Here is a 139917-nt window from a genome sequence, read left to right as displayed (position 1 = left end):
ACCAAGGGGACCATGGTGATACTGCAGGGCCTCTTAAAACCACGACAACACAGAACAGGTCTGGCTGGTTTGGCCTCCCATGGACTGCCTGACTGGTCCAACGACCATGGCATGTTGAAGACCTCTTCTCATCTACTGTTGAAACACTGGTGCTCCATACTTTCTTTCACATGGAAAAGATCTGTCCTCCTGCAGGCATCCATGGCCAGAATTGGGATTTCATCTCCAAATTTCCTTATATCCAGGGATTATTCCCATAGGAATATTGCCAGGACAAGACTGGCTGACAACGGTTTAATGAGGGTCACCTCTCATCAGTCCCCAAATCTCTGGGGAAGGCTCCATGCTTTCCTTCTTGTGGAAAGAGCTGCCCTGCTTCTCCAGGCACCCATGGCTGAGACTGGGCTTCCATCTCCAAAATTCCCTAAATTCAAAGACTGCTCCCAGACAAAATCTGCCATTGCTGATAAGTCTGGCTAGTGAGACTCTCACCTGCCTTCCAAACACTGGGGCTCTGTGCTTTCCTTCCTGTGGAAAAGAGCTCTCCTTCTTTTCCAGGTGTCCATGGCCAGAACTGGGATTTCACCTCCAACATTGCATCCTGTGACAGACTGGAGGAGATTGTTGGCTGGAAACATTTCATGTGTGGGGGAGGAAGGGGCAGATCCAGCCTTGCCCTGCCCTGGAGCAGTGCCCTGCCCTGCAACCCCAATCCCCCAGAGCCTCTATCCCAGCCCAGCAGTGGCTGCCAGTCCCTGGCACAGCACAGGCAATGCTCCACAGCCACCTCTGCAGCCCCAGCCCAGCTCCTGAGTGACCAAATGAGCCCAAGTCCCACCTGGGGTAAGGGCCCAGGAAGACCGAGGGGTATTGAAGGCTGACCACAAGACAAGCACACATCTTGACCCTACCTCCTCTTGGAATTTCCATCTGAACAATGTTGGAATCCAGGAGGTTGTAGCTCTGTGTGTGCTTCTCTGAATCTATTTTTTGTTACTGTTGTTTATTATTATCTCTGAATTGTTCCCAATGAATTCTACCTGGATATTTTCAATAAGTTTTCCAGAGTTTGACCAATGCAGAGTTCCAGTGGGGATGTTTCAGAGGTTCTTCCTCTGTTCACACAATCCTGAAATCAGATAGTCCAATGCTCTTGGTGCAACCAAATATCCATTGTCTTTCTTCAGGAATGGACTGTGGGATCTTGGCTCAGAAAAAGTCATTAGTATTGTTGATGAATTCAGTCCTTAAGCTGTTACAGTGCAACAAGTTCACTGAACTATTATCTTTGTTGTATTCATGTAACAGTGTCTAAAGTCATAGCCTTGGCTGAAATATCAACCCTGACATAAGTTTCTGTTGCAAAGACCCACAGATGTTAATTTGTTTACCTGTTCTAAATAATAGAAATTCTTTCAGTTCTAGGCTGTGAATAAAACAAGTCTTGAAAAACAGTTACTGAACGTGTTTTTAATTATTATTATTTAGGCTCAGGTTATCCTCCAACAAGGGCTTAAGCTGAACTAACCTTCTCTACTGACAGTAACTCAAGCAATTTGAATAATTGCATAGATGCTTTTCACAATCACCCACTCCAAGATGAAAAGGTTCAGCCTTCTCTGCATGATGTCTGTATCAGCCATCTGATACAGAAAGGAGCCTCTCTGAATCACACAGGATCAATCTGAGTGTGCTGCCCTTGCAGCAAATGGGAGCTTTGGATCAGAATGGCCATACTCTGCCAAACTGAGAAAAACCCCAAACTCTCTGTGTGTGCTGAGTGTGCTGGGTAGAAAAGGTGGATGTTCAGTGGTAGCTGCTGCTAAAGCAAAAGTTCTCTTCATTGCTTCTGCTGACCTCTCATATGGCACCTACCCCCTACAAGAAAACTGTGTCAATTAGCCCATTTAACCATCTGAATGGCAGCCTTGGAACTCCAGATCTGTCTCTGTTTAAATACCCCTGCCAGGCAGAAGAGCAGAAACCTATGTTTGCTCTCACTTCCCTTTGTAATTTGGTCTCCTTTTTTTGTGCTCTTATGATGGTACAGGCTATCCCACAATCCGTAATGGGCAGGGAGAATAAAAGTTAATATTTTCACAATAAACCCTTTTCTCCCATTCCTTTAAAGAAGCATGCATAGTTGAAATTAGTCACTTTCTTGGCTGGTTGTAATGGATTCAAATGGTGAGGAGTACGGAATGAGCTGCCGAGCCCTGTACATCACTGCAGATTTGTCTTTGGGAGCCAGTTGGCTGGCAAACTAACCCTGTCACATAATTATTGACTGAAAATATCCAGACAATCAAGTAGAGATCATTCTCAGGAATGTGATGTCCCAGCATCTTCTCAACATCAAAGATGAGTGTGGGTCCCAGGATTCAATGACTCCAGGATTCCACTAACCTAGCACTCTGGGATTCCATGGCTCTATGACCCCATGGATGGATTTGAGGACTGTCTCCCAGGCAAGGAGGGAATTTTGGTGCCAGTGGGAGGGACTGCAGTGCAGGGGCACCAACAGCTGAGAGGCAACTGCTACTGCTACTGCTGCTTGTGGGGGTGCTGCTGGCAGTGGCAGTGTCCTGGTGTGGCTGAGCATTGCCATCTGCAGCCTGCGAGCTCCTGGGAGCTCAGGGCAGAGCCCACTGACCCAGTTTGACACTGCAGTTGAGGAGGACACGGAGAACGGAAAGTGTGCCCATGGAGTGGTTCAGAGCAGGTCTGTGGGAAGGAGGAGGGAGTGAGGATGAATCCCCTGCCCAAGGCTGCCAAGGAAAGGGCTTTGGGAGGGAAAGGAAGCCTTGACCTGACACTAAGCCCTTCAAGGGCCCAGTTGCCCACATTGAGCAGGATTTCATCAGGCTTTGTCTCAAGACAGTGGCAGGGTCAGAAGTGTTGGGAGCAGCTGGAAAGCAGGGCGGTGTATTCCCTCTCCCCAGCCCATTTGGGAACATCTGGGCAAGGTCTCCATTGTCTGCCTGCAGCCAGCTTGGGGGGCCCTTCCTCTCCTCCTCCTGCTTGAGGGAGCGGGCTTGGTTTCCTCTGTCATCTGCAATGCTGAGCTTCTCTCTCATCAAACCTGGCTGTTCAGCATTTGTGTCCCTGTGTCTCATACCTTCCTCCCCTTCCTCCTCACCACGAGCTCATGGAGCCTCTCTGGGCAGCTGGACTTGGAACTTGCAGCAGCAGGTGTGCCCTGAGGAGCACCTCTGGCCTCCAGCCTTTCTGCAGGGCTACCCAGAGCTTTCCTCCCAGTGGAGAGCCTCTTTCCTTTCTCTTCCCAAGGCAATACAGTCTGGAACTTGGCTCTTTCCTCCTTTCTTTCTCTTTCAAGGAAGGATCAGCCATGGCTGAAGGAATCTTCCTTAGGTAACAGGTGCTGATGGCCATTGTCAGCATCAACCAGCCCTCTGGAAAGAATGGGATTCCTCCTGAGGATGACAAAGAAATTGTCCAGAGGATGAAGGAGCGGGAGGTGATCTGATCCTTCGGCAGCACCAGCTGCACCTGGAGAAGGAAATGGCAGACCTGGAAGCCAGGCAGGAGTCTCTGGCATGGCCTCTGTGGGAACTGGAGAGAAAGATCCAATGGCACACATGCACAGTGATTTGCTTGGTTGTCTCTGCCATGTTCATGATCTGGAGGCAGTGTAGGAATGGAGGGGAGAACAGAGAAGAAGAGACTGGCCCAGGGCTCCTGGGGAAAGCCTGGAAAGGAGTGGCCTTCCTGACAAAGCCCTTTGTGCTGCTCAGGGCAATTTGCATCTCAATGGGCAGAACTGGAGGATATCTTCCAGTATTTGCATATAGACTTGTTGAATTAGCTCTTAAATTACGTCATTCCAGTAAGAAAAACTTGGTGCTTGAAATTCCTTAAGTTCCTGTCCTGGCTTGTAAAATATGCATGTATTCTATTTTGCCATCTGTTGGGGGTTGGGCAGTTTTTTTCTTATCTCTTTCAGGAACAATGACACTGCCCGGAAGACAATGTCCTGCTAATGGGCTATATAATGTCCTGGCTTGTAAAATAAGCATGTATTCTTTTTTGCCATCTGTTGGGGGTTAGGCAGTTTTTCTTATCTCTTTCAAGAACAATGACACTGCCAGGAAGACAATGTCCTGCTAATGGGCTATTGAATTACTCACTGTGGCTGGTAAGATTAGTTACATCATCCCATTGGGAGATGCTCCACCCAGAGGGAGGAGCCAAGCATCCCTGCCACTATAAAACAAGCACTTCTGAGACCACAGACAGCCTTCTTCGCTGGATTTCCGAGAGGAATCAGGAACTGAGGCCCAGCTGCTCCTTCGCCGCATTTTCGGAAGGGATCTACACCCTTCTGCAGATCGCCGCTCCAGGAGGAGCAGCCACCATCTGGCTGGACTGCTGTCAGCACCCTGACTTCTCAGGGTGCCAGGTTTTTCTCACTCTGCCAGTGGTTGTTTTGCTTGTGTTAAATTACATTGTTTTTTTTTTTTTTTTTTTTCTTCCAGTAAAGAACTGTTATTCCCGTTTCCCATATCTTTGCCTGAGAGCCTTTTTTTAATTCTGAAGTTGTGATAATTCGGAGGGAGGGGGTTTACCTTCTCCATTTCACAGGAGGCTTTTGCCTTCCTTCACAGGCTCCTATCTTTTCAAACCAAGACAGATTTTGGCGCCCAACGTTGGGCTCGAGGGCATTGAGAAAAAAAAGGGGATTAACAGTTCTTAGGTAGCTTAATTTGTAAGTACCACCATGTGGTCCAGTTTTCCCTGGTTTGGGTGGCATGTGATCGCAAGTGTATACTTCCCATTTACAGGCCCTTATCTAAATATGGGTCCTATAACTAAGGCCACTGTGTCTGTTATCAAGTTTGTCCTCTGGGTGAAGGATTCATGGATCTTTAATTTCCTCTGGATGGCAGGTACATGGATTCAGAGCTATCACACACTAACTGCATGTTTTTGGAGTTACTTTAATAATGGTACCTACTGTGAGGAAATGACACGGGGGGAAACTTTCTCCCAACCTTTTAACCATCTTTTTGGGTCTGCGCCACCAGTTTTCGAAGGGTTAAGATCCACTTTAAGTGCTAATGATATCATACAATGGGTGGTGTTGCTGATATGCCTGTTATGTTTAGCACTCAGAGATAAGAGAAGATTAACCTGGATAACTACCCTGACACCTACACCAGAGACTGGAGATGCTGCTGCTCCAGAGCCTGACCCTGCCCCACAGCCTGCCTCAGAAACGAACCACCCAGATTGGGTGAGGGTGCTGGTTAAGCAGATGCAGGAGATGCAAGCGATGCTGAAGGAGTGCATTTCACCAGCTGGTGAGAAGCCTGCCTTTTGCCTTGAAGAGGGACAGTCTAATAGTACAGCTGTGGAACCCACAAATGTTACAACTGTCCAGGTTCCAGCTGAACCACAAAGGCAGTCACAGCCAGCAGCAGTTGCCCCGGTAGAAACAAGGAGGTCTAAGATGAAAGCAGAGCACCCAGATAGAGATAGGAATGGAGGAACCTCACAACCCACAGGGGAGCCAGAAGTTGCGATCATCACCAAGTCCCTGACGTACGAAAGTCTCCGTAATCTGCACAAAGACATTGTGCGATGAGGGCGTGAGGCTTATACTACCTGGCTACTCCGGGTCTGGGACCTTATGGGTACAGGCGTGCAGCTGGACGGTGGTGAGGCAAGGAACTTGGGACCCTTAACCCAGGACTCAGGTATGAATCAGATTTTTGTAAGGGAGCCAGGATCCCTTTCTCTCTGGGAGCGGCTTTTAATGAGTGTCAGAGAGAGGTTTGTCCACAGGGAGAGAATGCAGGAGCACCACCATAGAATGCGTTGGAAGACCCTGGAGGAAGGGATCCAACAGTTAAGGGAAGTGGCAGTATTAGAGGTACTCTTTGGGAGGGATGGACAACATAATAATGACCCCGACAAGGTCAGGTGCACAGGGCAAATGCTGTGGAGTCTGGCAAATCTGGGGCCATCTCAGTACACCACTTTCATTGCAACAATTGATGCTGACACTAACCAAGAGACAGTGGGCTCTGTTGCCAACAAACTTAGGAATTATGAGAGTATGATTAATGGCCCAATGCAGGCTCATATCTCAGCTGTGATTAAGGAGTTCAAAGAAGAGATGAGGGAGGAAATGAGGAAGGTTAATGCAGCACCCGTACGAGTCACAGGCCCCAAAGTCAGAGCCCAACATTCCCCAGCTAGAGAGAGAGGGTACACCCCAAGGGCTAATCTGTGGTTCTTCCTGCGTGACCACGGAGAAGACATGGGGAGGTGGGATGGGAAACCCACTTCTGTCCTGGCAGCACAGGTCCGTCAACTCAAGGAGGGAAACTCTAACCGGGGGAGTTCCACCAAGGTGAAGGTAGCCTCAACCTCCCATGACCAAGCTTTTGGGTACGATCTGTCAGATCCCCTTGAAGGGACCTCTAGTATGTATACCCAGGAGAGGAATAATAACCAGTGTTAGAGGGGCCCTGCCTCTAGCCAGGGAGAGGCACGGGAAAACCGGATCTTCTGGACGGTGTGGATCCGATGGCCTGGCACATCAGAGCCACAAAAATACGATGCCCTAGTTGATACTGGTGCGCAGTGTACCCTGATACCATCGGGACATGTGGGGGCAGAGCCTGTTTCTATTGCTGGTGTGACAGGGGGATCACAGCAATTGACCCTGGTGGAAGCCGAGGTGAGCCTGACTGGGAAGGAGTGGCAGAAACATCCTATAGTGACTGGCCCAGAGGCCCCGTGTATTCTGGGCATAGACTTCCTCCGGAACGGCTATTACAAAGACCCAAAGGGACTCAGGTGGGCTTTTGGCATTGCTGCTGTAGAGGCAGGGGACATTAAGCAATTGAACACCTTGCCTGGACTGTCAGAAAACCCGTCTGCAGTAGGACTCCTGAGGGTGGAAGAGCAACTCGTGCCAATTGCGACCTCGACAGTGCACCGCCGGCAGTATCGGACGGATCGAGATGCCGTGATCCCCATCCACAGAATGATTCGTGAGCTGGAGAGCCAAGGGGTGGTCAGCAAAACCCACTCACCCTTCAACAGCCCCATCTGGCCTGTGCGCAAATCTGACGGAGAATGGAGATTGACTGTGGACTATCGTGCCTTGAATGAAGTGACTCCACCGCTGAGCGCCGCTGTACCGGATATGCTGGAACTCCAGTACGAGCTGGAGTCCAAGACAGCGAAATGGTATGCCACTATTGACATTGCTAATGCGTTTTTCTCCATTCCTCTGGCAGCAGAATGCAGGCCTCAGTTTGCTTTCACCTGGAGGGGCGTGCAGTACACCTGGAACCGACTGCCCCAGGGGTGGAAGCACAGTCCCACTATCTGCCATGGACTGATCCAGACTGCACTAGAAAAGGGTGAGGCTCCAGAACACCTGCAGTACATCGATGACATCATTGTGTGGGGGAACACAGCGGCAGAAGTGTTTGAGAAAGGTAAGAGGATCATCCAGATACTGCTAGAATCTGGCTTCGCCATCAAGAAGAGCAAAGTCAAGGGACCTGCCCGAGAAATCCAGTTCCTGGGAGTGAAATGGCAAGACGGACGGCGCCAGATTCCCACTGAAGTCATTAACAAGATCACCGCTATGTCTCCACCAACCAGCAAGAAGGAAACACAAGCTTTCCTAGGTGCCATAGGTTTTTGGAGGATGCATATTCCCGAGTATAGCCAGATTGTGAGCCCTCTTTACCTGGTTACCTGCAAAAAGAACGATTTCCACTGGGGCCCTGAGCAGCAACTAGCCTTCACCCAGATCAAGCAGGAGATCGCTCATGCTGTAGCCCTTGGCCCAGTCAGAACGGGACCAGAAGTCAAAAATGTGCTCTACTCTGCAGCCGGGAACAATGGTTTGTCCTGGAGCCTTTGGCAGAAGGTGCCTGGTGAGACTCGAGGTCGACCATTGGGATTCTGGAGCCGAAGTTTCAAAGGGTCCGAAGCCAACTACACCCCAACAGAGAAGGAAATCTTGGCTGCCTATGAAGGAGTTCAAGCCGCCTCGGAGGTGATTGGCACGGAAGCACAACTCCTCCTGGCACCCCGACTACCAGTGCTGGGGTGGATGTTCAAAGGAAAGGTTCCTACTACCCACCACGCCACCGACGCCACATGGAGCAAATGGATTGCCCTCATCACCCAGCGCGCCCGTATTGGAAACCTGAATCGCCCTGGGATTTTAGAGATAATTACGAACTGGCCAGAAGGTGAATACTTTAGTCTCACTGACGATGAGGAGCAGGTACAAGCGACAAGAGCTGAAGAAGCTCCACCCTATAACCAACTACCAGCAGAGGAAACACGCTACGCTCTTTTCACTGACGGTTCTTGTCGCATCGTAGGGATGAACCGGAAGTGGAAAGCAGCCGTATGGAGCCCCACACGACAGGTTGCACAAGCTACTGAAGGAGAAGGTGGATTGAGCCAACTTGCTGAACTCAAGGCCGTTCAGCTGGCCCTGGGCATTGCTGAAAGGGAGAGGTGGCCAAAGCTCTACCTTTATACTGATTCATGGATGGTAGCCAATGCTCTATGGGGCTGGCTGGGAAGGTGGAGAAAAGCTAACTGGCAATGTAAAGGAAAACCAATCTGGGCTGCTGATATATGGAAAGACATTGCCTCTCGGGTGGAGAAACTAACGGTGAAAGTCCGTCATGTAGATGCCCATGTCCCCAAAAGTCGGGCTAATGAGGAACACCGAAACAACGAGCAGGTAGATCAGGCAGCGAGAATAGAAGTGTCAAAGATAGACTTAGATTGGCACCATAAGGGGGAGTTGTTCCTGGCTCGATGGGCTCACAATGCCTCGGGTCATCAGGGCAGAGATGCCACCTACAAGTGGGCACGAGACCGAGGGGTGGATCTAACCATGGACAGTATTTCTCAGGTTATCCACGACTGTGAGACGTGTGCTGCCATCAAACAGGCCAAGCGGGTGAAGCCCCTGTGGTATGGGGGGCGGTGGTCTAAGTACAAGTATGGGGAGGCCTGGCAGATTGACTACATCACACTGCCCCAGACACGCCAAGGCAAGCGCTACGTGCTGACCATGGTGGAAGCCACCACTGGATGGCTAGAGACCTACCCTGTACCTCATGCCACTGCCCGGAACACCATCTTAGGCCTGGAAAAGCAAGTCCTATGGAGACATGGCACACCTGAAAGGATTGAATCTGACAACGGCACCCATTTCAAGAACGGCCTTATCAACACCTGGGCCAGAGAACATGGTATCGAATGCATATATCATATCCCCTATCATGCTCCAGCTGCTGGCAAAGTTGAACGGTGCAACGGGCTCCTTAAGACTACCCTGAAGGCACTTGGTGGGGGAACATTTAGAAACTGGGAAAATAACCTGGCAAAAGCAACCTGGATGGTCAACACCCGAGGGTCCATCAATCGAGCTGGCCCTGCCCAGTCTGAACCCTTACACACAATAGATGGAGATAAAGTCCCTGTGGTACATATGAAGGGTATTTTAGAGAAAGTTGTCTGGATTAATCCCACCTCAGGCAGAGACAAACCCATCCGTGGGATTGTTTTTGCTCAAGGACCTGGTTACACTTGGTGGGTAATGCAGAAAGATGGGGAAACCCGTTGTGTACCACAGGGAAACCTGGTCTTAAGTGAAAACTGAGTATAAGATTTCATTGTGACACAGATGGAAATAGAATAAGGGGTGGATAATGTCCTGGCTTGTAAAATAAGCATGTATTCTTTTTTGCCATCTGTTGGGGGTTAGGCAGTTTTTCTTATCTCTTTCAAGAACAATGACACTGCCAGGAAGACAATGTCCTGCTAATGGGCTATTGAATTACTCACTGTGGCTGGTAAGATTAGTTACATCATCCCATTGGGAGATGCTCCACCCAGAGGGAGGAGCCAAGCATCCCTGCCACCATAAAACAAGCACTTCTGAGACCACAGACAGCCTTCTTCGCTGGATTTCCGAGAGGAATCAGGAACCGAGGCCCAGCTGCTCCTTCGCCGCATTTTCGGAAGGGATCTACACCCTTCTGCAGATCGCCGCTCCAGGAGGAGCAGCCACCATTTGGCTGGACTGCTGTCAGCACCCTGACTTCTCAGGGTGCCAGGTTTTTCTCACTCTGCCAGTGGTTGTTTTGCTTGTGTTAAATTACATTGTTTTTTTTTTTTTTTTCTTCCAGTAAAGAACTGTTATTCCCGTTTCCCATATCTTTGCCTGAGAGCCTTTTTTTAATTCTGAAGTTGTGATAATTCGGAGGGAGGGGGTTTACCTTCTCCATTTCACAGGAGGCTTTTGCCTTCCTTCACAGACTCCTGTCTTTTCAAACCAAGACAGTTCCTTAGGTTAAGAATTTCTTTATTTCTCTGTATTGATTGTTAAATATACTGTACTGATTGCTATAATCTCTATATTGATTGTTAGAAATTCTCCATATTGTTAGAAATACTCTGTACTGATTGTTAGAAATACTTTGTATTGATTGCTGTAATCTCTGTATTGATTGTTAGAAATACTCTCTGTATTGACTGTTAGAAGTACTCTCTGTATTGGTTGTTAGAAACAATCTCTGTTTTCAATGTTATAAATACTAGACTTCCATTAATAAGATAAGATTTAAGCAAAGGAATAAACTTTTCAGAATTGTTTGTTTGCAACCAGATGACTTCCTGTTATCTTTAGCCTCTGGCATTCTCCTTGCACAATGTGTTCCCCTTACAGGCTGAAATACAAACAGCACAGAAGTAGAGACCCTGTGTGCAAAACAAAACTAAGGGTGTGTGCTCCTCTAAATGGACAGACATTCATGGGAGGATGTTTCAGGAAGAGGCTGTGGACATTGTGGCTGGAAAGCAGGGAAGGAACAGTTTAGCATGAGCTTTCCTTCAGCAAGAGGGGAGGCACGCAGAGGAGTTTGTTTCAAGTGAAGTCTGACGCTGTCATCCAGTGCTGGCAAGAAGGGTAGAGCAGAGAAGCTGAGCAAAGGGCCTCAGTGTGTTTAGTGCTGATGTTTGGACTTCAATGATGAGGACAAAACCTTCCTAAACAGAACATTAAATCCCAAACCCATAGAAGAATGCTGAGCAGGTGCATTCATTGCGCTCGTGAGTCAGGCAGGGACGAGGTGCGGCTGCTTCTGTCACTGAGTAGTGAGCTGATTAAAAGAGGCTTCAACCAAGGGTGGCAAACAGGAGCAGGCAAACAGGTGTGGCATGGCTCAGAGGGTGTGGCATGTCAGTGTGTGAGCAAACAAGGGCGTGGCATGGCTCTGAGAGTGTGGCATGTCAGTGTGTGGGCAAACAGGAGTGTGGCACGGCTCTGAGAGTGTGGCACGGCAGTGTGTGGGCAAACAGGAGTGTGGCACGGCTCTGAGAGTGTGGCACGGCAGTGTGTGGGCAAACGGGCATGGCATGGCTCTGAGAGTGTGGCACGGCAGTGTGTGGGCAAACGGGCATGGCATGGCTCTGAGAGTGTGGCACGGCAGTGTGTGGGCAAACAGGGGCATGGCACATCTCTGAGAGTGTGGCACAGCAGTGTGTGGGCAAATGGGTGTGGCACGGCTCTGAGAGTGTGGCACGGCAGCTTGCGAGGCAGTTCATGCAGGCAGGGCAAGCAGGCAGTGTAGCATCCCATGAACTCTCCCATTTCAGCCAATTCCGAAGTCCTCGGCCCTGGCAATGGCAGTAACTACTTACCATAGAGGTGGTCCTGCTGGGGGAAAAGACAGATTCCCCATTGGACTTCTGTCTCACGGATTCCTGGTTTCTCCTTGCCCTGTCCCCTCATTGGTTGGATACCCCTGGCTGTGCCCTTTCCCCTGGAGACCAAACCCCTCTGCTCTGCCCTTAGCTCCACCCTCCACCCCTTCCCCTTCTTAAGCTGCCTGCTCCACGTGGTTGTTCTCTTTTCATCTGGGTTCCTTGTAGCCACATGTGATACTCTGCTGGAATAAAACCTTGCAAAAAGAGCCTTTCAAGCCTCTATTGCTGAGCCAGCTGTGGTGAGTGTTGAGTGGGGGCTTGACTGTATTGCCTGAATGTTAATTCAACCTGCTTTTCTACAGCAGAGGTTTGTTGGGAACAGATAGTAGGCAGCAGCACCCACCATTCTAACACCTGCATTTTTAAGTCAGGGTTGCAAGTTTTCTTGCTAGTAGGTTTTACTGTGTGTTGTTTGCAGTGTTTCTGTTGGTTGGTTGGTTGGTTGGTTTTGGGATTTCTGGTAGTAATGGTTTTTATGTGATCGAAAACTGCAGTTAGTAAAAGTAACCGGGTGGAGCCCTCCAAAAAGGATCCATCTCTCCAAACCCATTCCTGTGTGGAGTGTTTGAGTTTGTCAGTTGTTTCAGGGGGTGTTGGAAGAAATCTGCCTGTGGTGTGAAGATGTGAACAATCTCCTTTCATTGGTCACTGAGCTTAGAGAGGAAGTTGAAAGACTAAGGGAGTATCAGGAAAAGGGAAAGGGAAATAGATTGGTGGAGTTCAGCCCTTCCATCCTTAAGGGAGGCCCACCAAAGACCAAAGGACTCCTATGCCTCCCACTGTATAGAAGAATGCTTGGTAGATGAAGGGGAGTGGAAATGGGTCCCTGCTCGGGGAAGTATTAATAAAAACTCCTCCTGATCCCCATCCGTTAGTCAGGTGCCACTTCAGAACATGTATGAACCCCTGGATCTAGAGAGTCAGACTTAAAAGAAAATTATCTGCCTCCCAATTATGATTCATCTGTGAGAAGGATCACCACTTTTAATATCAAAAAGAGAAGAAGAGTAGTCGTAGTGGGTGACTCCCTCCTGATGAGAGCAGAGGGCCCCATATATCGACCAGACCCACCCCACAGAGAGGTCTGCTGCCTCCCTGGGGCCCGGGTACAGGATATCACTGAGAGACTGCCTGGGCTGATTCAGCCCTCTGATTATTACCATTGTTGACACTCCAGGCTGGCAGTGATGAGATTGAAAAGAGGAGTGTCAGGACAATTAAAAGGGACTTTAGGGCACTGGAACAAGTGGTTGATAGGACAGGGGCACAGGCAGTCTTTTCCTCAGTCCCTTTGGTGGCTAAGAAGAACAGTGAAAGGAATAGGAGAGCTCAAATTATTAACAAGTGGCTTAAGGGTTGGTGTTACCAACAGAAGTTTGGATTCTTTAATCATGCGGCAACTTTTACAGCATCAGGCTCCATCTTTCTGTTAAGGGCAGAAGAATTTTAGCTCATGAACTGGCAGAACTTGTTGAGAGGGCTTTAAACTAGGATTGAAGGGGGAAGGGGATGCTGTTGGGCTGTCTGGAAGCAGGCCCAAGGGTGGTAAGCCTCAGTTAGGGGTGAAATCAGCAGCCCAGCTGATGTGCATGGATACCAGTGCATGCAGCATGGGTAACAAAGAGGAAGAGCTGGAGGCCATGGTCCAACAGCAGAGCTATGATGTAATTGCCATTACAGAAACATCGTGGAATGACTCACATGGCTGGAGTGCTGCACTGGATGGCTACAAGCCCTTTAGGAGAGATGGGAAAGGGAAAAGAGGTGGAGGGGTGCCCCTTTATGTTAGGGAGGCTTTGGACACCACAGGTATTGAAACTAATGATGATGAAGATGAATGCGTCTGGGTGAGAATTAGAGGGAATACCAACAAGGCTGACATCCTACTGGGAGTCTGTTATCGTCCACCCTGCCAAGAAGAAGTGGTGGACAAGTCATTCTATAAGCAGCTAGAGAATGTTTCAGGCTCATCAGCCCCTGTTGTTGTAGGTGACTTTAACATCTGCTGGGAACTCAATACAGTAGAAAGAAAGGCAGTCCAGGAAATTTTTAGAGTGTGTGGAGGACAACCTTTTGTCACAGCTGGTGGGTGGGCCCATCAGGGGAGGGACTGTGTTAGATCTTTTTGTTTTCCAATAGAGATGGGCTGGTGGGAGATGTGGTGGTTAAAGGCTGCTTGGGGCAGAGTGATCATGAAATTACAGACTTTTTGATATTTGGTGAAATGAGAAGGAATGTCAGTAAGACTCTTACACTGGACTTCCGGAGACTTTGGCTTCTCAGGAGACTTATTCAGAAAGTTCCTTGGGAAGCAGCCCTTAAAAACAAAGGAGTTCGGGCAAGGTGGGCATGCTTCAAAACGGAAATCTTGAGGGCACAGGAACCAACTGAAAGTTTCTCTTCATAGCAAACAGACCATGGTTGAACAGGATACAATTTAATAACAATCACACTCTTTCCTGAGCTATGTGCAACGTCCCAGCAGTGTCTGATGAGTCCACCATCCACAAGTGATTTCCATACTAGAATTAATTTCAGAAAAACATATTTCTGTGATAGATATAAAGACAATTAGGTTCTTGTATCAGGATGCTCCCACCAGGCCCCCGGGTGCAGAGCCCGGCTCAGTGTTCTCCATCACCTCCTCACTGGCACTGCTCTGGGCTGGGATGAGGAGCCCCTCAGCCTTCCCTGCTCTGGGCTGGACAAGCCCAGCTCCCTCAGCCTCTTCCCACATCCCAAGGCTTCCAGCCCCACCTTGGAGGCCCTTCCCTAACCCTGCTCCAGCTGCCAGACATCTTTCCTGCCCTGGGCAACCCAAATCAGGCCACAGTGACCTGGATCATTCATGTCCTTGATGTCCTGGTCACACAGCCCTGGCCCCTTGTCCCCATGTCAGGCTCTGGGCTGGATCCTGTGCAACATCCTTTGCTGGAGGCTGTGGCTCCAGGTGAAGTGGGGGGATACCGGGGGACAGGGACCCTGCTGGGCATGAACAGCATTGGACTTGTTGGGAGAAACTGTGAGGGGGAGCTGGGATGGAGTGAGCAACCCAGTGACCTCACACAGCCCTCCTGGGATGTCACACAGCCCCTCTGGGATGTCACAGCGCATTCTTAGATGTCACACAGGTGGTCTTTGATGTCACAGCTGACTCTGTGATGTCATAGTCTTCTCTGTGATGTCAGACCTCTGCCCTGTGATGTCACAGCTAGTTCTGTGATGTCACAGAGGCAGTCTATGATGTCATAGTTCTTGATAACCTCACCTAACGCACTCTGTGATGTCATAGCCCATTCTGTCACCTCATGTTACCAGATGATCAATTGCCTACACCAGGTGAGCTCACACCTGGAGCTTGTTCTCCAAAACCCCAGGCCTATGGAAACCACACCATGCCCATTGTGTGAGAAGGGGAACTGGAAGTTCACCAGCCTCAGTGTCCTGCCAGCTCAGCCAGGCCCACTGGAACATTGGTGTTATAAAATGAGCGCAATGGGCCAGTCGGGTCAATTATATAGCCAATTTATTAATACAGAAAAGAGAAAGCAAATCGCAGCGCTGGGCGGCAGGGGAGTCCTCGCTCCACCAACTGCCGCGCCGAAAGCTGTTCCGTTCCCCTTTGTGTACCCCCCGCTCTCTTAGCCCCGTCGCATTTCCGGTGCTTCTCCGCGCATGTCCGCCCGGTTGTTAGAGGGTCTCCTTCTGCCTCCTGGTGGTCGTCGATGAAGGCCTCTGGTACTTTTCCTCGGCGCCCCCCCCTCTCTGGGAACCTGGGACTGGGAACAACTTGTATTTTGATTAGCTCAGCAATGTTTAGTCTCATATGTTATCGCATGCTAGTTGGCGGTTACTTATTTACATTATGTTTCCTCCTGTTTTTAGTGAACAAGAAGGTCACATTCCCATCACAACCTTATGCTTTCTCCTGTTTTTAGTGAACAAAAAGGTCATATTCCCATCACAACCCCCCCTTTTTTTCTATGTCACTCTTTTTGTTCACTGAATCTGGCAAGCTCCTTTCTGCTGAGCTCTAAGTAGTCCTCTGTGTTCCCATCGCTTAGAGGTTCATACCTCGCCTTAATGAGCATGAGGTGGGCGGCTTCCAATCTTCCCTTTACTACATTAATCAATTTATTAAATATGCAAGGCCCGAAAGTGATTGTTAGGATAAACAATATGAGAGGTCCCGCTATAGTGGACAGGAGTGTGGTGAGCCAAGGGGAGTGGTTGAACCATGATTCGTACCAGTTTTGTTGTGCTTCCCTTTCCCTTTTTCGCTTCTCCAATTGTTTTCTGAGCTCGGCCATGGTATCTATCACTATCCCAGTGTGGTCTGCATATGTGCAACATTCCTCTCGTAGTGCTACGCACAACCCTCCTTGTTGTAGAAACAGTATATCCAATCCCCTTCTGTTCTGGAGTACAACTTCTGATAAAGATCTTACTGATTTGACTAGTCCATCTATTGCCTTTTCGATTCTACTTAGATCTTCATCTACTGAGGCTCTCAAGTCTTTCATACCCCTTTGCTGATTTATTAGGGCAGTTGCCCCTGTTCCTACTCCTGCTCTTCCTAAGCCTAATAGGACGGCTACTGTAAGAGCTGTGGCTGTAAAGGGTTCTCGTTTCACTAAATGATGTTCAGGAGTGATCTGATGTTCGTATATATATTCCTTTGGATGGTATATAATTCGGGGAACTATCACAACCTGTATGCAATATTCGAATGTCTCATTGAAATGAGGTATAGATATACATGGAGTCACTCCCAGTGTATTGCATACCCATTTGGCATTTACTGCAGGGAGAAGCCACTTAGCCGATTTTTCAGACTTGACGGTTGTCATATCTATTTCACACAGATGTTTTTTGTCTGGTGGAATCTTTCCTACGCACCTCCCTTTCCCTGTTACCTGAACTATTGATATCCCTGGGGTTCTGTCCTGGCCTCTCTTCCAAAGGCACTCTCGTGGATTGGTTCCGTTAATCCTCCTAGGTTTTGCTGTAGTTCCTAAAGCTTCATAAAAAGGCGGGTTAACAGTATAGCACAACCAGCATTCATTGGTTAAATTTGGGTTCGTAGTATTGAGAACTCTGAATGTAGCTTGCATCACTTTCCACAGCATACTATACTCCCGAGCGGGTGGAGCTGTTAGTGGCCAATCTCCCGACTGAGTCGGCTTCTTTGTGAGATTTTCTACTAATGAATAATTGCCCCTTTCTCTTTTTCTCCCTTCTTCAGTAATTACGGGGTTCGGCCCCACAGGTTCTGGGTCATGAGGCACTGGCTCTTTTCTTATCAGAAAGTGCCCTCCCCAATCCTTTCCTGGTTCCCATAATCTTGCCCCCCAGGTTTTTCCTGTGACCCAAACTGGATCGCTAATTTTGTCATTGGTCACGTTTATCTGAATGGACTGGCAGTTCCCCCCCGTTGTCACTCCACCGGCAAAATCAAATCGGGGAGGGGTACAGCCCCATGGGTACCATCCGACTCTTATATATGAGTCCCTCCCTCCTCCTGGGGTAAAGCCATGAGCTATAGTTTCACATCCCCAATATCCACAATAAAAGTGTCCAGGATAGTTGCAGTATGGTTTCCCTGGATTCGACGCTGGGCACATATAAAACCCTATCCTATTTAAACAGGGTTTAGCCTGGATAATGTCACATAGCTGACACCTAAAGGAGGGGACTCCTGAAGTTGTAGTTGTTGCTATGACTCGTTGATCTTCCCACCTAATAAGTGACCATTTGAAGGGTTCATGGCTTACGCTGTCCCCTAGTGTTTCCCTGATCAATAACCATATCATCAATATTCGCATTAAAGTTGAGTAACATCCACTGCCAGTATGGGTATGAATAATCAGCCTGTCCAGTTTCACCCTTTCTCCAACTTGAGTCCCTTGGCCCCTTTGATCCCTGCCTGTAAGCTCTATTGGTGCTCCCATTTTGAGAAATTCCATCCTTCTACTAAGTATCCCTCCGCCTTGCTCGTCAACTAGTTTGCGACTAGTTACGAGGGCTGTTATCTTCTCGCGGCAAGGATCTTCTGAGGGATGGAGTTTGCACCTCCTTCGCCTCTTACGAGGGTTAACAGGAAGTCGCACCTGTAGCTGTTGTTTCGCTTGCGAGTTTTACCCTTGCAAGGACCAAGAGACTGGTTAGGAGATTCTAAAGTCTTTTCCCTAGTTATCCCTCCCAATGAGGTTGGCAAGTATTTTCTGGGAGCCCTCCCTCTCTGGCAGTGGACTCACCACAACCTTTTACAAAGTTTATGACAGGGACGGATTGACCCGGCTTTTCTTGATATGTAGGCGTTCAAATTTAGCAATCCAATTATCTAAAGCTGTGTCTGGGTCTATGTCTTTTCCTAGGGGTCCGACTATTGAGGTCCTTATGTGTGGTACCGTATGTCGGCACCTTGCAGTTAGAATACGGGAATTGGCGATCTGTCGGCACTTTTTCAACCAACATTTAATTTGCCACCTTGCCCATTCTAACAAGAGCTGTTCTGGGGTCTCATACACACTCCGAAATTGAGTATAAGGTATTCCGTTCTTTCTTTCTAATACTAGAGCCCAATCTCCCCTCCTAATGTCCTTGCCTGCACACCTCCCGCACCACAAGTGATATATCAACCTTTGTTCTTTCCAATAAACCTTATTACAACCACCGCATTTAAAGGCTACCCATGCCTCACAAAGTTCTTTTCCACAGCTACAGCAGGGACTGCGTTTAAGAGGTCGGAACGAGGGTTCCTCTTGAGGTCCATAAGTTTCAATCCACCAGACCCAATTGTCTGGAGGATTCGCTATGGCTTCTCGAGCTGCTGAGTTGAAGCGTGCCAAACTTAGTAGATACGGCTGCAAAGTTAATGACAGTTTCTGTTGGACCCTCCTTTGGTCCGCTGGTCCTAGCCTTTCCCATTGCTCAGTCATCGGGATGACGGCCCATTTCTGGTGTTTTGGTGAATGTCAGTCTTAGGCCGTCTGGGGGTCCTTTTATTCTCCACTGACAGTTCTGTGGATGCTCAGGAAAGTTGGAAGGGTTCACTGGTCCTTTTACTCGACTAGCGTGAGTCCACCCTTTTTCGGCAGTTCTCACAGCAGTGTCTGTGGTGAGCAGGGTAAGATATGGGCCTTCCCACCTTGGGGTTAAAGGATTTTCCTTCCAACTCTTGATTAACACCCAGTCTCCTGGCTGAACCTGGTGTAATACAAGATTCAAAGGAGGTCGTTGAACCCACATTCCCTTTTCCCACAGTTTCTTTCTGTATTTTTCCAAGGTAACCAAATAACTGTTCAAACTCTTATTACTGATATTGGGGTTTATCTGTACTTTTTCCAAGTTGTAGGGCATTCCATATAGCATCTCAAAGGGGGATAGCCCTGTGTCCGCCCGGGGTTGTGTCCTAATGTTCAGTAATGCCAGGGGTATACACTTTACCCAGGACAATTTAGTTTCTAATACTAATTTGGTTAGCTGTTTTTTTATTTCTCCGTTCATTCTTTCCACCCTTCCCGAACTCTGGGGATGATAAGGGGTATGTTGCTCCCACCTTATTCCTAGGGAGTCGGCTAGATCTTGGGTTACCTTTGAGGTGAAATGCAGCCCTTTGTCTGAGTCTATGGTTTCAGGTACCCCATATCTTGGCACTATTTCCTCTAATAGGATTCTTACTACAGTATGGGCGGTTTCTCTGGTAGTTGGGAATGCTTCTACATAATGGGTAAGGTGGTCCACCATTACTAAGAGGTATCGTGTCCGCCCTACCTTTGGAAGTTCAGTAAAGTCAATTTGTATATATGAAAATGGTCTCTTTGCCAACGGCCGACCCCCTGGGGGCAACTTCCTCAGGTTGCTTCGATTAACCCGTAAACATGTTGGGCAACTCTTGGTAATGTATTTGGCGATATCATGTAGCCCTATAGTCATATATTGGGTTGCAAAGTGGTCTGCTAACCCTTGTGCTCCCCAATGTGTACCTTGGTGTAGTTTATACAGGACTCTTTGGGCTACGGCTTTTGGCAATATTTTCCGCTTATCTCGAGTTACCCATTCCCCATTGAGTTTAGACAGTCCCATTTTCTTCAATTTGTCCTCCTCTTCAGGAGTGAAGACCAATGCTGGATCTTCCTGACTATCCTGCTCCCTTGGTTTTTCTCTCAAGAGCATTTCTCTAGCCGCTGCTCGTTTAGCCTCTTGATCTGCTGCATTATTACCCCTAGTCTTGAGGTCTGTTCCTACTTGGTGGCCTTTCAAATGCACTACTGCTATCCTTTTTGGTCCCCTCAGGGCTTGCAGTACTTCAGTTATCAATTGTTGATGGACTAATCCCTTCCCTTGTGAGTTTACTAATCCCCTTTCTTCCCATAATTTTCCAAAGGTATGTACCACCCCAAACCCATATCTAGAATCGGTATATATCGTTCCCTCTTTCCCTTTTAAGAGCTTCAAAGCTCTTAGAATAGCGTATAGTTCACAGGCTTGTGCTGACCAGGATTTATCTAAGGCCCCTGATTCCACTACTTGTAAGTCTGTGCCCCCAATAATAGCGTATCCTGATTGGCGTTTCCCATCTACCACCCGGGAGGACCCATCTATGAACAACTTTTCTCCTTCGTCTAGTTCTTCTTCTTCCAGGTCAGGCCTAATCTTGGTTTGTTCTTCAATAGTTATTAAGCAATCATGTATTAAAGGTGCTTCTTCTACATTCCCGAACAAAAAGGTAGCCGGATTTTGAATAGCAGTTGTTTCTAAGGTAAAATTTGGTGCTTCTAGTAAAATCCCCTCATATTTCAGGAGCCTAGCATCTGATATCCATTTATCTGCTTTTTGCTGCATTACGCTCCTGATATTATGGGGGGAGAAAACCTTAAGACTACTGTTAAAGGTAATTTTCCTAGCTTCTTCAACTAATAAAGTGCATCCGGCTAACATTTGTAAACACGTAGGCCATCCCCTGCTCACGGGGTCCAAAAGTTTCAATAAGTACGCTACAGGTTTCCTTTTGTCTGCCCATTCTTGGGTTAGTACTCCAAAGGCAATTCCCCCTTCTATATTAACGAATAAATAAAAGGGTCTTTTTAAGTCAGGGAGACTTAGAACTGGAGCATGCACCAAGCTCTCCTTTAATTCTTTCAGGTTTTCTGTATCCTCCTGAGTCCATGTCATCCACCCATCCTGAGTCAATTTTTGGTATAAAAACTTGGCCTTACTACTGTAATTCTCTATCCACTGTCTACAGTATCCTGTTAAACCTAAGATTTGTCTGATTTGTCTCTTGTTCCTGGGGGTTGGCAATGATAGGATAGCCTGCACCCTTTCCGGATCTATTCTTTTCTCACCTCGTCTTAGTGTCCTAAGTACTTTACCTCTTCCTCTACAAACTGCAGCTTAGCCTTCGAAACCTTTAGTCCTTTAAGCCCCAGGAAATTCAAAAGTTTTATGCTTTCTCTTCTTACTCCTTCCTCATCTTTCCCTGCTAACAATAGATCGTCTACATATTGTATCAGGGTTATCCCCAGTTCAGTTTGGTAATCCTCCAAAATTTGTTCCAAAGCTTGTCCAAATAAATTAGGGGATTCTGTAAAGCCCTGGGGTAACACCGTCCATCTAAGCTGTTGTTTTCTCCCTGTCTCTGGGTCTTCCCATTCGAAGGCGAAATAATCCCTGCTCGCTTCATCTAAGGGGCAAGCCCAAAAGGCATCCTTCAGGTCGATTACACTGTACCAATGGTTATCTGGGCTTAGTTTGCTCAATAATGTGTAAGGGTTAGCCACCACTGGGAACCTAGCTATCATCCTCTTGTTTATTTCTCTCAGGTCATGTACTAAACGATAAGACCCGTTTGATTTCTTTACTGGTAAAATTGGGGTATTATAAGGGGACATACAGGGTTCTAATAAGCCTTGTTTGATTAGTCTATCGATTTCCGGTTTCAACCCTTTGCTCCCTTCCAAAGACATTGGGTATTGTTTTATTCTTACTGGAATCTCCGGATTTCTAATGGTTACCTTGAAGGGGGTAATTTCTAATCTGCCGGCACTATCCGGATTATACCATACTTCAGGGTTGATTTTTCTCTCATCTTCTAATCTTAGGGGACACAACTTAATCTGAATCTCCTGTTTTATCACCTTGATTTGAATACCTAATTCTACAATCATATCTCTACCTAATAGGTTATAATCTGATTCTGGTACTAATAGAAAATCCCCAATACCCATCTTGGAGTCCGATTCTACTACTACCTCTTTTATAACTTTAACTTCGAACGGTTCCCCTTTTGCTCCCACTACTGTAGCAGTTTCCCTAGATAACTTACACCCTCTAGGTAATGACTGGAGTGTGGACCTTTCAGCTCCAGTATCAACCAGGAAGGTAATATCCTGGCCCTGGGGACCTACCTTCAATTTTACCAAGGGCTCCCTTTGATGTTTCTGGGTCCCCAAGAGATAGAGCCCCTGACCTCCCTAGTCCTCCTTAAACTCCTTCTCGTCCCGAATCCGCGTCCGACATTCCCTCTTAAAGTGTCCTCTCCGTCCGCAGTAAAAGCACACCTTCAGTTCCTGTTTATCCCGTGGGCTTTTCTGCCCACTCCGCCTCAATTCCCTTCTGTCCTGTTCGGGTCTCCTATCCGTTCCCTGGCTTTCGCGCACTGCCGCCATCATTAGTCGGGCTTGTCTCTTATCTCGCTCTTCCTCTCTCCTCACGTACACCCTCTGAGCTTCTCTTAGCAACTTGTCTAACCCTCTATCTTGCCAATCCTCTAATTTCTGTATTTTCCTTCTGATGTCCTCCCAGGATTTGGAAACGAAGTGTACCTTTAGCACTGCCTGTCCCATCTGTCCATCTGGATCCATTCCTGAGTACAACTGAAAATTCTTCCTTAATCTTTCTAGCCATTCAGTGGGGGTCTCATCCTTTTTCTGTCTTTCGTTAAAGGCTTTATTAATATTCTGTCCTCTTGGGACAGACTCCCTGATTCCCTGCACAATTATTGTTCTGAGGTCTTGCATGTGCACTCTATGGGCCGGGTCCTGATGATCCCAATTAGGATTTTGCAGTGGCCATTTTATATCTGCTGCCGGCCCCTGCGCGTGCTGCGCATCCAAGATGCGCATTCCCTCTCTTCTAATCATATTTTTTTCCTCTGCCGTAAATAGGATATTCAGTATGGATTGTAATTCCTCCCAGGTGTACATATTAGGTCCTAAGAATTGATCTACCCGCTCGGCCACTCCAAGCGGGTCCTCCAGAAGGTGTCCCATTTCTTTCTTAAATTCCCTAACATCTCCTGAGCTTAGGGGCACCGATACAAACCCTATGCCGGCCTGGGGTCCCCCCATAGGCATTTCCCTTAAGGGGTATAAACTTTTCTTGGTTCGACTTCGAGTCATTGGCCCTGTATATTCGGGCCCATCCGAATCCGAGTCTGTCCCTGCTGGTGCATTCGGAGGAGCCTCCGCTGCCTGTGCTTGGGGTGGGAGTACATAAGGAGGGGGTGGTACCAAAGTGTCTTCTGGTCTATTCCCCTTTTTCTTACTCTTATTCCCTTTCGATGTTTCAGAAAGTTTGAAGAGAAACACTTCGGGTCTCTCTGCCCAAACTTTAGCATAATTACTCTCCTCCTGAGCACAGGGGGGTTCTCTACTATTTACCCAGATATTTAAGGTTTGCCTTACCCAGTCTTCTGAAGAGCCAAATACAGGCCAAAACACACTCTTGGAGATTTCTTTCCCTCCCCATACTTCCATGCAATAGTGAATCATTTTAGCCTTATCCTTGTCCCGTGTGCCTGGAAAATGTCGCCAGTTTTCTATCATAAATCCTAAAGGGCTTTCTCTAGGTATCGGAGGGAGTTTCACCTCGGCAGGGGGCTTACTCTTCCCCTGTCCCATTCTTCCGGAGTGCCTTCTTTCACACAATCAACTTTCGCTTCCCCTGGTTCGTGGCCCAAGCCCTCGCGGGTCTATGGGAAACGCACTACTAAGGGTCCACACTCACTTGGAAAGTCTGGCTGCCAGCTCTCCTCTCACGCACCACACACTCGCCACACTCCGGGATCCCAACCCCGCCCGGACGGATCCCGTAATACTTACGCGTCCCGCGTCTTCGTCCGGACTTTGTGCACAAATCTTTTAAGGGGTCTCCTTGGGCCCGCAACCTCCCTTTGCTTTCTCCTTTCCTCTTTTCGGGGTTCGTCGGTCGGGGCCGGGAGCGGGTCCCTCAGGTCCCGGGGCCTCCGAATCGGAGGGGCGCCCCCCCCCGGTATTGAGAGACCTCTCCGACGGCCACCGATCCGAGTCACGGCACCAAGTTGTTATAAAATGAGCGCAATGGGCCAGTCGGGTCAATTATATAGCCAATTTATTAATACAGAAAAGAGAAAGCAAATCGCAGCGCTGGGCGGCAGGGGAGTCCTCGCTCCACCAACTGCCGCGCCGAAAGCTGTTCCGTTCCCCTTTGTGTACCCCCCGCTCTCTTAGCCCCGTCGCATTTCCGGTGCTTCTCCGCGCATGTCCGCCCGGTTGTTAGAGGGTCTCCTTCTGCCTCCTGGTGGTCGTCGATGAAGGCCTCTGGTACTTTTCCTTGGCGCCCCCCCCTCTCTGGGAACCTGGGACTGGGAACAACTTGTATTTTGATTAGCTCAGCAATGTTTAGTCTCATATGTTATCGCATGCTAGTTGGCGGTTACTTATTTACATTATGTTTCCTCCTGTTTTTAGTGAACAAGAAGGTCACATTCCCATCACAACCTTATGCTTTCTCCTGTTTTTAGTGAACAAAAAGGTCATATTCCCATCACAATTGGGGTCCACAACCACCAGGGACCACCAGAGAGACTCCTAGGACAGAAGAACACATGGGTAAAGGGGAGAAGTATGTTAATGATTTTGGGGAAATTATTATCATGTGTGTGTTTAGTCCAGGGCAATCAATGAATATGTGTGCAAAATACAGAATATAAACAGAAACTTTCCTGTGCTCAGCATGCACAGCTTTGGGAGAAGCTATGCTCTGTGCATCTGGCTGAATAAAGAATGCTGCTTCTTAGTGCTACAGTGGTGTTAAAGAGTCTTCTGTTTTACCAAATTGTTGGTAACACTCCTACTGCCAAGGGGAGCTCTGTCTCCTGCTGTTCACAAACAGAGAAGGGCTGGTGGCAGATGTGGGGGTCGGAGGCTGCCTGAGGCACCGTGACCATGAAATAATCAAGTTTTCCATGTTCTGTGAAAGAAGGAGGGGCAGCAACAAAACTTCTGCACTGGAATTAGGTAGGGCAGACTTTGTCCTCTTTAGGATGCTGATTTGGGGAGTACTGAATCAGGTACTGATTTTTTAAGGGAAACAGCCCTTAAAACAAAGGGATCCAGGAAAGAGAGAGATATTTCAAGAAAATAATCTTAAAGGAGTAGGAGCAGCCTGTTCCAGTGTGGCAAAAGTTGAGTTAGTGAGGAAAACAACTGGCCTGGCTACCCATGGAGCTTTTGTGGCAACTCAAAGCAAAAAATTACTTAAAACTCAGGAAGTGTCCAAAGATGATGTTAGGTTATACAAAAAGAAAAGTGGAGAGGTGATGACTCAGTTAGAACTTCATGTGGTGGCTTTTCTATTAAAAAAAACCAACAGTTTTTGTAAAAAAATAAATGGCAAAAGGAGGGATAAGGAGAACCTCTACATTTTATTGGACACAGTAGAGAATAAAATAACTAAAGATAAAGAAAAGGCTGAGATACTTAACACCTTGTTTGTCTTGATTTTCAATATTAGCACAGATTGTCCTCAGGACAAGTGTTCTCCTGAGTTGGTAGATGGGCACAAGGAGCAGAACAGCCCCTGGAATCCAGGAGGAAGCAGCTGGAGACCTGCTCAGCCACTCAGGTGCTCACACATGTATGGGTTCAGATAGGATCGACCCTAGGGCAATGAGGAAGCTGGTGGATGAGCTCCCCAAACTGCTCTCCATCATTTACCATCAGTCCTGGCTCAGCAGGGAGGTCCCAGAGGAGTGGAGGTGCCAATGTGAGCCCATCCCCAAGAAGGGCTGGAAGCAAGATCTGGGGAACTCCAGACCTGTCAGCCTGACCTTGCTGCCTGGCAACGTTATGGAACAGCTCACCTTCAGTGCCATCGCGGGGCACTCACAGGATGGCCGAGGGATCAGAGCCAGCCAGCGTGGATTCCAGTATCTGCATTGATAGTCTGGATCCGCTGGAGGGTAGGAGAGCTCTGAAGAGGGCCCTGGACAGGCTGTATCCAGGGCCCAAATCCAACAAGGTGAGGTTGAACAAGACCAAGTGCCGGGTCCTGCACTTTGGCCACAACAACCCCTACAGCAATACAGGCTGGGGACAGAGTGGCTGGACATCAGCCAGGCAGAAAGGGACCTGCAGGGACTGATGGACAGCAGGCTGGACATGAGGCAGCAGTGTGCCCAGGTGGGCAAGAAGGCCAATGGCTCCTGGCCTGGATAGGGAATGGTGTGGCCAGCAGGAGCAGGGCAGTGATTCTTCCCCTGTGCTCAGCACTGGTGAGGCCACACCTTGAGTGCTGTGTCCAGTTCTGGGCCCCCCAATTTAGGAAGGACATGGAGAGGCTGGAGCGTGTCCAGAGAAGGGCAACAAGGTTGGTGAGGGGACTGGAGCAAAAGTCCTGTGAGGAGTGGCTGAGGGAGCTGGGGTGGTTTATCCTGGAGAAGAGGAGGCTCAAAGGAGACACGGTGGTGTCAGGGTACAGGTTGGACTTGATGATCTCCAAGGCCTTTTCCAACCTTGCTGATTCTGTGATTCTCTGAAACCACCCTTGGAGCAGTTGCATGATGAGCCCTGGGCCTCCTGTTCAGAAGCTCCAGCAGCCCCGGTGCCTCAGCTTCTCCTGCCAGCCCCAAAGCCCATCCTGTCAGTCCTGCAGAGCCTCTGCAGCTCCTCCTCATTGCCCAGAACAGGGAGCCCCACAGGCAGACAGAGCAGCCCAGATGTGCCCCCCTGGCCTGGGGTGCCTCTGGCAATGGAGCAGCACCAGGCACTGCAGGAGCCTGCAGACAATTCCTGCAGCACTTGGAGGATGATCCTGCTCCCCAAGGGACGTTCCTGTGGTGCCAAGTCAGGAACTGCAATGGGCAGTGGGGCCAGAGAGGAAAGGGCAAACAGGAATTGGCTTTTTGCAGGGGAGGGGACAGGGCTGGGCAATAGGAAGAAATCTGGATCAGGGATGGGTAAAGAAAGCAAAGGTGAAGCCAAGGAAATGCTGAGGGCAGTTTGGGGCTGGCTGCCAGGCAGCCCTGGCTCTGAGCAACAGGGTCTGCAGTGGGACAGGAAACTCCCAGCTGATGGGAACAAACTTTCTGGCTGACTGCAGAGGCCAGGACAAAGCTGAGTGCTTTCCCTGGTGTCCCCCAGCCCTTGCTGGCCCCAGGGGCTGATGGCATTTTTGGTCCCTCAGGTGCCTGTCACCACACCAACAGCCTGGGTCTGCTCATACATGTTTTGCTGAGCATTGGCCTGGCCGTGTTCTTGAGAGAGCCTGGGCAAGGAGCCTGGAGCCCCCAGGGCCTGGCCTGAGGCGTCAGCGCTGCCCCAGCAGTGCCCATGGCCTGTCCCTGCTGCAGCCCCGGCACTGCCACCCCCAGGACTGTGCCCGGCCCCGAGAGCACTCAGGCCCTGCAGCAACACCAGGGCCACCAGGGCAGCGGGCAGGGCCACGGCAGCAGCACTGGCAACACCAAGTGCTGCTGCTGCTGCTGGGCACAGCTGCTGTGCCAGCACTGATCTGCCCCAGCTCTGCACACAGACATTGCTGCTGCAGCTCCAGAGAAGGCAACAAAAGGCATCTCTGCAGAAAATGCTGATGGGAGATCCTTTAGCTTGTTTAAAGCCATTGAGAAACCAGTTCTTTGTTGACACAATCTGGTGCCACTGTAAATGAGGAGAGAAACAAAATGAGAAATTGCACAAACAATTAGATAATTGTGTGGACAATATTTAAAATGGGAATCGTCAAAAAAAAATACAAGAACCAAACAAAAAAAGAACCATCAGAGATAACTTTTATTTCAAGCAATTTGTTGAAACTGGCCAGCAGTTTAATGTTTCTGAAAGCATCCATTCATCACTCTCCACACTGCAGCCTTGAGCTCCTGGTTCCTCAGGCTGTAGATGAGGGGGTTCAGGGCTGGAGGCACCACCGAGTACAGAACTGACAGGGACAGATCCAGAGATGGGGAGGAGATGGAGGGGGGCTTCATGTAGGCAAATATGCCAGTGCTGAGGAACAGAGAGACCATGGCCAGGTGAGGGAGGCAGGTGGAAAAGGCTTTGTGCCATCCTTGCTCAGAGGGGATCCTCAGCACGGCCCTGAAGATCTGCACATAGGAGAAAACAATAAACACGAAACAGCACAGTGATAAACTGCTAGTAACTACAAGTAGCCCTGTTTCCCTGAGGTAAGATTTGGAGCAGGAGAGCTTGAGGATCTGAGGGATTTCACAGAAGAACTGGCCCAGGGCATTGCCATGGCACAGGGGCAGGGAAAATGTATTGGCTCTGTGCATGAGAGCAGTGAGAAAGCCACTTGCCCAGGCAGCTGCTGCCATGTGGGCACAAGCTCTGCTGCCCAGGAGGGTCCCGTAGTGCAGGGGTTTGCAGATGGACACGTAGCAGTCGTAGCACATGATGGTCAGGAGATAAAATTCTGCTGAGATTAAGAACATAAAGAAAAAGAGCTGAGCAGCACATCCTGTGTAGAAAATCATCGTGGTGTCCCAGAGGGAATTGTGCATGGCTTTGGGGACAGTGGTGCAGATGGAGCCCAGGTCGCTGAGGGCCAGGTTGAGCAGGAAGAAGAACATGGGCGTGTGCAGGTGGTGGCCGCAGGCTACGGCGCTGATGATGAGGCCGTTGCCCAGGAGGGCAGCCAGGGAGATGCCCAGCAAGAGGCAGAAGTGCAGGAGCTGCAGCTGCCGCGTGTCTGCCAATGCCAGCAGGAGGAAGTGGCTGATGGAGCTGCTGTTGAACATTTGCAGGGGCTGGCCATGGGGACTTGTTCATGGAGAAAGGACAGTGAAGAGATGCCTGTAACTAAAATCAAAGGCATTTCCCATACACCCTCCTCTGTAACCCACACAGACCCTCTTTAGTGTTTACGAGTTCTGAGGTTTTCTTTTTAAGCTTCCCCCATGAATCTCCTGGTATTCTTGGATATCAGAAACTCTCAGCATTTCTGTTTCACTCTGGTAGAACACAGTGAGTTTCCCGGAGGAAAGATTGTGAGTGGAGATTGTAGGGAGATGGTCTCTCACTTGACTGTATTTGGAGTTTCTCTGGGCTTTCACTTTCCTCAGTTGGAGGATTTGTGCACTCCTAAGTTATTTGTAAAGTTCACCAAGTACTGCTGAGAGCAGATGGATCCACCACAGCCCAGCACCACATTTGTAGCCAAGGACTCACAATGCTCATTTCACCAACCCAACTGCATTTTCAGTGTCAGAACACCTCTGCCTTTCCCCATCAATCTTACAACTCAGAGATGCTCTAGGACAGGTTTGCCCCCTGCATTGAAGCTCCCAGCTTGGACTGAAATCTCAGGGAGACTTCCAAGTGTCCTTATGCTGGCACTGGATGAAGGGAGATGCAGCTCCTTCCCTGGCTGCACTGACAGCATTGCCCAGAGCCGGGCACTGGGCACAGCGTCACCCTGAGCCAGCTGTGCCCCCTCCCAGAGTCCCCAGGGCCGGGCAGCTGCTCCCAGCCCTGTGCTCTGCAGAGGGAACTGGGCCCGGGGCTGCAGAGCTGCCCCACGGCTCTGCTGCAGCTCTGCCTGCACAGGAGGGGCTTCACGCCTTGGAGCCCCGGCCCTGAGGGCAGAGGCTTGGCTGGGGGACAGGAGGGAGGGGGCTTGTTCAGAGGGAGGGGCTGCACTGGAGGACCTTCTGTGGACATCTCTAAACTCTCCCTGCCTCAGCATTTCTCAGATTTGTTTTCTCCCGTTCCCTGATCTTCTCTCTGTTTCCTGGAGATTTTTCTCCTGCAGGTGTTTCCCTGTGCCTCATCTCTCCCTGCCAGCACTCACAGACCCCAAATCTCTGTGCACTCTCCTTGGCCTGACAGAACCCTGTGTGTTTGCAGGGCACTGGCTAAGGCAGGTTCTCTTTGCAGCTTGGAGAAAGGACAGCTCAGACTGAGCCTGATGGGTGCAGCAAAGGTGATGCTGCTGCTGTCCATGGGCAGAGTGGCTGAAAACACATTGGGGATCTCCTGTTAACCTACTGATCACTAAAAATAACAGTCTGGATGTCTCAGGCACTTGTCAAAATTCATAACAAATAATAAATTCATAACTAATAATAATTCAATAATTCATAACTCAATATAATTCATAATCAACCTTTAATATTTATCTCCCCTCCCTGCCATTCCAAATTAGTACGAAACTGAATAAAAAGTCTTAAGAAATTTCCTTATTTTTATCAAAATCCTTGTCCTGGAAATATTCTATGACTGATCAGAACCCCTAAGCATGTCAGAGCTTCAGGAGCATTTCATGCCCCTGCACCAGAAATATTCAGAGTTGTACTCACAGGGTCTGGAGGCATTGGGATGTTCCAGCTTTAGGAGATGGCTCCAGGAGCTGCAGCTGCATTGTCCTGCAGCCAGAGGTTCCTGTGCCAAGGGCTGGCAGTGATTCTGCCCCAGGCACTTCTCAGCACCTTCCCAGCCCTGACTGATTGAAACTCTCTGTGCCTCTGGGCTGTGCCTGGGTGGCTGCAGGCAGTGCCCCAGCCCTGCTGGGCTGGCAGAAGAGCTGCTCATCAACAGAAACGTGCTTTTGAAACTCTTCTTGCTTACCAGGAGCTGCCTCTGTGCCAGGAGCTCAGCCCAGCTCAGCAGCAGAGACACAGCACAAGGACTTTAATGACCCTCTGGGGCTTTGTGCTCAGGCCCTGAACATCAGTCCCTCAGAGGCAGCTGAAGAAACCTCTCCAGAACTCCAAGTCAGAATCCAACTCCACATTTGCTTGGACTTTTAATGGGTGACACTGAGGGACACAACTCAGAAGGTGTTCCCAGGCCCCAGGCAGAGCAGAGAACTGGAGGCAGTGATGACAGGTGGGGACAAAGAGAAGCCAAGTCTTGGTGCCCTGGGGCACAGCAGGGTCTGTGCCACCAAGGCCTGGGAGGAGACACCTTGTCCTGAGGCCCTGGGGCCTCCTGGCACAGCCCCAGCCAGGCTGAGCACTGTCAGCCCCTTGTCCTGCCCTCAGCATCCCCCCCTAGCCCACATCCCAGCTGCCTGGAAAATCTGCAATCGTCAAGTCCCTCCCATTTTTCACAGCTTTTCCCTCAGCTGTGGTTATGGGCCATGCCAACTTATGGGGTATTAGTTTAAAGATAAGCTGTTTAAAAGCAAAGGTTCTCTTCATCTATTTCTGAAATCATCTTCATCTCTGAGAACAGAGACCTTTTTCTTCTCTCCCTGAGGGCACAGGGTCTCATCACTCTTTCTCTGTTCAAACTTGCCATGGGATCACAGCTACTTCAACATTTGCTTCCTTTAGCATGGACGCCATTGCTGAAGAAGTCATCTCCCCATATTTTCAATGTGTTATTGGGAAAAAGAGAGTCTGATGTATCAATGACATCCTTCTCCTTAGCTTTACAAGAGGATTTAAATCTTCAGATCAGGGCATTTCCTCATAGCTCCCATCGGGTGCTCAACTTCCTCTTCACTGAAGTTGGTGTGTTCGTGTTGCTCCTCTGTGTGCCTGCACTTTGTCCATTTCTCTCCCTCGAGGGAGGATGGAAGCACTGAAAGAGTTAATATCTCTCCCGGGGTCTGCAGATGTTTCTGTGACCCCGGCCGGGCTGGGTCCTTGTGGCCGGAGCTGTTTTACGATGGAGGTTTCTGCAGCAGCTGCGCTGGGGCTGTGTCAGGATGGGCCGTGCTGAGGGAGGGCCAGGATCTCAGCAGCCAGGCCAGAACACAGCAGCAGCACGGCCGGGGCCCATGGCTTCTCCTCCCCCTGCCTGGGGCTTGCGGGTGAACCCCGAGGGTGGCAGAATCTTGGCCGAGCCGGCCCGGCCCAGCTGAGACGGGGGCTGGGCCAGCCTTGTTATCTCTTTGCTGGCCCCAAGGGAAAGAGACCCTCCTAGGCTTTCTCATCTTTAACATGTGTTTTCACAGAGGTGTGTACAGTTTCCTTAGTGGTTTAACAGATTGCCAATTCTCAAAGCTAATTACTGATTGGTTTTCTGTTAGACATGGAGGCAAGTGCTAGCACCTTCTCTTAGAACATGACTTCCACCACAACAGCACAGAGCACAGAGCTCCTTTGTCCATATGTAGTCCTCATGTGCCCGAGGCCTCAAAACCCCTCCCTGGGAGGTTTCTGGGGTCTCTCCAAGGTGTTTTCAAATGAAAACATTCAGCTCAGAGTCTAAGAAAATCACCAGAGGACAGGGCCAGCCTGACCTGGCTGTTTTTGTCTGAGCAATCCTTGGATATATAGAATTTGGGAGATAAAATTCTAATTTTGGCCATGGCATCTGGGCATGAAAGGTGGTTCTTTTCCACAGGAATTAAGGAACAGAGCCACAGTGTTTCAGGGGCAGATGAGAGGTGACCACCAGAGGCCAAGGCTAGCCAGAGCAGGTAAGTTTTTTTCTGAGATATACCCTTGCCCACCAGAAATCTTTTAGGGAGTGTACCAGTTTTGGCAACCGGCATCTGAAAAGATGGATGGTTCTTTTCCATTGCAGGGAAAGCACGGAGCCCCAGTGTTTCAGGAGCTGATGAGAAGCAGCCCTTGACATGCCAAGGTCAGCTAGACTTGTCAGGTGGCCCATGGGGAGACCAAGCCAGCCAGACCTGCTCCATGTTCCCTCAGTTACACGGGGCCCCATAGTGTCCCAATGGTCCCTTGCTTCCATGACGCACTGAGGTGTCCCAATGGCCCTTTGGTGACATGAGGCCCTGAAAGGCCCTCATGGTCTCCATGGTTCCATCAGGCCCCACAGAGTCATAATGATCTCTGGGTTCCATGAAGCCCCGCTGTGTCACCATGGCCCCTTGGTTCCATGGGCTCCAGTGGTGCCACAATGAACCCCTTGCTTTCATGAGGTCCCCACAGTATCCCAGGGATCTCCATGGGAAGGAAAGAACCAAGCCCCAGTGTTGCAGAGGCAGTCACCAGAGGCCAAGGCCAGCCAGACTTGATGGGACTGGCAGATTTTGCCTGGAAGCAACCCTTGGATATACAGAATTTTAGAGGTAGAATCCCAATTTCACACATGGACACTTGGGGGAGAATCTCAGTCCTTTTCAATAGGAAGGAAAGCACAGAACACTGGTGTTTCAGGGGCAGCTAAGAGGCAGCTATGCGAGGCCAAGGCCAGCCACACCTCTCTGTCCTGGTAGCTTTTGTCTGACAGCAACCCTTGGATATAGGGGATTTGGGAGGTGGAATCCCAATTTTGGCCATTTCTGCACAGTTAAGAAGAATGGTTCTTTTCCATAGGAAGGAAAGCACAGAGCTCAAGTGTTTCAAATGGAGATGAGGAGAGAGATGGCTCCTGGGAGGCTCAGCCAGCCATATCTGTTTCTCCTGGCAGCTTTCATCATGGAGGAGTCCTTGGATATATGGAATTTGGGAGGAAGAATTTCTAATTTGACAATGGACACCTTGAGAAGAAGGATGGTTCTTTTCCATTGGAAGGAAAGCACTGAGCCCCAGTGTTTGGAAAGCAGTCCCCAAGAGGCCAAGGGCAGCCAGACCTGTCAGTCCTGGCAACTTTCACTTGGGAGCAATCCTTGGATGTACAGAATTTTGGAAGTGGAATCCCAGTTTTGGCCATGGGCACCTGGTCAAGATGGATGATTTGCTGCTACAGGAAAGAGAAGTGCCAAGTCCAAGTGTTCTGGAAGATGATGAGAGGTAGCCACCCTTAGGCCAAGACAGCCAGACCTGTCTCTCCTGGCAGCTTTTGTCTAGGGGCTATCCTTGGACATAGAGCATTTTGGAGGTGCAATCTCAATTTTGGCTGTGGATACGTGGACAGGAATAGTTCTTTCTATGAAGAAAGAAAGCGCAGAGCCTCAGTGTTTCAGAGGCAGATGAGTGCCAGCCCTCAGGAAGCCAAGGCCAGCCAGACTTGTCACTCCTGGCAGCTTTTGTCTCAGAGTTATCCTTGGATATAGGGAATGCTGGAGACAGATGCCCAATTTTGGCCATGTGTACTTGGTCGGGATGGATGTTTTTTTCCCATAAGAAAGAAAAGCACATGGTCCCAGTGTTTCAAAGACAGATGAGAGATGGCCCCTGGATGGCCAAGGCAACCAGATCTGTCACTCCTGGCAGATTTCATCTGGAAACAACCTTTGCATATAAGGAAATGTGGAGAAGGAATCCAAATTTTGGCCATGGGGCCTTGGAGGAGAAGGACACTTCTCTCTCATAAGAAGGAAAGCCCAGAGCCCCAGTGCTCCAGGGACAGATGAGAAGCAGCCCTCGACATGCCAAAGTCAGCTGGACTTGTCAGGTGGTCCCCAGGAGGCCCAGCCAGCCAGACCTGTTCCCTGTTCCCTTGGTTTTGTGGGACCCCACAGTGTCACAATGGTTTCCTTGGTTTCATGAGGCCCTGGAGTGTCAGAATGTTCCCCCTGCTTCTGCAGTGTCACAATGGCCCCGTGCTTCCATGAGACCTTGCAACGTCACAATGGCTCATGCTCCCACAAAGCCCTGATGTGTCACCATGGCCCCTCGGCTCCATGCCCCCTCGCTGTGTCACAATGGCTTCTCTGTGACACTACAGGATCCACAAGGTCACCATGGACCCTTGGTTCCTTGGGGCCCCGAGTTTCACAATGATCTCCTTGATTGCATGAGTCACCAGAGTGTCACAGTGGCCCCTTGGTTCCATGAGGTTCCGTAGTGTCACCGTGGTGTCCTTGGACCCGCGTTGTCACAACTGACCCCTGGCTCCATGAGGTTCCGTACGGTCACTGTGGTCGCTGTCAGAGGCAGGATGAGATCAATGTCCCGAGACACCTTGGGATGCTTGGAATGCCCATGTGGGGCCAGGGCCGGGTTAGGCCTTGGTTTGTAGTGGGACTTCTTGGGTGGGAGGGGTGAGAACCTTGTAGAGAGCCGGGGAGATAGGGACCCCGATCTGGGACAACTGTGGAAGCTCCCTTCAAGATTTCACCTTTTGGGAACACGGGAGAGGGAAGAGGGGTAGGACGGGGAGAACCACATGAACTGGGGATTAAAGTGTTAACTGCCGGTTGCTTTCTCCATTCCCACCTTGAATTTAAAATGGCTCTTACTTGGTGAAACCAGAAAATGATCTTAGAAAGGGAGGAGTTCCCCGACCGTCCTAATTCTGCCAACTTTGCAATGACTACATCCCAAAAATCGACCCCATACAATTGGCCAGTGGTAACCTCCAGGAAATGAGAAAACAACCAAACAATTAACTTTCTTAATTCTCACTTTTTAACATTAACATCCCCACCCACAAGGATTCCCTCAACTTGGATAAACACTGTTTTCTGGATCCCAGAAAGCCTCGCACCCATGGCTTATGATGTTAAGAGAGAGAACCAATACTCACCACCCGTAAGAAAATATAAAAGGAAAAGGCAGAAAAACCCACACCGGCCCCTGTCAAAAAAGACGGTGGCTGCACAGCAGAGAAAAAGAGGCAAAGGTGCTAAGTTAAAAATCAGCTGCCAAGTCAAGATCTGCAGGATGTTGGAAAAAATGTGGGGTTTGGGTTTTTTGTTGGTGAAGGAAAGTCATCTCTGGGTCTCTGCCAGGGCAGAAACTGCCACTGCAGAGTGGAGCTTAAACAATGGGTTCAGGGAGAGCAGTTACAGATGGGGAAAGCAGCAGGTGGAACCTCCCTGTTTCCTTTTTCCCCAGCCTCAAATCCTGATAGGCACAGGAGGGAAACTAAAGCTGCAGGAGCCCAAGATGTTGTCACCTTGGCTGTGTGACTTCCTGAGCTGCTGCCTGCAGACAGATGAGGAGCAGCGCTGGTCTGCCAAGGAGCTCCTGCAGGTAAAATGCAAAGGGGCTGCAGGTGAAACAGGGTGCGAGGAATGGGCTCCTCCTCCATGGAAGTCCAAGGCATCAGATGAGCCCCCTTCCTCCTCACCTCCAGTCTTGGTGCTCTTCAAATGAAAATGGTGAGGAGTCCTAGACTGAGCTGGGCTGGCAGGGCCCTGTAAAGGTCATCAGGTGCAAGTGTCCTGCCATGAGCAGGGACATCTTTAAAGAGATCAGATTGCTCAGAGCCATTTTCCACCTGACCTGGAATGGTTCCAGGGATGAGGCACCTAAAAGCTCTTGGGGACCCGTGTGCCAGTGTTGCAGAATGCTCTAAGTAAACAAGTTCTACCTAAGATCTACTCTGATTGCATCCCATTTGTGTTTAGAAATATTTTCCCACATTCTGTTGTAACTGGCACTGTTCAAAAAAGGTGTCCCCCACTTTCTTCAAAGCCACACAGAATTTTGGAAAATGGCTGTAAAATCTCCTTGGGCCTGTTCTTCACACAAGTAAATAACTCCACCTCTCTCTGTTTTTCCTGAGAGGACAGGTGCTCTGTCCTCCGGCTGTTTTCTGTTGCCCTGTTTTGTAATTTGGTGGAGTGCCCCATTTTATCCAATGGCAAAAGAATTGAAGTAGAGAAATGCAGGGTACAGAGACATGCAAAGGCGGTGCAGGAATCCAAGGAAGCCAGGCTGGCTGAGTGGTCAGAGATTTGGCTGTGGGCAGGAGGGGCTGTGGGGGGCTCACTGTCAGCCTCTGAGGGGCCCTGGTTTGTGCCCCCAGCCCACCCTTGGAGGTTTCTGGCACGCAAACAGGGAGAGCTGAGAGGGACTTGTCCTAGCCCCATCTGCTGCCTGGCACGCTCAAGCAGACAGGAACTGCCCCAGGGTTACTGCCAGGTTGTGTGGCAGAGAGGGAAGTGCAGCAGCCAGTGCCACTGGGCTGTCCCTGCTGGGAAGGAAGGTGCCATCCAGCACACGAGGGGCAGGGCATGGAAAGGTAGACACTGCACTGTGGGAATCAGCCCAGTGCCTGTTGTTCAAAGTGAGGAACCCATGTGAGGCTTTGGAATTCCCTGAAAGCGAGAAACTCCAAGGACAGAAAGCAGCATTTCTAGAGCACTGTCAGTGCAAAAATCCCAGCAAGATGAAAACACCTTGATAAATGGATGAGTGGGATTCTGGGCCAGGTTTGCCTGTGATGGCAAGGTCTTGCACATGATGATTGAGGTGCAGATGGTCCATCTTTCTGGATCTTTCTAGGAGCCCTGTGAATCTTGTGAAGCACTGAGTTTGGAAAGTCATGGTTCATTTGACTTCTCTTGATTTTCTTTTTTCCTTTGTGCAGCATCCATTTATAACATCTGCTGAGCCTGCATCCAGCCTGGTGCCACTGCTTGGTGCAGTGAGGAAGAGGAAGGAGACAAGACAGCACCACTTAGTTATCAACCACCTTAGAGCAGGATTGTAGGTTAGGATAAGGGTAAGGTTTAGGCTTAGGCTTAGGTTTAGGCTTAGGTTTAGGCTTAGTCTTAGGTTTAGGCTTAGATTTAGGCTTAGATTTAGGCGTAAGTTTAGGCTTAGGTTTAGGCTTAGGCTTAGGTTTAGGCTTAGGCTTAAGCTTAGGGTTAGGCTTAAGACTAGGTTTAGTGCTGCGGTTACGGTTAGAGTTACTGTTATGACTAGGTTTAGTTTTAGGTTTAGTGTTAGGGTTACAACTAGTCTTAAGGGGTTAGAGTTAGGGTATGATTTTGTAATAGGTGTGCAGAGTAGAATTTGAAATTAATAAAACATTTCAAACCACAACTCTCCTTGTAATTTCCTTCCTTCTTACTCTGTGAATATGCTCATGATTTCCTTGTAAATTGTCTGTTGTTTCTTAAATGTGGAAGTCACCCCTACAGTGTCTTTAGCATGGTGTCAAATTGGGGAATGGTCATCTTCATTTATCCTCTCCAGACCATGCTGCTTTTGGAATATGACCCACTTGTCTGGTTTTGGTCCTCTGTGGTACCTCTGTTTGAGGTAGAAAGGGCAATGGCATTTGCATGAAAAAACAAAGGAGAAATGGGACAGCCCAAATACTCTATGTGGATACAGGCTCTCTGCTGTGACTCAGGAGCGTTCGAGTTCCTGCCACTTGGATTTGTATCCCCAAGTGCAATCTCTTTGGCAGAAGGAGAGCCTTGCTCAAGTGAGAAAGCAGAAGGATCAGAGAGGGGGCTCTGAAAGGTCTCCTCTGGTGCAGAGCTGGCAGCGCCTGTGAGGTGAGAGCGGGCCCGGCCTTGGCCGGGGTGCAGCCCCAGCAGAGGCCTGGCAGAGCCCGGAGCAGCCTGAGCCTGGGCAGAGGCAGGCTGGAAGGAGGCCCTTGGAGCTGCAGGAGGCAGCAGCCGGGCCCTGGGTGCCTCTTCCTGGCAGCGGGCGAATCCTCCGCTCTCAGAGCCCGGGTGGCAGCTGGCTGCTCCCGAGGGGAAGCGTAGCCGTGCTGGGCACAGCCCAGACTGGAGGCATTGGCCGTCTGGAGTCCGCCCAGGAGCAGAGAAAGGCCAGGGGCAGCCGAGGGCCGGTGGCCTGGCTGAGGATTCCTACTCTTCTGCCGGCTGCCCTGTGACTCCTGGCAAAGGGCAGCAGTGTGTGCAGCACTCTGGGCAGCGGCGCAGGGAGCCGGGCTGCTGGGCAGGCTGGAGCACAGGGCAGCGTCCTTCAGGCACGGCACTTCTGCCAGGGCAACCCAGGCCAGCCTGAGGCACTGACAGCTTGGCAGCTCACATCTGCAGGAGCCAGTGCCTCCCACAGCTCTGCCAGGAAGCGCCTGCAGGCCTGCAGTTCTGCCCTGAGCCACAGCAAAGGTGTGAAATGCAGAGTGTTTTGCAGAAATATTCAGGGCCACCAGGCCAGCCTGCTTTGTGCTCTCTGGAGCACAGCAAGCACTGCACAATGCCGCTCTGAGCTGCTGGGAGGGAGGTGTTAGAAATAAACAAAATCTTAGGTACCATTAAATTGAAGTCATTAAAGCAAATGAGAACCTTCTTCTTAGTAAGTATTCAACTGAGCCGGCTCTGTATCTCCCTCTCCTGAGAGCTGAACATACACACACACCAACACAATGCTATTTTTGGTTGCTTTTCACAGCCTTGGGTGATCCCTGTCCCCTTCCCCTTTGGCTGGGTGCTAGGCAACTTACATTCTCTCCTGACAGCCTACTTTTCTGTCCCCTCTCCTCTTCTCCTACCTCTCTTTTATTCTGGTGTTCAACCCTGCCCCTTTTCCAGCTCACAGCAACACCCAAGAAATTAACTGGAACAAATGCAAACCAGAACTAACACCACCTAGCACCAACAGCTTTCATTCTTTTTTCTAATAACCTTTTGGCTGCAGCAAAATATGACCTCCTAGCTCCCTGAGGGAATCATGAGCCTAATTTCAACATATTTTTGGAATGATGATGCATCTTCAGTGAATAGGTTTTCTTTTGGGAAGGGTATAAGGACATGAGTTCAAGGCTGCAGGACAAACCAGCTTTTGTTAGTTAGAAATTTTCGTTATGACCTTCCCATGCATAGTTTTTAACCTTTCTGTAATATCAAATGACCTCTGTTCTGTGATTTTTACATCATTTTGTCCTAGATTGCAAGGAAATGTGTGTATTCTATTTGCCATCTGTTAGAGGTGTTGCTCTGTTATCTTCTCTTAATTGGGCAGTTTTCTTTATCTCTTCCATGACCAATCCTCCCTCTGGGGACACATCTGTGTTAATGGGACATTGAGTGCCACAGCATGACTGATAAAACTACATCATCCCACATTGTGAGAAGCTCTGCCCAGAGGGAGGAGCCAAGCATTCCTAACTGGATATCATCTGAGATTTTGGACACCAGGACAGCCTTTTCCACTGGATTCCCAGAGGAGTAGCTGCCTTTTCCCCTGGATTCCCAGAGGAAGACCAGGCCCATCCACACCACCACTGGATCTTCAGAGGATGACTACACCTTTCTACAGGATCACTGCTTCAACAGAACCACACCTGACACTCCAGGAGGACGGCAGCCACCATTCCAATTGGACTGTTACAAACCCCCTGACCAACAGGTGTCTGTTGGAATGTTGGAGGACACAAGGCAGATGATGGACTTTGGGCCTGGTTAACATAAGAGATTTGATAACAGGATGCCTTGGCAAAAGCAAACAGAACTTTGAAAGTTAGACTTAGATTGCAAGAAGATTAAATCAAAGAGGTTTACCAGAAAAAGAAAATCTCATTAAACTCTGCAAGCAAGAGATGTTGTTATATGCATGTCTGTGTATGTGATTTTAACCTAATCATTGTAGCACACATTACTAGTCTCCCTGAAGTAGTATATAATATAAAAGTGTTTGTATCCCACAATAAAATTGGATTCTGATCACCGAGTCAGTCTTCCCCGTCTCTCTCCATCGCTGACAGGTGTCAAGTTGTATTCTGACTCTGGCAGTGTTGTTTTGTATTACTGCATTGTTTATTTGACTTTTATTTTCTTCCCTAATAAAGAACTGTTATTCCTGCTCCCGCATCTTTGCCTGAGAGGCCCCCTTAATTTCAAAACTATAACAATTTGTAAGGAGGGGTTTTACATTTTCCATTTCAGAGGTGGTTTCTGCCTTCCGTAGCAGACACCTGTCTTTTCAAACCAAGACACATTTTAAAAGTTAAAAGTCATCTATTAAATCAGTAACGAAATGTATAATTTTATCAAGGGGAGAAGGGTGGATTGATTGCACTGTTATTTATGTCTAAAGTTTTTGTGCACTATATATTAGTAAAATTTTGTTTTTAAAGTATAAATACAAAAAACCTCCTGCAACCAAGCTCATGATCCTGATCAAGCCATGAACTTGGCTGGTAAAGAAAAATATATTATTAAACCTAGATTCTCTTTTTCCATTGAGAGAAATGAAAAAAGCCTCATCCAGAAGAGGTTTTTTTCAAGTTCTCATAGTGAAAAAGAGACCCAGGCAGAGCTCAAAACCCATGTTTTGTCCTTATTTTTGTTTATTATACAAAGAAAAAGGGGGAAAAGGGGTTATTGTGAAGGTACATCTTTGACTCCTAAGTAAATAATATAACAGCATAATAACCCTATGATATTCAGCTGCCTAAAATACACTTCAGTGGACACTGGAAACCACAGACAAGCATCCTGAAGTCTGCCTACCTCATGGACAGTTCATATAAGAACTTGATTTGTTTACAATCTATTCCTCAAAATATTAGACCACATCCTATTGTAACTGGACCTGTTAAAGAAGCTGTCTCCCACTTTCTTCAAAGCCACTCTGAAGTTTTGGGAAGTGGAGCTAAAGTCTCCCTGGGGCCTGTTCTTCACAAAGCTGAATAACTCCATGTCCCTCCACATTTCCTGAGAGGAGAGCATTGCTGGCTGGGGGTCTGTGTACAATCCATGAATGGGACGGGAATGCTGAGGAACGCGCCTTGAGCTGTTTATTTTCCAGCTGTTTGGTTTCCACTCTCATTACATGGTTATGACAATGGGAAGATGCCAGCAGCTCACATCCCCGGCAGCACACAAAGAACACCTTCTGGGGTGTGATATGGTTTGATGGTTTTCACTGGGACCCACTTAATTCCTGCACCTGTAGAGACAGAAGCATACCCTTTGCCCCAAGTGGTTAATCAGAAAGGACCTTCAATTTGTCCTGTCCCAGGGTTTCTAATTAAAACAGGGGGATTTTCTTTTCGTTTTGCCTGAGTGTTATTTGAAAAATGCCTAAAAATCTGTGGATCAGGTTCTGCAACAGAGCAGTTCAAGAAATGAAAAATATATAAAGCTTTGTTCAATCTCATCTGTGGTGTGATCTCTACTCCCCCCCTCATTCTTGATCAAGAATGTGTTCTAATATCTGATGTGTCCTCTCAACAATTGCTTGACTTGTGGGAGAATGGTAATGAACAATCTAATCCTTTAAAAATGTGGCCAATTTTTGAGATATATATGTGGGACCATTGCCATTTTTTACTTCTTGGGGCACACCCAAAGAACCAAAAGCTTACAAAAAATGTTGACAAGCATGATTACCTGTTTCACCTGTGTGAAGAGAAGTAAAAACTGCACCAGAGAATGTGCCCACTGAAACATGAGTATTTTTAAATTTACCAAAGGAAGGGTATTTAGTGATATCCATTTGCCACAACTGCAGGCCCTGCAAATACCGCGGGTTAACCGCTCCTGTAGAAACAGAAGGCTGCACAAGCTGGCAGTCAGGGCAAGTACTGATGATAGCTTTAGCCTGACTTTTAGAAATTTGAAACATTCGCACACGTGCTTGCACATTTGAGTGAAAAAAGACATGACTCAGTTTTGCTTGTTCAAAAATGTTTGCAAAGTGTTTGAAATAACCATTCCCAGTTTGTCTGCTCTCGCATTTTCTTCCACTAAAAATCCAGGAAGTGAAGAATGAGCCCTGATGTGAGAAACAAAATATGGATTAGTTCTATATTGCAATGATGTATAAAGACAGGAAAGCCAACAATATAAAGTGTCATTACTGACATCCTTTAGAACTGATCCTTCTAATCTTTTAACCACATTAGCAACAGAATCTCTGATTAAATTAAAAGGTTGTGGGAAGAGCTGAAAAGCCTGAATCACAGCAGCAAGCTCAACAATCTGAAGAGATCCTTCTATTATTTGAAAATCTGATTCCCAGGTTTTAGATGTTTGGTTCAAACAAATTACAACTGATTTATGACTTTTCCTAGATCCATCAGTGAGAAGAGTTATTGCATTTAAAGGTTCCTCACTTAACATAGGTTCCTCTCTAAAACTCAATTTTGCTTGCAATAATTTGTGAGCCACGTAAGGAACAGAACAAATACCTGGAAAATTTAACAATGCATATTGTAAATCATCAGAATTTTGCATTGCCCAATCAAGAGAATCTTTTTTTCAGTGGTAAATAGATAACTGCAAATTTTGACTTGCTAAACTTAACAATGTTGTTCTGGCCTTAATGACAATTTGTGCTATCATCCCTAACACTGTAAAACTAGTCTTTGGAAACCTGTAGGGAAGACAAACCCATTCTATTCTCAACAAAGGATATCTCTCAGAAAGGTCCCATTGAAAAATGAGACCATAAAGTAACATTTTTAATGTGACATTTTTAAAGAAAGAAGTCCAGGCTGAAGAGGTCCCATGTCTTCAGTCACTCCATTCATCTTCCTCAGGTCATGAAGCAACTTCCAGGAGCCCGATGTCTTCTTGTGGATGAGGAATATTGGTGAATTCCCGGGACTATTCATGGCTGTGATGTGATCTTGGACCTGTAATTGCTCCGTTACCAATCTCTTAAGGATATTTAATTTTTTCTCTGTTAAAGGCCATTGATCAATCCTTATAGGATTATTGTGTGGCAGGGGGCCCTCGAACGGGGGGAATAATGTGCAGTGACTCCATGATTGCAGAAGGCTGAGCAATTGCTTTATTGAGCTATACTATATTATAGTATAGTACGGACTGAACAATTGCTTTATTAAGCTATGCTATATTATATTACACTACTGCACTATACTACTAGGAAAAACCCATCTCCATTCCCAGCCAGTCCAACACACTGGATCCAATTGGTCAAGGAATCCAACACCAGCACCAGAGTCCAATTAGGAAACTACCTTTTGGTAAACAACCTTCAGAACACATTCCACATGTGCGCAACAACAGGTGCAGAGATTAAGAGAAGAATTGTTTTCTCTGAGCTTTCTCACAGCTTCTCAGGAAAATCCTGGCAGAGAATGAAGTCTCTTTCTGTCCACAGAATATGTGAATACCACAAGAGGATGATCAGATTTCCAGTTCAGGTTTAAAGTGGTAGGTTTTGATGTGGTTTCCATCACAGGCCGACTTTCAGTTTTGCTCCCTTCCCTGATGGTGAGAAGCTTCTGAACAACAAAAGGACACACTGTGGCTGTCCCTTCTTCAGGAGCTCTGCTTTACACTGTGTTTTCTTTTTCTCTCTCATCACTCCTGTATCTGATACAGAAGAACAGGTAGTGTTGGCATAGTAACCAGCTGCCCCAGGAGCCCTGCCAAGAAAGGCGCAGGAGCAGAGCTCCAAGTTCTTGGCAGTAGGGTTATAAATAAAGTTAGCTTTTGTAGGCAGGGTCATGAATTGTTAATTAATGCAATCAATTGTTATACTTAATTTAGGTAATAAGTTATAGAGTAATAAGTTACGGAATTAAATGTGCTGAAATAGGAATGCATGCCCAGTAGAGGAAGGGTGGTGAGATCTGGGTGAGGGAATTTGCTAGAAAACTGCCTCAGGAGATGATGACATTAATATGAAACATGATTGCAAGAGCAGGCAGCCAATGAAGCCTCAGAACTCTGGAATGATTGGCCAGAGATGCACCATCTTATGGAGCAACCAACAACCAAGACAAGGAGCAAGCAACAGGTGGATTGAGAGCGCACCAATCCTGTGGCTTTAAGAGACTTTAAAAGCCGCGGGTGCTGAGCACCTGGGTCTTTCTGCCCAGCCCGTGTCCAAGGAAACACCCTGTGCAGCATGCAGCATGGTTAGCTTGGAACTCAGACTTGCCGCCCAGGTCCCAGGCTCACCCTGGGCTCTCCTCTGAGCTTGTCTTGACTTTCAATAAACAGGCCCGAGCCTTTGGAAAGATCTTGGCTTCATTTTGCCAATTTCACTCAGGAGTGAGGCTCTTAAGACAGGGTGGCCAAACAAACTTTCTGCTTGTGTTGGGTTTTCACCAGCTATCGGTCATGCGAGTTTTTCAACTAGAAAATATTTTCTGCTGAATCATGACTCCCGTCACAAAGTGTTAACTATCCAAATCTAGCACACAAATTCCACACTGAGAGGAGCTAGAAATAAATTTATACTTCTTGTACTAGAGGAATTACTTTCATCTATACTACAACACTTATCTTTCAGCCAAATGAGGCTGCCACATAAAGGAAGGAGGTCAAGGGCTTCTCTTTTCTTGGCTACTTTTTTCCTATTCTTTTTGCTTTGTTTTGTGCTGTGGCCTCATCACAAACCAATATAGAATGAGATTGGTTTGCCAGACAGCAAGCTGGCACCTGATGAAAATAAATTGAATAAATGTGGAAAGCAGAAAATGGAGTGAAATTTCTTACATGGAGAAATAATTCAACTGTGTTAACTGTGCTATTAGACCTCTTAAAAAAAAAAAAAAAAAAAAAAGAAAACAACAAAAACCCAGCAGATGAAAAAGTCACTATGGCTTTCAGAATCCATTATGATACAGAGTTGGATATATAGAAACAAATAATGTAAAGAAAAAACCCTTTTCTTTGATTGCATTAAACAAATGTTAGCGGTGGAACATCAGTTACTGCATTCACCTACTACACGAAGAGAGCTGTCACATGCATGTGATATAGAAAACACCCACCCACTCAGCCTGAAATACCCACAGGCCCACTTTTGAGCAACTAGTGACATGTGCTCTGTATGCATGACCACTCTGCAGTCAGGTTTCTTGTGTGCCATCAGGATGCCTATTAAAGATGGAGATCATAAAAGAATTAAGGAGTCTGTAACATGCATTGTTTTCTGCTCTATTTCCTAGCCTGAGGGATTAGTCGGTGTAAACAGCTCAGGATCTCCACATTTTCCAGATGAGTCTGTGAAAAGAAAACAGTCATGAGAGCATCCAATACGAAACTTTGAAAGAAACGGTATTGAAGGCTGTCCTGACTTGCAAAATGATTGGTGCCGGTTTGCACTGTTGGAAACTCCTTGCTCTATGCAACCTCTTGTTTTCCTGACAATGAAGTCTGTCATTCCTGAGTAACAACAGGCTCACACTTCCATAGCAAAAAGGTACCATCACAGCACCTAGGTGTATTTCCAGTCAATCACAGTCCACTTATATCTCACTAAGCCATTCTGAAAGCTTCCTTATACATTTTACATCTTATTAAAAACCTATAGTATTTGTTTAAATAATTTAACTTTGGAGACAGGAAGTTTTAGAAGTGACTCTCACAGCTGATGTTCTTTAAGTTGCTTGCAGCTGGTTACTGCATAAAGCAAGCTGCCAAGCTGGATGTCAGGTCCCAATATCCCTAAAGATTGGTAGATGATCTGGGTCCCAAGTGCAAAATCAGCATTCAAATGTCATGTATTATTCAAAGCATCAGATATTTCAAGTATGAAGAGACATGGGTTAGCTGCTTCTCTAACAAAAAGAGTTTCCTATCTTATAAGCTGGAGATGATTTAAACAATTTAGAAGTGATTTAGAAATCACTTGGGGTGATTTAAACAGAACTCTCCACAGCTCTCCCACAGCTTTCTGAAATATAGAAATAGTATTTAATTTATGCAGCCATTTGTAAAGAAGAAAACAATTTCTTATGTTCAATAAACAGAAATTCTTTTATTCATAAAAGTCATCCTAATTTTACAGAACAATGAAAGTAAAATCAGAAAAATATGCTTCTATTTACAATGCAATTTTCAGAAATCCTTTCTCTGCTAAGTCATATTTGATGGGATTTTTAGCTCTTTCACCTGCACTTTCAGAATGCAGTCTGCTCAGAATAGTGAGCGAGTTTCTCCTAATTCAAGAAGCTGCTCAACTGCAGAGCATTGACAACTGCCTTTGTGAAATCCAGTATGAATTCACTTGTGAAAGTCAATTAGAATTTGGTATTTGGTTAGAGATTCTTATGCACACAACATACAGACACCTTGCCAGTCAGAGTGTCTCAACATGGATGTGCACAGATTTATTTTACTTGCAATTTGTTTCTTTACCTTATCACAGAATGAGATCCCTACCAACATAGGGACGAATTAAATCCCTTGCCCTTCAGCACTAGGGGTATTCAGCTCTCTGCTGTCATTTTTTAGCAGCCTGCTGATTTCCTGCTTGTAGATAATTGTATTACAATATGCCAGAAACCCATCACAGAAGTAGTGTAAAGCATCTCAGTACTTCTGTATCCCTTCTTCCTAAGGAATGCAAATTGATTCCTCCACCCCTCCTTGCACTCTTTTGACATCCACTACAGCTGCTCCTTGTCACATCTTATGGGCACATAAAGAGCATGACACAACTGACACAGGTTCCAGCAGTGCAAACACAAAGTGCATAAAGTTTTTGTTGTCTGGTAAGTAACTTACCATGGCAGTCATGATGTAGATTACAAACAAACAAACAAAACAAACAAACAACAACAACAAAAAAGCTGAGAAGATATTACAGATTTCCATAGATCAAAAAAACAAATAACCAAAACAAATAAATGTAAAAAATAGATAGACTGAAACTCTTAAGCTATCAAGAGACCAGAAAATTTTAAAAAGCAAACAACAAACAAATCAATGCTAGTCAAGCCTTTTTTGTTCTCTGTTCCTCCCTTTTCAAGCCCTTCAAGCCCTGAGCAAATACGAGTGCCCCTCCTTTGTAAAGCAATTTGTCCAGCTGATGTTCAGCACAAGATCTGTTGAACTTCGTCTGCAGGCTCAGAAGATCCAGTGTCCTTTGGCCACCCCCAGTTCCCACTGAAGATGGGACCACCTGCAGAGCAGAGGGGACCAGCTGCAGCTCCAGGCCCAGCTCTTGCTGCTCACAGCTGATCCTGTGGCAAGCTCCAGGAGCTCCTGCCATCTCCCTCCCTGTTGGCAGCTCCCTCCCTCCAGCCCACAGGCCCTGCCCATCCCCTTTTTTCCCTCCCAGCTCACCCCTTTGCTTTGCCTTCCCTTATTAAACAGTTTGACTTTTTCACATGACCTGTGGCTCCTTCCGTGGAGCTGAAGCAGGACAAATCCTGAGCCCGGGGACACGCAGGGCCCTGCTGCCATTCTCTTCCATGCCATCGTCTGTGCACGGGCAGAGAGGAACAAGGGCAGCTCAGGCTGCAAAGGTCTCTGTCCTGCTGCTCCAGTTGCACAGCACCGTGGAGTTGAAGGTCGTGCTGAGAACACTGAAGGGAACAAGGACCCTGGGTTTTTGAAGAGCCAGCTTGAGTATGCTCTTCCATGGCAAACATCCACCTAGGGCAGAGGAGCTTGCGGTGCTGGAAGTTCTCCCCAAGAGCACCCTGAAAACACAGCAATACTCCATGCATAAACAGGGACAGGAAGAGGGCAGAACCAGAGACCATGGTGGCCTGACAGTGAGCTTTGGGTGTGCCTCAAAGCAAATGAAGCAGCAGCAGCAGTGCAGTGTCTGTGACTCAGAGGCGCGAGCGTCCCAGTGGCTGCAGCGCTGTCAGGCAGTGCCTGCAGGCTGGGTGCGCTTCTGGCAGCTCTGCTCTCCCCACAAGTGAGGAATTGCAGCCCCTGCCTCAGGCCCACTCAGAAAGCCAACCAAGTGAGACCAGAGGCAGGGGACCCTTCCTAGCTATATTGGGCATGGCTGCAAAACAGCCACTGCATCTTCCTGTGCCCGTGTTTGGGGTGTGCTGAGCCCAGAGCCGGCCAGCTTGTGCTCTGCTGTGCCAGGAGCGTTCTGGGCAGGCAGGAGAAGTGCTGTGTGCACAGCGGAGCGTCCTGCAAGGGGCTGACCAGAGCCTCCTGCAGGAACAGGGCTCCGCTCCCTGGCTGGGAACAGCCTGGTTTTGCTGCCGTGAGCGCAGGCAGGAGTTCAGGCACGTGCAGAGGCAGCGGCAGCTCGTGTTTGTAGGGGCCCGGGGCTGCGCGCCCAAAGCGACACGTGGGCATGGGGAAGGAAGCGACACAGAGCTGGGGGAAGGAAGATGAGCTCGAGCTGGAGTGCCTGTGCTGCAAGGAGCAGAAGGAATTCAGCCTTGCCAGGGTTTCTGATGTGTGTGTTGGTGTTCTCTGGGAAATGCAGACATTTGGGGAAGTGTCTTTGGAGAAAAGGAGCTTGATTATCAAGGAAACTGCTTCCCCAGGTGCCACCGTCAGAGTCCCACCTGCTCTACCCTGGCTAGATGTTTCTTTTCACCAGATGGAAAGAGGGCAGCTCGAGTCCTGGATAATTTCAACTGATTTATTGCAAGGTGCAAAAGTGATAGGAAAAGATGGAGGATAAACTGAGGAATGGACGGTGAGTCAGAGGGACAGCAGGATCGGGTAACAACCAGTTAGAAGGACACCAGGGTGAGTGCAATGTCCTTGGGAATTGACGCCGGCAGTTATATACAGACACGAACGGAATGGGACCACACCTGAATAGCGTCGTGAGCTCTTTATTTAAGAAGCATCAGTCTCATTACATGGCTATGGCAGCTGGCTATCCAGACAGAAGGCTGAGGAAACTTAATATTGCAACATATTATAAGATAGTTTCAGACTCAGTTTCAGACAATTACATAGAGCAAAAGCATATTGACAGTCGTTCTATCCAACCACATGAAGCACACGTAGCTTTGGTTAAAACAATAGTAGCGTTTTCTCTCATACAATGGTTTGTTTATAAAAGACAAAGCACAGAGCCCTATTCATATATAACCTTCTAAATATTTACTAAAATATACCTTTTTGCAACTTAAAAAGCCAAACTACATAGCTTTATTGTTCTATTTCTCATGTCTTCGCTACTGCTGATATCTCTTTTCTGCTGCTTCAGCATTTCACTATCCTTACTGTCTCTGTGGCCTTTCTTTTTCCCAGCTTTCCTAAAATCTCTAATCCCATGGATTCCTACAGGGAAAGTTACCATTTTTAAGCACAGCAGCAAGTAAGAGGGGTTAGGCACAAAATGACCCAACTCGTGGGTCATTGGAAAGTTCGTGGGGAGGGCAAAAGGTGGCGTGATACATGTTGAGGGGGATGGGGAGGGGAAAAGTTTTTACAGGAGTAACTAATGAAAGATACAAAGGGTACGGATGTGAAAGGGAGTACAGCATTTGAATCAGCATTTGAATCATGGGAAAGGAATGAATTTTCTCTAATGTAGACAATGGTGCTTTCCCACGTTATTCCTGAAAATCTGGCTTTCTCACCCCCAATCCCCACGCCCAGGAGCCCCCAGTGAGGTAGGTGCAGCTGTCTCCCTTTGGCTCCCTGCGCTCCTTTCAGTCCTTGAGGCCCCTTGTACTTGGCAGAGGAGCAGGGAAGGGGGAAGGATGTGAAGAGCAGCTTTGACATCTGCCGGGCCTGCGGAGACCAAGCCAAGCACCTGTGGTAGGGTGTGTTCCCCCGCTTTGAGCACAGGTCTGAGACGATCCGTCTCTGTCCAGATGAGAGCCCAAAAGCTCTCATGGAGAGCTGTGAATTCAAAGGCCTTTATGCACACACTAATGCCCGTTCCCCTGACTGCTGTGTTTTAACTCTTGGCAAGATGCATTCACATCTTGCTTGCTGGAAGCTGCTCTGCTCCAGGGCCAGCACCGAGCTGGGCTGTGCGAGCCAGGCACTGTGGAGAGTCCTTCCCTGAGCACTTGGTTGATTTTGGTGTGTCCCGGGCTGCCTTAGACACTTGGGGCAACCTATTCCTTCCAATTGGAGGCACTTTGGGTGGGGTGGGGGAGGCCCCAGAGCACATGGCAGCGTGTCTGAGGGCCCTTTGTGACACGCTGCAGCAGGGTCACTGTGGAACGGAGTTGGACAGGGTGTGCCAGCAGCCCTTTGTGACACACACTGACATAGGTGCTGGCGGTGACGCAGGCAGGCCCCAGTGCTCGGTGCACGCGACGGGACAGGATGGGAGAGAGCGGTGCTGTGAGGAGACCCCGCACAGCTGGCTCGTTCCTTGCTGACCCGGAGCTTTTCCGAGGCGTTACTCCTGTGGCTGGCCTTGCGGCCAGACTGCGGGACTTGGTGACTCAGAGCTTTCCTGAGGCATCTCCCATCCCTGCGGCCGGTGCCCTCGTGGCCAGGCTGTGGGACTTGGTGACCTCCATCCCTCACAAGGAGTCTCCTGTCATTGCGACAGGAGCCCTTGAGACCAGAGTGCAGGACTTGCTGTCCTGTGGCCTTCCTGAGACTTCTCTGTCGCAGGCACCTGGAAGGCGCGACTGCAGCACCCGCTGACTTGGACCTTTGCAGAGGCATCTGTCTCCAACGTGCCCTCGAGGTCAGACAGCGGGATGGCAGGCAGAGTTCTCAGCCTGTTCAGGATGCTTCGGGGGAAGAAAAAGAATGGCGCTGCAGCTGCCCCAGTGCAGCAGCCTGCAGAGCCAGAGCAGTTGCAACCACTGCAGGACGGTGAGTGGCAGAGCTGGGCCACAGGGCTGGTGCCTGCAGCCAACCTGGCCCCATCCCATCCCTGCCCCTCGGACATGCCCACGGACAGGATGGAAGAGGGGCCAGGGCTGGCCTCTCGGTGGCCGTGCTCTGTCTCTTGGGCATCCCAGGGCTGTCCTTGCCTGGGGATCATAGGGCTGGGCTGTGTTCTCCAGCCTTTCCTGCAGCCCCTCAGCTCTGGCTGCACTTGCTCTTTGCCAGATGCAGGAAAGGATGGGACACGAGAACAGGATCCCACCCGCGGACACTTCCGCAGAGCAGCGCAGGTACCTGCGGCCATCCCCACCTGGGCTGGGCCTGCTGGCACTGCTCGGCACAGCCCCGCGCTTGGAGCAGACCATGGAACGTCCCTCTCTTCCCGCCCTTCCTTCTGCTGCAGGCACTGCGGAGGTTCCTGCGTGTTCGGCGCAGAAAGACCAGAGCCACTGCCACCGAGGGCACGGCCGAGCCCGGCTCCAGGCCCAGTGAGCTGCGGGCACGGCCTGGTGCCAGCGCGGCGTCCTCTGAGCATGCGGCAACCTCGGTCAGGGCAACAGCTGCGGGCCAGGCGAAGGCTGTCATGGCCCCAACTGAGGGCACGGCCAGCACAAACAGCAACAGAAGGACACCAAGGACTCGGGCCATCTCAAAGACGAACAGCACGCCCACTTGGACTGGGATTCCTGCTCCCATTCCGGATATTTTTTCATCTCAGCAGCAGGTAAGCAGCCTGGGGCCAGGGCTGCAGGCCTCCCAGGATCGTGTGGCCCCTTAGGCCACATCCCCTGGGCCCCCTCAGCCATTGAGGCCAGCACAGTGGGGTGGGAAGGCAAGCACTTCCTGGGGGAAGGTGGGCAAGTTGCTCCCTTAGACAGCACTCCAAGCTATCCCCATGCCTCCTCCAGGTGGCAGCCAGGGTGGGGGACATTCACCAGAGACTCGTGTCCCGTGTCACTGCGGACACGGGGCTGGAAACAGACTTTCTGAGCCTGGCTGAAGAACACCCTGCTAATGTGGTGATGAGCCTCCTGCGCTGTGCCCCATCCTGTGACAGGTACGGGGCACAAGGGCCTCAAGAGCTCGGTGCTCACCGGCCCATAGGACCCCTCACCCTGCACAGCCTGTCCAGTGGCGTCTGCCAGAGAGACAGGCAGAGAGCTCCAGGACCCTCGGGCCCCTCTGTTTCCTGAGCTGCTGCCATGCTCCCCCCCTGCCCCTCAGGGCACCAGGGCTCTGTCACCCGGCCCCACGCGGCTGCACAGGGCACGGTACTGACGTGCAGCTCTGCTCCCACAGAGCTGCTGTACTGATGTGGAGAAGCATCGGCACGTCAAGACCCGCAGTGCAGAAGGTGCTTCCAGCACTGTTCTCTGTGATAGAGGACAGGCCACTGTACAGCATGTTCTTCTACAGTGGGGATAATGAGGCCGTCTTTGCCCTGGCTGTGAGTTTCTGCAACTGGCCTTTGCTCACCCTCCGGGTTGCCTCTCCATGCTCTCCCTGCCCTGCAGCTCCCTGCCTCAGCTGCTGGGCTGAAAGCTGGGCTAGGGGCAGGCTCAGGGCCAGCAGGCTGGGTGCTCGCCCTGCGTTTCCCCTTGGGCCCTGCCACATGCACAGCTGGGCACTGAGCGCTGCTTCGGGCTGCTCTCTCCTTTGCAGGCAACTGTGGTGCTGTGGAATATTGCCCACATGCCCGAGTGGCACGACGCAGTAGTCCTTCATTCGGCCCAGCTGTTTGTGGCTCTGCTCTTCCAAGTTTTCTCCACCACAGAGCAGATACCAGAAGAGGTTGAGGACTTCTGGAGAGCGTGCCAGGAGGAACACCGCCTTCCCACCAAGCCTAACAGGTGCCAGTCGCCCTGTCCTTCCCATGGCCCTGTGGCCAGGGCCAGCGCTCCCAGTGTGACCTGGCCTTTGCTCGGCACACAGGTTTGCAGTGCAGGCCGTGAAGGCTCTGCTCTGCCAACTGGGCTTTGAGAACAAGCTGGTGGCTCTGGAGTGCAAGCAGGTCTGGGACACCCTGCTCTGTGCCGACACCCAGCACTATGCAGTCGGTCTGCTGGCCAGGTGAGAGCCCCTTCTCCCCGCCGCCACCACCATCATTTGTGCCCTGTGCCCAGAGTGCCCCACACAGTCCCTGTGGTTTTGGGCCAGAGTGCCTTGTCACATAGGGGCACCCAAGCAGACTGGAAAAGGCTGGCAGAGGAGGGTGCCCGGGAGCAGCTGCCACCCAAAGCACCCACGTCCCCTGGCAGGGTGCTAGGGACAGATCAGACCTCTGTGAGTCAGTCCTGGGAGAGGTTTTCCTGCCTGGCTTAGGGCTTTGGTGCCTTTTTCCTCCTACCAGGGAGATGCGCCGTGGCTTGGTCCCCTTGTGTTCCCGCATGGCCTTGCACCTGCTCAGCCTGCTCATTGGGAAGCAGCCACGCTGGCATCTGCCTGCCCTGGCGTTCTTGGTGGAGGTGAGCCTGATGGCCAGCGCTGCCTGGCTGAGCTGCCTCCCAGCTCTCTGGCCTCTGGTAGCTGCAGCCCCTGGGACGCTGACCATGCCTGCTGCTGCTGCCTGGGCCCGGCCCTGTGCGGCTCCGGGCTCATGCCGGCCAGGTCCCCATCACTGCCCTGTGCATTTCAGCTCCTGGAGTGTCTGGACTTGAGCCAACACGGTCACAGTGCCCTGTCGGTCGTATCCAGGCACCTGCCCAGCGAGTGCAGGGACAGGCTGCGCCTGGAGCTCAGAGGCCTCGTGGTGCTCAGCAAGGAGCCCTCGCTGGTGAGAAGGGGGCAGTGGCTGAAGCCACACTGGCAGCGTGGGGCTGGGGAACACAGACCTTTGGGCTCGGCTGGCCTTTGGCACCAGAGGCAGCTGCTCCCAGCTCTCCTGCCTCCCGCTTCAGCTGCCCGAGTGCCCCAAGCAGCTGCTGCTGCTGCAGCTGTCCTCAGCTTCACAGCACAGCCTCGTCTTGCACACAGAGTGGAGGAATACGTGGCCTGTATCAACACCTGCTGGAGCAGCTGGCTGATCCCGATGCAGAGATGGCCGGGATGATCCTCTCCGTGCTTACATATATGCTCCAGAAGAAAGACCTCAAGATACCCGGCATCACCGCCCTGAAGCTGGCTGAACCACTCCTGCCACACTTTGAGAATGTAAGGCTCTGTGCCCCCAGCCAGGAGCACTCGAGGCTGCCTGGAAATTTTGTATCTTGTGAAGTTTTAGGCCTCTGCCCTGCTGGGCCTGGAGTAGTTGGTGCTGAGGTCTTTTCCTTTGTTCCAGGAGAGCAGCCATGTGCAGCTGCTCTCCATTCAGCTCTTCAGCAAGGTGATGGAGCTGGTAGTGGAAGAGGGCAAAAAGCCTTTGACAAGAATTGTGAGCCGCAGCCTGCTTCCTCTCTTCTTCTGCTGGCACAATGAGAACCGGCGTGTGGCCAAGGTGAGGCTTTTTGTGATGCTGCTGCATCCCTGGCAAGGGGTTCGGCTGCCTCCAGCCCTGGCAGCCGGCAGGCTGCAGCCTTGCATGGCCTTGGCACAGGGACACAGGTCCTGTGCCCTGGGCTCTGGTTCCACCTCTGGCTGTGTGCTGCTCTCCAGGCCTCTTTGGAAACACTATTTTGTGCGGCCCGGTTCCTGAGGAGGAGGGACATGGAGGAGCTGCTGAGGAAGGAGCAGCGGATGAAGTTTGCCGAGCACCTGGTAAGGAGAGCCTGGAAGTGCCAGCCGCGGGCTGGAGAAGCCCCCTGACCCCGGTGCTCAGTGTGCGGGGCTGGCAGCTGTGTCCCTGCCCAGCGCCGCCCCCGGGGCTGCCAGCCTGCGCCCCGCACGCCGCTCCCTGCCCTGGGCCATGCGGGCCAGCTCGGCCGGTGCTGGGCGCAGGGAGCGCCCGGCCGAGGGGCAGAGCCCGCGCCGAGCCTTTGCTCCCCGCAGCTGCTGCAGGACGCGAGCCGAGCGGCCGAGCACCTGCGCTGGGCCCTGCCGCGCCTGCAGAGCCCGCAGAGGCCCCTGCGAGAGGCGGCCGTCAGGATCATCGGTGAGCGGCGTCCCTCCCCGCCTCCCGGCCCGGCCCTGCCCCGGCAGCGGGAGCCGCGCCCGGGCCGCTGCAGCCCCGCCCGCCCTCGGCGCTGCCGCCGCCCTCCCGCAGCCGTGCCCTCCCTCGGGCGGCAGCGAGCGGCAGGGCCCGGGCTGAGCCCTGCCCGGGGAGGAGGGCGTGCGGCCCCGGGGCTGGCAGCGCCCGTGTCGGGCAGCTGTGCCGCCTGGGGCCCCACAGCCTCTATGTTGCCAGGGGTGGCCGGAGTGCTCCTGATGGGGCAGAAGGAGGAGCTCCAGGTCCTCAGTGAGGGTGAGTGAGGGCAGCCGTGTGCCAGCGGGGACCGCCGGGGGCAGCTGCACATCCTGGCCCCGGAGCTACAATCCCTGCCCGGGCTGCCCAGGGCTCTGCTCCCTGTGCGGACCAGGGGCAGCGGGGCCAGAGCCCGGAGAGCTTTCAGGGACACGTGTGGGATGAGAGGCCAGCGCCTTCTGGCCAAAGCCCTTGTCAGCCACTCCCTCCTGGCCATGGCAAAAGCTGGGTGGGAAGGCCCTGGCAGGAGGCTTTGCTTGGATTCCAGCAATCAGGCCTGTGACTGTGGCACTGTTCCTTTCTTTTCCAGCCCTTCAAGCCCTGAGCGAATATGAGTGCCCCTCCTTCATAAAGCAATTTATCCAGCTGACATTCGACGCAAGATCTGCCGAACTGCGCCTGCAGGATGGGAAGAACCAGTGTCTTTTGGCCACCCCCACTTCCCACTGATGATGGGACTAACTGCAGAGCAGAGGGGACCAGCTGAAGCTGCAGGCCCAGCAGCTCTTGCTGGTCACAGCCGAGCCTGTGGCAAGCTTCAGGAGCTCCTCCCTTCTCCCTTCCTGTTGGTAGTTCCCTCCCTCTAGCCCCCAGGCCCTGCCCATCCCCTTTTTTCTCTCACAGTTCACACCTTCACTTTGCCTTCCCTTAATAAACACTTTGGCTTTTTCACATGACTCGTGGCTCTGTCTGTGGAGCTGAAGCAGCGCAAATCCTGAGCCCAGGGACACGCAGGGCCCTGCTGCCATCCTCTTCCACGCCGTCGTCTGTGCACGGGCAGAGAGGAACAAGGGCAGCTCAAGCTGCAGAGGTCCCTGTCCTGCTGCTCCAGTTGCACAGCATCATGGAGTTGAAGGTCGTGCTGAGCACACTGAAGGGAGCAAGGACCCTGGGTTTTAGAAGAGCCAGCTTGAGTATGCTCTTCCATGGCAAACATCCACCGAGGGCAAAGGAGCTTGCGGTGCTTTTCACTACACCCGTCCTGTACTGAAGTGGCTGTTGTGAAAAATACAGCCAGCCCCATGAAACTTAGCAGTGTGAAGAAACTGCTGCACAGCAACAGCTGAACTTCAGTGTGTCTGAGCCAGTGCTGCTGGCTCAAATGCTGGCAGCATTATCTCCGCACCCTGGGACACTTCCCGGTTCCTGTGCCTTGACACTGCTTTCCCATGGGGCTGGGGAAGGAGTTTGGCTCTATGAACTGCCTGGTGCTGTGAAACAGGTTCATTTTTGTCAGATGAGGTGATGGTGTGCACGTGTCCACATGTCTCCCTGCCTTAGTGCCCTTTGTGAGCTGCTTACTTCTGCTAGAATTTGTGGAGTGTTTAAAGCTTGCTGCCTTTTATTTCTTTGCTCCTATTCAGAGAAATGAGTTGTTGAAGTCTTTGAAATGTTCCATTTTCATCCTTATGCAAGATAGTGAGGAATGCCTTCTTTTCATCCCTTAGGTAATTCTTTGCTTTATTATTGCATGCAGTGAGATAGGATTAGTGTGGGTTACAAGTAGTAAGAGAATATGGAATAAGAGAACAATAAGCACAAGAGCAAAAGATAAAAATAGTCTCAGGAATTAACCTAGTAGTTTGATATTTCTATGAATATATAAAACACTTGCAACAATGCTTAAATCTCTTTTTCTTTCTGATAAAAAATGTGTTTTCAAGTATTTTGCATACAGGATTCCCCTGGGATGTAAGAACTTGAAGCATTTCAAGTCTGCAGCTTCAGGAATGAAATAAACTTTTGACTCAAGTTGTCAACCTGAATAAACTCTTAACTACCCCACAGCAATTGCAAGTTATAGCTAATAAGGATGGAATAAAAACACAATTGCTCTTTTTCCTCTTAGCATTTTCTCCCTGGCCCTATAAAATTTGGTTTTTTGCCTTGTTCCTTAGTTTGCTTTCCAAACCATTCCATGTCCTCAGTAGATCTGGAGAACTGTCTCATGCGTAGATCTGAAGAATCAGTTTTGAATCTAGGAAATTAAAGGAAGAATCACACTTCATAAGCTTGGGCTTGGATTGAAAGCTTGAGATCATTAAAGTAGACATTGCTGAATGTTCAACCTGGTCTGGCAGGCTCCTCTCTCTGAAAGGTGGGCAACTGAAACCTCTGTGTTTGCACAGAAAGGCAAGTTATGAGATAGCTGGGAATTGGCTCTGGCCAGCTGGTGTCCCAGGTGTCATCTTTAATAGTTGTTTTCTTATGTTATTAGTAACCAGGCTATTAGGCCAAGCACCTGTAGTGTTTGGGTTTTTGGTTGTGCTTGTTTTAGTTTTGGCTAGCTGCGTTGGCAGGTGGCTGTGAGTGCACTGTAGTACCCCCAGCTGCTGCCCAGCTCTGCTCTATTATGTTTCTTTTTCTTAGCCTGGTCTCATAAGCCCTCAAAAGAAATATAATACACCCAAGGACAGCTTATCTATTACTCTGGGGGCATAAAATTAGCAGGATGACTTCTGCTGCAGTGTTAGAAACAAAAAGGTTTAATAAAAGGTATAATAACAAAGAGAAAAACTCGAGCCAGGTGAAGCAGTCCGCTCCTGGTAAAAACACCTCACAAAAGCACTTAGCTCTTTTCTTCTCTTCTTTTCCTCCCTGATGGATCAAGCGGGACTTTTTGGCTTCTATCCAATTAGATGTCCTCAAGTATTTGGTGAAGTCCCTGAGGTCCCATGAGGTGGCTTTTCACCTAATCCTTGAGAGAAACTTCTGGCCTTCTTTCCTTTTCTGGGGGACAAAAGCTAGTTTTGCCACTCTGCCATTAGGGTGCACACTCCTACAGACATGGCTCTCTTTTCTTTCTTGGTCTCTTACCCCTCTGGCACTCAAGGCCATACTTGCTATTGTAGTCATTAGGTACATGGTCCTGCTAGGATGGTTGACTAATTCAGGAACAAACAGCCATGCTGCCATACCAGGGACACTGCTCTGGAAATGGGCAGAAAGAGAAAACATTTAATGTTTTTCACTTTAGAAATGTTCCATTGCAGCTTTATCTGCAGCAGAGTTACATTTACTGGACTGTCCAATAGAATTCCATGTGTCCAGAGCTAACTTTAATCTCATAATTTAGGAGTGTCCAGCTGTAAATCTCACAGCCATGGGATCAAAAGTCCTTTCCACTTCTGGTTAAGTGGCTCTCCTTTCCAGGTCTGGATGTACACCCAGTCTCCTGACTAGTGAGGACATTCTTGAACATTCAGGCTTATTAGTGAGACCAAAACAACAAACTTGCACGATGATAAAAGCATTTTCTCCTGAGGGTTATGCTCTAGCAGCAGCATTTCGGCTTCCAGCCTTTGGTGGCAGAGAAGGCTCAATAGCCAGGGCTGCCAGAAGGAGGCAGGGCAGGAGCAGTTTGCAAAGCTTCATTAAGAATCCAGGGAAACCGAATCCCCATTTAATCCCCATTTTCTTTCCAGAGAGCCTCCAGAGAGCAGATATTTCAATCCACCACCCTCTCCCAACAACCATAACTTTTTGGAGGTGGTGCTGAGATCTTGTTTTCTGAGTTTGATCCCTAAATATTGAAATAACTTACAATAACACAGAAGAAGGTCAACGGGCATCAGCTGTTTCTCATGCGTTGCTTGGGGTTCTCTCCCCTGCAAGGGGTCCAAACTTGTCACATCACAGGTTGTTCCCCAGGCAAAAGACCAGGGATTTTCACCATGTGCTTCCTTCTCCAAAAGTTCTATTTCATTCCCCCAAATCCAATTCACAAAACATTCTCCATTTCCCTTTCTTTGCGATCATTGCTTATTTTCCTGTGTAGTTCAACCACTTCTGTTGCAGAATGAGGTATCGCTGCCAGACACTACATCCTGATAAGCGAATTCCTTCTTTATCAGTGAGCAGGGCTTGGGATGAGGAGGGAAGAAGATTGGCTTTGCAGAGCCGAACCTCTCCTCCAGGGAGCAGAGGAAGGTGACATCATCTTCGGGGCATCCTGCCTCTGTATTTTATAGGGGTGGGCAGAGTTTAGGGTGAGGGGCGGGGTTGGACTTTGAGGCACTAAAGCCCTCCCAAGGGCTGTGGGGCTGACCTTGCAGTCAGGGAGGCCTGGAGTTCCTGGAGTCTGGAAAACACTGCTTCCAGGCCTTCCCCAGCAGTGTTAAATTGCAACTCTAAAGCTCTTTGGCTTTGGAAGAGCGTGTTTCACTGGTTTGTCATGGTTTGGGGGCTGGCTTCATCCTGGCATTCAATTCCTACTCTGGCCTAAGGCTGGCTATTGTTTCAGGCTCAGCAATTTGCAGCTGATGCAGTTCCTTTTCCAGCTGATGGGCACCATAGAGCTCTGAGTCAAACCTCCATGCATATGGATACCAGGCATGGTCCTTTACTGGGAGTTTTTAATTTTCTTCTAACAAAGTTCATGTTTTCTCCAGAAGAAACTGTGGATGGTGCTAGTTTCTCTCCGTCCCCATCTCTCTTAAGGGCTGGACAAGCTTTCTATATAAGCTTTTAGCAAGTGTGTCAGTGGAGAGCAGTTCAGATCAGTTTCTGGGTGCAAGTCCATTACTTTCCTGCCTGAAAATAGCAGCTTTGACTGAACATTTATTTCTCCTTTATTATGTCACGAGCACTTACAGCTGTATAAAAGGCCCATATCACCTCAAGAGTACCCTGCTTGCTGCGCCAATTAAAATGTAAGGCCCCAAAAATGTTGCTCTGTGGGATACTGTAAAACGACTTAAACTTGTTCCTGAACTCTTGAGATAGAAAAGCAGGAAAAATACTGACGAGATGTTCTCAAGAGATTGGAACAACAAAAAAACTTCACTGTCAACTTTCAAAAATCAGAGAACTTGAAAGGTAAAAAAATTAAACATAACAGAGAATATTCTATAAAGCATTAACTTAGCCCTAGCTGAAATAAATGGGCAGGAGATCTTTCTCCTTTTTAATGCCTTTATTAAGAAGAATCAGCTCAGGTGGGGAGAAATCGACGGGTTGCGCCCTCGCCGCCGTTGCTCCCAGGCGTGGCACGAAGGAGGAGGATGATGCAGTTTTGTCCGCTGGTCTGCAGACAGAACTGGGGACTCTGTCCTCACGGGAGAGTCGTTGAGTCCTTGGTTTGTTGGTTTAGAAACCCGGGGGGTCTCTTTAATCAGTTTCTTTTCAGGTTAGGGTGAGAAATAAAAAGATACAAGCAGGTACGGGACAATGCTCCCATCTTTAGACGTCACTTTAAGTCACTTGTTGGCTCGTGATTTTAGGGGTTTTTCTTATAAAAACTGTAAAACTGTAACAATCCAGGGTGCACTGCGTTTCTTATTTGCATGCTGTCTCTGGTGTCACTGCCCATCTCTTTACCCTGGAGGGTTTCCCTTGGTATCTTCTTGGCATGCGGCCAGCATCAGGGAAACAATCAGTTAATCACCTGCCATTAACAGGTATTTGAAAAGCTTTTCTTCAGCAGGAAACCAAAGGAGGCTGACTCGGTCTGGCTTGGTTTTTTTTTAACTCTGAAACTTGAAAAAAATTACAATTTTCTATTCATAACAGTTCCCCCCTATTTTTCTTTGATCAAGCTTAAGCTTGCATCAACTTATAATTTTTGGCTCATTAACATAGAATTTCCTATATTTTTTGTATTGATAATACATTTCTTCAGCACTAGGGTGATCATATTTACTAAACTTCATTACCTTTTTTGGTTTTTTCAGGTTAATTCCTTTAGAGATCTTTAGGTTATTCTGTACAGCAGATGTCACTATTTTTGTTAAACATGGAAATAAGAACAGACTAACAAGTGTACCCACAGTGAAGGTTATAGTTTTCCAACTTTTTTTGAAAATCCATAGATTATCCCACCAACTAGAATCAAGTGTAAGAGTCTTTTGATTTCTTAAATATGCTAGGTTTTTTATTTCGTTTAAAGTGTTTCTAATGACTGCTACAATTAATTTGATTTGATAAACTACTGTTTTGGTTTGGTTGAGTTGGTCATTAATATGATTAAGAGCCAATGCGGTCTGATTAGATATTACTTCTAATTCTGATTGTAGTTTCAAGATTTTGTTTAACATATATTGTTTCTTCAGTTTTGTTTTTCTCAAATCCTCATATATAGGAACTCTTAAACTTGATCCAGATTCTTTGTGTATTATAAAGACAGTTTGTTTTATAATTCTAATGATGCCACCACTAGACCAGCCTCTTGGCAATTCAGTGGATGTTGTGGTACCATTGACCCAAAACTAGTGTTTAGGGGTTTCCTGAAAGATATTAATTTTTGTCGTGCCCTCCCAATATTTAGAAATACTTTTTCCTTTTACCAGATTTACCAGGTTTGCTTCAGTAGCATCATGTTCAAAGCACCACCAGGTTTCTCCTACAGGGTGCTCTCCCAGGAGTGGCTGCCTAAAGGTGGCAGTGTTCCAGGCCATCCAATATATTTTCTTATTTTCTTGATAAAAGATCAATTGGGAGAGGTTAACACAATTGTTGTGGACTCTCAGCAAGGAGCTTACTTCTTTCTCATAGAAAGGTTGGTAGTACTCATTGCACAGCTCTCCTGGGCTCTCCAGAGCACCACCAGCAATCAGAGCCAGCGTTACTACCCTTCCCAAGAGTCTGGTATGGGTCATCTTGCACAGCCTGCCCACCCGGCCTTGCCTCTTGAGGATTTTACTGAGAAGAAGTCTCCAAGTTCTTTAGAGTCTCTTGCTCCTCTGGTTAAACCTCTCTTGATCTGTCCCTGCTAATTTGGTCCTTCCTAGGGGAGCACTCTGGAGAAGATTAACCTGGGGTCTTTGGTACCAAGTTGGGACGACTTAACCAGAATTACTTATTAACAATTTTTAACTTTTACAAATTTCTTAAAACACTTCAAGACATGTTATGATTCTAAACTTTTTTCTTATGCAGTTCATCAGTCTTTTTGAATGTCAATTTTAAGTCATTTGGTCCTTTTATAATAGTATACTCAGCTGAATTAACTTCCGATGTGGTTGAATCCTGTCCCGAGTTAGGGTGTGAGGGTGGTGTGGAATCTGGTCCAATACCAGACACTGAAGAATCTTGTCCAATGCTCGGGGGTGGGACTGGTCCTTTAATTCTCGTAATGTGAGTCCAACCTTTTTCTCTGGTTCGCACGGCCGAATTAGCGATGAGGAGTACCTGAAAGGGGCCTTCAAATTTAGGCATTAATGGTCTATAATTCCAGGATTTTATTAAAACCCAATCTCCTGGGTTGATGTCATGTGCTTTTGTATCAAGAGGGGAGGTTTGGGGGAGGTATCCTCTTTTTCTAAGTCCTTCTAGAGTTCTTCCAATTACTTCTAAATATTTCCTTGTAGCTTCTTCTCCTTCCAGGTAGTCTCCTGTGCTATAGGGTGTTAACAAGAATGACAGTCCAAAAATCATTTTATAAGGTGAAATCCCTATATCAGACCGGGGTCTTGTTTTGATGCGCAAGAGCGCTAGGGGTAAACACTTTAGCCAATTCATTTTTGTTTCTTCGATCAATTTAGTCAATACATTTTTGAGAATTTTGTTCATTCGTTCCACCCTCCCAGAACTCTGGGGGTGCTACAGAGTATGCAATCTCCATTTTATTCCTAAAACTTCAATTATATTTTGCAATGTTTGGGCCACAAAATGTGGACCTCGGTCTGAGTCTATGGTATTTACCATTCCATTCTGGTTCACTTTTTGGCAAGTTAAACACTCTTTTATAATTGTTTTTGCTAGGTCATATACGCTTATGCACAGGTTATTTCTTAGGAAATAATCACATAGTCCTTGGACTCCCCAGTGGGTAATTTCTGCAGTTTTGTTAGCACCATCTTAGCAAGTGCTTTGTTTAGAAACACCCGTCCATCAGATATTAACCACTCCCCCATATCCTTTGATGTAACTTTAAATTTCACAGAATATGAGTTCTCCTTTCTTTTTCCCTACTCGGGTGTGGTTTCTGCTTAAAAAAACCACTTTTACTAGATCTTCTGGTCTTAAAGCTGCTTCCTTTGCTATCTTGATCAGCTAGCAAAGGTTTCACAACTTTAGGCTAAACAGTCTTGGGGAGGGGGGGTCCAGTTGCTCCACAGTAATAGCAGCAGCTTTCACTCAAAGGGACTCAAGGCCTCTCCATGCCTCCTGCCCCTGACAGTACTGGCATATTCTTGCCTGCTCCTGGTGGTGGACCCCCCCACTCTTTTGTGGCCTTGTTGTGTAGGAAAGGGTTGTTTGCTCCTACACTTTCTCTGGCTATAGCAACCATGATCTTAGCTTTGGCCTTTACTTTTTCTTCTTCTCTCCTTAAATACACTTTCAATGCTTCCCTCAATAACTCATTAATATCTTTTCCTTGCCAATCCTCAATCTTTTCCAGTTTTCTCCGTATATCAGGCCAAGATTTAGTAACAAAATGGACTTTTAGTAGCATTTCACCTTCGCTGGTGTCCAGGTCTGTTTTGGAGTACAATTGAAAGTTCCGCCTCAGGCGATTAAGCCAAGTGGCAGGAGTTTCATCTTTCTCCTGTATACCCTCAAATGCTAGTTTTGTATTGGTTCCTTTGGGAATTGATTCTCTTATTCCTCGAATTATCAAGGACCTGTACTCCATCATGGCCTTCCTACCTTCCTCCTGGTTAGGATTCCAATTGGGATCCACTAGTGGCAATTTTTCTTCTCCTGATGGCACTTGGGGCCCTGGACGGTTGTCTTTTTCCCAAATTCTTATGCTTGCGGCCCTAATCATTCGGGACTCTTCTGGGGAAAATAATATATTTAGAATGGAATTCATCTCCCCCCAAGTGTAGAAATTTGGACCTAAAAACTGATCCACTTGGTTAGCAATGCCCACGGGGTCTTCAACTAGATTCCCTAACTCCTTCTTGAATCCTCTCACCTCAGAAGCAGTTAGAGGAGCATTTACAAAACCAACACCTCCTGCTACTCCTCCCATAGGAACTTCTCTAAGGGGAAAAAGTTTCTCTGCCTTGGAGGTCTTGGATCGGGTACTACAGTATGGCCCATCTTCAGACACAAGATTGTTCACTTGAGGGGTATTAGCATTAGCTTGGACTTGCTGTAGGCTAACGGCTGTACCTGGTGATAAGGGGTTATTAGATAAGGAGGAATTTGTGTCCCAGTTAGGAGGAGGTGGAGGGACTGCAGTAGGAGGGGGGGAAGAGCTTGGGTGCATATTAGGTGGAGCTGGAGAAGGGGTGGAGCATGCAGCAGGTGTAGTAGGTATTAGTGGTGGTGCAGAAGCAGCTGAAGGAGTCGAAGGGGGTGGTGAGGGAATGGCCCCCATGGCTGCTGGGAGAAGAACTGGATCTGCTATTTGAGGTGCTCGAAGGAGAGGGTTATAAGGTGGAGGGGCATCAGGAGGCAAGTAGTCTAGGGGGTCCCACCTTTTACTAATTTCCTTAATTCTAGCATCTCCTCTTTCATTCCCTTCTTTCTTGCTCTGCACTTTACAAATTTGCACTCCTTCATTCTTTATAGCATTTAACCAACAAGCTACATATAATAATTGTTCAGCATCAGTATTTTCTCGGGCCGTCAGATAATTACTCAGCTGTTGACACATCCACTTGTCTTTCGTCCCGCACCATGGCCATCCTCCTTGCACTTCTAATTCTGGCCACACTTCTGAACAGTAATGAATCATTTTAACTTTATCTAATCCTTCTGTGCTTTCTATAAAGTCCCATTTCTCTAATAGTTCACCTAGGGGACTGTGGGGAGGTATATTCTTCAATCTTTGGCCACTTTTCTTACTACCACACCCTCCCATATTCTTCTGCCTCTAAACAAATCACAAAGATGTCTTTTTTCTCTAAAGGAAATATATCTTATTTAAGAAGTCTCGACCTCCTGCCAAAACTCCAATTTCACTGACCCTTTTCGTCAGGACTTTGTTGAGACCTTCGCCTTCCCTTGCTAAGACTCAACAAACAACTAAAATACAAAAAAACATCCTCGAGGTCTTGACCTCTGAGGTTCGCCTGACCTCCTTCGTCAGGACTTAGAGAGACCTTGGCCTTCCCTTGCCAAGGCTCAAACAGTCAAACCTCGAAACCCTGGCTTCTGAGGGGTGCCTGACTTCTTTTGTCAGAGCCAAACTGCCTGATATCCTAAATCCTAACTTCCTTCGTTAGGACCTGTATCAGAGCCTTTGGGGTGCGTGCCACTCACACAGCTATTTCCTCCGCACGCCCGGAGGGGGGGTCCTGTGGGGTGCGTGCCACTCACACAGCTATTTCCTCCGCACGCCCGGAGGGGGGTCCTGTATCAGGGCCTTTGGGGTGCGTGCCACTCACACAGCTATTTCCTCCGCACGCCCGGAGGGGGGTCCTCTTTACCCCTTTGGAGGCGCCTCAATCACCAATTCCACTCGCTTCCCCCTGTTCCCGGCCGGCCCCCTCGCGGGGGTGCGGAACCGCGGTACTGAGGGGTCCTCACTCGCTTCAAGGGGCCGAGCTGCCGGCCCTCGTCTCAGTCACACACACTCACTCGCCTCCCTCTCCCGCCGCCGGATATTCTCACCTATCCGGCGCTGCTCCGTGTCACTGTCCCAAGCCGATCTTCTCTGGTCCCGATAGCCAGCTGTCCTGCAGGTCCAGGGTGGGCGGCCGTCCCAGTCCTGGTGTCCTCTTCAGGCGTGGCTATCCCAGACGAGTCCCCCAAGCTGAAATAAATGGGCAGGAGATCTTTCTCCTTTTTAATGCCTTTATTAAGAAGAATCAGCTCAGGTGGGGAGAAATCGACGGGTTGCGCCCTCGCCGCCGTTGCTCCCAGGCGTGGCACGAAGGAGGAGGATGATGCAGTTTTGTCCGCTGGTCTGCAGACAGAACTGGGGACTCTGTCCTCACGGGAGAGTCGTTGAGTCCTTGGTTTGTTGGTTTAGAAACCCGGGGGGTCTCTTTAATCAGTTTCTTTTCAGGTTAGGGTGAGAAATAAAAAGATACAAGCAGGTACGGGACAATGCTCCCATCTTTAGACGTCACTTTAAGTCACTTGTTGGCTCGTGATTTTAGGGGTTTTTCTTATAAAAACTGTAAAACTGTAACAATCCAGGGTGCACTGCGTTTCTTATTTGCATGCTGTCTCTGGTGTCACTGCCCATCTCTTTACCCTGGAGGGTTTCCCTTGGTATCTTCTTGGCATGCGGCCAGCATCAGGGAAACAATCAGTTAATCACCTGCCATTAACAGGTATTTGAAAAGCTTTTCTTCAGCAGGAAACCAAAGGAGGCTGACTCGGTCTGGCTTGGTTTTTTTTTAACTCTGAAACTTGAAAAAAATTACAATTTTCTATTCATAACATATCAACCTAACAAAATGTGTTAATTGAGTTAGATTTAGATCATTAAGGCTGTTAAGATTTTAAATTACTCAAAAATCTGAGAGCAGGAAAAAGGGAGAAGAAAGAGAAAGAGAATGACAGAAAGGAACCAACACAGCTATCACTGCAGGTTCCAGTGGTGTTCAGCTGATAGAAATTCCAAGAAGAGGTAGGGTCAAGACATGTGGTGGCCACATATCCCGAGGCAAATAGCCTTTGGCTCTCCTGGGGCCCTCCCCCACATGGGGCTCCCACTCACCTGGCCATTTAGGAGCTGGGTTAGGGGCTCCAGACACAGGTGTGGAGCATTGCCTCTGGTGTGCCAGGGATCAGTGGCCGCTGCTGGGCTGGGATACAGGCCTGGGGGTGTGGGGCATGCCGAGTGGGGCATCGCCTCACCAGAGCAAGGCTTGATCTGCCCCCTTCCCCACATACAAGCCCCTGAAAAGTGTTGAGCCAGCAATCTCCTCTAGTCTCTCACAACAAGGTGTCCAGGTTCCTGTGCTTCTTGTCTGTCAAGACTCCACAGATTTGTGTCTGGATATTAAGTAACTTGGACATTTATTCCTTCCAAAAGCAGCAGCATGAGGGTTGTTTATTCTTTCTAAGGCCTTCCCTCCATCATTCTATGTCCTCTTCTTGAGGTAGTCCTTGTAAAGCCTCTCCTCTCTCCCCTTCTCCATGACAATGGAAAGGGACAATGGAGAAAACAATAAATGAGAGGTTAAAACTATTAGAGTTACAATGTAGTGAGGAAATAAAAAGCAGTGCACAACAATAAGAAGAAAATTGTGCAAAAGGGGTAATGGCTTAAGCAACAAAGGTGAAGTGTCACATGAGGCCCCTGGAACAAAGACAGGATGGCAAGGGCTTACAGAATGGTTCTGATGGTAGATGGGAACTGCTGGTACTGCCTGGAGCAGCTGTGCACCTGCAGTGGCAGTTTCCTGCTCCCTCTCTGCAGCAGGGATGGTGGCAGTGGCGATGGTGATGGGTGTCTCTCTGTCCCTGCAGAGCTCTGTTTGGCACTGCCCCTGCCATCAGTCTGCCACGCTGGGCATGTGTGTGGGAATGGGATCTGCCACTTTGCTGCCTCTTCCTACCACCCTGCTGGGCTCCACTTGGCTTGGCTGGACTCACTTGGGATCGGTGTCACCACTCTGGCTTGCCTTGTTCTGCTGGAGCAGAAAAACAGTCCCACATGCCACACTGGCCCTGATGGTTTCAGCTGCGTGTCAGAGCTGCCACTTCCGTGCCACCCATCTCAGCCCCGCCTCCTGACTAATATTGTGGAAGGAGAAAAATGGGGGGAAAAATGGTGGTGGTGCTTTGGTCCCAAGGCCTCCCTGCTAGAGTGAGTCAGACAGAACGATCCTCCTTGCATTTGCTGTCATGGCATTTCCCTGCTGAAATCACACCCATGGCTATGATGTAAAATGTTTTGAATAAATAGTACAGAAAGATCCATGACCATGTCTCTGTACCTAGGAGAAACCTCTAAATGTAATTAAAGCAGTGCTTCTCCTTGTTTTCTGATTTCTAGAACAAAGGAACAAGCCTTCTGGTTTTTGCTCAGCAGAAATAGTGGCCAAAGATCACTAATGTGGTTCCTCACATCCTGGTCCATTCTCAGTGCTCAGCTTCTCAGTGTGGGCTCTAGGGGCTAAGTGTGTTTCTACTCTTACATGCCTTGAGCAACAAGTGATGGGCTAGGAGGGCTTTGTGTGTTGCTTTGTAGCAGAGGAGAACTTTGCAGGCTTTTTTGGCATTAGGTGTAGAGCAGGTCTGGTTCTATGCATGAATTCACAATCCAGCCTAGGGTGCTGCTATTGTGATGTCAGCGGCCGCATCCCGGCGTTGTCAAGGCAAAGTTGCTGTGCCGAGGCCCGGAAGGGCTCAGTGTGCAGAGCAGCTCTGTGGCACGCTCACTGAAGGCGAACCTGCTGATCGACGAGGTCTCTGCCAGCAGGACTCGGAATATTTTTGTTTTTTCCCACAGGCGTTGTCTGGTGCAGACTTGAGCAGCGCTGCTCAAGCCATGGAGGGAGTATGTGCTGCAGTTTGCACGGCTTTTTCCGTGGCTTATTCTGGGTACTTTCTCACCCACCTGGCACGTAAGTAGATGTTGCAGCATATGGAAACCAAAATGCCACAAAGAGGCCTTTGGTTGGGTAAAGCCGCTGTCAACAGCTCCAGCTAAGAGAGGGGTGTCTCTAGCCAGTGGGGAGTGGGCAGCATTTGTAATGTGGCCTGCAGGGATTCCACTCCTCCCATGGCACAGCCTGTGGCTATGGAGTTTAGAGTCTCCTCAGTTTGCTGGCTCAAGGAAGACAACTTCCAAGATAGGAAGAGTGGGAGAGCTTGTCAGGAGTCCTTGTAAAAGCTGTGCACTGCTCTCCAGGACTAAGGGAAAGTCCCTCAGTTCAAGTCTTCTTGTCTATATTCCCTCATCCCAGCATGTGCCTGTGGACCTTGACACTTCCTGCACACTAAAAGAGCCATTTGTTCTGTGATGAAGTCACAGAATCAGCTTGGAAAAGGCCTCTGAGACAGACCTTTCAGAGGAGTTCTTGTATGCTCCCGAACCCTGGAGCTGTTCCCGTGCTGTGTCACCATAGAACTGCCACCCTGGCTAAGGGGCACTTGGGTGAAGCTTTTCTGGGGAAAGGTTTCCAGTGAGCTCATAGCAATTGCTGCATGCAATCTCTTGAGAAAACTGAAGGACAGGAAAGGGAGGAGCTGTAGCTCCTGCTGGGTGGGGTGGGGCAGAAGCAATGATTGTTACAGAACCACCGGGCCTTTCTGAGTCTCAAGTTTCTATGGGTTGAGTGGCCACGGAGGACAAGGAAGTATTTTGTGCAGTTGCCTTGCTTGCTGTGTGGCACAGGGGTTGCAGCTGGAATGATGTAGTGAAAGCAGAATGCTCTGTCTTTGGGTTGACTTTTTGTGGGCTTGCCCAGCACAGGCAGTTTTCTTACAGCATCTGGTTGTTTTCCTCTTGTGTGTTGCAGGTCACATCACCCGTGCCTGGAGAAAATCTGGTCTTTGGGTGAGTGGGAAAGGAGCCTCTGGCCTTGGTAGCATTTGACAATTGTGGAGCAAGCTGTGAGCTGGGCGTGTTGCAGTCCAGTGCCAGCCTGGTTGGATGAATGAAACTACAGTCCAGGCTCTTTGCAGCAAGAGCAGCAGCAGCAGGAGGAGCCCAGGCTGTTTTCTCCAATTCCTTTTCAGAGCTTTTAAGCAGCTGGAAGTGGGGTTGCTTTGTGATTTAAGCCATGACGGAATTTCCCCTGCACAAGAGAGTGCAGTCCCATCTAATTGTGCCTTTTCACTTCAGTGGGAACAACTTAGAATCCCATTTCACTGCAGATGATTTCTCCTTAGTGCATCTGGGTCTAGAGCTGAATATAAAGAAGGTCACTTGTCCCTCATGCTGCTGTCTGTCTGCAGAGCCCAACACCAACCTCGGAGGATCCTCTGGCTGCGTGTCTTCGTGCAGAAGAGGCCAGAGGGGAGGAAGATGCTCCCCAAACTGCGCCTGCTGCCACTGCAGGGCCTGAGCATCCAGCATCAGTAAGTGGCAGCTCTGGGTAGTGCTGTGGCTGGAGCAAAACATAGCTGCAAGTTGCTGATCAGACAGCACCTCCCATGCCTGGCTGAAGATGCTGGGGGCCGGAATCTTTCCAGCCCTTCCCCCAGTCAGTGGGGCCTGGAAAAGGGGAGTGGAACTTGGATTGTTTATGCACCAGCTTCCTACTGTTCTGAAAGGGGCTGTGAATTTGTCTTAGCAAGAGACAAGAGGTAGCATTAGGATGTCTTTGGATGCTCCTGGGGTACAAGTGAGGTCCTTGGTGGCCAGTGGCTGTGCAGGCTCCCTGTCCCCTGTGAGGAGAGCAGTGCAAAGATGCAGTTCACAAGCTTGCAGGATATGAGGAGGCACTGTCCCCAGCAGGGACCTGGCCCTCCCCACAGAGCAGCTAAAGTCAGTAGCTAAAGGAAGAGCTGAGCTGCAGCGGGGCCTGTAGCTGAATATAGGTGAGGTGGTGAATGACAGGTTCTTTCCTATCCCTCATGCTGCTGTCTGTCCACAGAGCACAAGGGCAGCGTCAGCACCTGCTCTGGCAGCCTCTGTACCTGAGGAAGAGGCTGAAGAGGATGAAGGTGCCGATGAACCTGGCCCTGCTGTCAGCCCATGGCCGGAGCAAACAACACCAGTAAGTGCCTACTTTGGTGTCTTTGGTGTCATTTTGTCCGTCATGTAAAAGCAGCCTTTGGATTTTGTGCCTTGAGCTGTTGAAGCAGGTGCACAAGCTGAGAGGTGAAGAGCCCTGGGTGTGGCCAGCAACATCTTCCTAGGGGCTTGCATTTGAAATGGGATGGGAGGGGCATCTCTGCCAGGCACATTTGTGACCCAAATTCATTTCTTGTCCCAGAGCTCCACCTCCTCTGTCCTGGCACCTGCACGAGCTGCAGCTGAAGGCTCGGGAGAAGGCTCCAGTGCCCAGGCTGGAAGCTCAAGCACGAGCAGCTCGTGCACCTGGAGCACGACCAGCTCGTCTGGCAGCAGAGAGCAGCAGCGAGAGAGGACAGAGGACAAGTGCCTGGCCATGCTGAGTAGGTCCTTTGTGATCCTTGTGTGCCGGAGCAGTGCCTTGTGTGCGCGTGTGTCGGCATGAGCTGTCCCACCTCCTGCTCCTCCTCAGCTGAGTGCCAGGTCCTGAGGCCTCCTCCACACAGGCCCTGTTGTTGTGCTCTGAGGTGGCGAGGGATCAGCGGGGTGTTGCTCCTGCCTCTGAGAGCAGCTCGGCCTGGTTTGGCTTTGCCTGAGCTTCCCTGTGGGCAAAAGGCCAAGCAGAGATTGTTTCTGGCTGAGCAGGAGGCTGTGACCTCGCGAATGAGTAGGCCTCAAGGAGCTCCTGCGGGGCCCAGCTGCTGTGGGCACGGCCAAGGTCATCTCCAGCACTCAGCCTGTCCTAAAGGCTGAGGGACCTCATTCCTAAGGCCATCACAGTAGCTTATAACATGAGCTGCTGCTCCTGAAAGGCTGAAGGGCATTGTTTAGGCAAAGTCCTGCTTAAAGCTGGAGATCTGGGCTCTGCTGGAAGCACTTTGCAATATTCTTCCTCTTCTGGAGAGGGCAGCTGATGGTAAAAATTGATTCCAGAACCCAAGATGCCTTTGATGTTTGCAAGGATGAAAGCTTGTGTTGAATGTCACAGAGTGTTCATTGCCAAGAACAGGAAGGTTTTGGTTTTCCTGCTGCCCTTAATGTTTATAGAAAACAATAATTTCTCTTGGTTAGAGTTTTCTGATCCCTGTCTCCTCTGACTATTTCTCCATGTGCTTAGATTGCAGTTTAGACTATTAGTTTTGTGCTGGCTATCTGTGCTGCAGGGCTGCTTGTCTTGCTGCTGCTGTTTTTGAGGTGGTGCTGGTGCGGTGGTGTTGTTGTTTCCCGACTGACTGAGTTGAAAGGGCCCGGTGTCCCGGAGAGTGGGGCTGCCTTTGTGACCTGCTGCAGGGTGGGATCTCTTTTGAAGTGAGCATCTTTCCTTGGGATTTTTACAGAGATGCTGGTGAGCGAGGGAGATCCTGAGGCTAAATACACAGAAGTGGAAACTATTGGCAAAGGGTGAGTGCAGCCACAGTTCCTTCTTCAAAGGAAGGGGCTGTGCATTTTGCTGGTGTCACATCTCCCCAGAGTGAGAATCTCCAAAACTGTTCAGACACTGTGTTAAGATGATGCCTGGTGATCTCTCAGTGCTAGCCAGCATTTATATCTGTGGTCTAAAGGCACAGCAGAGACACCGGGATGCTGGCAGTGTCTTGTCTGCGGCAAAGAGCAGCACCTGGCAGATCTCCTGTCCCTCAAGTGTGTGACTTTTTGTAGGAGAAATAATTTTTAGTGTCTCGAAACAGTACAGAATACATGGGAATGAAAGGAGGAGAAACCTCATTGCCTCAAAGGTCAAGTTAGCAGCAGAGAGTTGTCTGGGAACAGCTCTCAGTAACATTTCTTTCCAGTATTTTGCTGAAAACAAGATTCAGTGGTCAGGATGACCACCACCTAGTCTAGAAGCCAAAAGCAGAAATGAAAGCAGCAGCTCTCTTTTCTGGCTGAGATGGTAAAAGACAAAGCTTCAGGGGAATGCCCAGTGCCAATGCACTCTAGAGGAAAAGGCATCATCTGCCTGATGGCAGACCCCTCGTGGATCCTGTGGGCTTTAGGCCTTTGCTGCAAAGAATCCACCAAGCTGCTCCCTTTGAAAGCCAGCTCTGCTGACTGTAGATGGGATTGACTTGCAGCATTTTCTCTGGGTAAGCTGTCCTGGTTTAGGGCTAATTTGGGAGGAAACCTCCAGAAAGCAAACCCACATGGCCACTGCCCCCAGCTGATTAGGGAACAATTTCCTTGGAGAGAAGTGGAAAGAAGTTGTTTGTTTAACAGGCAAAGCACTTCCCAGCATACAAAATGAACAATCATGGATGACAAAACTCATTTCCTGCTCTGAAGAGATGGCAAGTTCAGAAAGTCTCTCCTGGGGGTTGTCATTCTCCAGTGCTGGGAAAGGCTGCAGAGTAGGCCCTGATGGGCTACAAAGTGTGAACTCTCGGTGTTTTGCCGGGTCCCAGTCTGGAGCAGGTTCGAATGGTTCCAAGAAAAGGGAAAGAAAAACAGTAAAGGGAAAACTCAGACTGCCTTAGCTAGCTAAACTAACTAACTAACTAAAAAGCAAAAGGAGTGTGGTGTTTGGCCCCATCTGTGCCCAGACCACAACACTGGAGTTCTGTGTTCCAGCAGACTGCGGGGGAGAGTGCAGCTGATAACAAAACTCTGTGCTCCCTCTTCTCCTGACACCTACTGTCTGATCCAATCTTGGAGGCACAGAATATAACATCCAGTATAAACAGAACAGGTGACTGGGGGTACAAGCATCATAACGTCACCCCAGAACAGAAGCCAAATGTACAAGAAGTCACCAGAACAGTAGAGTCCTTCCAGTGGCTGGTGCACTGAAGAGAAGCAGCTGCCAATGGCTCTGGACCCAGAACACAGCTGCCTAAGGATCCTGTGTTTTGTGGATTTCTCCATTTGTGTGCAGCAATGGAAGCCTTTGCCTGCTCTGGCTGTGGCTGGACACTATTGTCCTTGCAAGCTGGAGAAGGGATCTGTGTCTGCTTGAGTTTGGCAGACAGACTCCAAGGAGAGGTGTAAGGAGACCCAACCGGCAAATTCCTGGAAGAATCCGACACATGCACAGCTAGAGAAAGAGAAAAGGGAGAAAAGACCCATAGAAGAATCTGTCGTGTTCCATTTACTGTTTTCCCCAGGACTTTTTTCCCTTTGGGCTGCAGTGTTTTGCACTTGGAGGGACTAAAGGACTTCTTCGTTCTCCACTGCTGTTTTGTTTCTAGGGGTTTCGGCACTGTGTGCATGGCAGTGGAGACTGCCACAGGAGAAGAGGTAAGCCTCAAGCAGCGCCGCAGCTTCTGCAGCTCTCGAGTGCCTTCCCCTGTGCTGTGAGCTGTGGCTGAGCTTTGGCTCGCCAGCAGAGCTTTGCTGCAAAGGCAAATGGAGTGCAGAGCAGTGTCTGCCTGCCAAATACAGTGGGGACAGATTTTGTCCTTCTCAGCTGCCCCAGGGGATGCAAGGAGGCCAAGCGGTATCGTTCAGAGGAGGACACAGGGCTGGGTCTACGTGCCCAGGTGGTGTCTCAGAGCATGGCACTGCTCTTTGGGGCTGCAGCGTTCCTGAATTCTCATTTCTGGCTGTTAGCTAATACATGGGAATCGTGCTGGTAGTTCTGCAGCCACCTGCAGTGCTGCCTTTGGGATCTGTGCTTAGAGAGAGAGGTGTGCAAGGAGTCTGTCAAGGGCCTAAGGCCTGCTCAGAGCCTGGGATATATCCCTAGAGGATCAAGGCATGGCTTATTTCTTTTTACAGTCAGGCAGTAATTGCTAATATTAGTGGTATGAAGTAAAGTATTTTAGTGGAATAAAATGCAAATTCCTGAAGTGAGGAAGTGCTAGGATTGTCTTTTTTGGAGGTGTCCTTAATGACGTTTTCATCATCACAGCATTTTTTCTGTGAAATATGTAGGGTTGTATTTCTTAGGGGGAATAACTCTCAGGATGATTTTAGGACAAACAACATTTTACCTGTCATGTCTGTAAGAGTTTGCTTTGTAGTTGTGCAATGGAGAATGCCAGTGGTTACTGGAGTAATGATCAAGCCCCCTAGAAGTGCCCAAGGTTTCCCAGCAGTTTTACTCCATTTTTACCAGCACAAAAATGGCTTCCTGCTTGCAAGAGGTGTGTCAATGACAATGGGAATGATAAAGGAAGGCCCTGGGGGAAGACTGTGGTTACAGTGAGTGTTGTTAGAACTTTGATGTGGAGAGCTTAGACCGTGTTTACAAGTCAAAGGGTATCTGTCACTCTGTCCTGGGAGGTGCCCAAGCACGGGGTCTGATGTCCAGTCACAAGGCAGTTTGGCCCAGCCCAGCTGGGGCTACTGTCATCCCATAATCACTGTCTCCATCTTCCCCTTGTGGACCTGTTCCACAGACTTTGTTTCATGGCTTTCCATGTTGTTTTAGGTGGCCATCAAGAAAATTAGTCTCCTGCAAGAGAGCAGCAGCGAGCTGTGCCTGAATGAAATCCAGGTCATGCGTGGCAGTAAGAATGCCAACCTTGTGAACTATGTAGACAGGTGAGTGATTCTGCTGTCCTGCCATGAAAGGTCATTCTCATCCTGCAAGCCAGAGGTTCAACCACTCCTTTGGGTGCTGGCAAAAGAGGATGGAACTGTTGATTCCTGTTCCTGGGCTGATCTACAGCGTCTTGGGAGGAGATTGCATTCGGGCTGCATTCATCTTTCCTGGCATACCTAGTGTGAAGGGCACTTTCAAAGACAGGACTTGGCCCTGTCTTACTGAGCCAACAGCCCCCAAGTTCCTGTTCTCTCTCCACATTGTTTTGTTGGGTTTGGGGTTTGATTTTTTCCATGGGTCTGAAGTGCTAACAAAGCACTGTCTATTGTATTTCCCTTGGCCTGTTGCATTGGTGTGGATACTGAGCTGTCTTTTAGACTGCTCAGAGTTCAGGCCCTGTAGACCATAGTGAATGACTACTCACTTCCTCCTGTGTTCCTCTGAGAGAGACACAGAAACAAGAATCCATCAGGTTGTGTAAGTGCGTGCATTCATCTCCAGGCTGTTGTTTGCTCCTTTCAGCTACCTGGTGGACGAGGAACTCTGGCTGGTGATGGAATACATGGACGGAGGTTCTTTACATGATGTCATCAGGGAGACTCACATGGCAGAAGGAGAGATAGCAGCTGTCTCTCGGGAGGTAAGGGATGGCACTTGTGCTTCCCATGGCTTGGTCGGGATGGTCCTTCCAAATGGGTGATAAGGAGAGGAGAGATTTCATCTTCCAAGCCTTTCTCTTATGTCCTTGGCAGTAGCAAGAGCATCTGAAGTGCCTGCCAGTGTCCCTGCCCTTCTTCTAGTGTGTTTGTCTTTGCCTCTCCTGGAGGCAAACATTTACCTGGAGCCTGTGTGTGCTGCATTCCTTCCCTGTAAGGGCAAAGGCGCTGGCGGCGCAAAGTGAAGCAAGGGGCAAAGACGAAGAGATACTCACAGGAGTCTCCCAGAGCTCAGCCTCAAAGAAGAGCCTTGCACCCAAAGTGGTGTTTGCAAAAGCATCCACTGCTGTCTGGTTGCAGAGAGCACAGCCACTGCAGCAGGGCTCCTTCAGCCTGTGTTTGCAGGGCACTGGCCAGAGGAACAATTGCCCTTTCTCTTTCAGAAGCAAACACACCCTCACTTAGAAAGGCACTGCTGTTCTCGTGGTGGAGCAGCAGGCTCTTGCCCTTGCCAGCAGCCTGTCCTGCTCACCATCCCCCAGGAAGCCAGTGTTGCAGATGTGCCACTTCCCTGCTTGTGGGATGAAATCCACTTAGGCTTGTGTTTCTTTTTCCTCTCTCAGTGCCTGCAAGGCCTGGATTTCCTGCACTCCAAGCAAGTGATCCACCGCGATATCAAAAGCCACAACATCCTCCTGGGCTTGGATGGATCAGTCAAGTTGGGTGGGTGTTGCTGGCCAGGCTCACCCGTGGCGGGCTGCGGTGTGGGGCTGCCTTTGGGTGGCTCCAGTTCCCTGCAGTGGGGCCTGTGGCAGTGCAGGCTGCCCTGCTGCAAGCACAGAACACAGCCACAAGGTGCAGGGAGGTGTTACTGGGAAGAAGGGCCCAGGAGTGGCTTTGGGTTGTGTGTGTCCCTTTCCAAGCAAGGCAGTTACAGTCTAATAGCTTCAGGGGACTAAAATCCACTGCCTGAAACTGGGGGCTTTTGCTAAGTGGCCAATTCCGTATTTCCTTGGCTGCAGGCCTGAGGAATGGCCCCTTTACAGCTGGGTTCCACACTGCCTTCTTGGACATTGGTACAGTGGGAGTTTCTTTTGTTTGCTTTCCTAATTCACGCTGGCTTGATCAGAGTGGTTTTTCCTCCTCAGCTGATTTTGGCCTTGCTGCTCAGCTGACCACCGAGCAGAACAAACGGAGATCAGCTGTTGGGACTACTTACTGGATGGCGCCAGAAATTTTCACCAGGAAGCCCTACGGCCCCAAAGTGGACATCTGGTCCTTTGGCATCGTGGGGATCGAGATGGTGGACGGAGCGCCTCCGTACCTGATGAAAACCTCCCGCACGGTACGCTGCAGCTGCTCTCAGACACTGCTGTCACCCCAACAAAATCTGCTTCCATTCTTCTGCCTGGGAAGCTTGCCAACACCTGAAAATGATAGGTTCCAGGCTGCACAGTCTCTCGTGCTTCTTGGCCAGATCATCCCCTTGCCATTTTTGTGCATGAACAGGACCTAAAAATCAGGATGCCTTTTGCTTGGCAGAAGCTTTGCCTAAGGGAGCAGTGAGCAGTGCTGAGCTGCATTTTATGGAATAATCCTTGGAAATAGAAGAGTTAGATGAAAGTCAGTCTTCCATGTCACTTGTAGAGGCTGTGTCAGTGCTCAGAGAAGCAAAGTGTGCTTTAGCTGATGGAGCTGCTGCTGATTCCATCATCCAGTGAAATGAGTGGTCAAGGCAAGAACCTTTGCCTACTGGACTGGCTATGGCTGCCTCTGGCTTTGGGTTGTTTTAGTAGGGCTAGGGAAGGTATCTGCCACCCTGTGGCAGGGAGTAAAGTGCCACTGCAGAGTGGAGCTTGTCCAATGGGCTCTGTGTGAGAAGTTTGGGGTGCGAAGGAGACAGGTAGAGTGTGGCATTTCCTTCTTCTCTAGGTTCAACAGCTGATAAGCACCGGGGCCCCCCCGAAGCTGCAGAAGCCCAGGCAGCAGTCGGCGTGGCTGCGAGACTTTCTGCACTGCTGCCTGGAGAGGGACGAGGACAGGCGCTGGTCTGCCCAGGAACTTCTGCAGGTAACAGGCAAAGCGGCTGCAGGTCCTGGATGTGGAGAGAGAGGTGCACAGAATGCCCTCCTTTCTGTATCTTTCTGCTAGCCAGAGAAAGCCTGCTTCAGGCTGTGGGGAAAGTAGAAGCTCATTGCTTCTTTTTCTCTTTGGGCAGCATCCATTTGTAACATCAGCCAAGCCAGCCTCCTCCCTGACGCCTCTGATCATGGCCACGCAGGAGTTCATGGCCGACAGGAGATACTAGCCCTGGAGGAGGCCTTTGTTGTTGTTTGTTGTTTGAAGTTTGTAGTTTGTAGTTTATAGCTCGTAGTTTGTAGTTTGTTATGAGTGATAGTCAGAATAAATACTGTAATAAATAAATAAACCCTTTGTGTTGGAAGCTTCCTTTTGTTCTCACCCTGTGAATAAGCTCTAAATTTGCTTCTGAATGGTCAGGTGTTTCTGCTATGTGGGAAGACCCATGGATGGGGTTTGTGGCACGGTTTGTTTGTGAGCAAAGATCTTTTTCCTTCCTCGCCTCCAGGCCACAGCCTCTTGTGGAGATACAGGCTTGCAGCTGTGACTAGAGGAGCAGAGCAGGGCAGAATGGAGCAGAGCAGTGGTGTCACTGCTGGGGATGCTGCTGTGCCTGTGGTTGTGTTGCAGCTCTTGGGAAAGGTTGGGAGTGTCTGTGTTGCTGTGGGCAGAGGGGGAGGGAGCCGGGCTTCTCCACAGGCTCAGGTGCAGGTGAGTGTCCAGTGGGAAGGCATGTTCTGCCACGGGAACTGATGCCAACACAAGGGAGTACTACACATACTTGCCTTGGTGGAGTAATCTTCATGCTTTGCTCCGAGGAGCTGGCATGAAGTCTGAAAATTTACTGAATGTGGTAAAAAGATACAGCTTTGGCGATTTGAACAAAAATAGGGTGTTTATTTAAAGGGGAAAAACAAAAAGGGAGGTAAGGAAAAAGAAGAAAGGAAAGAAAGAAAAAAGGATAAAGTCCCAGGCCCAAGGATTGAGGAAACCTCTAGCTGAACTGGCGTCTGGCCCCAAGGCAAGAACCCGAGGGCATTGCAGTGAATGCACTTAGTCTGCCCTCAAATCTGGAATAAGGTCTCTAAAAAGAGATATTGACTGAAATCTGCAGTGTGGGGTCCCCTGCTGTAGCTAAGTCACAGTCCCAGGAACAGTAAAAGACAGCAAAGACAGCTCTTCAGGCCAGGCTGCCCCTTTGATGTTCTCGGTCCCCTCAGTCTGTACTTGCAGTCCTGCCCCCATAGTCTCAGGTGATTGGTGCTAGTAGATGATGGGGTAAGATCTTCTTTCCCAGAGTGTGCTGTCACTGGGGTGGGATGATATCTCTGAGGTTTTTGATGGGAAGCTCTCTCATTAGTATGCACCATTGCTGTGGCATCAAGTTACCAGTTCAACCTGGAGTGGGCTAGAAATTGTCTGTAAAATGCTGCATGCTGTTGGTGAGAGGAAACTGCACTGGGAACTTTGAAAGTATAAGGCTACTAAAAAGAGATAATTAAATTTACAAATAATGTAATTAGGTTAAGAACAAAGGATTATAAAAATAATATAGTTCTTATTTTGCTACCTATTTTAACAGGACTGTTAAACATTCAGTTGGGATCTACTGAATAGCTAGTATAACTTGATAATGATTTTATATTATTTACTTCATTAATTTGAACACTTTTACTTGATCAAACTAGTAACTTTAAACAGTTATAAATGCAAAAGCTAATTAACAGTTACAAATATAAACCAGTCACAAATGCAAAAGCCATGTAAGGGATTTTATAAATGACAGTTCCTCCCTCTTTCTCTTATGTTAGTAATTGGCTTTTGCATTTACATAAATGTAAAAGTTCTTTGTTGATAGTGTTTAATTGTTTAAAATTAATCTAAACTTGCTGGGCCTTTTTACCCGTTTTCCTATCTGTTTTGATTGGATTGAGATTTATGATTTTCTTGACAGTAGGCATAGAATGTTGGCTCGTTTGAAGATTTTGACTAGCGAACATGCTTTGTACTACTGAGGTAATTAGATGAATGAAACATGGGATTAAGCATGGGAGAAAGAGAAGGCTAACTAAGGAAACTCGAAAAATAATTAAGGCTTTCTTCTACCACTCCCTAGAGAACATATTTTTCCACTAATCAGGTGAAAACTGGACTGGAACATGTGTAAGCTTTCTGATGTTTTGGGTAATTTTAGTAATAGTTTCACCATGGTCATCAATATGCAGACAATAGTCTGATGTGTTGAAATTGCCGCATATTCCACGCTCTTTGGCTAATAAATAATCTAGGGCTAAAGAGTTTTGATATACAGCTGTTTTCATTTGCTTCTGTTGGGCGTTGAAAAAATCAATTGCACTCTTGGCCTGATTAGATATGACGTGAATCAGGGCTTGTAGTCCAGTAATGTGATTTAGCATGTAAATGGGAGTTTGATAGCCCCAGCTCCCATCCTGAGCCCAAGTGGCAGGTCCGTAAGTTTCTAAAATTCTCTCTGGTGGCCACTCTTCCTCACCCCATTGTTACATTCCCCCTATTTCACATCTTTTTTGTCTCTTTAATTTATCATCTAGGGGAACTCCGAGCTGGTTTCCAGCTGCTTCTGATAGTAGAAAGGGGCTAGGTCGTATTGCTCCTAAGGTACAATTGCCACACCAGTGAGAAGGGAGTTTAGAATATGCTCTTTGCCCACAATTCCAGTATAAACCTTGGGGGGCCTCCCAAAAATGTGAAAGCGTGATAAAAGTGGAGGTCCAATACTTAGAAACTTGGGGTAATACTGAATAAAGGCTGACTTTTAGGGTCCCAGCACTGATAAAGTTGTTCATTGGGATGTAATATGCAGTTCTTGTTTCTGATTTTCTTCTTTGACCAAAAGGTATCTGGTTCGTTCAGTATCCACCATGTCTTGTGATCCTCAGTTAGTAAATATCTTTTACAGGTAGTTTCTCCAACTTCCTCAGTGTATCTTTTTCCTTTTCTCCAGATACATTCTTCTCCAAGAACTGTGTCCCTCAATAGCCAATTGTCTTGATCTCTTGGAGTTTGGGAGGGGAAATAATTTAGTTTAAGTCATTTGAGGGGTCCAATACTGACTCCTTGCTGAGGCCAGGCTTCTGATTTGAAGGTGCCTCCACAAACCCAACAATTGGTTATATTTTGATTTTTACTAATTTGTTCTGCTAAAACAGTAAATAAGTTTTTATCGGTAGCTAATGGATTGTCCCCCTTTTGTTTCCCCCTTTCAGTTATTACAATTTCTCGAATCAAATCAACATCATAAGTTTTCCTTTTTAACAAATCCTTCTTTTTCGTTATATAATTAAATTTGACATATAGCCAAATCTCTTGATCAGGACACTCTCCATTCCTTTTCTGGTTTGCATTTCCAATATTTCTACCAATCCATTGGTTTTTGTCCGATTGTCAGTATCTACTCAGTGTCATCATATTATAACAAAAGGGATTTACATAAGAATGTGCCTGGAATGAGTGTTTTATGAGGTAGGAGTTTCCTTTGGTCAGGTACACTGTATGTTAGCATTGGTGGCAGCAGATGCAGGCTCTGACAAGGGGGATCTACAGGATCCAGAGGGAGAGTATGAGGAGTAGGGCGCACCTTCCCTTCCCTCGCTCAGGGGTCAATGGGAAGATTGAAGTGCTGTGGTACTCTTTGATAGGTGGTGCAGACCATTCAACCTCTCTGGTTTTCCTACTGGGTTCAGACCCCTTGGTTTTCATGGGAGTGTACCTGGATGCAGGAAGGGACCTAAATGCAGGAAAGTCCTACCTGGAACTGGCCTTGGTTCTATTCATGTTGTTTCTCCTAAGGAAATTTAAAAAAAAAAAAAAAAAAAAAAAGACATAGTTATTGGAGAGGAAAGGTCATTTCTCAGGGAAATGATACTCTTCACTGGTGGAGAAATGGAATTGAAAATTCATAATAACTTGTTAAAAAGTAAGTACAATAACCATTAGATTCTCTACTGTAAAACAGTGAGAGAATAACAATTGATATAATAATTTCAGGAATAACACCGGGGAGGACTGTTGTAGAGAGTAGTTCATGGAGGTTTCTCGTTATCTTGCGGTGGTGTTACTGGACCTTTTACTCGGCTGACGGAAGTGCACCCTTTTTCCTGTGCTCGGATGGCTGTCTCTGTGGTCAGTTGAACTTGGAAAGGACCTTCCCCTGATGGAGTCAGGGATTGTTCCTTCCAGCATTTAATAAGTACCTACTCTCTGGGGCATATCTTATGTAAATAGAAGTCTAAAGGAATGTTCTGGGGTACAAGACCTCTCTGCTTTAAGTCTTTTAGATTCTGGGCAATCATTTGAATATCCCTTTGCACATTTATATTTCCTCACTCTTTGGCAGTTACTTGATGCGGGGTGGCTAAATAGGGAAGCCTGTATAACATTTCATATGGGGAACAACCTAAGTCAGCTCTGGGTTAGCTCTGGATTCTGAGAAGGGCAAGGGGTAGGCATTTTATCCAAGTCCACTTCATTTCTAACATCAGTTTGGTCCGGGTTGTTCTAATAGTCTGATTCATGCGTTCTACCCCTCCCAAACTTTGAGGGTGCCAGGGGTATGTAATTTCCAAGTTATTCCTAATTGTTGAGCCAACTGCTGCAATACTAATGATGTAAAATGGGTACCTTGGTCTGAATCAATGTTATTTATAATTCCATATCTTGGGACTATCTCTTCTAGGATTACCTTACTTACTGTTTGAGCAGTGGCATTAACAGTGGAAATGCTTCAACCCCATTGGTAAGGTGATCTACAATCAGTAAGAAATACTTCCATCTTTGGGCATGGGGCATTTCTGTGAAATCAATTTGAATACTTTGGAAGGGTCTAATTGCAATTTCAATTCTTCCAGGTCTCGTTCTCCTCGTTAATTTTCTATTGACTTTTTGGCAAATTATACAACCTATGGTAATTTGATTAGCTAATTAATCAATTCCCCGACATCCAAAATTCTGAAGAAAGTGATCTGCTAAAGCTTTAGATCCCCAGTGTGTGGATTGGTGGAGGTTCTGTAAAATTTCTCGAGTGAGCTCTTTATTTAACATTTAATGGCCATCAGGAAGATGCCACCATCCCTCAGAATCTTCCTTTCCAGCTAGTGATATGAGTTTCTGTTTTTCATTGTCTTTAAAAATAGGGATAGGAAGGGTGTTATCTGGTGTACTCTCGGGTGTGTCTCTTGGATAAAATCTGTATACCTTTAATTCCCCCTCAAAAGCAGCCTCCTTTGCAGCATGGTCTGCTAGGATGTTTCCTCTGGTTTCTCCAGAGTTCCCTTTTGATGACCTGGAACACGTACCATTGCAATTTCTTTCGGTAACTTAAGTGCCTCTAAAATTTTTAATATAAGTTCTTTGTGTAAAATGTCTTTGGCCTTAGATGTGGGAAACCCTCTTTCAGCCCAGCTTTTCCCAAACGTGTGGACTACTCCATATGCATATTTAGAGTCCGTATAAATGGTTCCAATAGCTCTGTCTAGTCTGTGCAATGCTTTTTCCAAAGCATCTAATTCACATACCTGGGTAGACCAGGAAGGTGGTAGTTTTCCTTTTCTAACCTGTACAGTTCTTTTCCATCTCTGATGGAGTATCCAGAGCACCTCTTTCCATTTACTACTCTAGATGATCCGTCGATGAACAGGATTTCTCCTTCATCTAATGGGCTCTCTAGGAGGTCTTCTTGAATTTTTGTTTGCAGGTTTATAAAAACTATGCAGTTGTGCACGAGATCTTGTTTTTGGGGAATTCCACATAGGAACTGTGCAGGATTGGTGTGGGTGGTTGTTTTCAGGGTTACAGTTGTGGAATGGATGAGGGTGCTCCCATATTGTATAATATGAGAGTCTGTTAGCCATTCGGCTGCTCGTTGTTTAAGAATGGTTTGGGTGGAGTGTGGTATGTATTCTGTCAGATTTCTCTCAAATGTAAGTTTTTGGCTGGCTGTTACTAGGATGGCTGCTGCAGTGATTGGTTGGATGCATGTTTGCCATCCTTGGGACACAGGGACCAACAATATGGACAAGTAGGCTACAGGTTTATGGATTCCTGACCACTCTTGGGCCAAGACCTCATAAGGAATTCCTTTGTCTATGTTAATATAGCGGTGAAAATCTTCTTCTAGTGAAAGAAGAAAGAGAACTGGGGTCTGAATCATCTTTTGCTTTAAATTTTCTAAGTTTTTATTATCCTCTTGGGTCCAATTAATAGGTTCTGATGTAGTTAATTTTTCATATAAAATTGTGACACTTTGTGTGTATTCATCAATCCATATTCTACAGTACCTCATTAAGCCTAATAATTGTCTAACCTCGCTCTTTGTTTGGGGAGGTTGTAAATTTAAAATCCCTTCTATCCTTTCAGTACTCAATTTTCTGGTACCATGACCAATTACATGTCCGAAATATTTTACTTTGGTTTAACAAATTGTAATTTGGATTTAGATACTATTAGTCCATTCTCTCCTAGAAGGTTCAGTAACTGAATGGTGCCTAATTTTACAGTGGATTCTTGCTCTCTGGAGAGTAGTATGTCATCTACATACTGTGTTACTTGTATTCCTGAGGGTGGAGAAAAGGGAATGAACAGGCTCTCCAAGGCTTGACCGAAGAGTGTGGGAGACTCCATGTACCCTTGCAGTCACCAGGTCCAGGTGAGCTGCTGTTTCCTTCCAGTGTCTGGATCTTCCCAGGTGGAAGCAAACAGGTGTCTAGAAGGAGAATCTACAGGGCATGACCAAAATGCATCCTTCAGGTCGGTTACTGAGAACCAAGAGTGTGTAGGTGGTAACTTAACAAGGTGTAAGGGTTTTGTACTAATGAGCACACAGCTTGCACTCTTTTATGTACTTCACGTAGGTCTTGAACTAGCCTGTAGCTATTGTCAGGCTTTTTAATAGCAAGAATGGGGTGTTGTATGGGGAAGTACATGGCTCTAGTATATTATAATGTCACAGTTCAGTTATTATGGGTTTTAGCCAATACCTTTTGGTCTTTGTAAGGGGGTGCCAGGGTACTTTTGCTGGTTTAATATCTGGAAGGAGATTAATTACAATGGGTGTAATGTTCATTTTATCCCAGTTACCTGGTTGGGCTTACACTGTAGGATTAATCAGTTTTCATCTTGTGTGGATAAAGTAAACAAAATGACCTTCATCCTTCCTTCTTGTGGAACTACTCCAACTTTCAAAGGTATCTGGAGATCCTGGCCAAGTAAGTTGTTACCTGCTGGAGGTAGAAAAACAAATCTCCCTTTCTGGTTAGTCCATTACCCTTTATAGTGACATTCTTAATGATGGGAATGGGGAAGGATTCCCCTTTAGCAGCACAAATATTGAAAGTGTCTTTGCTTATGGCACATGCATTTGGTTTTTCAGTTAAACAAGTTGTCTCTGCTCCTGTGTCTACTAAAAATTCCATTAATTGTTCTAGGGGTCCTATCCTTGATTTTATCAAGGGCTCTTGAAGATGGTTTTTGTGCCCCAAGAAGAAGAGCCCCTGACCCCCTCAGTTCTCTGAGGGTTGATTCTCCACTTGGAGAATCTCTTAAGTCCCTCAATGTCTTAAAACAGCAGGATTGCATATGGTCTTCTTTCTTACAATAAAAGCAAATAGGTTTCTTCAATTGAATATTCTCCCCATCCTGCCTAATTGGTTTAGGAATTTGGACAGCAGCCATCATCTTAGCTTTAGTCTTCATTTTCTCTTCATTTCACCTGGCATAAACTTACTGTGCTTCAGCTAATAACTCATCTAAACTTCTTTCTGGCCATCCATCTAATTTCTCTAATTTCTGTTTTATGTCAGGCCAAGAATGTAACCCAAAGTGGACCTAGAACATTGTCTTCCCTCCTTCACTACCTAAATCTCTTTCTAAATATAATTGGATGTTATTATTTAAGCGAGTTATACAGTCAGTTGGGCTCTCATGTTTTTATTGTTTGCTACCAAAGGCTTTCTTCATGTTATTAACTCTGGGGACTGCCTCTTTTATTCCCCTTACAATTCGGGTTCTGTATTCTGCTATACTTTTTCTTCCCTCATCTGAGTTAGGGTTCCATTCTGGATCTGTTAATGGTAATTTCTTCTCTCCAGTTGTTCCTAAATTATGTTCTCTGTCCAATATATTGATCCCTGCAGTCTAAATAACTTTTCTCTTCTCTGGAGAGAAAAGGGTTTGCATTATTGAATTTCATTTTCCCCTAGGGTAAATCCTAGAGCCTAAGAACTGGTAAACTTTTTCTGACATACCTACTGGGTCACTGAATAATATCTCCATTTCCTTTTTAAAATGCCTCACTTCTGAAGAGGTGAGGGGTGCATTTACATATCCTATTCCACCTTGTGCACCCTCCATTGGGACCTCTCTGAGGGATGCCACCTTTGTTTTATCTTTACTGCTGGAGCAGGAGGAACATTTTTGTACTACCAGGGTTCTCCTTCAAGTGAAGAAGGCTGGACCTTCTTGATTGGATGGAACTTCCTGCATGGCTGAATTTGTAATTTGCCTGGAGGAGAATGATAGAATATACGTTTCTTCTGATGTCCCACTGCTACTTTCAATTTCTTCAGCCCTCTCAGTTACATGACTCATTGAAGCCTCCAATGACTCAGCTGCAGTTGCAGCTGGTTCGTTGGGAGGTGCAGTAGGGGGGAGGAAATTTAATGAGTCCCACCTTGGTTGATTGGTTTTCCTTGTTGTGTCTTTATCATTGATCATTACAGAGAGAATTTGGTTTATCTGTTTCTACTTCCTTTTCGCTGTTCCAATATTTAAACCAGACCTCCACATACTGCAATTCCAGTCTGCATTTAATTTATTTTGGGCGTAATTGTAAAGTACTTCGCAAATCCACATCCTGGTAGACCCATGCTTCAGCCAGCGAAGACCTTGTTTTAATTTCTTCTTTGGCCATTCTAACATGCAATGCACAATCTTGAGCTGTGGGTCTTTATCTTTAGTAAGTTGATGTTCTTCCCATTGTTTTAACATGGTTTCCAAGGGATTTTCAGGGAAGATACTGTATTTCTGTAATTGCTTGTTGTTCTTCCTATGCTTTTGTCCTATGCTTTTGTCTGATATTATGGGGGCAAAATAAATTAATAAATATTTAATTAACCAAGGTGAGTATAATGATTTGAATAGAGATGCTGTATTACAATGTTGAAAAAAATGAAACTTTGGGAATTAAAAAGAAATGAAAACTAAACCACTCAATATGGCTGTTGTCCATCTGTGGGAAAAGGTATGATCCCTCCCTGTGGGTATGATCCTGTGTGGGTGGATCATTGGGCCTTCCAAATGACAAATTAGAAGTGCTCCATGCCTCAGTACAGGAACAATTATTAAAAGGACACATTGTACCATCAACTAGCTCCTGACCCATGTCTTTTTATAAAAAACCTGGCAAAGACAGATGGAGGTTATTACAAGACTTTTGGAAAGTAAATGATGTTTTAGAAGACATGGGCTCCTTGCAACCAGGGCTCCCCTCACCTTCTGTACTTCCCAGGGACTGGCAGCTCACAATCCTTGATATCAAAGACTGTTTATTCAACATCCCTCTCTGTCCCGCACTCCCAAATTCGCATTTTCGATACCAATCAACTGTCAAGAACCCTTTAAAAGATATCATTAGGTCACATTGCCACAGGGAATGAAAACTTCCCCTGTTTTATGTCAAATGTTTGTGGCTGGGATTCTATCTCCAATCAGGAAAGCCTTCCCTGAAGCTATATTTCGGCATTATATGGACGACATTTTAATTTGCTCCCAAGAAAAGACTTACCTTAACCCAGTGATCAGAAAGACTGTGACAGCAGTTGAAGATGCAGGTTTTGATATTGCTCCTGAAAAACCCAGTAGACCTCCCTGTGGAAGTACCTTGGATTCCTTATCAGCGGGTGAGCCATTATTCCCCAAAATATCTCCATCAAAGATAAGGCTCAAATGCTAAGGGACATACAACAGTTGTGTGGCTCCATCACCTGGATCCGACCACTGCTTGGACTCACGAGAGAAGAGCTGTGCCCTTTGTTCAGCCTACTGAAGGGGAGCCATGACCTGACTTCCCAGCGCATCTTAACTCCAGATGCCCACGACGCGCTGCAAAAGGTAGCACCTGCTATCTCATCTCGAAAAGCACACCGCGCTGACTGCTCTCTAACCTCCCAGTTTGCTAGTCTTGGTAAATCCCCACATTTCCAGGCACTGCTTTTTCAGTGGGACCCGTCTTCTACAGAAAAATTGTTAATTGTAGAATGGGTATTTTTGCCACACCAAAAAAACTATTACAATCCCTCAAGAGCTTTTAGCTCAGTTAATCATTAAAGACAGGAACCACCTCCGAACCCCTGCAGCGTGTGACCCAACATACATTTATCCAGCATTTCAACTACACAAATTAGAATCGCTATTACAGACAAATGGATACCTTCAGTTTGATTTAGACAGCTATCCCGGACAAGTCTCTATTCATTATCCAAAACACAAGCTACTAAAAGAAACATTCCATCTAGTCCCAAATTCTCTAAAAGGTAAGGTTCCTCTTAAAGCCCTCACAGTTTTTACAGATCGCTCTGGAAAATCACACAAATCGGTTATCACTTGGAAGGATCCAAACACTCAGAAGTGGGAGTAGGATGTTCAAGTCATTGAAGGAACCCCCCAAATTCCTGAGTTGGCTGCTGATGTCAGAGCATTTAAAAAATTCCAACAACCTTTTAATCTAGTAACTGATTTGGCCTATATAACCAGGACAGCTAAAAGGGCAGAACACTCCATGCTAAAAGAAGTGTCTAATCAACAATTCTTTGGCTTGCTCTGCAAGTTGGTTTGGCTTGTCTCCCACTGGGGAATCAGAAGGCAGATCTTCTGGCTGTGACTGGTAACACCAATCACAGTCCCATGTACTGGGAAAGGTGCAGCAGATGCTGCCCAAGGCTTCGTTATGCTGCTAGCCTAAAATACGGAATTCTGGAGCAGAACGTTGACCCAACAAAGCAGCAGCACCACCACCAAAATGGGCTTTGACTCTCTACAAATCAGTTTCTCAAGGGCTGGCACCCTCAGATTCCAATCAGACCTTTCATTCCCCACTGCTTGCTAACATCAGCCATCTGGGCCGCCTTCATGGAGATGCTGCCAAATTTTAGAGATCTTTTGTAGCACCACAGCGTATCCCAAGAAGGAGCTGCCGGTGCTATGGCACCTTTAATACTTTCCTTAGCAGCAAAGAGCAATTTGCTTCACAGAGAGAGACAGAGAGAGAGAGATTATTTTGGGTAGCAGAAAATGGGTAATCATGTGTCTTCACTAGTTTGACTGAATGTCAAAGCCATGCCCTAGACATGTGGGGAGGAAAACCAGAGATAAATAGATGTTAGGCAGAGAGGTAGAAATAAGACATGAGGAACTAGAGATAGCCACGTATTTATCCCACCCCCTTAGAGCTGTGGTAAAGGGGAGTATTTTCCTCCAACCTCCATCGTTGGCAGCCTGCTGCAGCCCCCTGCCATATCCAGCCCTTTTCTCAGCTCTTCGGGGTTTGGAAGAATTTGCTTAGGCCAATAGACATTTGGGGTGGACACTGCGAATTCCAGCTTTCTGAGAGGAAGGAAGCACTGATAAGGATTCTTTGATTCCCAGACTGCGGGCAAACGGAAGAGGAGGAAAAGCCCTCCCAGAAAGGAGACTGGGGAGACAGGGAAGAGAAGCCGCAAGCGGGCTGGCAGCGCGGAGTGTCCCTGCTGCCAACCGCGCCAGCCGCCCCAGCCGGCGGGAGGCCCCTTTCCGTGCGGGCAGTGCCAACGGTGCGCAAGTTCCTCCTCCTTCTGCTCCCAGCTGCCCCTTTGGCCTAAAGCACGCTGACCCTTTCCAAAGGCACCACAGGGCAAGCTGAGGCCACTTGCAGGATCGCCCCTGGCAGCCCTGCTCAAGCTTACAGCCCACTTGAAACCCAAACAGCTTCGTTCAAACCCAGCATTCCCAGTGAAACCTTGCCATGCCCCAACAAGACACAATTTGTACAAGCAGGAACACATGCATCAAAGCTTGCTTTGGTGCTGCTGATCCAATTAAACCTACGATGAAGCAAAAGGAGGAAGACATTTCAAGCAATTGCAACCAGAAAGATCAGACTCACAGTGCTGATCACTTTACAAAGATGTCACAGCCTGAAAAGATGGAAATTCATCCAAAAAGTGAGATCTCGGCGCCTGGCTTCATGGTGTGTATGAAGTTAACAATGGATGGTTTGTTTCCTGTCTTCCAGGGAGTTTGAAACCATCAAGGAGAGGAACAAGCATCCTTGCGTGGGAGAAGACATCACCCACGCAAGGATGCACAGCCTCTCCCCAAGAAGAAAAGGCCAAATTAGCCCTGCACTTGTCCAGGACTAGCAAGAGTTAGGCTCAAGAGGATTAGAAAGAAATAAGATAGCTTTTTAAGATTTTAGGATTCTTTATTCGTCCATTAAATTTACGTGGTAGGAACTTCTCAATTAATTAGTTCAGATACATTAATAATATAAAAGATGTATTAGTACTATTAGATGATAAGTTGTGTTAAATTACTAGTAGATTAATAGTATGTTATTTATCATTACATGTAAGAGGTTACGTGTTCACTATGCTCCATCCTTTCTCATTTTGTCTTTGTTGAGACATGATCTGTCTTTATCATTAAACCAAAGTTTGTTCCATTTTGCCTTTTTGTCTGTATGAAATCCCTGAGGCAGTGTTCGTTACATTTCCTTGGTGTTGGAAACACGACATTTGCCCTGAGAGGGCAATGTGGGCACATGAGTCCCCCCCAGGCCCAGCCCCTGGCTCAGCTGGCAGCACTTCCAGAGGCGTGTCCCCATTACTGCCAATGAAATCATGGTGGAGCTTCCTCCTTTGATTCCTGAACATCTCAGCTGGGAGTGGCTGGGGAGGCTTTGCTGAATTCAATGCACTGGATCTAAAGGAGTGCTCTTGTCTCACTGTACTTGCTGGGATAAAAGTAGTGGGTTGAGGCCTTTTGGTTGCCCAGCAACATAACTTTGTTTCGTTTTGGGGGACAGATGGACTTGAGCACCTTGGAGGACTTTTCTAACCTCTCTGATTCTAGAAAAGAAACATCCACATGCACCACAAAGACACCAGGAGTTCAGATCAGTTTCTCTTTAAAGGACCAGGCTCTGAGCCTCCAGTAATGTCCTCAGCTAAAGCAGAGCAGCTGTGAACCTGATCCTCTCCCTTCTCACAGCTTTGGTATTTGCGCCAAAGAAGAATCCAAGTCACTCTTTTACCGATCCCAGCAAATGGCTCTGCCTAGCAAGGCTTTGGCAGCAGGGGCTGTGGAGGATGGCGGGGGGCGAGGCAGGGGGGAAAGGCCAGGCTGCTTCTGGGAAGTGACCAAAGCTTGCCCTTGCCTGCTGGAGCCAGTGCAGGCGGGTCTGGAGCCTACAAAGTATCTGCCTTGCAGTGGGCCTTGTTCCAGGTGTTTTCCCAGCTGGTGGCTGGCGTAGGTGTAACATGCAGGCTGGGAAGGAAGCAAGATTTGCTTTTGCTTAAACCTTAGGCAGGGAAGCAGTACAAGTGGCTGGGTTTTGCCATATCTGGCACCTAAGTATTCAAACAAAGCTGAAGGTCATTAGTGTGGAAAAGAAATTCTCTTGGTGTTCCTTCCTTAGAGGAATGCCAGAGTAGTAGAGATGAACATTCTCCCTTCTTCAAGGGAGCTGGAAGAGAGACCTAGAAATTCTGCATGACCTGTTGACTACAGCAATGCTGGTGCACTGCCCCAGTGTGTGTGTCCCCATCAGCTCCCCTGAGAAACATCCCGATTCTCCAAGTTTCTGGGATGGGGTGTTGAGGTGAGAGACCAGCTCAGCAGGCCAAAGGAGGGAAAACATCAAGTGACATTATTGGGCACCAGACAATTGAGAAAGGGGGCAGGATGAATGCCGCCACTTGGAGAGAAAGCTCTGCACTTGGTTCTGCATGGAACGATTTGCAAGCTCTAGCTCCTCTCAGAGCCAGAGGAGAGGCAGCGGCAGGAGTCCTTGTGGTTCTGCAGTGCAGGAAATGTGGAATGGGCCCTTGGACAGAGCCAGCCTCCTCTGCCTGTTCAGCTGCAGGCACCTTACAGAGAAGCACAGAGGAGAGCCAGAGCTGTCCCTGCTCTGCTTTTCCCCGTCCAGAGGGCTGAGGAGAAAAGCCCCAATGGGGAGCTCCTCAGAGCAAACTCTCAGCAGAAGAAGTAGAAGGGGCAAAGGTGGCCTATCCCTGTTTCTGTCCCATGGTTCCCCTGGGGTTCTGCATGGAATGTTGGGCTGTGCCCATAGCAACTGCCCTTGTCTGCTGCTCCTGCGGCCGTTGGTGGAACACTGGTGGAGCAGCACTGGAGCAGCAGCTGCAGCATCTGCTCCTGGCTGTCCCTCAGCAGCCACCTTCTGCACTCAGCGCCATAGCTGGCCTCTGCAGCGACATCCTCATCTCCTCGTCTGCCGCCAGGCATCCCCACAGCACTTTGGCACTGTGCAAGGTAAGAAAATACCCATGGGCCCCAAAGCACTCACAGAACAGCAGGAGGCTCCAGCTGGCTCTGCCACCAACCACCACAGACACGGTGTGTGGTCACTTTCCCCAGACGAGGTTGCACATGAAAGCAGGCTGCAACTTCTCCAGGAATAATGCTGCCTCCAGGGGAAATACAGACCTTTCCATAGAGGATGTAGGGAGCTGTCACAGTGCACTTGTAGATTCTCGTCCACTGATCACCTGATTAGAAGTTCTTAGCACCCATTTACGTTGTGGTAACCCCAAAGCCAATTGGTCATTCCGGGGGAGGTCAGGGGTTCAGTGTCCACTAATCCTGTTACACCCTCACTCTGGTCACACCTCCTGCAAAGCTTCAAAAACCAGAAGGATGGGACTTCTCCTCTGGGATGCCTGCCCATCAGAGCATGGAAGCAGTTTGCTGGGCTTGTCTGCAGTACTGGCTTTCATCCTCAGAAATGATCTGGTTGTAGCAATTCTTATGTACTCACATACTTACATCACTTACAGACACTGGAACAATATTCTATTTTCATAGCTTTTTTGATTTTTTTCCACCTGCCTTGCATCTCTTTTCCAGAGAGATATTGCTATAGATTTGTCTGTGTTGTTCAATGTGTGTAGGGCTGGCTCTGCCTCACGGTCAGAGGCAGCTGTGAAATGTCCTCTTGAGTGGTGCTTCTCAGGAACACAATCACAGTATCACAGCATTTTCTGGGCTGGAAGGGACTCCCAAAGATCATGGAGCCCAGCACCTGGGTCTGCTCAGGACAGCCTTAAGAAACCCAGCCTGTGCCCAAGAGCAGTGTCCAAAGACTTTTGGAGCTCTCTCAGCCTTGGTGCTGGGAGCCCTTCCCTGGGGAGGCAGTTCCAGTGCCCAAGCCCCCTCTGGCTGAAGAACCTTTTCCTTCCATCCAACCCAAGCCTGCAGTAGTGCATCTTCCATGCATCCTCTTGGCTCTTCTCACTGGCCCCAAGACTCAAGGCACTCTAGTGCCTGCCCTTCAGCTTTCCTTCTTCAGGAAGCTGCAGACTGCTAGAGGGACCTGCCTCAGAAATTCCAAGTGAAAAACACAGCAATGACACCTAATGGAGGGGAGCTGGGACAGAGGAGCTTGGGGTTTTCAGTGGTGAGGATGAGAAGCAGGCTACCGACACATCTTGGCAGAATGAGTTTTATCTGGAGCGTTGTTTTGATCTCTTTCAGGTGGAAAGGAGAGGCACAATGAAAAGGAAAGTGAGAGCCCACACTGAGCCGTGAGTTTTGGCCTAGGGTTAAAGGACAGCAAACTTGAGGGACAGCGAGCAGGACAGCTGCTCTTTCAGAGTCAGGGTGGGATTGGTCCAAGGCCGTGGCTGCACGCCAGGTGTCTCTTGACCACTTGCCTTTCTTACGTCCTACTCCTTCTTCCTCTAGACACATCAATGTTGGCAGTGACTTTCAGGCCGAGCTCCCCGAGCTGCAGACCGGGCCGCCAAGTGAGGCTGAAGAGCCTGCAACCCTGGTCTGGAAGCCCTTGGAGGAAGACGACCCTGACCTGGATAAACCGGACAGAGGTAGCTGTCTAGCTTTCCTTCCACTCCTGAGATAGTCGGGCATGTAAAATGCTGGTTTTTGGGTAAAATGGCAGCTTTTGGCAGGCTCTGCTTCTCTCCTTGTCATGCCCATCTTCCCTTGTGGAAGTGGTAGGGGCAAGGAGAATGCTCTGCTTTTGCAGCAGAGCAGGAAAAAGAGCAACTGTGCTGCTCTCCAAATGGGTCAGGGGCATCTGCCACTGGAAGAGGGGAGATTGGCCCCCACTCCTTATGCCAAAAGCTGCTTGGAAGGGAGAGGCAGCACTAGGTGGGCCCTTGCTTCAGCTGCCCCTTGCTTTGCTCTCCTTTTCGTGCTCTCCAAGCTGCAGGCTTTAGCTCTTGTGCTTTCCTTCTGCCTTGTATGGCAAGCATTCCCCTTTGTTGGCTCAAGGCTGACTTTGGGTGGGTTTTTGTTGTGCTTGCAGTCAGAGAACTGTTGGACATGGCCAGCTCCCGTGGCCTTCCCGGGGCAGCAGCTCAGCTGGAGCTCGCCCTGCACTGCCTGCACCAGGCTCGCGGCAGCGTTCCGGTAGGAAGCGGCTGTTTGGGCGCGGGCAAGAGTGGGCAGGGAATTGATAAGGCCCGGGCAGCGGGACAGCCTTTCCTGGCTGCTCCTTGAAGAAGGGAGTTCACAAGCAGCAGAGCACTCGCTGCCTGCTGTGTCTCGTCCAGCTGCGGCAGGGCTGAGCCCAAATGGCTCCAGCAGGGACAAGATCTCTCCTGGAGGCAGCGCCGCAGGGTCCTGCAGCCTGCTGCCTTGAAAACCTCCTGGAGATCTGTGTTCTCTAAGACATTTTGAGGGGCAATTCCCAGAAGCCGCAGTCAGCTGAGGCAATTCAGGGTGCAGGAGGAGCAAAATCATGGAGTTGGAAAGGAAAATGCTACCCTTGGGAGCAGGAGCCAAGGGCCGGGCAGCAAAAATGAGGGACTGGGAGCAAAGCACAATCTTTGACCCATATGAGATCCAGTGGCCTGAATCCTCAGCTGAAGACGCAAAGCGGCTGCAGGGCAGCATGGGTGGGGTTTGGCTCCTTTTTTGTGTTGTGGGGCAGCTCAAGCCTTTTTCCTTTGCATCTTGCAGGAGGCTCTGGAGATGTTGCTCTCGGGGGGGCCTTCAACAGCTCAAGGCCATCCCTTGGCTGATTATCATTACGCAGGTAACCAAAGCCCAGCTTCTTCCTTCACTGACACGTGCTGCCGTGCCCTTAATGGCCGTGTCAAGCATTTCTGCTTCAATTAGTTGTGCTTTAAACCAGCACACGATCTCGCCTTCTCTGGGGGCAGGGAAAGCACCAGCATCGACTCCTTCAGCTTGACTCGTTTTCCATGCTTTTTTCCCTGGGGAATGCCTGCTCTCGTCTTCATCACCTTCTGAGGGAGCACACATGCACACACGTGAATGACGGCTGGAGCCAGCTTGCTTTCGGCAGCCAGTGGGATCTGCTTCAAGTGGCTAGAGGGATCAATTCAGCTGCTGCTTTTTCTTGCCAGGCTCTGATAGATGGACACCTGAGGAGAAGGAGGCCTTCCAAAAGGCTTTCCACACCTACGGCAAGGATTTCCATCTCATCCAGAAGCAGGTAAAGCCACAGGACATTCCTCACCTTGGCAGATCATCAGAAGGACAAGTTGACTATTGTGGTACCAAATACTGCACCTATGTCCCTCTTTTCTCAAGTACCAAAACTGTTAAAGCAGTCACAGAACAGGACATGGAAGGCCTGCGTGAAAATGGTGATCCGGCCTCTGCAGCCCTTCTCTCCAGGCTGTTTTGGAAGACAAAGCTCTGTTCTGTTAAACTTGTCTCCCAGGTGTGCTGCTGCTTCCACAACACCTTGTGCTGGGATAACTGCAGTGAACGGGGCAAAGAAGAACTCTGCTAGAGGGACTTGGTGTTGATCTGTGCATTATATGTGTTACCACGTAGCATAAAACTCAGTTTATTACATTGCATAATGCCTCTCTGACTCCTGCATATTGATTTCATTTTACACCCTCCTCAATTTTCTCCGTGACTTTAATTCCTACTTTACTCTGTAATCTCGTTGCTCTCCAATGCACCCTACAGGACGGCTGTTTCAGATTCCTTCTTTTTCTCTTCACAACAGATCCCGAGTAAGACCGTGGCACAGTGTGTGGAATACTACTACTGCTGGAAAAAAGAGCAGAAACTTGCCAGCAGCACTCTTGCTCAGGTGAGTGGGAAGAAAATCCAGACATGCCAGCAGGGTCAAGAAACGGGCAGAAGGGCACAAGCCCTGCTGGCAAGCCATGCCAGACACCGCTTTGCCAAGCTCCCTTGGTCCCACGCACTGGGAAAGGTGCAGCAGATGCTGCCCAAGGCTTCGTTATGCTGCTAGCCTAAAATACGGAATTCTGGAGCAGAACGTTGACCCAACAAAGCAGCAGCACCACCACCAAAATGGGCTTTGACTCTCTACAAATCAGTTTCTCAAGGGCTGGCACCCTCAGATTCCAATCAGACCTTTCATTCCCCACTGCTTGCTAACATCAGCCATCTGGGCTGCCTTCATGGAGATGCTGCCAAATTTTAGAGATCTTTTGTAGCACCCCAGCGTATCCCCAAGAAGGAGCTGCCGGTGCCATGGCACCTTTAATACTTTCCTTACCAGCAAAGAACAATTTGCTTCACAGAGAGAGACAGAGAGAGGGAGAGAGAGAGATCATTTTGGGTAGCTGAATATAGGTAATCATGTGTCTTCACTAGTGTGATTGAATGTAAAAGCCATGCCCTAGACATGTGGGGAGGAAAACCAGAGATAAATAGATGTTAGGCAGAGAGGTAGAAATCAGACATGTAGAACTATGGATAGCCACGTATTTATCCCACCCCCTTAGAACTGTGGTAAAGGGGAGTATTTTCCTCCAACCTCCATGGTTGGCAGCCTGCCGCAGCCCCCTGCCATATCCAGCCCTTTTCTCAGCTCTTCGGGGTTTGGAAGAATTTGCTTAGGCCAATAGATTTTTGGGGTGGATGCTGTGAATTCCAGCTTTCTGAGAGGAAGGAAGCACTGATAAGGATTCTTTGATTCCCAGACTGCGGGCAAACGGAAGAGGAGGAAAAGCCCTCCCAGAAAGGAGACTGGGGAGACAGGGAAGAGAAGCCGCAAGCGGGCTGGCAGCGCGGAGTGTCCCTGCTGCCAACCGCGCCAGCCGCCCCAGCCGGCGGGAGGCCCCTTTCCGTGCGGGCAGTGCCAACGGTGCGCAAGCTCCTCCTCCTTCTGCTCCCAGCTGCCCCTTTGGCCTAAAGCACGCTGACCCTTTCCAAAGGCACCACAGGGCAAGCTGAGGCCACTTGCAGGATCGCCCCTGGCAGCCCTGCTCAAGCTTACAGCCCACTTGAAACCCAAACAGCTTCGTTCAAACCCAGCATTCCCAGTGAAACCTTGCCATGCCCCAACAAGACACAGTTCGTACAAGCAGGAACACATGCATCAAAGCTTGCTTTGATGCTGCTGATCCAATTAAACCTACGATGAAACAAAAGGAGGAAGACATTTCAAAGAGTTGAAACCAGAAAGATGAGACTCATGGTGCTGATCACTTTACAAATGTGTCACAGCCTGAAAAGATGGAAATTCATCCAAAAAGGGAGATCTCGGCGCTTGGCTTAATGGTGTGTATGAAGTTAACAACGGATGGTTTGTTTCCTGTCTTCCAGGGAGTTTGAAACAATCAAGGAGAGGAACAAGCACAGAAGAAGACATCGCCCACGCAAGGATGCACAGCCTCTCCCCAAGAAGAAAAGGCCAAATTAGCCCTGCATTTGCCCCAGGCTAGCAAGAGTTAGGCGTCAAGAGGATAGATAGAAATAAGATTGTTTTTCAAGTTTTTAGGATTGTTTATTCTTCTATTAGTTTACATGATAGTAATCTCTCTGTTTATTAGCTAAGATATATAAGTATTATTCAAGATGTATTAGTAGTGTTAGATTTAGCAATAAATGTAACAGGTTTGGTGTTTCTATGCTTCAACTTTTCACATTTTGTCTTTGTTGAGACACAATCTGTTTTTATCATTAAACCAAAGTTTGCTCCATTTTGCCTTTCTGTCTCTATGAAATCCCCAAGGCAGTGTTCACTACATTTCCTTGGTGTTGCAGGCACGGCATTTGCCCTGAGAGGGCAATGTGGGCACAGGAGTCCCCCCCAGGCCCAGCCCCTGGCTCAGCTGGCAGCACTTCCAGAGGCGTGTGCCCATTACTGCCAATGAAATCATGGTGGAGCTTCCTCCTTTGATTCCTGAACATCTCAGCTGGGAGTGGCTGGGGAGGCTTTGCTGAATTCAATGCACTGGATCTAAAGGAGTGCTCTTGTCTCACTGTACTTGCTGGGATAAAAGTAGTGGGTTGAGGCCTGTGGTAATCGGTGGAAGAAATGCGGCACTCAGTATGAGTGATCAGCAAATCTCAAAACTTTATTGATAGGCACATACATTTATATTGGTGCTAATGAGGCCAATACATATTGCAAAAGGCGAGCTCATTATTGGTTAGTTACTTATCAGCTAACCACGCCTACCTTAGCATTCTTGTGGCTACTATGTTGCAGCTGTCCACATCTTTTCTTCATATTTCTAACTAACCATCCTCTCCCCCATCCTGATGTTGCACCAAGGGCACAGTGCCCTTGCCAGGTTTGGACACTGACTGCTGACTCCTATCCTCATCTCCTTCTTGCTTAATTAAGGGTATTATATCAGTGTGACCTTTGTCAACTGGCTAGCTGTTCACAAAATCCTCCACACTTCCCCTGTTTTTCTGTTGCACAAGCATAGTCTGATTAGATGCAGCAAGTATCATTTTTTGAACCATGTTGTGTAAGCACATGCAAAAAACAAGGCAAAACTAACACTACTAACAAAGCTATAATGCCTACTATAATGATGACTCTAAGAATAGAGTGCAACCATGATCCCAAGCCTAAAGATTTGAGCCATTCATCAATACCAGAGCCCGATTCTACCTGTAAGTTTCCAATTAACCTTCGCAACTCAGAGAGCTGGGAGTGGATGGACTGGGAATGATCAGAGAGGTTCATGCAATGCATGCCCTCAAATTCCTCACAACCATGGCCTTGTGCCAGTAAAAGGAAGTCAATTGCAGCTCTATTCTGAAGCGTTGCATGGAGAATAGAATCAACATCAAGCAAAAAGCTAGAAAGTGCCAAAGAAGTGGCATTAGTTTGTTTAGCAAGCCAGCATCGTAGCTTGTTTAAAATGGCATGGGCACCTGCTGCTGATACCCCTGGAGCCAAAAAGGATGCTGCCACTATGGCCCCTGGGGACCAAAGTTTTACATCATCTTTGCAGTCAGCAGTAAATGCAGGGGCCATTCTTTTAATTCTATGATAGCGGTGGCTCATATTCAGGATCATGGATGTATTGGGTGTGAGTAGAGACAACCGTGCAATTGTACATGGCCCCCCGTTCAGCATCGATGGGACACTGGGCCAAGCACGGTCCCCACATATTAAAAAGAAACCTGCTGGTAATTGAATAGGGTCATTTGATGAGATTGACACCCTCTTTGTGGTATAATTGCACCAAGTTGTTGCATTACGGTAAATGGCCATGCTAGAAGTTACAATAGTAGAATAGTTCTTGGCTGGCAGCTGACTTTTATGCTTAAACCTAAGGCATGCATCCACTATCACTGAGCCTAACAGTTCCAAATCTTGGGGTTCCTGCGGTGCTATAGGAAAATGAGAAATCCATTGGTCCCAGTTATCTACACTGACCCTGGCGTCATTGGTTTTGCAGGTGGGTATTTTTGATGGGCATGGCCAGGGATCTGCCGGTAGTCCAATCAAACGGTAAATGGATTGCCGGGAGAAGATAATGACAAGCAAATAGCCTCCTGGTTAGTTAAATTTGCCATGGTGATCCAAATATTAGTCTTGGGCTGAGGTGGGGCCCATGCTTGATGGGTTCTCACTCCTTTGGCAATGTCTGGGCTGTCTATTAAGAGGGTAAATATGAGTAAAACAGCAGCATAAGTCTGCCACATCACCCTGATTTTCCCGGGCGCTCTTTTGAACCATCCAGACATTTGGGAAATTAACAGGTTGCTCACAAACTGTTAAGAAAGTCTCTTCTTTCCTTTCCCCTTTTTCTTTCTCGAGCTGCCCAGACTTAATCTTTTTAGAACCCTTAAACAATCGTCCTACGCTTGGTTGGGATCTTGATCCCCCAGAATCGGACTTACTACATCTAACTGGGAGAGGGGAATACCCCAACCACACTTAGACAGTAAGATACACAATTGAGATTGCTGTAAAGCGTGTTTGGCAAAGTGCTGTGTTTCCCACCTAAACCATGCGAGAATTTTCTGTTCTGGGGACTCATACAGCTGTAACCCTTGGCAGCCAGGTAACCCTGTAAAGGCCTGGAGTTCTGCTTGCCAGGAATCCCACTGCCAATAAAATGTACAGCTTCTGCACCACAGCTCAGGTAACTGGGACTGAAGCACCCACTTAGTTTGCTGACAAGCCCCGCAAAAAGGCAATATCCATGCAGCACACTGAGTATTTTGACACTTAATACAAGCTAATCTCTTAGGCCTTCTACGATAAAACGTATGAAGCGATGGAAGCAGGCTTAGTATATTGTCTAGAGATTGACACCGATCAATCGCTCGGTCAATGGCAAAGCTACAGTGTCCTTTCAGCTTGAGAAGTATCGGTCGAATGGTGATCAGCAGCTTTGCCTCCACTCGCCGACGGTCCTCTTCGCTCAGTTTTCTGGGGTCTGGTTCCATCTAACACGGCTGCTGGGGTCCATTTAGCAGCTACCCACAAGGATCCTGTAGGGGTAGAAACACAAAGATATCCACGGCACCAGTATAATACCTTAGCAGGACCTTGCCATTGTCCTGTCTTGGGATCTCTGTATTTTACCCATACATCCTGCCTCACACTATCTTTCTCTGTTACATAATGATGAATTACAGCAGGAACTTTGCTTTCCCCAAAAACACACAGGTGCTTTAAGACAAATAGACACTTTAGCAACCTTTCTTGCGGCTCTCTAATATCTTTGTATTTACCTAGATATCTTTTCAGGGTACCATTAGCTCTTTCTACCATCACTTGTCCTGTCGGGGAATTAGGGATGCCTGTCACGTGTTCTATCCCCCACATTTGCATGAACTGCTTTATTCTTTTGCTGCAGTAGGCAGGCCCATTGTCTGTCTTAATACGCCGTGGCACTCCCATTACTGCAAAGCAGCTACTGAGATGCCTCTCTACATGCCCTGCTTTCTCACCAGTCTGTGCTGTGGCCCATATAAAATGACTACAGGTGTCTATAGTAACATGCACATACTTTATCCTTCCAAACTCAGCAACATGTGTGACATCCATTTGCCAGGTCTCATTTGTATTCAGCCCTCTGGGGTTAACTCCTAGACCTAACCCGCAGCCCCCGTTATGATGACTACATATGGGACAGGCTTTGACTATTGCCCGTGCCTCTTCCATAGATATCTGAAATTCTCTATGGAGGCCTTTTGCATTTTGGTGAAACATGGAGTGTGCTTCTCTGGCCACAGTCTGCCTGGGAATTGGAGTCACATGTGTGATTGAGACTAGCTTATCTGCTCAGGCATTACCCTTTCCTAGACCAATATCCCACTTATGACTTCTGATATGAATGACAGAGAAAGGATACTTCCTCAGCTTAATTGCCCTCTGTAACTGTATAAACAGCTCATGTAACCTCCTGTTTTGAACCTCTTTTATAGAGGCATCTTCTATTCGCTCGCATACTCCAGCAACGTACAAAGAATCTGTCACTATATTGAGGGGCCCAGAAAAATGCATCATGGCCCAAACAACAGCCAATAACTCCATGGTTTGTAAAGTATCCAATTCGGAGGCCTGGAGAATCTGATGGTGCCATTGTCCCTTTTCCTGCCAGGTCACTGCAGCAATTCTGGATTTTCTTCCTGCATCTGTGTAGGCTGTTATGGCATCCGCCAGGGGTTTCTGTGACCTTTTTGGGCATTGAGTCCAACCCCATTGCCCTACCCAATTCAACGGTATATTGGGGATATCATCAGTGGCGATCACACTTCCGGCTCCTAACAGTGCCTCTTGTAATTCCATACTGTTTATCAGGTACCAGGTCAATGTATCTTTCTTCATTGGTACCCGTGTCTGAGCAGGCTCCTTTCCCATGATCTGTGGTGTCCATTCACGACCCTTCTTGATGAAATCAGCCAAAATTTCGATTTTTTGAAAGAGGGTTTTATGCTGTTGAAGTGGAGGAGATATCCATTCCAAGGCCCACGCCTCCCCCGTTTTTCTGTTTTGCTGAGTAAGTGCACCTAGTAAGTATTTAGTTCCACACCAAACTGTCAGCTGTATAGGGAGGTTAAGGTCTCATCTCCGGACACTGCCCTGTGTCACACAGTCCAATATCTGTCTGTCTTCTTTGCTTGTTGAATGGTCAACATTTCTCTTGCTCTTGATAGAGTTTCACATTCTTCATTGAAATCCATCTGGACTTTGCACCTGTTAAAACACAAACAAATCCCATGTCCCCGCAGGACTGAAGAATTTTCTCAAAATCCTAGAGGTGAAGAATGGGTCCTGGTTTCATTTTGCAATGTTACATAGAGAAATGTTAAGATAAGAGTAATTAGGAATAAATTCAGATAATACACACCATCAACAACACATACAAGATCAGAAAATTACCAAACACTACAACACTGAACTCTTATCCCAGAGTCTGTGACAGCTGATAAACCTTAAAATGACAGAGAATTGGGGAAATCATGTCCGGATTCATGGTTCTCCAAATTACCTCTGAAAATGGCTCAGCCATCATAGATGGTCAAATCGCCAAGTCAAAAGGACTTGAATACTATTTGATGCAGAAAACATCTGGGTCGATTGTCAGTCACTCTATCCAAATAGATTCAGAGCTTGGCCAGAGCCCGAACTCTAATTGGTGAGTATCACTTAACACATTTTTTAAACAGGACTTTTAAAAACAGCTGTTATAAACAAGAAACCTTAGGGTTACAAACCAATCAAACCAGCAAATAATTGAATCCTTCTGAAGTTTCTGTCAAGACAGAGATTTTCTAAACACAGCACACTTCTTGAATTCTCTGCTGGAGTATTTCTGTAATAATAATAAAAGAACCACAAAACTGGCAATTTGGATAAAAACCCTCAGAAACATCTAAATAGTTAGGAAATAAAAAGACAGGATCTTGAAGAGACACGTGTCTTGCAGGTGATCACACAAAAAAAATAGAAAAACACATGAAAGCCGGCTGCAAACACCACAACAACACACCAACAACAACTCTCATCACAAAAATCTGAAAACTCCCTAACAAGAAGTGCTTGAAGGGGTTAAGACAACCTTCCCAAAGTATTCATCTAGTATTAACAACAATCGCTATCTATCAGCATTACTTACAAAAACCAAAAATAACAAAGGTTATAAACTTAATATAAATAATTCTTAAAACTTTGAATCATTGGGGAATCGACTGATGACCCCACAACAGGATCTGATTCACCTTTCCCAAATGCTTTGTCTTCCAAGACACCTTGAGTAATTAAATCTTTACTAATACTTTCATCTTTACACGACATTTTGTTTCCCAGGGAATAATTTTTTATAATAAAAGCAGTTCCCCCTTTTTTTTTTTAATTTTGTTTTGTTGCTTTTTGTTGTTTTTTTTTGTTTTTTTGATGAATCCAGGTGGCATTTTGTTACACTGAGATTTCTTACTGATTGACAACAATCATTAACTGAAGGATAACAGGCTGGTAAAGCTGGACAGTTCGCAGAGATATTTTAAAACAAAACTGAGAAAGATGACAGATAATTTCAAACACAAATAATTTCACTTAAAATAAGGACAGTACAAAAACAATTCGCACATTTACATCCATTTATCTAATGCCATCTCTTAATGAATAGAAGAGAGCAAAGACCATAAAGACCATAGTATACAGAAATATTACAGTTTAAATCTTCTCACATGTAGTCCAAACAGAAACTAGGAAGTTTATTTAGATTCTGTTCCCTTAAAAGGTTGTTCCTGCCTCAGGTAAGGGAAAGGCAATGAAGTCATCAAACTTTAAGCCATCAAACCCAAATACTCTACCACTTTTAAAAAAGCAAACACATTTACAAAAAAACCACAAAACGGTAAACTAACTGTAAAGCCTGTGGAACAGTTGGGTGAAGTGCCCCGTGAAACATCTGCTGCATTTTCTGTGGAGTTGCCCTTTTTTTTTTTTTTTTTTATGAAAAGCTGGATAAAGCACTGTGTGAATTTTCAGAAGTTTTCCATCCTGATCTTGAAGAAAATTCCTGACCTGTTTTTTCTCAGACACTTGTTTGAATTGCTGCGATGGGCTGGCTGCTGTGATTGCCAGGCAGCTGTGACAGGGCGGTGCCTTGAGGAATGTCAGCTCCCGCCCCGTCTCCACCTGCTCCAGCACAGCCTCAGCCTGTGCCACCTCGGGGGTGTGGAGAGGAACGCCCTCGCCCGGACCCGCGCAGCCCCGTCTCCTTTGGGCTCCGCTCTGCCTGGATCTCCGCTCGGGCTGGTTCCCCCTGGCTCTGCGCCAACACCCACAGCCAGCAGGAGAATGTCCCACACCGCTGGTGCTCTTGTGCGCTTGCAAAAAGTGAAAAAGCCCTCCCAGCTCCAGCTTTCGGGTTTCGTGTTACTGGTGCACGTCCGCGCCGCTATCACTGGCACTGCGCTTGTCGCTGCCGTGTATTCGGCCCCCGCGTCTCACCTTGGCTGGCCCGGCCCTGGCTGGCACTTCCCTCGTGATCTGTGCGCTTTCTCCACGGACAGCTGCCGTGTGAGTTTTTGTCACCGTGCGCGTCACTGGACCCGCGGTGCGCGTAACTGCCGCCGGCACCGAGCATGCCACCACTGCCACACGCGTTCTCGCCGCCGCGTCTGCCCCGGGCTCTCCCGCGGCCCCTGTCGCACTCCTGGTCCCGAACTTATGCCACTCTGTTAATTCATGTACTGTATAAGGATTTTGAGAAACTCCTTGTGCATACCCGTAAGCTAACAACTGTGGGAGCTCGTTCTGCAAATCTATGTCCTTAACCTGATGCTTTTTTAAAAAGCAAGTAAATAAATCATATTCTGCTTGCCTTTCCATTTCCATTTTTGAGAACATCAACGTTTTTGCAGCCCTTCAAGGTCTCGGCAGCACATATTGGCCGGGCTCTTCTATAAGGTCACCCAGGGCACGGCACCTTTCCCTTTTTCAGCAATGCTTATTCGCCGTCCTTGCTGCTGTAGGACCCGAACTCGTTCACCGATCCACCGTGGTTGCCGTTACCGGTTTCACGTCCAGGGTCACCATTTGTGGTAATCGGTGGAAGAAATGCGGCACTCAATATGAGTGATCAGCAAATCTCAAAACTTTATTGATAGGCACATACATTTATATTGGTGCTAATGAGGCCAATACATATTGCAAAAGGCGAGCTCATCATTGGTTAGTTACTTATCAGGTAACTACACCTACCTTAGCATTCTTGTGGCTACTATGTTGCAGCTGTCCACATCTTTTCTTCATATTTCTAACTAACCATCCTCTCCCCCATCCTGATGTTGCACCAAGGGCACAGTGCCCTTGCCAGGTTTGGACACTGACTGCTGGCTCCTATACCCATCTCCTTCATCCTTAACTAACGGTATTATATCAGTGTGACCTTTGTCAGCTAGCCAGCTGTTCACAAAATCCTCCACAGTGGAGGGCTGAAGGGGGAAGCTTTGTCCCTCAGCCTTGAAGTCTTGTTGAGGAGCTGCTTGTGCTCTGGGGGACGCACACCAATGATGTTTATCCAAGCCCTGCAGATTCATTCCTGAGCTTCCTGACTCGCCACAGAGACTTTGAGGCTGTCATGTTGGGGCACAAATTTCAGTCTGGGAACTTCTTGAAATGCTTCAATTACTCTGTTTTTGTTTGGTGTTTTTTTTAGGGGTTTTTTTGTTGTTGTTGTTGTTTGTTTGGTGGGTTTTTTTGTTTTGGTTTGGTTTGGTTTTTTGGGTTTTTTTCCTTGCAGAATTATTGCCATAATCTTTTGCTTCCAGAGAATCTTTTCCATGTCTTTAGGAAACTTCTCTCTGCTAGGCTCCCAGATGAGGCCAATTCCCAGGTTCCTTCCCACACTGAGGTGTAGGCCATGTTTTCCACTCTCCAGCTGGAACAGAAGAAAGCAGAGAGTTTGCTGTTGTGGGAGAGCAGCTTCTCTTTCCTGCCTGCTTTCTCTTTGGGACAGGTCGGTGTGTGCTCATTAGATAAAGGCAGGTTTAAACTCTGGAGGAGTTGTGTTCCAAATTGCTCCCTCCTCGAGCTCTTCTGTGGGCATCCTTGGACAAAAGGCCTCTTGGTGGGAGCTCCCAGTGGCAGGTTAAGGAAGGAGGTTGATATTTCAGGGCTGTGACTGCTGAAAGCAGCTGGTTTCCAGAGGTGTCCAGAGCTGGGAGTGGCTCCTTTTCTCAGCTGCCTGCAGAAAAGGAAGTTGCCAAGTGAGAATTTCCTTTGCAGAGATGGCCATCAGGGATTTTTCCAAGAGAAGGGCTGGCAGAGAGGCAGGTCTGGTGCTAAAGTGGCTGTGTGTTTGTTTTGATAGTGGGGAGGGTCGGAGATGCAGACACAGACACCAGCTGGAGGAATAGTGTCATTTACTGCAATGCAAAAGTGCAAGAAAGAGTCAGAAAAGGAGAAGCCAAGCAATGCACCCCAGCATTATTACAAAAGGTTGCCTCTAGTGGTTAAGAAAGATACATCAGCAGATACCCCAATGCTTTCCCCTTCATCCAGAGCGGCACATCAGCTGGGGGAAGCTGTCCCAGCCAAGCCCTGGAGAGCCACGGCCGGGAACTGGGAAATCCTGCAGAGCCTCCACCTTTGCTGGCCACGAGGCTTCCGAGTGCGCTGTGAGAGCAGCCCGGCTTTGACAGTGCTGGACAGGCAACGTGACAGAGCTTCTTCTGGGGGACATCTGATTTCATTCTCCTCTTGGTTTTCTGCCCGAGCCTGCCCAGGGCTCAAGGAGGAGCCAGGGCCAGGTGTGGCCTTGTCCATTTTCCTAATGCAGAAAGGTGCAGACGTGTTTCCCCAGTGAATGGATGCATTGATCCTTTTGATAGCAATACTTGGTTAAGGAGCAGATACACAGCACATTTGGTTGGAAGGGTCACCTAGAGGGCAGCTTTGGCTCAGGTCCTGTTGTTGAGGCTTCAGGCAGGGTCTGAAGTTCAGGCTTCAGTCCTTCAGTATTTTGTGGTGCAAATCATTGCTGTGCAGAGCTGGAAACAAACAAGTCTGTCTTTAGCACATTTGAGACAGGGAAGAGGATTAGCCCTGCAAGGCCAGGCTAGGGCCAAGAGCAGAAGGCCAGCAGCCTGCATTTGCCCACAGGGAGCCCTCCAGAGCACGAAGCCACTCCTGGCCAGGGGCTGAGGTGCCCGAAGCTGCCTCCCCGCTGTGCAGCTCTGCAGAGCTCGCGCAGCGCCGGGTCCTGGGCAGCTGGACAGCCCGGCTGCCCTGGAGCACAGGGAGTGTCCCAGAGAGAAGCTGCTGCCCTTTGCTTTGCAACTGTTTCACAGAGTCCTTACATTAATCCACAGTGTCTGATATGTTTTCCTTTTGTCTCCCGTATTTAACACAGCTTTTTGATAAAATGGACTGATGTAGCTACTGCTGGTGGTGGTGCTTTTGTCTGCAGGTGAGGGCAGGTGATTTGAGCCAAGGACAGAGTCCACTGTTAACATCCCAGCTTTGCCAAGTCAAGGAAACCTCTCACAATTGGGCTCATGGTGCTGAGCAGTTTTCCTAGTTTTTGGAAAGCTTTGACCTTAAGAAACCCAGCAGATTTTCCTCCATGAGGATACCAGCAGTAGCATGATGCCAATTTTTTCCACCTCTTCTCTGTGTCTTTGTGCTTTTAGGAGTTCCTCAGTGCCCAGCAGGAATGAAAGGACCTGTGATGATGTGATTTGAGAGCTCTGTTGTTCCTTGCCACATGAGTGTTCATGACAAGCTGGACACCCCACTCGTGGCTCTGTTGAGTTAAATTCATCCCAATTCTGTGCAAACAGCAGCCCCGAGGTGCTGAGGAGAGCAAGGACAGTGGGTGGGTGTGCATGCACACAGCCGGGGCTGATTGCTGTGTGGGCAGAAGGTTTTGGACTGCTGTACATCTTCACTCTCCCAAGTTGGAGGAATATATCAAATCTGTACAAAATAAAAACATTTATCAAAATATACCAAAATGTATCACACAACACATATGAATTTATTATATATGTAATTTGTCATCTGTAGACTACATACTATATATTTTAATATAGATACTATAATAAACAGAAAATATAAAATATAGACTTGGTCTTTTTCTCAGCCATTGCCTGTGGGTCATACAGACCATCTCCTGGTGTTACTGCATTTGTGTCTTCTGGTACTACTTATTATAGCATCCATATCCCTGGTAGTTCCTTCAGGGAACTTCACACAAAGGGCTTCCATCATTTCAGTGCTTGTCAGAACTTGTTCCTTCCCGGTTCTCCAGCCTCTTTCTGGATTTTGGAGCATCTCAGCACTTGTGTCCATGGCCCTTCCTTCATCCCCAGCCTGCAGCAGTCACAGTCACTGCTGCCTCCCCCTTGCTGCAGCTCATTTGCCCAAGTGCTGCCAAAGGCAGCGGAGCTGGCTCAGGATCCCTGTTGGCTTCTGGGCTCTGGGATGAGCTTCAGGGGGACACTTGGAGCTCTTCCTGAAGAGCTGCCCGTGGGATGGGGGGTGGATTTGTCCTCCCCAGGTGGCTCCTGCTTGGAGTTCTGCTCTCAGTGTAGCCCCGGAGTTTTCTCAGCAGACCTTGGCAGCGAGTTCTGAGCCAACGTGTGGCTCTGCTGCCATCCCAAATCTGCGCTGCCCTTGCCCAGCCTGAGTGCAGGTGGGGCCTGTGCTGGGCATGGCCGGGGAATTCCATGGCCCAAATCCTGCAGCATTTCCATCTGCTCCTGGCTTTGGGTAGCACAAATCTACAGTTCCTTCAATTGAATCATTACATTTATTGCAGATAGCTACACCTGCACTAGTAATGTACAAATATGCAAAAAACCCTTTAGTTTAAAAATGAAATTTGTTTTAAATTGCTACACTTGTGCTGCCAATGTATAAACATGCAAATATCAATTTAAGTTTAAATCTAATTCTTTTTGAGATAATTGTGCTTTGTAAATATATACAAATATCAACTTCAGTTTAAAAAATTAGTTTATTGCAACTCTACAACTCACTATACACAAATATGAATTGAAGTTTAACAATTAAATTTTTTACATATTACTACAACTGTACAGCCCATATACAAATACAGGAATGTGGGAACTCAGTACATCACTCCGGATGTCCAGAGCTACCGAGACAACCCTTGGGGGGCTCGGAGGCCCTGGAATGTTGCCAAAAGTACCTGGTGGCTTGACTTTGATCCTTTTAAAGAAATGACACCTGAAGGTGAGGAGATGAGAGAATTTCATGTCTGAATGGTGAGGGGATGTTATTCACTTGTTAGAACTTAAGTTAGAATGCACTGTACAGGGGGGTTTTATGTATTGTACAGGGGGGTCTAGAATTCTGTACATGGATCAGGAGTCCCAAGATGGAGGAATTTGGGCGTGCCCTGTCCTTCTTCTTTCTTCTCCTTGGCATCCATGTTCAAGATGATGTTGGCATGTGTGGATTGGTTCATAGAAAGAGTACACTTGCCAACAAGGGCAGAAAGTATTGGGAAGTAAAGGTAAATATCGAATACGTAATTTTCATTATAAAAGAGACAACCGCCTCGTGGGCGAGAGAGAGTGCCTTTGGCTGTCTTGCTGATCTGACCTCGGCTGGACAGACAGAAAATCTTTGTAGATAAGAAATAATAAACTCGACTGAAGACCTAAAAGCAAGAGTCCAGACTCCTTCTTCAAGAGCGCGGCCTACCCAGAACCACTTTTTCCCGTGCTGGGGCAGAGACAAGCAACAGCCGACCCCAGCACAGGAATATCAATATCCCTCTCTAAAGAATCTCAGATCCAGAATGAAATAAATACAATTTTAGAACTATGCAACTCCATATATATTTAAGTAGAAGTAAATACATATATATCCATAAGAATATATAGATGTAAATATGTATTACGTATTTCATTCCATATATGACTTATAATACACACATAACAAACATATCTATAAATATACAAATATCAATGGATCAATAAAAAAATCCATACAACCCCAGCAATAGAACTACACAGCTACAAAAATGTACAAGTATGTAAATATAACTACAGGTGTAAACCCATCAATATCCATGCATCAATATAACAATATACATACACAGATACCTACACAAATATCAGTCAATGTATGTAAATATCCCTACACTTGTAACTATCCAAGTCTAACTCTACCCATCCATAAACAGAACCAGATCAGCAGGGATTGCAGCCCCCCATGTTCCCAGGCTCTCCCTCGGTCTCCTCCTCCCGTGCAGAGCAGCTCTCCTGGACAGGGACAGCAGATGGGACATCTGGGAAGCAAAGGGAACACTGAGTCAGTATGGGGACGTTTCCCTTGGCAGCAGCTGCACTTCCATCAGGGAAGAGGAAATGTCAGAGCCTCCCCAGGAGGATCAGAAGGAAAAGCAGCCGAGCAGGCCAGGCTGTGGTGAGCTGTTCACTTCTTTCAGGCATCCCAGTTGCCCTGGGGGAACTCCCTCATGTCACGTTATTGAACCACCTCTGCACTTACCTAGACTGTGGCCCCCAAATCAAGCAGTATTTCTGTCTCCAGCTGCTTGCACCAATGACAGGGAACGTCCTCTGACAGCGCTGGGGCACAAAGTTACCTTCCACAGCTCATCTGACAGGGCCTTGCTCTTCCTCAGCTTCCTGTCTTTCTCCTTATCTTCCACTTGGAATTTTTACAGCATTTCTTTTTCTTTCCCCTTGATCAGTGCTAAAATGAATATTTCTCTTCCAAGCTTGAGTTTGTTCAGTGATCCTGTCAAGCATTTTCTCAGAAGCCTTTCTCATGGAATTGAGTGTTAATTTCAGCAGTTTTGGTGATTTTCTGTGTGATTTCTGCAAATCTTCTGTTCATTATGGCACCACTTAGGAAGGTACAAAGAGAAAAAGGATGTTTCTGTAAGTCAGTCCACTGGTGGAATATTCATGGGTAGAGAGAGTGATTAGCTGCATTTTACATGTACTCCTAACCTGAAAGTGCAACAGGTAACTTGGGGAGAAATCAAAGCCAGATCTCTCCTTCTACCAGCCTGTATTCAAATGTAAAGTAAGTAGAGCAGGGTGAGAATGTTAGTGCTCCATTAGTGCATCCATAGATTCCTGCTATGCCTCGGAACCTGATGCTCGGAGTCTTCCGCGTTTAGGGGAACTGCATTTCAGCGAACTGCATTTCAGCAAAGAGAGTCCCTGTTCACAGGCACCAAAGGGAAGAGGGTCCCACGGAGAGTTGGCCGAGGAACGACACTCACAGCCCATGTGGCTACATGCTGCTCCCCTTTTTTAAGCAACTTTGGCACATTTATCCTTCTCTAGACACTGTCTCAGGCCACTAATGCTTAATGCTCCTTGGTTCAGTAGCTGCATTCACACATGCATGTTAATTACTGATTGGCTGTCACACCATAAGCATCTTTAGCTAAGGTGTGCCAAATTAGCAGTTCCCACTTGTGTGTGTTTGGCATTTGGTTTCATCTGGGCAAAATGCTCCTTCTTCCTTGATGTATCTGTTGGAGGACAGTACATGGTCTGTCTCGTTCTGGGGACAGTACATGGTCTTCAGAGTAACTGTGTAAACTGCAGACCAGATTTTCCAATTCTCACAGGAGAATGCCATGGCCTTGTTCAGCCAGGAACCCTTCTACAGTTTGTGGACCCATTTTCTGTATGGCCAGAGGCTTTTCCTTGCCACAAAAAAACCCCAACAGAAAAACAAAAAAACCCCACAAACTTTCAAATACAAAACCAAACCAAACAAAAAAACAAACAAACAAACAAACAAACAAACAAAATACCCAAAACAAAACCACCACCCAAAATCAACAATAGCAACAATAGCAAAAAACCCAAACAAACAAACAAACAAACAAAAACCCAAAAAACCAAAACAAAACAAAAAGGTAAAAAAAATAAAAATCAAAAAACCAAAAAACAAACCAACTCAAAGAATTACCTCAAATAGTAATAAAAGAAAAACTACTAAGATTAGGATTCATTTATTCCTTTTGGAATGTCATCCATAGAGATTCTCATTTCAGAGCTGAAACTGTACAAAAGTTATCTAAAACACTCCCAGTTAAATGGGACCTACTCAGCCCATGGAGGTCATTCCCAGCAGCAAGACTGAGAGAACAAATCAGAGTCTAAAACCAGAAATGAATAAAAGTGGCCAGGAAAACTCACTGAAGTGGCCACCAGTGCTTCCCCTTGCTCTCTTGAGGTGCAGAATTCCAGTGGCTTCTAAAGAAAAAGTGAGCCCATAGGAAATGCTCTATGGAAGGCACTATAAAGTTCCAATGCTTTCTAGAGAAAATCATATGATAGGAAATGATAATTTCAGTCCCTTATCATCTTCTTGGAAAGTGCTCTCATTTTTCCACAAGTCTCTGCTGTGACCAACCCTGGTGACTTTGGATACTCAGGTACATCCTCATCAGCCTGGGGACTGTGTCTTATGTCAGAAAGCAGAGTAAAAAGGCACTTAAAGAAAAGTGGAAAGGACCATTTGAAGTGTTCCTAAGCACTCCTGCAGCAATAAAAGGGGATGGGATCAGTACATTGATACACCTGTCCCCAAGGGAAGCCAGCCCCAACACATAAGGGACTGGAGGGGAAAATATAGATGAGAATTTGAAGCCTCAATTTGTTAAGCATGGAAATAAAACTTTCTAATGCAGTCTAGAGTGAGTTAGAAGAAATCCCATCAAGGGAAAGATATATCATGAAGGGGTAACCATGAAAAGTCCTCCGTCTCAGCCCAGCCTGGGCAGCAGCACTCTGGCACGCTCTGTCAAGCAGCAGCAGCCAGCAAGCCCAGGGGAGGCACCCCAGCACAATTCACCCCATGCCCCCCACGGCAGCGTCCCTGGGGCTGCTGCACTGCAGAGCTGGAGGAGCACCCCTGAGCAAGGCAAAAATGGACCCAAGTCTCAGGGTTTAGGAGGTGACATTTTCTTGAACTTGGCTTGAAGGAGAGCAGAAGGGCAACAATGGCTCAGGTGTTCAATCACAAAACATCCCAAGGGCTCTCAGGTACAGGGACTCAACATCATTGGCTTGGAGACAATGGAGGAATTTGTGGAATGCTCTGCAAGGAAGAAAGGGGCATTCATAGCCACCTTTGAGTGTTCCCAAATATTATCCTCCCTCAATCAATTTCATATCCTTTCCCTAAAGACGCTTACAGCCTTGCTGGCAACAGCTCTACCATGTCAGCTGAATGAATACATGGAGGAAACTTAGGAAAAGTCTCAAACATCAAAGTCCCCATAGGTTTGTGCTGGAATCAAGATCTGTGTCTCTCTAGAAAGGCTGCTTGAGACAGATTAGTCTTAAAAATGCTAAGAAATTGACAGCATTTCCATAGGGACACTTGAACTGAATTTCCATTTAAAATCCATTGAAGTACCTTGCCTCCAACATTACTCCAAGTGTTTTAGAAAACTCTTACAGAGATCTGGATCTTTCCTGGCTCACTGACAAGGGGAGGCCATGATCTCCAAGCAGTCCTGAGAGCTGCTTCAGCTGACAGCTTAGAGCAGCCCATGTGCACTCCTCTGCAACCCTCCAAAACAAGGTCATTTGGGGACAGGTTTGTCCAACTTCTAAGCCTTTGACAACTTTGGCAAAGAGTTTGAATTTAACAAGAAAGGTCAAAAACCACCCCTACACTTATCATAAAGAATTTCCATCCACTACCATCTTTTCTTAAAATGAGCTCAACTTCATAGTAGAGGTAGTGGGCTTCCACCCTCTACTGATCAATTTATTTCAGTGGACAAACTTAGGACTTGAAGAAAACAAGTGACCAGAAGAAACCCAATGCAAATGATACAATCAACAAGGAGAGAAGGAATTACCAATAGTGAGATTTCTTTATTGTTAAATTTCAATACTATCATCTTTCAACTTTGACTTAAACTTACTAAACTTCTTTGAACTAATCCTACATTTATAAGAAATCACCTACTGCTCAGTGCTAAGATAACCTACTCTTCTGTACTAATTTAAAGAATCCTAAAAAATCTAATCTTCTAGTTGAAATGAAAAATCCTGATTTCAGAGATCTTCCATGCTGAAGCTGATGTCTGGTGCCAGTACTCCACTCACTGCTGGTCAAATTCAGAAATGCGGCTCTGAATATGGGCCAGCTTCTTGTGGAGGTACTGGCACCCACTCTTCATTTCAGAGTAGCTGGGGCTACCCTGTGAAGGAGAAAGCAAAAGAAAATCAGGGCACGCAAACACTTCTGCAGAGCTTAGAATCTGATGTCCTTTGCTTTAAAAATGCCTTGAGGCAAACTTAGCAGTTGCCATGGCCCTGCAGGTCTGGTGTCACACGTACCTGTTGTAACTGCTGATAACTGCTAGGATTCGATAATGCAGCATCTGCAGGAAAAACAAAGAAACAAAAATAACAAATCATGAAGAATGTTTCACTGGCACCATAAAATGCACGCTTTGGTAAAACACTAAAAGTACATTCAGTCTGACTCTATAGAGATTTTCTTCTCTGTGAGCCACCACTCTTCTGGGAGCTCTGCAAAATAAATCTCCATCTCCCAGCATCACCCAAGATCTGTAATTAAGCCTTTCAATAGGCAACAGAAGGAGTCCATGCTCTAAGACTCTGCTTGGGACATCTCTCATAGACAACTGTTTCTTCATAGACAGCTCAAACAGGGGCTTTTGGGCAGGGTCTTGCAAAAATCAGACTCAGCCCAAGCAGTGTCTGAGCATATTTGCCAGTTCCACAGTTTCCCTCTGTCTCACTGAGCAGCTCCAGGGAATCCAAAACACTGCTGTGATGAAGCACAGTCTTTGTGGTTTTATCCTTCTTTACCTGATAAGCTTTGGAGCCTGGAGTCAGAGACTTCCATTGCTCCTGAAATTGTCTGAATTTCTTGATGATCTTGTCAATCTTAAAATATAAATTCCAATATTCCTCATATTCTGCATTGAAGTCGTCCTTGTAGTGCTGGCGTTGCTCCAAGGAGACAATTGCTCTGTATTTTCTAAAGGAAAAAATGAGACCATTTTTCTCTGAGTGAACTCTAAGAGAACATTTGAGTGTGTTTCTAATCCATAAAACACACATATAATTTGACACCAAGCACAGTGAAATCTCAAACACAGACACCCAAGCTTTGAGTCAGTGGCTCTGGGCCTGACAGTTTTTGCTTTCAAGCTCATGTGCATCAAGAGAATGTAGTCAGGTAACTCTGGGAATCTGCCACATTTCTATGTGGCCCATTTCTAGTTCAAAATCGCTGACATTGTAGAGGTTTCCTTCATGAGCAGGTGGAGCACATTTAGAAATTATGTGCCCTCATTTCAAATGTCAAAGGAAAAACAAACACAGCAGCTTCAGGAAGAGAAGACATAACTAAATTATAATCTCTTCCTCTGTAGGAAAAACTTAATTGAGTTACATATGACTGCAAAAATTCATCTGCAAAATATTTTTGTAAAGGAATGTATTTATGGAGATGAGTGAATTTTTGAGCTACATTCTTTTCTGCTAATGGTAAAGCAGAGTCAATGATAATATTTGATTCTTCTAGTGGAGAGCAAGTTACATCACTGACCTGGGAACTGAGGCATTTCTAATACACAAAAGGAAACAAAGCCACAAAAGCAAACTCTAGACAAGTCAGAAACTACAAGAAGAATACCCAAAGCACATCAGCTCCTAAGGAGGGAAAAACTCATTAATGCTCAAAGCCACTGATGGGAGTCAAACCTTCTTCATTTCCTTCTCCCTCAAATCAGCAGGTGTGAGGTTTATCAAGCTCATGATACAAATCCAAGATGAAGTGGCAATGAGAATAATAGATGTCACTTGCCAACACTCTCACACCAATGCTTCTGCTCCTCTGGGCCTTAAGGTCTGGTTCTTATTGGATGATAAAAACTCCCTCCACGTTGGAATCAATTCCTTCAAACCACCCTGAGATTAATTTTGACAAGCAGTAAATTGCTAACAAGTTGAAATTCAGTAGTAGGACAGACAACAACTTGTGCCAAGGATGCATGCCAGGCCTGATACACCTGACTAGCAGGATAATTTTGAAAAGAAAACCACAGATGCCTTTCCCCATTTTGGGCGGTCCCGGAGCAATGTGAGCCGGGGCCCTGCTGCGCCTGCTCCAAAGGCCGCAGCTGCCCCAGAGCCCCAGAGCTGCAGGAGGCCTGGCTGCCCCTGCCAACACCACTGCCCTGACACAAGCTGCGAGCAGTTTCCAGGGCTTTATACCACACACACACTTCTCCCTCCTCTCCTGCAAATGCCATGAGGGGATGCAGCAGCACTGCTGCAGCTGAGCCTGTGCAGCTGCACTGCCGGAAGGGAGGGCCCGTCTGGGCCTAACCCACCTCGGTGTTCATCTCTGCTCCGAGCCTTGGAGGCCCAACAAAACCTGCTCAAACTCATCCTTTCAGCACAGCAAAGAGATGGACACTGCACCCCACTGAGAGTGGCAAGAGTGAATTGCTATTTGGCTCACCTCAAGTAGTCTGCTTGGTTGCTTGTTGCAGAGCATGTGGAGGCAATGGAAGGATCTTTTCTTGTTCCTGCAGAAAAGCAGAATTTTGACACTCTTCGTCAGGAGATCGTTAAAAGGCCAAAGGATCCCCATTGGACATTCTTGAGAAAAGTCCTTCAGTGCTTTCTTTTCACAATAAATTATTTAGAAGAAGCAGTAACATTTATTAATGGGGCACACACAACCCTCTCCATAGTAGCCTGTCCTGGGGTTTAGAAAGAGGGAATGGCCACTTTATCCTACAGGTTGTGCATTCCCACAGTGTTAGCCCCAGCTATATAATTTGTCATATATAAAGCATGAGGTGTCATCTGCAGAGCCATTCAATTATTGCAGCAACAGATGCAGCTTCACAAAAGACAACAGCTTGAGAGAGACCAACATTGAGGTTCTAACAAGAAATGAAGAAGGAAGCTGAGTTCTTCTCACACCATGTTTTATCCCCAATTCCCTGCCAGTTCCAGGGCCCAAAGTTTGGAGGAGTGCCTGCACTCTTGTCAGCAGGAAAGCCAGTTCCATTCTATTTGGCTTACTGGCACTAAGGCTCCAATGACCTGCAGCCAAAACAGATTAACATGGCAGGATGGGGTTGGAAACAGCTCTGCACTTGTGAATTGCCCTTTGGCTCTTTCCAAAGGCATTTGGGAAGCATTGCACACATAACCTCAAAGCCCTCTTTCCAAAGAAATGTTGAAGAGCTGCGATGATAATAAAAAGAGCTGCCATAAGGAAAAGTCAGCAGAAACAGGAAGGAACACTCAGGATCTTGGTAATCTCTGCTTTCCACTTGAGGTTTTGTGCCAAGCATCAAAGACCCACAGGATCCTTTATGTTCCTTGTGAGCTTCCATTGCCCTTATTTACACAAAGTAATCTTGTTCAAACTCAGCCATTCTTGCCAATCTTTAGGCCACCTGAGCTTTAATTTTTGAGGAAAGAGCTGTCATGTGATATTCCATTTGCTTTTGTTGATTTCAGTGTTCAAACTATTACATGGTATAGCAGAAGTATAAAAAGAAGTGTAAATATAGTAATAAAGCTGGACAGAAATACCAATAGTCAGAGCATGTTCAATACAACTTGCCTTTGCTGTGAGCATTTAATTTCCAAAAGTGCAGTTGCTCTCATGGCTCAGTCCACACAAAAGCTTCAGCCTGAGCCCCAATTTGAAACACAGAACAGATTTTTCCTTCACCATCTGGGCAGAATTTTGTTACTGCCTCCTGATAAAAGCTGCTCATGTGTTTATGGATTCAAGCAGAAATCCTTCCAAAGGCTCCCAAGGTTTGCAGGTGCCGTGTGCATGTCCAGAAGAAATGTGGGAAGACCATCTCAAAGCACCTGTCTCTACAAGCACACCAGCACTTGCAAGAGGCATCTGCACACTCTAAACCTGCCTCCACGCCAAACCCAACTTGGAATCTGCAAGGTCAACCTCCAAAAGAGACAAGCCACAGATTTAACAAAGCAACTGAACTCTGCCCTACTGCCTGTGTCCCTGTCATCAGAAATCAAGTGTTCTTTATGCCTTTATGTTTAGCTTTTCAACACTGTTTTCAGTCTGTACTACTTCCACAGCTTTTGAAGAAGGAAATTCTGCAGCTGGGATGGAGAGGAACTCACAGCCCCATTCAAATCCAGATCTCCAGGAAACCACACCCCAGGTTTTGAGCCTTTGGAGTTTCCATGAAAAGGCTGAGTTCAGTGAAAAACCATGCAATCACAGAGATTTGACTGTTTCAGTAAACTAGTCTGAAATCAATGTGTGACAGGTTTGTGCATTCAGCATGCAGTCTTGGAAATCTGCTGATGGAAAAAGCGGTGTCTCAGTCAACGGTCAGTTTACTAGAAATCAAATGGAAAGAAATAACCCATTCCCTGTGGTTTTATAATGCCTGGTTCTTCATTTTAATCAGCTTCTCCCAACAGCAAGCAATTTGACATTTCTTTGTCCTCAACTGGTTTTTGCACTACTTAGAGGGAGAATTTCTAAAACTTAATGTCATTTTAGACAAGGTTCCAGCAGCACAGGTTCTGGGCTTTGCTGTTGTTGTCTTTTAAAGCAAGAGATACAATCTAATCTAATGGCAGGAAAAAAAAAAAAATTCTTGATTTTTCATGACCATACAGCAGGGGTAATGGTAGAGCAGTGATGTAGAGCAGTGCCTTTGTGTATCCAGAGCCAGCTTTCAAAGCTCCCTTGTCACAAGGTGCAAGAGCACAATTAACTATTTCCAAACACTGTCAAAGAAGGATGTTTCCATATAATGAACCACCAGAAGAGGAATATGAGAGAAGCACAGATGGCAGGAAGAAAAGCACTAAGCCTTGGCCTAGCAGAGATGAAGGTTTGGAATTAGGACACCAGACAGAAACTCCACTGTAGAGAGTGTGGGTAAGGAGAATCACTGCTTCCATGGCTTCTAGCCCAAGACGTGGGGACAGCTGTGACCACCCTGTGGATCCCCCAATCTTGGTCAGTATAAAGGTGGTACCCCCAGAGAGACTTGGGAACCCCCACCACCGAGAAGACCAAGGGTGAGGAAGGACCAGCTGGATGACAGAGGGCCCATGTGGGGATGATATCTTCCTACTGAATGTCTCTCTCTTCCCCTCACCCTGCCTCTCTTCTCTTATTTCTTTCTATCTCCCTACTTTGCATTTCCTGTTCAATAACATTTTTACTCTTGACTGTGGAAAGAGGTGCGCTTGCACCTTAATTGCACCTTAATAACCAAATCTTTACACCACAGTTATGAAAACAGGAGTCAGGGAAACCAGCACATTAATACCTTCATCGAAATCCAAGGGATGCAACTGCTTCAGTCTTCCCAATTCATTTTTCTTCCTGTTTGAATTGGGGATCTCCTCTGCACTCTGGCAGGTGCTGGGATGATGGAACTCTGAAATTTCTCTCGTTTTTGCACCACATGAGTGCAGGGGGAAATGGAGCCAAAACTTGGAAGCATGTCCAAAAAGCAAAGGGATGTGGAAGGCAGAAAGAAGGAAGAAAAGTGGCCACCAGCTGCTGCCTGGACATGACTGGGCCAGTGACCAATTGTCCTCTTCTTCCTCATCACAGGACTAGTAAATTCAGAAGCCAGAGGCCGTTTCTGCAACAATGACAACATAATTTGTTCATCAACCTAGGAGCAGGGTCAGCTTTTGCTCCCATTCTGAAAAGGCAGCATTTCTGAACTGGCCAAGGTTGAAAACACATCTTTCTTAACTAAAAAGAGCATTCAAACTAGCAAGTAAACTGCAGGTAAATACAGGCTCTATCTCATCCCTCCTTTCTCATCCTAGCACTTAGCAAGTCCTACTTCAAGTCTGGAGCTAAAATGCTTTGAGAGAAAGACATTCCCATTCAGGAGCTCCATCAAAACTTCCCGAAAAGGGAAGGTCCTGCACATTGACATCACAGCTTTTACACCACCAGCAAGTCTGCTAAAATTTACCATACAGTCCAGAAGGTTAAAAATGCACAAAATACCTGAGCAGGTCTTGCTGGAGCGTCTCTCTCAGAAGGTCCCAGAGATGTCACTTGACTGGTGTTGGTGGGGTTCTGAGATGGAGCTGATTTTCTGTATGGATGATCCAATAGTTCATGTTAAAAAGCCTGAATATCAACTGTCATAGTTCTTTCCATGCAAGGAAAACAGACCTTGAGTGTCAGGACTCAAGGAAACAGCATGAAGCTGAATTGAGGGAGCTTAATCAGGATATCATGAAAACATTCATGGCCCAGAGGGTGCTCGAGCATTGCAACAGGCTCCCCAAGCCAGTGGTCACTGCAGAAAGAGCTCAAAAAGCGTTTGGACAACTCTTTGGGCACAGGGTGTGATTCTCGTGGTGTCTGTGCAGGACCAGGATCCTGGCAGGTCCCTGCTACCTCAGCATATTCTAAGAATCTAGGCTTCATTTCCAGGGCTTTTTTTTTCCCGTTCTCTGAACGACTGAATATTAACTTCAAATTCTGTCTGTCTGTGTCAGTGTAGCCAGGCCAATCAGTCTGAAGGGTTTGAAATAGATGTTCCTTCAGACTGAAGGAATTCTCCTTTGGATTCCACTTGGCTACCTATGGGCAGACATTTCAGAAAACAAATCTTCATTATGGTTGCTGCATGCACACTAGAGAAATATGATTGTTCCTGAATTGGGTGTGAGCACGCAATTAGAGCTGAACAATGTCTTTTTGCACAGAGCTGAATTATTCCCTTGCCGCATGAGTTTTAAGCCATATTAATGTTTCACCAATTGGAAACAACCAAGTATCTCCATTCATATCCAGCAAGACTTCCATTGAAAAAAACACATTTAGTGGTTTAGTCACAATATGTAAAGAGAGGGGGTCAGGAAGAGGTGGATGGCCCCTTCTTCCCTGAGAGCCAATTCCCTTTGCCCTGCCCCTTGCTACGGACCCTGTACCCACCCCCGCTTAAACCTTGTGCAGAGGACATGGCTCATATTTGTCTCTGGTTCCCCTTTGGGGCGCTCAAATAAACCTCACTGGAAGTGACCTTATAAAAGTCCTCTCTGCCTCTCTGCAGCTCCTACTATTTGAAGCAACTCAGCTGTACTGCAGAGTCACCAAGGCCTTGGTGTGCTTTCCTCGAGTGCAGGAATCTGTGCAGGGATTAAGGCCAATGCTTAGTATTCCAAGAGTGTTTACCAACTGGGCATTAGCAGTGACAAAGTGCCTGGTACTGGAGGAACATGCAGCAGAGGGGCTGCAGGCTTCCTCCTGAGAATTGCCTGCAGGGCAGTTCTATCTGGAAATGCCATATGGATGTGTCTCTTTGATGCATCTACAACTAAAATATCCAACAGGGATTTAAAAAAAAAAAAAAAAGTGTGGTCGTTTTCTTCTTTTGGGGCACTTTGAAAACAACTCTTCCTCTCTTATTTGTGCTGTCAACTGATATGCTCCTCCAGGAGGTCAGGCTAACCAAAATGTAGAGTTCTTATCAAACCCAAACTGTAGAAGGAGTAATAGATGTACTAATAGTCATAAAAACAACACCAGCATTAAACCAGCCACACAGACAATCAATTTCTTGGAAGTATTTTGTCTTCAATGGCTGGTGACAAGTCAGAGTCTAAAGGGAATCTAGGAAGCCAAGTGTTCTCATCAGTTTGGCCAGACTAACACACACACCTTCACGGAGGCATTGGCTGGGTTGCAGCCTTCTGCTGCTTGCAAAACAATCCCTGCTTTTGTCTTGACTGCACAGGGAAGCTCAGGCAAAGCCCACCCACTCCCAGCTGCCCTCAAAGGCAAAAGGAATGCCCCAAAGTGCTGCGTGGCTGCCCCTGAGCACAACAGTGGCTTCTGTAGAGATCCACAATGTCTGTCTGACACCAAAGGCAGGAGGAACATGTGCTCCAGGCCATGCTGAGGCACACACACCATGCACTGGTCCATCAGACAGAGAACACTCAGGACGTACTCAGCAGCTTCAGGCACCTCCTCAGCAGCCTGACAGCCAGCCTGCTCCCACAGCTCCAGCCTGGCTCTGCAGGGAGCATTCTGGGGGACCTCCCTCCTTCTGAGACACAGCTCTGCCTTTCCCATTATCTTTGGGCCTGCAGTGCCATTCCTGCCTTCCTCAAACCTGCATTCTGGTAGTCTCTCACCTGACCGCTCCTTTCCCTCATGGCACAAAGGTCTCTCCAGCACTGTTTACCAAGGGCCAGCAGGGAGACAAAGCCACCACAAAGCCAGACTGACAGAGCCCAGAGAAACAGTGCCCATAAGGAGTGCAGAGCAGTCCAAAACAACACACAAGCTCTCTTTTCACACCCTTTGCCTTTTGACTGCCTCAGCTTCGTACCTCTTCTTGGTCACTTGCATGGTGGCAACTTCCTGCTTCATCTCAAGCAGCCTTTTCTCCTGCTCCTTCTCTACCTCTGCCAGGAAGTTTGCCCATGGTGCCAGCAGCTACTGTGCCTCCAAACGCTGCCCTTCCAGCTCCTGGTGAGGGGAGGAAGACACTTTCAACGTAGTCCCAGACAAGCTCCCCAAATAATCAGTGGAAGCTTCTTGCCTCACACCACCCCCCACCAGAAAAATGCACATCAGTAGTGACTCTGTGCCCTCCAGAAATGCTGTCCTAAGCAGAAATTCAGCAGGTGGGAGAAAAGGAGATGGCACCTTCCTTTCCTGCTCTGATGGCTCCCTCTTTCCTAGCCCCTCTCTTCTCTGGATTCCTACGTGCTCTCAGAGGCTCTGTTCTCCAGTGCTGACGTGGTCCTTCTCATTTCCTTTGCTTCCTGCATTCCCTTGCTGCAGGGATGGCAGCAATCAGGCTGTCAGAAGAGGCTTAAGAGAGGCTCTGCTGATTGCAGAAATGGATGCTGCCCAAAGGGAAAAAGAAACAAAACAAACCAAATTAAAAGAGACAAAGGAAAAAGGAACCATTCTTTTCCAAACTGATTTCCTAACAGGGTCGAGCTGGATTCCTCCAGCACCCAGAAATACACAGACATGGGGCTGAGGGCACCAGCAGCACATCTGCCTTCATGTCCAGCATGCTGCTGTCACAGGCAAACACAGCCCAGAACTGCACTAGTCCATTCCTCATGGTGTCGTCACTTGCTGGGATTTTTGTCCTCCTATAACTGTGGGATTGCTGCTTGCTGTCCTAAGGATTTATTCCTTTCAGGAAAGTCAGCAGACTTATTTAAGCTCCTTTTTTCTACAGACATGGGCTCTTTGAGTGTCCAAGAGAGATATATGGCAAAAGGCACTCCTCAAGAGACTCCCAAGAGCTCTGAAAAATGTTGATCCCACGTGTTGATCTCAGGAAAGCTGGACATGCAGGTTTTCAGCAGCAAGCCAGGAGCAAGGACACAAGCAGCAGGGTGCAGATGTGCTCAGCTCTGGCTTGCAGGAAGAGCAGTGTCTGCCTCAGCACACCCCACTCCCTCCTGTGCTGGCTGGCATCTTCCTTCACAGCAGGCACAGCCAAGGAAGTGGCCCGGTCACCAGCTCCTTGTCTGCCACCAAACCTGGCAGCAAAGCCACAGCCATTCTCATCTACTTGATGGGGCAAGGCAGCACATGGGGCTGGCACAAATCCTGCACAGCTGTGCCTGTTTGGCTGGCAGAAACCTCCAAGGGTGGGCCAGGAGGGACAAGCTGGCTGCCCTCGGATGCTCAGAGTGAGCTCCACCCCAGCCCCCACCTTCCCACAGACCAATCTAAAACCGCTTGGCAGGGACTGCTTTCATTGTGTTCCTCAAGTCCCCGTCCCCAGCATTGCAATACTTCAGTTCCTTTGCTACCAGGCAAACCTGAATACAGCACCTGAGAGCAAAAGAGGGACACAGAAATGACCAGAAGGTGCGAGCTCTCCTCTGAGGAAGGGCTGAGAGACTTGTGCTTGTTTAGCCTGGAGAAGAGCAAGCCCCAAGGAGACTTTTCAATAGTTGTAGGGGCTCCTAAGAAAGCTGGGGACATATCTTTTAGCAGGGCCAATTGCAAGAGGACAAGGGGGAATGGCTTTAAGCTAAAAGACACTCAATTCAGATTGGCTCTGAGGAAGAAACTGTTTGTGAGGAGAGTGCTGCAACACTGGCACAGGCTGCCCAGAGAGCTGGGAGGAGCCCCAAGCCCAGCAACATTCAAGCTCCGGTTGGATGGGACTCTGAGCAACCTGATCTACTTGAAGATGTCCTTGCCAGTGGCTGGAGTTCTGGGCTAGATGACCTTCACTGGGCCCTTCTAACCTCAGCAATCAAGAGCCTACTTGGCTTTCATTTGAAAAGCACCCAAAGCAGAGATTACTCTGTGGGGGGCCCATCTGATTCCCTGGAGTTTGGCCGAGGAGCAAACCCTGGCAGGGAACAGCTGTTTGGCCTGCAGCCGCTTTGCCTTGTACCTGCAGAAGTTCCTTGGCAGAGCCTCGCCTGTCCACATCCATCTGCAGGCAGCAGCCCAGAAATTCACACAAGCCAGGGGGTAGCCTGAGCTGGTGCAGATTTGGAACCCCTTGCTTGCCTATCAGGTAGCTGGCCTGAAGCAAAAGGAAACATGAGACTCTATGTGATTCTTCCATATCCTTCAGGGCTCACCTAGACCCCATCTTTGAAGCTCCAGTCTGCAGTGGCAATTTCTTGCCTACCAGATACTTAGAGATGAGCCTTCTCTCCCAAAGGAAAAAAGGTTCCAGTGCAGCCCCAGCTATTCCAAGCTGCACCAGGTCTTGCCTTGACAGCTGATGTGAGCCCCAGGGACCTTTTGAGAAGTGGCCCTTGCTGGAAGCACTTCAAGCTGTGGGAATGGGATTTTCTCTAATGGACTCGGAGCAGAAGGACACGGCTATCTGAGCACATTTGCACCTTACCTTGTCACTGGTCTCCTGCATATAAGGAGCCTCTCCTGTGGCCATTTCTATTCCCACAATGCCAAGGGACCAGGTGTCCACTTTGGGGCCGTAAGGCTCTCTTCTCACGACCTCGGGTGCCATCCAGTAAGTGGTCCCGACCATCGACCTCCGTTTCCTGTGCTCAGGGCTGAGCACAGCACAGAGGCCAAAATCAGCTGAGGAGGAAAACAAACACTGCTTCAAGTAGGAAACCAAGGAAAAGGGTTCCTCACTCTCAGTCCCAGAATGCAGTGCTGAATCAATCTGGAAAAGCAGCTGGGCTCTCCTTCCTCAGGGCTGCAGCCAAGGACATGGGCAATTGTGCAGGTGACAACCCGCCCATGACTCCTACAAAACCTTGGCTTTTCCTCATTGCCCTGAACGTTTACACTGTAACTCTCTCCCTTTGGAAGGAACACCCACAAACCAAAGTTACTCTGGATACCTGGTTGCTCTCTAGACCACTCAGCACCTTCCAGCTGCGGCCTGGGCTTGCGCAGCGCTCCCTGCACTCTCAGCAGCCACTGCTGGCACCCGGCAGCCTCTCCAAAGCAGCCCCACACCGCCTCCCCGCAGCGCTGCGCCTGAGCAGGAATACCCACCCAGCTTGACGGAGCCGTCCCGGCCCAGAAGGATGTTGTCACTTTTGATGTCTCTGTGGATCACCTGCTTGGCATGAAGGAAAGCCAGGCCTTGCAGGCACTGCCAGGGGAAAAAGAAACAGGAGGCCAAAAGTTAGCCTGATCTGATTTCATCACATGCAAAAGGAGGCTGCTCCTGAAGATTCACAGATCTCCAAGGAGCAGTGAGTGCTGGCAGGAGGAAGAGCTTGCTGCTGCAGCACTAGGAGAGCAGGATCTTTCCAAGGGAAGGCATATTCGCTTTGGAGGGGGAAACATCAGTCAGTCGTTGCTCGAGACTGTCCCCTGCAAAGCCAGTCAGAATGAGCGCTGCTGCAGCGGATGCGCTCTCCCCGTCCGGACGACAAACAAGGGTTTGCCAAAAGAGGAAAACGTCCCTGCCTTGGATACCAAGGAGATCACTGTCGGGTGGGAGACTGGAGGACAAGGGTTCTACGGCTGCCTCGACAGCAGACTTGGAAGTAGCTCCTTTGTCAGTTTTCAGCAGCAAGCACCATGCTGGGTGCCATGCCATCCTTTGGAGTGGAGACCTGTGGCAGATGAGTCTCTCTTTGGCTTGGCCTCTGGTTTAAAACTCTCACAGCAGCACCTTTGCACTTACAGGCAAAGAAGGCAGTGCAGAAAGGCTCTGGGCAAAGGCTTGGGGAGGCAAAGTGCAGAACAGAAAATAAAAAGGAAAAAGAGACAGAGAGTTCAATGATGGTGGATAAGAGTGAAGAACAGAGTACAGGAAGGGCAGGGACACTGGCAGGCAGTTCAGTCCAGATGCTCTTTCTTCTCTGAAGCAGAAGAGCAACACAGAAAGAAAGCTCTGAACATGGAATCACTCACTTTGCAGTGCTTTCAAAGGACTAGCCTTGTCCAAGCCATCCCAAGCACAAGCAGGACCCCTTACCTCCCGACACACTGTTGCTATGTGTCCTACAGCCATCCTTCTCACGGTGACCACATCAGCTAAGGAGCCTCCATCCATATATTCCAACACCAGCAGGACAGCCTCATCCACAAGGTAGCTGCAAGAGGAAAGCAACAGCGTGGAGCTGAACGTGCACAGCTAAATTGCTGTGGGGAAGAAAAGACTACAGCTGAGTTTTCTTTCCAGGTCACTGGTAAATGAAGATGGAATCAAATGAAGACACACTCCACCTAGGCTAGCCAGTGCCTGCCATCTGTGCCACCTAAAGGAGGAAGGCACATCCATGGAAAAGGAGACGGCTTAGGTGGCAAGCAGGGGAAAAAGGAGGTTTAGTGAGGAAAAAGATAAATCTGGAAGTGGGCACATCCCAGCAGCTGCTTCATCATCTTCAGACACAAATTGCACCATTCCCTCCAGCAGCAAGGAGACACAGTTTTCACAGCTTTTACTAAAGGCAAGTGGGTGTGCAGCACTGCCAACACCCTTTGGAAAACCTTGCAGAAAGGACAGTCACAAACAGGAAAACAATTTCAGACCTGGCAAATTATGTGTCTCCTAGCCTAGTCTTTTGGCATGCAAGGCTATGGAAAATAGTGGGAACAGCACAAGGTACATAATCTCTGGCATGTTTTCTCCTCCAACACTTAGAAAAAATCACGCCCCAAACCAGCAAAACCACATGCAGCAAGTGAACATACAGGCTGCTGGCTTAGTAAGAGAGCCACGTTTCTGAGATCAATCTTCAAGCTGTTTATGTCAGGAAGCATTCATGGGGACAGAATGCAAACTCCTCCCATGCCTGGTGCAGGAGTGGATTGATGTTCATTGAAAGATCCATTTTCTGCCAGTGGCTAAAGAGCTTTTAAATCTTTGCCTTGCAAGTATGGAAATGAACGTTCCCAGAAAATCACCAGAACTACTTACCTTTCTAAGTAGCTGACAATATTGGCGTTCTTATTTTCTCTCATGAGCAGGATTTCTTTTAATATTCCCTCACAGCCCTGGTGCTGGAGATAAAGTTCCTTTACAGCCACCTACAATGACATCAAAAGCTCTTAGGGACAGACATGACCAGAGCCTCTTTCTCTGGCACTCATGGGCCTGGATGCCTTGTCACCTCGGAAAAAAGGGACTCTAAACCATCAACCACAAAGCGCTAACACCACCCTCTGCACTCGCAGGCTTCTCAAACAGACTTTGTTTAGCACTATTATTATCATTTACACACGCTTTGGAAGCCAAAAGTAATTTTTCTCCTGTGAAGAGATGGCTGCCAATTCAATTGTGTGCCAGAGTAAACACATACAAACATGATGGGGAAAATGCTGTCAAAAAAGAACTGCAAAGCGACTCAAGGTAAAGTTACAATCCCAGCACATCCTCACTTCTTCAGTTTGGCTTTTGCAACTTTGAAGAACAATCTTTAGACTTGAAATTATTGAATGGGTTTAAAAATGAATACCCCTTTCTGTGGTACACTATGGATGTGCCCCAGGTTCTAAGTACAGGGCTCAGGGCTTTCGGACGCCTCCGAAACCTCCCTCCAAGTGCAGTTCCTGAGCACAGCTCTGCAGCTGGATAAGGAACTACCTTCTTTAATTCCTTACTATTAAGGAAGATGGAATGTATTTCCTGAGAGTCAAAAAGAAGAATTCAGGACTTGGAACTTCTAGCCCCAAAGAGCAGCAAGACTCTCCAAGACACCACCATGCCTGGTCAGAACAGAGAGCATCTCTCTAGTGGAACACAGGATCAACACAAGGTTGTATTATTTAAGGCTCTTCATCAACTTCTTCTCATTCATCTGTGCACGTGTCTCTCTCTGTGTGTGTGTGTGTAGGTGTGTGTGTATGTGAACTAGGTTCCCTAGGACTGAAAGGCAAAACTGTGCTCCAGACAAGATCTCTCTTTCTGAAGGGCTTGCATTGTATTTTCCAACTGAATCACGTGATAGAAAACAAAATATCTGTGTCTGATCCTGGGCTTAAGAGGAATTGGGCTGGAATGATGGCTCTTGCCATCAGCTAATCTATGCATATTTATCCAGTAAGTCCAAGCTAGCGTGTCCTCTGAAAGAGACCACGGCCATCCTTGCATTCATTCAGGTAGGTAGGAAGGACAAAGTCTGTCCCAAATGCATTTTGCAGCCTGCCTCTAGACAGACTGCTTCTGCAGAACAGCCTCTGCAGCACAGACAGGCGGCCCAAAGCTCTGGCCACAGATCACATCACAGGGAAAGCACTCAAGAGCTGCAAGATCTGCACGGGCACTCACCGCTTGTCCTGTGGCAGTGTCGAAGGCCTTATAAACAGCTCCAAAGCCCCTAGAATCAGAACAGTGGCAAGAACAGAGAAGTTGTTCAGTGCTGAGGAGCAAAAGGCAGCCCAGGCAGGAGCTCTGTGCTGCCTGCAGTGGCTCTAAAACACTGGGCTTTGTCTACTCTTCAGCCAAGGGCACAGCAGCCCAGCAGCCCTCTGCCATGCAGAGTGTCCAAGAGAAAAGCTGGCTCCCACAGGAAGAAAAAGGGCTGCTAGAAATCTCCAATGTACACAGTAGGTTATGCATGTGGGGGGGTTTTCTTTGCCTTTTTCTTCTTGTGTATGTGCCTGTGACGTGCCTTTCCAGGCAATGAAACACACAGTGCTGCTGGTCCTTCTCACTGCTCTCTTTTCATCCTACCTGCCAAACTCAGGCAATGCCACACAGCCTTTCTTATTTTCCTGACCACTGAATATTGTTTCCAGAAAAATACTACTAAGAAATGCTACTGAGAGCTGTTATTTGACAGCTGTCTGGTGGGAAACAACACATAAAACCTGCTCTCTCAGGTTTTCCTTCCTTCATGAGTGTGGCCATATTACTTTGAATCATACAAAACCATGTCTCCTGGGAAAATAGGCAAACTGGTGCCACATCTTGGAGGGACAGGAGGGCTTCCAGGTCCTGCTCCTTGAGGCAGCCAAGACATTGTCAGCATCCACTTATCTTTGATGATGCCTTGTACTGCCTCAGTAGTGAGACAGGGACAATCTGGAGCCAGGCTCTGAAGATGCTTGCAGCTTGCCTGACTTCCCACGTGCCATTGCACCACCAAAATTCCTGGCCTGTGGTTCTGTAGAAATAAGTGTGACTGCACTCACCCACTGCCAAGATGTTCCCATCCAGTGTACTTTTTTTCTGGATCTTCCACACTCACCACACACCCTGAAAGAAACAAAATGCAAGAAGCAAAGTTCAAAACAGAGAGATTGAGCTTGCAGGAGATCTGAAACCCAGCTCCACTCTCTGGGGCTCTGAGCAATTTGTGGTCTTTTGGCTAACGATAACATCAACAAGAACAACAACAACAGCAGCCCCAGCAAAACAGGCAGCTCTGCACAGAGTCTGATTCTCCCACACTCCTTTGCAGGGTTGCCTTGAAGGGAAACTAAGCCCATGGAAAAACCATCAGAGCAGACAGAAATCAGAAGACAAACTGGCACCAAGGCTAGCGGCTGTCATCTACAAATGGGAAGGAGGGCTGAAAAATCAGGAGCCTTCATTTTCTTGGGAAGAAACACTCTCTTGGGAGATTCAGCACAAGATTACATACTTCCAAAGATTCAGTGCACCCTGGGATCTGGGATGAATTTTTATCAACATCTGCTTTTTGCAGAGCAGAAAGAATATTGCAAAGTGAATTCCAGGAGAGGAGGGGATGTTCCCTTCCTCTCAGCAGTTTGCCTAAAGAATGCCTTGACATTTTCAGAGAACAGCAGCTCATGCTACATCCAAGAACAATGACTCTAAGAATTAGAACCCTTTTATTTAGGAGCAGGCTAAGTTCTGAAGACCACTTTGCCTGTTCCTCATTTAGTGAAGAACTACAAGTGCTGGTCTTCAGCCTGGGCTGCAGCAGCCACGGGCACTGGACTTGGCCCCTTGAACAGCACCCACGTGCCCCATCTTCCCAAAGGGCACAGCCCAGACGGGTCACAAGGACAGCGCCGCTCCTCAGGCGCTGCCGTGACACAGACACCTGCACAAAGGAGATGCTGATCCTCTCACCAGCCCAGGCAAAGCTGCAGCAATGGGGCGCCAGCTGCAACCCCACAGCTGAGGAAGGCTCCAGCCCCTGCAGGCACAGCAGCTGTCAGTGGCAGGGCAGGTATGACAAAAAGCTTGGCAAAGCCCACGAATGGCCACTGACAGCCACTGTCAAGAAGCCAGAGGCACACCCAGCTCTGTTACAAGCTGTTGACCCCACTCAAGGCAGAACATGGTTGTCTTTCTCTTCAGACCCACAGAGGAGTCAATCAATCCACCTTTTGTCCCAACAGCTGATGGCAGACACTGAGTAAACTGGGCTCTGCTCTGTGCCTGACCCGTTAGTCTCTGACAGCACTGCACTGGCAGCTATTACTAGTTGTAAGAAGCAACTCAGCTGTACTGCAGAGTCACCAAGGCCTTGGTGTGCTTTCCTCAAGTGCAGGAATCTGTGCAGGGATTGAGGCCAACGCTTAGTATTCCAAGAGTGTTTATCAGCTGGGCATTAGCAGTGACAAAGTGCCTGGTACTGCAGGAACATGCAGCAGAGGGGCTGCAGGCTTCCTCCTGAGAATTGCCTGCAGGGCAGTTCTATCTGGAAATGCCACATGGATGTGTCTCTTTGATGCATCTTCCTAGGCATACAACTAAAATATCCAACAGGGATTGTAAAAAAACGTCCTTCTTCTTTTGGGGCACAATGAAAACAACACTTCCTATCTGATACCTTGGGATTGTTCTAAGAATGTAACATTTTAACTTTTAAGGCACATTGAAAAGACCTCTTCTCTCTCTGTGCTGTCACCTCATGTTATCTTCCAGGAGGTCAGGCTAACCAAAATGTAGAATTCTTATCAAACCCAAACTGTAGAAGGAACAGTAGAAGTACTAACAGTCATAAAAACAACACCAGCATTAAACCAGCCCCACAGACAATCAAGTTCTGGGAAGTATTTTGTCTCCAATGGCTGGTGACAGGTCAGGAGTCTAAAGGGAATCTAGGAAGCCAAATGTTCTCATCAGTTTGGCCAGACTAGCACACACACCTTCACGGAGTCATTGGCTGGGTTGCAGCCTTCTGCTGCTTGCAAAACAATCCCTGCTTTTGTCTTGACTGCACAGGGAAGCTCAGGCAAAGCCCACCCACTCCCAGCTGCCCTCAAAGGCAAAAGGAATGCCCCAAAGTGCTGCCTGGCTGCCCCCAAGCACAACACTTGCTTCTGTAGGGAGTCCAAAATGTCTGTCTGACACCAAAGGCAGGAGGAACATGTGCTCCAGCCCATGCTGAGGCACACACACCCCATAAAACACTGCTCAGTCACACAAGAAATCCCCAGGACGTACTCAGCAGCTTCAGGAACTGCTTCTCTCTCTCCTGGCTTGAGTGGGCCGAGCTGCTCATGCTCTGGTTTTCAGGCTGTGGAGAGGAGGCTTCTTGGCAGGATGCTGCTGCACCAGCAGCTTCGATGGCAGATCCTGCGTCCACCTGGGAGAAGAAATTTGTTTGTGTCAGAAAGGTGCTTGGCAGAGATGTCCCAGACAGAGCATTTCAAAGGCAAGCCCTTAGGAACAGCACTGGTGTTAGGCTGCAGGCTGAGCTGTCAACTCTTCCTCCTCAAGTCAAACCCACACAAGCAGTCAGAGACTACAGCTTGTCACAGCCAGCCGTAGAGGAGAGCGTGAAAGGAAAAGAGCAACTTTACACTTCAGCCCGTTCTGAGGACTGCAGTCACCATGGACAGGGACAACTTGCTCAGAATCTGCGTGGGTCACCATGCTCACCTGAACAAACCCCTCAAAAAACAAAGGGAGCACTAAGAGGCCAGCAGAAATACATTCACAGGATTGCTGGCCCACTGGCCAAAGCACTTGCCCTGCTGCCCAGGGCAGCAGCTGAGATTCAGCAGCCCAGGAAGTGTCCTTCTGTCCAGCTGCCATGGAGCCCACAGAGCACAGCGGTCAGAGACATTGCCCCCATCCACTGCTGCTCTGCAGGGGAAAGGCAGCAAGGGCAGAGACCACTTGTTGCAGGACTGCAGTGCCTCCTGTTCTTTCACTCACCTGCTTTTCTTCAGCCAGCCTGCACTGCAGCAGGACCTTGTGCATCCTTTCCATTTCCTCTTGGTGCCTCTTCTCCATTGCCATCATCTTCCTCTCAGCTTCCTGCAGCTCAGCCTGCAGCATGACCTTGATATTCCATCAAGAGAAATCTTACTGGCACCTGCCATCACACTCAGGTTTCCTCTTTTCCAGTCTTTAAAGCACTTCTATTCAGCCACTTCTTTCTGCTTCTCTACCCAGCTCTCACCCTTCCATCCCAGCTCTTCTTCCTGCTGCTCAGCACTGGAGCCTGCCAGGCTCTGTGCTTCCAGTGCCTGCAGTAGTCCTTGCCTCCCCTTCCTCAGATCTCCAGTTCCTGCCCCCATCACTGCCCTTCCCTCTGCTGCCTGCCTACTCAGGCTCACCTGCCCGTTCTGCCACTGCTCATTCAGCCTCTGCCTCAGCTGCTCACTTTGCTTCAGCTCTCTCTGCAGCTGGTACACCTTGTGGATGACAGCAATCTTCTGACGCTGCTCTTCCTGCAGCATCTGCACACAAAGGAAGAGAAGATGGCTTTAAACTTCCCACACTCCACTTGTGTGGCAACCAAGACTGATGTGCTCTCGCTTTCCAAAAGCATTTTGTTCTCATGCTCGTATTTCTAAGGGGCCAGCTAAGAGACAATGCCACCCAGACAGACAGTGCCCAGGGAAGCAGTGCCCATAGGGAGCACAGAGGAGTCCAAAACAGCACACAAACTCTCTTTCCACACTCTGTGCCTCTTGACTGCCTCTGCTTGGTAGCTTTTCTTCTTCAGCTTGCATGATGCCAATTTCCTGCTTCATCTCAAGCAGCCTTTTCTCCTGCTCCCTCTGTACCTCCGCCAGGAAGTTTGCCCATTCCTCCAGCTGCTTCCGTGCCTCCACATGCTGCTCTTCCAGTTGTCTCTCCTGATGAGGGGAACAGACAATTCCTGATGAAGTCCAAGCAATGCTCCCCATAGAGAGAAATGGAAGCTTCATCCCTCCAACAACCCCCCCACCTGGAAAGTGCACATGAGTCATGACTTTGTGCCCTCCAGCAATGCTGTTCTAACCCAAAATGTAGAAGGAGTGTCAGCAGGTGGAAGGAAGGAGATGCCACCTTCCTTCCCTGCTCTCATGGCTGCCTGTTTTCTAGCCCCTCTCTCCTCAGCATTTCTGCCTGTTCTCAGAGGCTCTGTGCTCACATTCCCCCTGCCCTTTGATCAAGGAAGAGCTGCACATGGACTGCAGGATGAGGATGAGGCCAGCGCCTCCATGATCCAGTCACAAGGCAGGCCACCAGCTGAAATACCAGCAACACGGGGCCTCTTGCATATGATTCAGGCCCAAAGACATCTGTCCACCATGGGAGGACAGAAAGCAAGGAACCCAGTTGCTGGGACTGCAGTTGGCAGCAAGGTCAGCAGCCGCCTGCTGCATGGCACAAGGCTGTGGGGAAGATCCTGCCCCTTCACTGCCATGCTTTGGGTGGCGACCACCCAGCCTCCTGGGGAACTTGGCTGATGCCCATCCTCAACCTGTGCATGCATATACTGTCCCAGCATTGTCCTCTGGCTCTTCACAGGCCTTCAAGTATGAGCCCTTGAAGGCCCCTGCTGCCTGGCCCAGCAACGTCTGGCCTACAGCAGATGCTTGCGGCCATGTCACATACTCAGGCTGCTCTTCTGCTGAGCCAGCCCACCAAACCTGCCTGAAATCTTCAGGGGCCTCTTGTTTCTTACCAGTTCTCTCATGAGATTCCTTTTTTCCTCTTCCTGGGCAGATTGCCAGAGTCTCAGAGCCTTGCAGCACTGCTCTTGTGCCCAGCGGAGCTGTTCAGCCATGTCTTCACATTGCTGCTGGCTGAGAGCTCTTACAGCCAGCAGCTCACGATGAAGGCCCCTCACATCCTCTGCAAACATGACACACGGCAGCAGTCAGACACTCCACAAGCAGAGCAATCTGCTGGCCTTAAGCCCTTCCAGTTTCAGGCAAGGAGGGACCTGCCCTCAGCTGCTTCACTGCTCAGAAGCCCTGCGCACAGAGCTGCCTTCGCAGCCACTGCACTGGGCAGGGCCATCAGCAGAAACAAAGCGCACCAGGCTCTCACCCAGTATCGCCTCCTTGGCCTGCCTGGCCCTGCACACTTGGGCTTCCACACGGCTCCTGGCTATCTCCAGCTCCCATATGTGCTGCTCAGCCTCCAGCAGGCTGCTTTGCAGGCTCTCCTTCTCTGACCTACAAGGCGTGAAGATGAAGAGCAATTGTTCCTGGCACACAGGGGCAGCTTCTCCAGTAAGATGTGCCTTAAGATCCCTACACCTTAGTATGCAAAATGGCTTGCATGGAAACTCAGATACAGCAGGACTATTTTGCCACTTTACATAGCAAATCAGGCCCCTCCAGGTGACTGGGCAGCCTTTCCTCATGACCTAGCCCAGCTCAGTTTGGTCTCAGCAACCAAAGCTGAAATTGCTGTTGCCTGACCTATCACACACGGGTGTGCCCACCAAGTATCTGCAAAGGGACAAAAGCCCAGCCTTTGCTCACAGCCCTGAGCTCATCAGCACTTCCAAGTCACTCTGCAGGTGCAGGACAGAACAGGGCTCTCCTGGCTGACTCCTCAATGCTCATGCCATTCATAGTGGACGTATAGGTACTTTGTTGGCCAGGCACTCTCTAAGTAAAAGGGACTAAAGGAATTCACCAAACCATATAGCAAAACCTCTGGCTTCTAGCAGCATGAGTAGGAAACCAGAAGTAGGTTTCTATCTGCACAAGAACTCTCTAGGAGGAGGGACAGATATCCGGCCAATTAAATTACTGGAATTGGATGAACAAGACCAATTGCTACCTTTATTTTTGGCTAACTAAGCCAGCAGTGCCCAAATATCTGGGCACTCTTTAAAAAGGAAGAACAATCAGCCAAAAAGATCCTTGACAGGTTACAGAGGTGACTGGACAAGTGGGCAAGAATCAGTGCGCAGCAAGAATCCCCAGACACTGTCAAGAAGTCACAAGACCTTTCCCTTCTGCTGCTGCTGCTGTTTGTAAGCAGTTCTAGGTTCTGCACCATCCATCACAAGAGTCAGCTCTGCAGGCTCTCAAGATTTTCAGCATGACCCTCCAGCTTCACCTGAAGCGTCAGCGCCCTACTCACAACACATCTAAGAGCCTTGAATTCCAAAAACCCCATGTCAAACAACTTGGCAAGCAAAGATTGATGGTCAGATACACTGAAGGAGAAAGCAAAACCAGAGGGAAACTTCTGGATTCAGCAAACATCTGCACAGTGTTCCTGGTCCTCAACTGAGTGCCAAGTTGGCTTGCTTTGCACTTGTCACAGGAATGTGCAAGGGGTCCCAAGCAGGCACCCAAAAAAAGCTTTGAGAGTTGAGCTGGCAGAAAAGTAATATTCACATCACAGTATCCTTCCCTTTTTGCTCGTATCTCTTTGCTTCTCTGCCCAAGAAACATCTGGAGAGCACACAGCAGGCAGTAAATCCTGGCATAATGCTCACCACCTTTGTAACTACAGACCTTCAGTAATGTCCCACCCAGGGTCTCCTCCCTGCCTTTACCTGGCCTCTGCCAGCTGCTCTGAAAGGCCTCGCAGGTCCCGCTCCGTGGCTGCCAGTCGGGCTTCCAGGGCAGCGTTCTCCTGTGCCAGCACCGCCTTCTCTCTGCACACCTGGGACAGGGTGTGCCCTTGGCGGGAGAACTCCTGCAGCAGCTTCTCCAGGCCCCTGTGGGCTGGCCGCTGCCGGCGGAAAACCTGGCAGTGGGGGGGCACCATTTTTCAAGAGGAACAACAACAACAACAACACAGGCTCGGTCTCAGCTTGCTGCCAGAAGCAGCATTTGGGGGAGTCTTGCTAGGACAAATCCCTCTCCCACAGGTGCTGCCTAGGAACAAGGTGAGCGTACCTTTGGCACTGCCAGAGGAACCGCTTCCTTCAGCAGATCCCTCTGAGGCTGCCATTCCTCCGCTGTCGGTGCTGCCACTTCAGACGCCCTCTCTAGTGAGGAGTGGCGCTTTCTCTCAAATGCAGCCAACTCCTTCCACCTACGGCAAGCAGACAGACAAACAAGCCTTTAATTGCAACACAGTCTCCTTGCAAGACCAGGACTGCATACCATGTCCCACACAAGGCAGCCTCAGGGGCTTCCAACAGCCCTCTACTTCCACCTCAAGAGAATGCTGCAATTCCCTCCCTAGACCAGCATCTCTCTTTGTTGTTCCTGCAGGTGAAGGAGTCACGGCTGAGGAAGTCAAACAAGCTTCCAGAAGCCACAGAACACTTCCAGAAAGCTCAGGTACTCTCAGCGTAACAGCTTCCTGCCTGCTAGCTCTTACACTCCTTTCTGATTACAGTGGATACTGGACTTGTAAAAGTTCTTCTTTGGCTAAGACATGCTTGCTAAGTCTAGATGAGTACTGCCACAATTACTCTTGCTTTCACTAGTGAAACAAGGAAAGAGCCTGCAAGCCATAGCTTGGGCAGGAGGTGGGGACGATTTTCCAATCCAATCATCAAAGGATGGGTTAGGCTGGCAGAGATCCCAGGAAGCCTCTAGCCCAGGCTTCAGTTCCAAGCACTTGGGGTCAGCATCTGGACAGGCTGCTCAAGGCCCCATCCAGCTGGGGCTTTGGAATGTCTAGGGCTGGAATCTGCCCAAGCTCTCTGAGACACTTGTTCTGCTGCATGACTGCCTTTGCAGGTCAATGCTTTGCTCTCCTTAAGCCCAGCCTGACCCTCCCTTGCTTTTACTCTGGTCTAGTTAGGAATGCTTTTTGTCAGGGTTTAAGGAGTGAGTCCCAGGAGGCAGCTGTGCTCTAGGTTGCTCAGCAGCCAGACCTGCCCTGGGCTGCCTTCCTCCGTCTGTGCTGAGCAAGTCCAGCAATGAGAAAGCCAAATTTGTTCTTTGACACTGGGCCTCCTAAAGCCCAGCAATGCTCAGCCCTGCTCAGAGAAAGCGAGAAAGCTCAACACACACCTGAACTCCTGGGCACCGTGCACTCTGTCCGTGCTCTCCTGCCTTTCCTGCCTGGGCCCAGGAGTCCTGACTGGCAAGATCCTCTCCTAGCGGGACCTGCAAGGAATAGGCAGGGAAAAAGCACAAACAAGCAATCAGGAGCAGGGAAGTTGGCTCCTGAGAGCTGGCAGAAGCAGCAAGCAGCAGCTCCCCCTGAAGACAAAAGCTGTTGTGTGGGGCTGTTTATGTGGTGTTGATGTGGTGTTTATGTCCCAACTAACCCTGGAGTTGCTCTGGAAGTGTCTGAATAGAAGCAGGCAACACTTCCCTGCCCAGCTTTGCTCAACTGGCTTCCCCTCAGGATTTCAGGCCTTCAAGAGCAGCCAACAGGAACTGCATTCCAGCCCTTCACAGCCAGATTTTGTCTCTGCCATGCAGAGCTGCTCAGGAGTCTCCTCAACACACTTGGGTCATGTCAAAGTTAAGGGGGCAGTGGAAGCAGTGCCTGTAGCTACCTAGATAGGGTGTGGAGAGGGGTGGGTCCCTGCAGGCAACAGCGGCTCCTCAGCACCCCACAAGGCTGTGAACTGCACCTGGGGACCTCTCTCTGCTGACAGCAGGGAGCCTGCACAGACTCTGTGCACAAAGGGGCTGACTTCCACACCAGTAGCACTAAAGGACATCATGCTACCGCTTCTCTGACACCAAGGGAAGTTCACAGTCCCTGTGAGAATGCCAGGAAAATGATGCCTGCATGTCAATTTTCAGATGCCATTTCTCATGGGTCAGTGGCTGGGCTGAGGAGCGAGGTCATGGCAGGACTCCAGCCCCCAGCATCCTCAGCCACAAAGGGCAAGGGCTGCCTGCTCAGAAACTTGCAGCTCTGCACTGCCCCAAAGCTTTGCACTCAACCAACCAAAGCTGCCACTGATTGCTGTAGGATGCTCAGGCCCTGGACTGACAACACCTGGAGGTTTGTTGTCCTTTGTGTCCCCTTTAGCCTCTGGAGGAAGAGAGCGAGCCAGAGGAGGTTCTGCTGCTGCTGTGGTGCTCTGCAGACAGGCAGCAGTGTGAGGGACAGGGAGTCACCTGTCATTTAGAGCCTGATTTCTCCTGAGCTCTATTCCCAGCTGTCCTAAGCAGAAGTCATGAATTTGGGTAAAAGTGAGATGCTCAGGCATTAAAACTCAATTAAAAAGGGCTGATAAGTCTACTGTTTAAACAGGATTGTGCATGTTTCTGCAGGAGATATTTCAGGCTGGCTACAATCAGCATGCAGCCTCCTGTCTGCAAAGCTTGACTTCCATTAGTTAAAACCTCTTCAGTCGAAAAGGAGGAAAGGGATGGAATCCTTCTGGTAGTGTTCATGCAGATGCTGATGTGGACTTTCTTTCAGCTTGCCAGGCTGGCACCCTACTGCAACAGGCCAAGCCCACAGCTTTCTCCACACTCCTCAGACACCAGGAATGTCAAGGGTGCCCGTCCCACTCACCGAAGTGCGCGCTTGACTCCTTCCATCTCTGAGGCGAGCTGCCGGGGGCAAGGGAAAATGAACCAGGTGCTGTTAGAAAACTGTTTGTGCTGAGGAATCCCCCAGAACAAGTCCACCCCAGCAGAGAGCATTCTCCTTCCACAACATCCCTCCAGGAGCAACACTTCTTTAACACAGCAAGCAAGACTGCAGGCCAATACCCTAGGCTGTGTCTACCTTTTGTTCAGCTTTGCCACTAAGGAACTAGAAACTTGGCCGTGAAGACGCAAATTGTTCCTTAGCAGGCAGTGCCTACATTGGAGCTC

The 139917-nt window shown here is 48.1% G+C and overlaps 4 protein-coding genes and 3 long non-coding RNA genes across 15 annotated transcripts; 4 read left to right on the top strand and 3 right to left on the bottom strand.

The window, feature by feature from the left end:
- Positions 1–32165: 32165 nt before the first annotated feature.
- Positions 32166–37638, top strand: LOC135298422 (uncharacterized). Its single transcript, XR_010360405.1, has 5 exons — positions 32166–32439; positions 32547–33057; positions 33305–34884; positions 35711–35848; positions 37191–37638. It is a non-coding gene; the product is annotated as an uncharacterized LOC135298422 (long non-coding RNA).
- An 11262-nt stretch (positions 37639–48900) lies between these two features.
- On the top strand, positions 48901–54765 carry LOC135299816 (maestro heat-like repeat family member 5). Its single transcript, XM_064419240.1, has 13 exons — positions 48901–48907; positions 50803–51009; positions 51250–51314; positions 51428–51748; positions 51933–52081; positions 52324–52471; positions 52687–52874; positions 52957–53094; positions 53375–53489; positions 53660–53797; positions 53998–54174; positions 54302–54457; positions 54616–54765. Exons 1-13 carry the CDS (start codon positions 48901–48903, stop codon positions 54763–54765), a joined length of 1959 nt encoding a protein of 652 aa, XP_064275310.1.
- A 3669-nt stretch (positions 54766–58434) lies between these two features.
- LOC135298421 (uncharacterized) lies at positions 58435–68449 on the bottom strand. Its single transcript, XR_010360404.1, has 6 exons — positions 68354–68449; positions 67540–67839; positions 66924–67338; positions 65867–66008; positions 63950–64081; positions 58435–62488 (listed from the first exon to the last, which is right to left on the bottom strand). It is a non-coding gene; the product is annotated as an uncharacterized LOC135298421 (long non-coding RNA).
- An 8-nt stretch (positions 68450–68457) lies between these two features.
- Positions 68458–78463, top strand: LOC135298419 (serine/threonine-protein kinase PAK 3-like). Its single transcript, XM_064415980.1, has 13 exons — positions 68458–68778; positions 69676–69713; positions 70115–70237; positions 70756–70878; positions 71098–71278; positions 72233–72296; positions 74081–74129; positions 75265–75377; positions 75901–76018; positions 76658–76757; positions 77183–77379; positions 77967–78104; positions 78253–78463. The coding sequence occupies exons 1-13, from the start codon at positions 68499–68501 to the stop codon at positions 78340–78342; spliced, it is 1614 nt and encodes a 537-aa protein (XP_064272050.1). The 5' UTR covers positions 68458–68498; the 3' UTR covers positions 78343–78463.
- A 526-nt stretch (positions 78464–78989) lies between these two features.
- LOC135298420 (uncharacterized) lies at positions 78990–89848 on the bottom strand. Of its 8 annotated transcripts, none has more exons than XR_010360402.1 (3): positions 86393–89848; positions 85227–85369; positions 78990–84865 (listed from the first exon to the last, which is right to left on the bottom strand). It is a non-coding gene; the product is annotated as an uncharacterized LOC135298420 (long non-coding RNA). The 8 variants fall into 8 exon arrangements; XR_010360403.1 differs by having other exon boundaries at positions 85227–85366; positions 86393–89847; XR_010360399.1 differs by having other exon boundaries at positions 78990–81936; positions 83346–84865; positions 85227–89845.
- A 2560-nt stretch (positions 89849–92408) lies between these two features.
- On the top strand, positions 92409–98320 carry LOC135298418 (zinc finger protein 541-like). Of its 2 annotated transcripts, XM_064415979.1 has the most exons (8): positions 92409–92672; positions 93894–93943; positions 94104–94243; positions 94687–94790; positions 95343–95418; positions 95753–95841; positions 96370–96456; positions 97944–98320. In XM_064415979.1, exons 1-8 carry the CDS (start codon positions 92427–92429, stop codon positions 97950–97952), a joined length of 801 nt encoding a protein of 266 aa, XP_064272049.1. In that variant the 5' UTR covers positions 92409–92426; the 3' UTR covers positions 97953–98320. The 2 variants fall into 2 exon arrangements, with proteins under 2 accessions (XP_064272049.1, XP_064272047.1); XM_064415977.1 differs by lacking the exons at positions 96370–96456; positions 97944–98320 and having other exon boundaries at positions 95753–96339.
- Positions 98321–114441: 16121 nt separating this feature from the next.
- LOC135299815 (serine/threonine-protein kinase PAK 3-like) lies at positions 114442–136939 on the bottom strand. The gene is made up of 21 exons (XM_064419239.1): positions 136725–136939; positions 135254–135381; positions 134886–135055; positions 133999–134070; positions 133546–133668; positions 133142–133267; positions 132425–132566; positions 130195–130258; positions 129329–129377; positions 127979–128088; positions 127034–127151; positions 126100–126199; positions 125477–125673; positions 125012–125146; positions 123283–123485; positions 122963–123102; positions 120622–120712; positions 117091–117157; positions 115428–115599; positions 114930–114973; positions 114442–114790 (listed from the first exon to the last, which is right to left on the bottom strand). The coding sequence occupies exons 1-15, from the start codon at positions 136937–136939 to the stop codon at positions 123441–123443; spliced, it is 1794 nt and encodes a 597-aa protein (XP_064275309.1). The 3' UTR covers positions 114442–114790; positions 114930–114973; positions 115428–115599; positions 117091–117157; positions 120622–120712; positions 122963–123102; positions 123283–123440.
- Positions 136940–139917: the final 2978 nt, after the last annotated feature.

Source organism: Passer domesticus, chromosome 4, assembly GCF_036417665.1.
Source record: "Passer domesticus isolate bPasDom1 chromosome 4, bPasDom1.hap1, whole genome shotgun sequence".
Lineage (NCBI taxonomy): Eukaryota > Metazoa > Chordata > Aves > Passeriformes > Passeridae > Passer > Passer domesticus.
Note: the sequence above shows the minus strand (reverse complement) of the source record. Positions and strands in the feature narration are given on the sequence as shown.

Bases quoted from the DNA above. Each gene is read 5' to 3' on its own strand.
- LOC135299815 (XM_064419239.1), bottom strand. From the start codon at position 136,939: ATGGTGCCCCCCCACTGCCAGGTTTTCCGCCGGCAGCGGCCAGCCCAC. The intron at 135,056-135,253 runs GTGAGAGCCTGG...TCATGTTTGCAG, and splicing joins GGCCAAGGAGGCGATACTGG to AGGATGTGAGGGGCCTTCAT. The intron at 134,071-134,885 runs GTAAGAAACAAG...TCCCCTCATCAG, and splicing joins GGAATCTCATGAGAGAACTG to GAGAGACAACTGGAAGAGCA.
- LOC135299816 (XM_064419240.1), top strand. The intron at 51,749-51,932 runs GTAAGCAGCCTG...TGCCTCCTCCAG, and splicing joins TTTTTTCATCTCAGCAGCAG to GTGGCAGCCAGGGTGGGGGA. The intron at 52,082-52,323 runs GTACGGGGCACA...CTGCTCCCACAG, and splicing joins TGTGCCCCATCCTGTGACAG to AGCTGCTGTACTGATGTGGA.
- LOC135298418 (XM_064415977.1), top strand. From the start codon at position 92,427: ATGGTTCCCCTGGGGTTCTGCATGGAATGTTGGGCTGTGCCCATAGCA. The intron at 94,244-94,686 runs GTAGCTGTCTAG...TTGTGCTTGCAG, and splicing joins CCTGGATAAACCGGACAGAG to TCAGAGAACTGTTGGACATG. The intron at 94,791-95,342 runs GTAGGAAGCGGC...TGCATCTTGCAG, and splicing joins AGGCTCGCGGCAGCGTTCCG to GAGGCTCTGGAGATGTTGCT.
- LOC135298419 (XM_064415980.1), top strand. From the start codon at position 68,499: ATGTCAGCGGCCGCATCCCGGCGTTGTCAAGGCAAAGTTGCTGTGCCG. The intron at 76,758-77,182 runs GTGGGTGTTGCT...TTTCCTCCTCAG, and splicing joins GGATGGATCAGTCAAGTTGG to CTGATTTTGGCCTTGCTGCT. The intron at 77,380-77,966 runs GTACGCTGCAGC...CTTCTTCTCTAG, and splicing joins TGATGAAAACCTCCCGCACG to GTTCAACAGCTGATAAGCAC.